The 144,179-nt window shown below is 38.7% G+C and overlaps 9 protein-coding genes across 9 annotated transcripts; 1 reads left to right on the forward strand and 8 right to left on the reverse strand.

Annotated features, from left to right (window-relative positions):
* The first annotated feature begins 27,327 nt into the window (after positions 1-27,327).
* LOC145980608 (TNF receptor-associated factor 4-like) lies at positions 27,328-28,614 on the forward strand. Its single transcript, XM_083113645.1, has one exon. It carries the CDS (start codon positions 27,328-27,330, stop codon positions 28,612-28,614), a length of 1,287 nt encoding a protein of 428 aa, XP_082969771.1.
* A 13,621-nt stretch (positions 28,615-42,235) lies between these two features.
* On the reverse strand, positions 42,236-43,570 carry LOC145980609 (TNF receptor-associated factor 4-like). Its single transcript, XM_083113646.1, has one exon. It carries the CDS (start codon positions 43,568-43,570, stop codon positions 42,236-42,238), a length of 1,335 nt encoding a protein of 444 aa, XP_082969772.1.
* A 13,019-nt stretch (positions 43,571-56,589) lies between these two features.
* Positions 56,590-57,969, reverse strand: LOC145980610 (TNF receptor-associated factor 4-like). The gene has a single exon (XM_083113647.1). It carries the CDS (start codon positions 57,967-57,969, stop codon positions 56,590-56,592), a length of 1,380 nt encoding a protein of 459 aa, XP_082969773.1.
* Positions 57,970-64,479: 6,510 nt separating this feature from the next.
* LOC145980611 (TNF receptor-associated factor 4-like) lies at positions 64,480-65,250 on the reverse strand. Its single transcript, XM_083113648.1, has one exon. It carries the CDS (start codon positions 65,248-65,250, stop codon positions 64,480-64,482), a length of 771 nt encoding a protein of 256 aa, XP_082969774.1.
* An 11,625-nt stretch (positions 65,251-76,875) lies between these two features.
* On the reverse strand, positions 76,876-77,595 carry LOC145980612 (TNF receptor-associated factor 4-like). Its single transcript, XM_083113649.1, has one exon. It carries the CDS (start codon positions 77,593-77,595, stop codon positions 76,876-76,878), a length of 720 nt encoding a protein of 239 aa, XP_082969775.1.
* Positions 77,596-83,963: 6,368 nt separating this feature from the next.
* On the reverse strand, positions 83,964-85,601 carry LOC145980613 (TNF receptor-associated factor 4-like). Its single transcript, XM_083113650.1, has one exon. The coding sequence runs from the start codon at positions 85,599-85,601 to the stop codon at positions 83,964-83,966; it is 1,638 nt and encodes a 545-aa protein (XP_082969776.1).
* A 7,503-nt stretch (positions 85,602-93,104) lies between these two features.
* On the reverse strand, positions 93,105-93,839 carry LOC145980614 (TNF receptor-associated factor 4-like). The gene has a single exon (XM_083113651.1). The coding sequence runs from the start codon at positions 93,837-93,839 to the stop codon at positions 93,105-93,107; it is 735 nt and encodes a 244-aa protein (XP_082969777.1).
* Positions 93,840-106,568: 12,729 nt separating this feature from the next.
* Positions 106,569-107,819, reverse strand: LOC145980616 (TNF receptor-associated factor 5-like). The gene has a single exon (XM_083113652.1). The coding sequence runs from the start codon at positions 107,817-107,819 to the stop codon at positions 106,569-106,571; it is 1,251 nt and encodes a 416-aa protein (XP_082969778.1).
* Positions 107,820-139,632: 31,813 nt separating this feature from the next.
* On the reverse strand, positions 139,633-140,979 carry LOC145980617 (TNF receptor-associated factor 4-like). Its single transcript, XM_083113653.1, has one exon. It carries the CDS (start codon positions 140,977-140,979, stop codon positions 139,633-139,635), a length of 1,347 nt encoding a protein of 448 aa, XP_082969779.1.
* Positions 140,980-144,179: the final 3,200 nt, after the last annotated feature.

Here is a 144,179-nt window from a genome sequence, read left to right on the forward strand (position 1 = left end):
CAATCTTCTTCAAAGGCAGGAAGCGTCTTACATTCCTTCCCCCTGAACCTTGGCGCGTATAGGTAGGGGAGAGTCGTCCAAAACAGGGACGGTGGGTCAAATGTAGACGTTCGGTTTCTCACTGATTAATACTGCTACCTGGGACCCAACGCGCAGTACTACCACTCGACAAGCCGATCTTCTTTTTTCTACGAAATTTTCAAGTTTTAGTGAAAAAAGTTTTCAATTTTGTTTCTATACTGTGTTGGGTCTTATCAAACCAGCTTTGAACATTGAATTCTGGTAAGTACAGCTATGATTCATCCAGTTTTACGTTAGGTTTTGGCATACTGCTTGATAGGTTATCTTGCATATTTGTGAAGAGACATGTTCCATGCCATGTTTTCTACCGTCCATCACTGTCTGCTAAAACGGAGACGTCCGCTTTTTGAACACCACCGACCAATATCGAAATATGTTTTACGTACTAGGCCTATGCTTTAATTCTCGGACAAATCTGTGATATTATGTTGTTTATTAAGTGTCAGCCTACTCAGAAAATACATTGTTTGAAACATTTTTTTCATTGATTAATTTGTTTTTGATAGACCAACATATGTTAGTGTCCCATTTTGGACGACTCTTTCCTACAAATTAATTTTAAGTATACACTGATTTTCTATCTAATAGAAATTCTTCATTTCTACTCATGCTCATATTTTAAGTTTACAATTTCGCGTACATAGGCCTATCAATGAATAAAATTATATAATTTCTATTACTTTTACCTCCGGCCTCAGTGGCGGAGTGATCAGCACAGCAATTCTCAATTTCTCTACGACGCCAGGGGTCCCGGGTTCGAATCCCGGCATGAGCGTTCTTTGTGAGTGTCCCTTCGTCAGTTTCATGGTATCATCGCTCACTCTCACCTTCGTGATATGCAAAAAGTGGCAGAAAAGCTAAGTAAAATGAACCAAATCAATCAATCTCTTAATGTACGTACGTTCATTACACTATTTAATGTAAATGAAGGAAATATTTACTGACGCTATTCAGAAGTATGTATAATGGAAAATATGAGAATACTACAGTTCATAAAATAAAGGTTTCCTGATGTATTATGCATCGTAAAGATATGCTGACTATAATTCCTGTAATTTTGACATTGAAACAAAAATTCTCCACACTCCAGAGGCGTGCATGTAGCAAAATGTAAAGAATTAAGAAGTTGTTTAAATAAAATGACAACATTGTTAAATACGTTAATGAACACCGTTGCCGTCGAGTAGATATTGCCTAGGACATTTTTCCTGCAGCCGACAGAAGCGAAGAGGGAGGCCGTTCCGCTACCCTGCAGAGGCAACAAGGGAGAAGAGGGCGCCAATGCAAGGAAAGAGCGGGGAAGGATTCATTATTATTATTCATATGCCTGTTAAGGGGCCCTGTTGCCGTTCAGACCCACCGGAGCAGCCAGTGTTGTCACATCGGATTGACAGAAAAGAGCTAAATCCCGCCTAAAATACGAATACAATTTCTGTGAAGCAACCAGAGTAGACTGCAAAGCCAAGGCTGGATTGAACTACAACCGAGACCAGTTAGGTAATAGACAAAAGTATAGTTCCTTGGTGTGATTCGTGATTTGGACAAACCTTGCTCCAAAATACTAAGTTGACAACAGTAGTACGTACAGCTGGGCTTCCCTTCCACGAAGGAGTGGAGTTCTGCTGTCTGCTCAGTGCTCACCACACAAACGTCAAACTGGCCCGGGAAAAGTGTGGTTCTTCCCCTTCGCAGCTCATTGCAAAGAAACGGAGACAGATGAAGAATTGACAAGGGTCTATCACCATTCATTGGATTTTCGTGGTAACTGTTTCATGAATGGTAGTTCTTTCTAGAAATGTTTGTGGCTAAATCACTGTGCTGATTGCAAAACAAGAACGAAATGAACAAATATCTACCTCGAAGACATGTTTTCTTTACCGAAGGGGTGGGGGTTGTAATAACGTCTAGCAGGCATAATTGTCGTACTGATAGCCGGTAACACTTTTTAAAAAGTCACGCCACGCCACTGCCACACTCACATACTCACACGAGAGATAGAGATACAAACACAAGTTCGATTGATTTGCTCTGATAGTAGTTGCTACACTACAACTTTCATTAACTCTGGTTCTTTCTACACATACAGTAGAGCGTCGATTATCCGAAGTAATTGGGGGACATGGGTGTTCGGAAAACTGGTTTGTTCAGATAATCGAACTGTACATGTTTATTTGCCAAAAAGAAGTACTGTACAGTAAATGTATTCATAAAAACAGGCATCTCTTTAAGTATGTATTACAAAGTAACGTACAAAGGCAACTTTAGTAGGAATATATAGTATGTGGTACAGTTTATTAAACAAAAATATGTACATATTACATACGCATTTTGCATGAACAATACACACAGTACACAAAATTAACGTTTAAAAAAATCCTTTATTTTGGTCTGTCTAAGCAAGCCCACACGCTTACGAGCAGCTAAGTCACGTACTTTTTTCATTACAGATATCTGAAAGTGAGCGAGTACACAGTTCGGTTAAGCGGTCGTTCGGTTGACCGACGTTCGGATAATCGACGCTCTACTGTATTTCCAAAAAAATAGTGTCGTCGAGAATATAATTTCTGGTATTTAGTTTTTCGTGTGAAATGAACTCGAAGCAACCCCATCCTCTATTAACTTTTCCTTTCTGTGGTTTCTGTAAACTGTCCATATCACACCCACGAAAGTCCTTGATGATATCTCCGGCACCTGAGTAAGCGTAATCCGGTCACGGAGACCTACTATAACGGCTGGGGATACGTCGGGCTGAACACCCGACTATTCCAAGCCTGGTCGAAGATCTCCACGCTTAGAGGTGACGAAGGAAAGCGTGGGAGGGAGACCGGCAGTCGGAAGGTACGCCTAGGCCCTTCATGGGCTGTTACGCACAGGATTATTATTTTTGGATTAAAAACCTGTGGGTGCGTCAGCACTGAGGCTATTTTGCACCCGTCACACTATACGGGGTCCAGCCCCTTATCATAACAAAAATAAAAGCGTGTCTGAAAACTAAAATTGCCTTACCTTGGTTAAAAGCTGAGGCTAAAGAGGGCGCTCAGCACAAATCAGGACAAAACACAAGACGACACAGAATTATTCTGGCCATGGTGCCAATCGCCAGAGCCTCGTTAGTCTGCAGTCCAGGCTGTACTGCGTGGAAGTGAGGTTGACTATTGGGTGCACTACGTGGAAGGATCGCCCCTTACACTCCAGGATTATTATTGTTATTATTATTACTGGTATGTCTTTCGTCGAAACTAACAGGGAGCAAAATCTGCAAACAACTTTTCGATTCTTGTAGCTCTTTTCTATGTGGTCGCGTTTCATATAACGTGGTATGACCAACCCGCAGCCATCTCCACACTAGATTTCTTCAGTTCTGCAGATAAGAAGTTGGTCGTCCAGTTCTTTCCGTCCACCTGTTTGAAGCAAAACAGGCACAACTTGTGCACAACCGCCGATATTTTCCTGTGAGCAAAGCTGATACAAAACTATTAAGCACATGGGAGTCTGAAGTTACAAATCTACTCTGCTGTTTCACAACATCTGGCGTCCTGTATCTCTTGGGCTAAGAGCAATTCAGGACATAAGAACAGACCGATCACCTTCCAAACAATTAAATGCCGTGATCGAAAAAGTGAAAAACAGAGAATTCGTTATGGAAGTTACTGAATGCTATCATGCATTAAAAGCACCAAGGTCATATCCAAGTTTAATTCATGCCAGGACCATTTCCGCCAACGTTCCAGATAGCAACTCCGTGACATTGAAAAAGAGCATCCGTAGTATTATCTAAAAAGAGAGTTCAGCAACACATGCTCAATAATGTACAGAGTCACTTGTTGCGAAAGCACCGATAATTCTTATTTGAGCCAAGTGGTTAGCACATCGCGCTACGACGCCAGGGGTCCCGGGTTCGAATCCCAATTTCATGATATCATCACTCATCCCCATTTTCGGAATTAGCCAAAAGTGGTAGGAAAGCGAAGTAAAATAAATCAAAATGAAATGAAAACTCTTATTTGAATGGTGAACATCGCCCAGCAAATCAATAATATATAAGCATTAGTATGTATTCCTTTTGTAAGAAACTTCACTTTTTGTTCCTAAGCCAAATTTACACTCGGATAGGCTAAACCGGGCTAGTTCATGCAAAATGTGCTTTAACCGGTAAATTGAATATGGGACCCCTTGATTATAAAGCGACAGCATTTCTCCTATGGAGTGGGGAAGGCATATATTAACTTTTTATACACAGTTCAAGATACACAAAGATAAATAATAATAGTAATATTCAGGCACATAGCCAAGGGGAGGGCTAAGCGGGCTGAAGTCTCACCCCGCAATCCTACAAATATCTAATTTAAATAGTGTATAGTGGTAATTAATTTTACTTCCTTGGCAAAATTAAACATTAGATCGAAAAAAGTTTAGTGTAAATATAATAGATCAACCAGCATATATTTTAATATCCTACAATTTAATCCAAAGAAGAAATGGATCAACAGCTCCCAAAATTTATAGTTTTCTTTGTGAGAGGTCACACAATATCAGCTCTATGAGTATAATTTGTCCTTAACTTTTAAAGTCTTTTTTGAACGGAATGTGTAAAAGTTAATAACAAAATACAATAACTATGAATTTCAGTACAATAACTGTACGTACAAAGTGTAAGAAATATAATGTCACTCGAGTAGCAAATAGAACAATAAATTTAGATTAAAATTGGTTTATTTTTAATATCTTATAACTAGACGTCGGATTTTAGGTTTTTAACCTATTTTTTTCCTTTGCAGGTAAATAAGAAATAACAAGTTATATCGGCGTTTCATAAAAAGACGAAACAACTGACTAAGTTTTATAGTGCCTAAAATAACCTATTTTGCTTGTTAGAACCTATTTTAGGTTTATGTACCTAAATTAAATCTTTTTTTTTTTTTACGGGATTTTTATATCTCACAGAAGTATTTACTAGGTTTGGTGGTGAAATAAGTCAATGACTGGCGTGTTTGAAACATGTTTTCTGTTGATTTCCCTCCCTCCAAGTATATGATGTTTATCAAAGCTTTAAACAAAACAAAAATTTTGACGTCACTGTTACCTGCAGACAGTGGCGGCGAAAGGGGACAGTTCCCCCCTACTTTTTACCTCTGCACTATAGACTCTTAATGCTGAGCCTTGCCTACTAAGATAAAGTAAACTGTCCTTGCCGCCCCTCCTCCCCATTATCAGTTTTGGCACCCAATCGTATCTCCTGCCTGCACAGTCCCAAGTGCAAAGTTCTCACTTTCGCGTCAGTTTGGTCCTTTTTGGCATTCACACCTTGCGAAGTAATATTTCAGCATTCAAATTATCACTACTGACTATGTTTCTGTTGAAAGATAATTTTCAACACATGAAATGATCCTACAGACAAAAGGTGGAGTTTGAGTGTGGATAACGCCAAAAGATTCATGGTGGTGAATAGGACCATGATAAAATTCAAGTATAATTCCTGGTTTTCAATGTGAACTTTCCAAAAATTCAAGGATACAAGCAGATGTTTTCTCTAATCCAACCTTACGTAGTACCGACTCTCAACCCTCCCTTCCACACACAAAAATATTCACAATATAAGGGGTTTGTATGATTTCAATGTAACAAAAAATTTACCTAACCAACTTCAAGATATATTATTTTGTAATAATCTTCTGTTTGTCAGATAGATTGTTCTGCAAAAGACACTAACAAAGTAAACGGATTGAGAAAATTTTGTTTTATTTTCCATGTAGCTTTCTTTTTCTTCCTAAAAAAATAAAATAAAAGCTAAACTGAGAGAAACTTGCCTCAGGGCATGTATAAAGATGTATAAATTTATTGGGATTTGGATTAATAAAAGTTGCAATTTTTCACGTTTACGGAGGAAAAAATGGGACTAGAGAAAACATCCGCTTGTACCTTATTTCATGTCTTGCTAAAATTCATGAATAATTTCCAGAGCAAATATTTCACGCATAATTTCCGATGCCAATAATTCACGTGTAATTCCCGGAATTCAAGGAATTCCAAGTGAGTAGCCACCATGATATTGTGCAGCAAATTATACATACGTAATTCATTATTCATATCAACAAGCAACTTTTTCAAACAGCACAAGTGCAGTATTTCGTAATAACACTGGTATACATATGATTTTTTTTTTTCTGCTGGCTTAGATATTTTAACTGATTCTATATAATTTGAGGTCGCTGATTCCAAATATGTAGTCAGAGAAAGTGTATCACGTCACAATTTTTCATAAATCACATTTGAAAATTTTCACAATATTATAATACTGGGCTAAACTCCAACAATTTTCCATATAGATATCTGCACATAATGAAATTATAGGACTATACATAGGTGGCGTAGCTGATAACAGGTATTAAGTTGCATTGTTTCACAAGTCACATTTCAAAATTTTCAGAAAATTATATCCGGCTACATTCCAACAGCACTTGCAAAGAGAATGCGACGTAGTCAGTGTCCATGCAGAGTATCACGTCACGTTGTTTAACAAACATACGTTTCTATTTTTTCAATAGGTAGTTCTTAATGGACAAAAAGTTTAGGCAATTCCGGCAAATTGATCAATTTGTTTCACGAGCACATACAGTCAAAACCTGATGCCTGTACTTATGCTAAACTTAACATACACCACGGAATAGCACAACATGCATACCTACTTAGGCAAAAAATTTCGTTTCTTTGATTTTCTGTAGTAGATGGCCTCAAGAACGTCACGCTGCAAGCACCAGCAATAGTCGGCCATCATGTTTTCATTCCATCTCCCCTGATATCGGTGCTCCATGGTTTTTATGTCTTGGTGGAAGCGTTCGCCCTGTTCTTCACTTACTGCACCAAGATTGGACGGAAATACATCTAAGTGGCTGTGCAGGAAGTGAAGCTTCACACTCATATTTACTCCTAACTTTTGAAACGTCACCAACAAATTTTCAACTAGAACCTCGTAGTTGCGCACCCTGAAGTTTCCAAGAAAGTTTGTAATGACATCAGAAAAGGCACACCATGCATCTTTCTCTGTGCGGTTCATTGTTTGTAAGAATTCTTCATCTTTCATTAGCATTCTTATCTGAGGACCATCAAAAATACCTGCTTTTATTTTCTCATGCGTCAATGCAGGAAATTTTGAGCAAATGTATTTAAAGCAAGCCCCATTCTTATCCAGAGCTTTTACATACTGCTTCGTTAATCCCAACTTAATGTGCAGTGGAGGAAGTAACACTTTCTTAGGATCAACAAGCGGCTTGTTCTGGATGGTTTTCGCCCCGACTTCAAAGCTTTTCCTGGCAGGCCACAGTCTTCGTTCCCAATGTTCAATCCTTGCTCGACTGTCCCATAAACACAAAAAGCATGGATATTGCGTGAAAGCTGCTTGTTGACCAAGTAACATTGAAATGACCTTGAGATCTCCGCACACAAGCCAACTGTCATTTGCATACTTTTTATTTCGAAGCAGTTCTTTTATTGTTTCGTAGCTTTCCTTCAAATGTACAGAGTGGTCAACAGGAATGGATGCTAACTTATTGCCATTATGCATCAACACACACTTCAAACTTCTCTTGCTATCAATAAAAAGCCTCCATTCTTCTGCATTATACGTACATCCCATAGCATCAATTAGTCCCTTCACATCTGTACAATAGACAAGTTCTTCGTCCCTTTGAAAATATCTTAATAGATGCCTCTCTCTGTCCCGATACATGAAGGTTGTTCCAGACGCTAACATATTTCTTTCCTTTAGTCTACACAGGTCCTGCATACTTTATGAGGTGCCCAGGATTTATTTTGGTCACCCAATTTAATTCCGAAATATACACTATATGCTTTCCTTACAAAGTCAGTATTATTTGTCTTTTCTTTGGGGGTTAACAATGTTCGAATAAGTGATTGAAATAATATTCATTATAATATTCCATGTGCTGCCATCTTGTGACCTTTTTACGGACTACGTTGTTTCATTGCTCTAAATATATCTCCCTAATATTAGATAATTTTCTATTTTCCTCCGAAACCTGACGTGATAGAAAAAAATTGATTTCAGTTTTGGATTTACCACCCTCGAATTACTAAAGAACAACCATCAGCCTCCAGTCAGCAAAATGGACGTAGACCAGTGTAATTTATAGATAATTTTGTAAATGATACAAGGAAATAAAAATTTGTTTAGAAAATTAATATTTGGTTTTTACGGTTCTTGTGAAATTTTGTTTTTAAAGATTGTATCTAACCAGTGTTATTCAGGAATTTTGTACCAAATTAAGTCTTTTTACAACCTATTTGAGGATTTTTGGAGCCTAATTTAAGGTTTTTAGAACCTATTTTAGGATTTTTAGAACCTATTTTCGGATTTTTAGAACCTGTTTTAGAAACCTAAAACCACACTTTTTTAGAACCTAAAAATCCGAGGTCTATTTATAATACAGGGTGCATCAGAAGTCCCCTACCACCCCTTGTAAAATCCGCAGTGATGTATTTTCATGGAATTTGATATGGGCGATACATAATAGACCTAGGAGGACACCTTGTGGAGTATGTCATGCGGACGGCCGCCATTGGTTCCGCCATCTTGAAAGCAACTTTTCTTTATTTAAAATGATAGGTGGGTCATGTGATACATGACCATAGGCTAGAATTTCGTCAGGATGTCAAATCTGTAATCAGATTTCATGTAACATCATTTGGTGAAAAGTTATTGGAAACTGAAAGTGATGTTTACCTGTTACAGAATGTGCTCCACATCTTGTCCGTGTTGGGAAGAAGTCCATTGGCGTTAGGTCTGGTGAGAAAGAAAGTAAATGCAGTAAATAGTATTCATTCTGCATTAGACAATAAAACGTAAGTTTGATATACATTTTATTATTTCTTATTGGTACACAGAGAATCAATTTCAAAAATTAAGATTTCCTATTTTTTTGTCCATTTTTTAAAAATTTCCTGATCATGGTTTTCAACCTCCCCCCTCCCGATTTTTTTTTGAACCGCTACCCAAGAACCAACTTCTATGAATTAATTACTTGGTCTAAACAATACAGGAAGAAGAACTCGTTATCAACACGTAATTAAATATTTTATTTTTAAAATCACAAAAAATAAAAGGCAAAAATCAACATTTTGTACTTGAAGGATAGTTTCACAAAAGTCGATGAAAATGTGTAAATAATTATGTTAAAATTATTTTATGTCCAAGTTCAATGTTAGTTATTTGCAAGTTACTCACTAGGTGGCAAGAGAGCTATGTGGGCAGGGATTCTCGGGGTACTTCAATCGAGCGGATATCTACTTGATTATTTACAGAAAAGTCATACATTTTGCTTTCAATAATTGCACAGTTAATTTTTTAATGGGAATTGTGATTCTATGTTTTGTGGTTGCATATGTGTTCGGGATAATATCACATGTTTCGAGAGATGCATCTTAGCGAGGGTTGATTGAATGATTGAGTTTGTGTTTTAAGTCCACTTTATGCACAGTAATGCAAATCGGGACTGGACCTACAGTTTAAAGTGGGATCCGAACCACTTGATGCCTTCACCGGGTATCGAACACGGGACCCCTTGATTACAAGGCGGCAACGATACCACTACAGTAGTGTAATTGGGCCGGTTCAACGCCATACTTTGTAGGTATCTCTTTATTTTATCAATTGAATATCAGTTTTTGACATATTTTGACAATTTTTTGTCGATGTTTTAGCGTTCAGCGATGTTTTAGTACAAATTTTCACTGCAAAACTTTTTTCCCCACTCGTACTTGGTAGGTATATCACGATCTTACGTGATATAACTTAACCTATCTTTTTTTTCTTACGATTTTTTAATTTTTTTTACGATCCTAAGTGATATAACTTAACCTATCATTTTTTTTCATTTACGCATCGAACTAACTTACATTGGACTCCGTTTGTTTTAATATTTCAGTATTTTAAGTTTTTCACAAATTTTATATAACCTAAAATGTGTTGGATGTTGATTTTTTTTTTTTAGTATGCGGCAATTTTTTTTTTTACGATTTTTTTTAAAACTGTTCCGTCACCCTCTCGTTCTTCACGTCGTGGACGAAGGACTTCTCTGCGACCAGGATGACGCTGCACAGAGTATCGTCAGGCAGCGCGTCGTGGAACTCGCAGACGACCTTGATGTTGGTGCGATCGTTGACCACGACCTGCTTCCTCTTCGTGGTATTGATGACGAACATCGGCCTGCGGATTTTGAATTCGCTGGGAGTGTAGTACATGTCCACGCTTCCCTCGGTCACGCGCTTGTAAGCCGTGTAAGCTTCGTAAAGTTTGAGGTAATCGTCTTTGGTCATGTCGAGGTTGTAATTCTCGCGCGGGAACACTTCGTTCCTACCGTTCTTCAGATAAACGTTCTTGATCTTGCAGTCGTCGAACTTGCTGGAATCTTTTTCCTGATTCTTGTCCCTCCCGGTCTGAAAGAGCACCACGACGAAATCTGGCATGTCGAACTGTATGTTGTTGAACTGAGTCATCACGTCGAATTCCATGTGACTTCCCGACGCCAACTTCTGCACGCACTGGTAACCGTGAAAGTGAATCGGCACCTGCGGACTTTTCAAGATCTCCGCTTTGTACTTGAGGGCGTAGTTCGTCTCGTATTCCACGATCGGCATTCTCAACTCCATGCTGCGGATGACGCATTTGGCTGCTTCGGGTAATGTGTTGGGCAGCGGCGTGATACCGTCCGCGTTCAAGTTACTGTATCGCATCAGTGCGTCGTTGTCGTTGGCCGCTCTTCGAAAGCTGATCCTCATTCCTCCCTTCCACATGATCTCCTTGTAGTCCGAGAAGAATCCCGGAAGCAGACGCATGGGAAAGAGCAGCGTGTGACTTCTCGTCGATATTTTGGTTCCCGCTTCGAATCCTCCCGCCTGATAGTATGCCGCGTCCGTTTTGGATAATTTCAATGTTCCCACTGCCGTCGACGTGATGCCTGGATAATCGATTCTGTCGATGACCGTACCGTGTTTCCTCACCTCCACCTGCGAGAACAGGTGAGGCACGAAGTTGTCCACGAGTTTCAAATTGGCATTGGGCGGAAAGGCTTCTCCGCTTTCCTTCTTCACCACGTCGAATTGAAGGTAAAGGTCCGCTCTGTGAGGATGAACGAACCCGTCGCCTACGTCCACGTCGTATTCGATCTCCCGGTTCGCTTCGTTCAAATTGGCGAACGTGCGACGGTTGGGAGGGAAAGATTGCAATTCGTAACTTTCGATTTGCTCCATTTTTTTTCACTATGTGTGTTATTTATTATACGTTGATCTCCACGATGGCCGTGGTCGTTGCACCTGCGAAATCCACCACCTCTCCTTTCTCGTTCGTCACCACCAACTCTATGTCGTCTATGCGGTTGCGACATACTGGAAAATAGATCGGCGAAGAGGGTGTGTAGATGATCGGTTCCATGAACTCGGAACTTGGTTTGAACGTGGCTATGATTCCTGTCTGCTTGTGACTTCCTAACAATCCGTCCGAAGATTTCGTGATCATGCTTTCCGCCACGTTGCAGTGTACGTTCAGAGTTTCTATGGCCAAGAATTTAGGAATGTTGGTTGCTACGTGCTTGATGCCGGCTTCAAGTTTGATGTCGTTCTCGAAACCTAAAAGTTCTCCCATGGTGCCCAGGTCCACGGTCTCCGTCGCCGACACGATTTCCACTCTGTGCGTGACCGAATTTTGAGAAAGGTACGTGCCTTTGGGTAACTGAGCTTGCAAAGTGGAAAGATTGTATTGACCTGGCGTGACGACGATATGTTCGCTTCCGACGCTAATTTTGTTGTTGTGATGCGTGACGTTAGGTATGAGGTACATGCTGTAGAATGCACGCAGAGCTACGGATTTAGGATAGACGATGTCGTCGTGCAGCGTGAGTTTCAAGATCGAAGATTCGCTCGTGAGATGGAACACGCCCATCGTGTTTGAGGTTCCACAGTGCTTTCTGGAAATCTTCCACCTGTGGCTTATTTATTTTAGAGAGAAACGCGAGCACGGAGAGGCAGAGATGACCGCAGTTCTCGTCTCCGAAATTTTGAATGCGTTCGTCGTTGTAGTATATAGGATTGTTCGTTTTCAGGTAATGAACTAAATTTGTAGGTGGAACACCTCCGAAAGAATCGAAAACGAATGCTTTATTATTTGCGTAGTGATAACATATCCAATGCGTGCCTGGATTTTCTTGACTGTCCAAGTTGACTACGCCGCATTCTCTTCTTTTAACGGTTGAAGGTAACGAGTCGGACATGAAAACGCCTCTGAAGTGTTTGATTCGTAATGGTTCGATCAGAGATTCAATGTCTCGGTTGGTGAGTGCTGCTGTTTCTTTTTTTTAAACTTTTTCATCACGCCCTTCCCCCCTTTCTTCTCCATGGCCAGGTTGTGACGTTTCTGTTCTTCCAATTCCGCCTTGTTCTTCTTCGAGTCGATGACGGTTTTCGCGATGGCGGCACTTCCGCCGGCCAAACTTCCAACGGCCCCCAATGCTGCCAGGATGGCCGGGATGCTGAATATGAAACCTCCGATCTTTTGCTGTTTCCGCGAACGCTGCAAGCGTCTCAATTGAGGTGTGCTGAGAAGTAATTTCATTCCGTGTCCTTTCGTCAAGCAAGAACGTTTCTTCTCGCGTTGTTTCTTGGTGAGTAACCCATCGAGGGCACCTAGATTTTTTAGATTGGAGTATGGTATCTGGTACACGACACCCTTGGGTTTCATTTTTTTTGATGCTATATGTTATCTGGGAAAGAGAACATTTTTTTTTCCGTTAGGTTTACGATGTGTGTTATTTATATCGTCCCACTCAAAACAAACTGTGGCGGTGTGTTATTTATATATATGTATTCTGGGAAAGAAAAAAGTTTTTGCTTCGCCTAATGCTATCATGTGGTTTACAAGATCGACAGTTTCAATGTTCGACGCGTACCAGTCTTCGGTAAATCTTCTTCTTCCCTGCCTCCACTCGTGCAGCTCGTCTAACCTATCGTCAATTTTTTTGTTTGCGGCTCGAAAGAGAGTCTCTGGGGATCGGAACATTTTTTCATTCCGCTTATTTCTCGGAGGTGATCCATTAAAATCATTTTGCACGGTGAACGAAATTCTGGCGTTACTTTACACAAGTCTATGAGTTTAGTTACATCCCCGTCGAACGTAAACGTAAATATTTTGTGCAACACTTCGGGAGGAAGTTGAGTTAGACAAGTTGTCATATTTTTCATGGTATGTTATTTATATATATATTTTCCGGGGGTTGGGGTGTCTGTGATTAAACAAATTCTATTACGTGCTTCGTTTTCTTACCAAGAAGTTCCTTTGTCCCCTTGTACACGATTCGAGTTTTGTTCTCGATTAAAATAGATAGCTTCTCGTCGGATAACATGTTAGCGTATCGATCTGGTAAAAACAGACTGTATTGTCCGTTGAGCAACAGACGTACCTTGGGACCATACTGGGTAGAAACAATTGAACCGGAAGTTATCGTGTAAGGTTTGTCGACTTCCAATTCCTGAATTTTTACATACTCGACTGACAAATTTAGCATTTGTTTTAATGCTTGGAGGTCACTCATTTTTTCAGTCGTCATATCGAAGAGAAATTTCAGGGTGTTAGAGAATTTTAATTTTTCACAATGTGTGTTATTTATATATACCGAAGAATTTTTTTTGATCTCGTAGATTTTTTTTTCACGATGTGTGTTATTTATATATCAAGTTTTCTTTTTACTTGTACATTTTTTTTGACAACTTTTTTTTCTGACGGTAATAATTTTTCCACGTCAACTTTTTTTTTTGACAAATTTTTCTTTGACGATAAAAAATTTTTACGATAAGGCAACTTTTTTTCTGACGGTAATAATTTTTCCACGTCAACTTTTTTGACGAGACAAATTTTTTTTGACGTGGAAAAATTTTACGATAAGGCAACTTTTTTTCTGACGGTAATAATTTATCCACGTCAACTTCTTTTTGACGAGACAAATTTTTTTTGACGATAAAAAATTTTTACGATAAGGCAACTTTTTTTCTGACGGTAATAATTTTTCCACGTCAACTTTTTTGACGAGACAAATTTTTTTGACGATAAAAAAATTTTACGATAAGGCAACTTTTTTTCTGACGGTAATAATTTATCCACGTCAACTTTCTTTTGACGAGACATTTTTTTGACGATAAAAATTTTTTACGATAAGGCAACTTTTTTTCTGACGATGTCCACGCCAACTTTTTTTTTGACGAGACAATTTTTTTTTTACGATAAATTTTTTTTCCATGGCAATTTTTTTCTTGGACATGTACATTTTTTTGTCTCATTTTTTTTTGACACGTATATTTTTTTTGACACGTATATTATTATTTTTTTTACAGTGTGTGTAAGAGGAAGAAAGCTTGTGCTTCGGAAAACGAGATGATGTGCGTTATAATATCTGCCATCTTCTGTTCAGACTTGCACCAATCGTCCGTGTCCATCCTATCGTTTAATTTTTTCCCTGCGGCCGAAAGAAGAGTGTCGAGATCACCGCACCTCAGGCCGCTGATCTCCCGAAGATGGTCCTTGAGAACCATTTCACAAGGGATGCGAAATTCCGGCGTCGTTCTTGCTATGATTACAAGTTTATGTACATCCTCACAATCTCCGTTTACTGCGTGTTTGAATATTTTAGATAGTAGCTCGGGCGGCAAATCAGTTATACGAGACATGTTGTTATTATTTTTTTTTACTGTATGTTATTTATATACCCCACCCCAATTTTTGTTTCGTGTTCATGGCGATTGTGGTGCCCAGTGCTGCAACTCTTTCACCCAACGATGCGTCTCTGCTGACGAATCTTTCGAAAGCTGCGTGCTCTAACTTTCTGTCTGCTTCGTGACGTGCATCCAGATCGGTGCGAGTGGTGTTGTAAGCGATGTCGTGATCTTTGCATGCCGCGTCCAACGGATTCACACCCTTGTCTCCTCTCTCCAATCTTTTCTCGAGTTTGGTACCCGGTCCGCAGTACTGGTAGCCAGGTAAATGCATCTCGAAAGGTAACTTGTTGATGATGTCGTTCACGAGTCCCTTTCCTTCTGCCACGTTCCAGAATCTCGGAGGCAGCGTGTTGATGATTTTGATCAGGTAACCTATGCCCTTGTCGTCGTTCACGATGAAGTTGGAAAGTTTGGCGCTGATCATGTCCACGATGCCAACCTTCTCGTTGTAGAAATTACGATTGCCTGCATTCTCTTCGCCGGCTATCACCAACAATCGGTCCACGAGCTTCCTCACGTCGTCCACCCAAACGAATTCTTTGGGTAACGTGTTGTAGCGTTTGACGCCGCTTCCACTCTTCACCTCGTTCCAAATCGGTTTGATGAGATTTCTGTACTTCTCGCCGCTGCTCGATTTCACCCTATTCTGCGAGGCATCGTTGTTCTGGTACAAGGCATCCGTCATGATCAAAATTTCCTTGTAACTCTGGTAATCTTCGTCGGTGTAATCTTTCGGCTGCTTTTTGGCAACGAGTTCCCACAGTCCCACCGTACCCGGATACCTGGTCCAACTATCCTTATCGCCTAAATTAACTTTAATGTCGTTGCCTTCGAAGGTCACCTTCGATTTCCCAATCTTCCACACCACACCGCCTTCGTTGCTTTCCATGCTCGGATACAATCCGAACACTTCATCCTTGTCGAACTTCCCCGTGCTCAGGTAGTCTCGTGCCAAAGGTCCCAACTCGATCTTATCCGAAGACGTGCTACCTATGGCTTGACGTCGTGCCGGTACGTCCTTCAGTTCGAACGGCGTCGAAGGAATGCTCGAAATGGGCGTGGGTACAGCGTAACTTTTAGCTGCCAGCGGCACGAGTTCGTTGATCAAATTTTTATTTTGTTCCGTGACACTTTTAATTTCTTTACCTAGACAGCTGATGGCATCGATCACAGGTTGATCCTGACGTTTCTTCTCTTCGTAGGATCCGCGATTCTCGGATTTCCAACCTTTGAAGCGTTTCGCGAGGTAATCGCGAAGCTTGAGATTTTCGTCTTCGATTTTTCGTTTCGTCATGACGTTATTTATACACGTCGTTTCTCACAACGTTGCAACGTTTAGAAAGTCGTTGATTTTGTTTCTGTATTTTCCGTCGTTGGGCTTCCTCGTCATGTCGATCGTCGCGAATCCGAAATCGTCACTGTTCCAGCAAGAAGAGCAGCAGCGTTCCGAAAATTGATTGTAGTTCATGTCTCCGCCTACGTAGTCATCGTACGCGTGCTTGAGGTTGGTGTGATCTTGACGAAACAAACATATGAAATTAGCGTTGTCGCGTAGTAACTGTTTTGGAATTTTGGAAAACGTTTGAGCTAGGTAAAAGCAATCCATTCCTTTGTGACGACCTTGCGTGAAAAAGTTGCGAATTTCATTTTGATTTTCCAGGATGACATTGTCGAACACAACAACCGAATTTTCACGACAATCATCGAGTGGTTTTATTTCCGAAGCAAACGTTGCAATGTCCAGACCATCGTACAGTTTCATCAGTTGCTGGTATTTGGATTGCTCCAAACTTTTCGAGAACACGTACAGGTGCCCGTTCTTCCAATCTAACCAATTCGGTGCGAGGAGAAAATTGTCCACGAGCAGTGTCGTTTTCCCACAGCCCGAAGGACCTACGATCAGACAGCGGATGCTGTCGGGAAGCAACTCGCCGTTCTTTTTTTTCGTTTGACTTTCCGAATCCGGTAGACGCTTCACCACGTTCCACGTACTCACAAGATCACTTCGTTCGCGTCGATCCAACTCTTTTCCGGAAGTCCCACCCATTTGACAAACAGTTTGTCACCTTTCCTACGCAATACTTTCTCGATGAGGTACGTGTCGGGGTGTTTCGTTTTAGAGAGTTCCTCTTCGTAAAATCTTCCTTTCAAAATCTCGCCGCTACTATCTTTTATTATATACGTGTGTCGGTTTCCGGGTAAAACTCGAACCACCGTAAAAAGTTCCGTGCTCCAATTTTTTGTGAATCCCTTCTCGAAGGTGCGTTTGAATTTGCTGATCCTCACCTGGTCTCCAATTTTGTATTTAGCTTTTTTTGTCGTGGGTGTGTACTTTGGACAGTAAACTGTAGAAATTAAACGCTGCTCGTCAGATTTCGTAACGTCAGCTGGCTTCATGCCTATCGTTCTGTGTACCGTATGATTATAGGTGTCGACGAGTTCCGGCAGAGTGTCGACCCATTTGTAATTTCCCCGAAGCGTGAATCGTTTCCACATGTGTGTTTTCAAGGTTCGATTAAATCTTTCCACGATGCTGGCTTTGATGTGACTGAAGGTCGAATAATGTCGAATGTCATGTTTTTGAATAAACTTTTGGAATACGGCGTTGTAAAATTCTTTACCGTTGTCTGTTTGCAAAAACCGTGGTCGTCTGTCGCTTTCGCGAAAAATTAATTTGAATGCTTCCGTGACGCATGTTCCCGTTTTCGCCTTCAAAGGCAGAGCCCATGTGAATTTCGAAAATGTGTCTATGACGGTGAGGAGGTACTTGTTGCCCTTGTTCAATTTATGTACGTTTTTCAAATTGCCGCTGCTCATCTCCACGAGGTCACTTTGCCAGAGGTCATCGATTCCTTTCGTTACCACCGCCAAACGTTCGTAGTTGCGGCGTGCAGGTTTATGCAATTCTTCGACGATGGCTTGCCTAGACATTTTTTTTAGAGATTACGTTTGAAGAGAAGCACGAGCGTGATGAGATTCAAAGAGGGTGGCACCTCACTTGTCTCCTGCAAAGCGATCAAATCGCTCCTCAACTTTTTAATTCGGACATCGAGCATGAGAATCTCTTCTGCGTGGTCCACACGCTTGGTGTTGCCGAAAATGTCGTTAGGCATTTTGGTTAACGGTAATTTATAATAGGATAGACGATTCGTAATTCTACGAAGAGAGGAATGAGTTTGTCGTAATCTCCTAGGAGTTGAACGTATAGACAATCTCCTGCTGAAACATCGTACGTAATGTTAGAAAGCATCTTGTCGTGCTTGATTCGAAAAATGTTCTTGCCGTTAGATATTTTGATTTCGCCTACGTTCTCGGGATTCACGGTGATCCGAAGTTTCCCGTCGATCGGAATTTCGTAAAAATGTAAATTGTTGTTGAAGATGTAAAAAGTTTTGCCGACGTCTTCATCCAATTTCGTCGAAATGCTGTTGAGGTGAATGATCAACAGACCGTTGAGTTTAGGTAACACGGAAGGTAAGACTTCATGATCTGGTATGGACGGTGCAGTTTCCATGATGATCTGTTTTTTGAAACCGAACAAGTTCATAGGCATGCTGGTTATTTAAGGATACGGTCAAAGTTTTATTTTGTAATAACAGTCAAATTGTTTTTTTTTACTGAGTAACAAAATGTTTTTTTTTTTTGAGTTAGTGAAAATTGTTGTGTGTGGTGGTGAGTGCTAATTATTTGCACTGTGCGCAATTCTTATTTATTTCTAAACGGCGATGTCCCCAAGGCAATGTGTGAATACCACACTCGAGAACGCACCTCTTATCGTCATCGGGATCCAGCGCAATTTCCCTAACTTCGTTTGTTGTAATCACGTGGTCTACACTTTGGATTCTTTGTTCTATACTTAGTATCGTCGATTGTGAGTAAAGGCAATCGATGTAATCGTGGAAGGTGAGTTTGTTCTCCACCGTATTCTTGCCCACACCTTTTGCTTTCTTCGTGACGCTACTCTCTGTTCTCATGGCATACATCTTCGAACGCAAACCCGCGAACTCGACAATAATATCACCGTTACATTCATCTTTTAGTTTACCTAGGACTTTTTTGTTACGAGATGGAATTCCAAATCTGTTGGGTTGAGGATACGCAGAAGTATCGAAATACTCAAGCATAGAAGGATTTTTTATGTCTTTGTATAGGTTAGATGTTTGTATGCTGTAAATAAAGCTGTCGGTGTCCGTGTACAAAAGTGATATTTTATCATTGTAGAAGGGTTTCATCACGTCATAATGAAATTCGAACATGTAAAGTTTCGACAAGTCGAGAACCGTTGCGCCAACGTAAATTGGTTTTCTGAATTTCATCAATTTTATATGTAGATTGAAAAGTGTCAAATTCTCGTTGTAAATTTTTCTCGACTTGAATCTAGGATCGGCTATCCACTTCCGACATTTATTCTTATCGGAAATTAATTTCACGTCTACGTGCTTTCTAACATTCTCCATGGTCTTTCCGTACACCGCATTGTTCATTAATTTAAAGAAGTCCTTGTCTAAATCGGAAGTGGCAGCTGTTCTATGTTGTGTGTTAGTTTCTATGTAAGGTCTTAACCACGTGGAATGTTTAAACTTTAGTATTCTTCTAACATTTACTATCTGAACACCCTTCCCAATCAAAAACCGGAGATTCTTGTAGTGGACGACGTATCTCTGTTTAGGGTCCAATGTTAACAAAAGCTTGTCTTGAACCGAGTCGGGTGGACATTTGATTTCGGGAGTCGGAGGCAAATCCGAAAACGTGTCGTGCAGGTGGTCGGAGAATTGGAGATCTACCTCTGCGAAGAAACCACACTCGCTATCGTCGAAATGAATAATGTCTATCGAAGTGGGTTCTAACCATTCGAATCCCCCGTAAGGAAATTTCTGAACCATGGCATGTCCGTAGAGATTATTAACGTCGGCGTAGAAGATGTAATTCGATGCTCGATTTGAATCGTAATCTTCTTTCATGTGTACGTTATTAGCTTTCGCATGTCTCTGTACGCATTGCACCATTCCACCTCGTATCCCTCTTTCGATAAATAGCAACATGTCAACGTCCGATATCAGTTCCAGCTTGACCTTTGTCTGGAATAACATTGCCGACCACGCTAATTCCGGTAGACTGTAGAAATACGCTGGATCTAATTTATAAATATTCGTTGCCGTTTTCCTGAACGCTTGAAAAACATCCGCGAGTATCGTCACGTCTAATTTTAAGTATGCGTCGTGGTAATCTCCGAGTGTCCTACATTCTAATTTCTCCCACATGAGTTGCGCGTGTTGGTATTCTTCGTCCGTGATTCCTTTCTCTCTGAGTCTGCTGTAAAATTCTCTTGGAAGTGGAAGAGCGTCGTCGTTAAATTTAGAACCATCACTAGCATATTCGTAAGGATAAACCCCTTTACGTCTAACGAGTTCTATGTCTACGTTGGGAAAACTAGCTCTAGTTATTTTAAATTGAGGGTCGGTGAGTTTGTTCGCTAAAGCATCCAGACTTGCAGAGAGAAATCTATACGAATCCAGGAAGCGCATCTCGATTGTATTTTTCGTTCCCGGAATCGACACTTGCTTGCTGAGACTAATGTAGCGTTCTTCATTCTCGGCCAAGACACCTATACGTTTCGGATCGTAGCCAAGATGTCTCACCAGGTGGTGAAAATCATATCCGCTTCCGTTGTGAAAGAATATGGGGATGAATTTAGGTTTCTGGATTTTAAGATTGCACGTGTTGCAAATTCCACCTATGTAGTTTCCGCTGAAATGATCGTGGTGGAATATTTTTTTGTTCTCATCAGTGAAACTTTGATCACATACCGGACACACCTCAGTGGAATTGTAATTTTGAAGTTCATTTTCAGTTAAAGGTGCCATCGGTTTTGATGTAAGCAGTACGCTACCAATTACCTCAACCTCCTCCACCATTTTTTCCAGGAAGTGTTCGATTACATTTGGCCCGCGGTATATATATGCTTCATTTATTTTATCACGTCGCACAACAACATAGCCGAAACTATTAGGTTGATGAAGCTGGTACGGCGTTGTGGAGGAAATTTCAGGATCCGGTTCGCAGTAGGAGAGTGGTTTCAGGAAAGACTCGAAATCTGCGACGATGATTGCGGGATGTTCCAACAATGCCTTGTGCATTTTGAATTCTTCGACTTCGTTCGTTTCGGGCATCAACATTCTAGCCGGTCTGTTGTCACCGCAATAAATTTTATGTTCGGCAAGTTTCTCGATAGCAATTTGACGACTATGAAGATTTTGATGATCACGTCGGTCACGATCGTCGAACGTGGTTAGGCATCTCGGGCAAACTTCGATGCTATGTTCATGCTTGGTTGTTTGGCTTCCTAGTAATCGAGACATTGAACGAATTAGCGTGTAATGATAGACATCCTCGTTTGAAATTAGAAGAAGATTAATCACACGAGCATCGTCATCGTCGATATCGCTTATCCTGACGGGATGCACGAGATATTTATCTGACGTAAAGGAATATACATTAATAGCGATGCGTTTTCCTGCACGATTTTCGAACTTTGTTATATCCGACAATGTCACCGGGTATTCGATGCCAGACATTACACTTTCAAACTCGGACTCGTATTGTTTGTAATGATAAACCCGTTCTGGATGATTTGACCAATGAACAGGATGCAGTGCAGCCAATATACACCAAAGAAAACATTTTTTATCGCTGTTCTGTATATTTAACACAGCCCTCTTGTGTTGAATGTTCGGTGGAAGAGGAACGTAGCTGGAAGCGCGAAGAGGCGAGAATTGGTTCACGTAAACAGTTAACGTGTGAGGACTTCCACATAGAGACCATCCCGACCCTTTAGCTTCGAAATCGTCATGTTTCTTAACCAGCTCGTTGGAAACTTTATAATAGAAGTTGTCTAAATTTTCGACGTCAGCAAAATAAAGAGTCTGGTTTTTTGTACGATGATAAAAAATACTCGTTGTGCCATCAACTTTCTCGTATTCAGAAAACAGAACAACGTATACTTTTATAGAGTTGTTTTCAAGTTTATCTTTCAAAATATTTAGTACAGATGTTTTCGTTTCTTCCAAGAAACTAAGGATGTCACGGCCTGGTTCTGACTTAATTGAAAAATCCTGGAGTTGGTCGTTGAATGCAGATCTAATTGGTTTGGGTTCATTGGATAATTTAATTTGCTTGGAAGTGGAAGCTTCCGTTTCTGGATTATCGATTTTCCTTTTCGATGCTTGTCCGGTCGATGGTTTGCAAATTTTGAGATGTTTACTTAAATTTGTAATGCTGATCATCTTTCCGCATCGAGCACAAGGCTTAGAAGGTAACGAACGATTTAAACTCGAACCTGTTTCGCTACATCTTGCCCCGTGTACCGATAAATTGTTCCTTGAGATTAGCTTCCCACAAGTAACACATTCAGTTTTATCATTTTTTCGATTGAAACTGGTGGTGGATGCCATTGCTTTTTCGAAAATCACAGAAATCAAAAAATCTAGTATATAGCGATACAATTTTCAGGTATGTTATTTTATATAGAATTTCTTGGGGCAAATACAAAACTCAAAAAATTCAATGTACTGTGAATACAATTTTCAAGTATGTTATTTATATAGAATTTCTGGGGGTGAATACAAAACTCAAAAAATTCAATCTACTGTGAATAGAATTTTCAGGTATGTTATTTATATAGAATTTCTTGGGTGTGAATACAAAACTCAAGAATTCAATCTACTCTGAATAGAATTTCAGGTATGTTATTTATATAGAATTTCTCGGGATGATTACAAAAATCAAAATTCAACTTAACGTGAATATAATTTCCAGGTATGTTATTTTATATAGAATTTCTCGGGGTGATTACAAAACTCAAAATTCAACTTAACGGGAATATAATTTCCAGGTATGTTATTTTATATAGAATTTCTCGGGGTGATTACAAAAAATCAAAATTCAACTTAACGTGAATATAATTTCCAGGTATGTTATTTTATATAGAATTTTCTCGGGGCGATTACAAAACTCAAAATCCGAGACAGTTCAGTTTTAACGTGTTCATATTTGAAAAAAAAAAATGCAAAATACGCCTTGGAGATTTCAACCAATCCACTTTACTAGATTGGGGAAACTCTAACTATTGTTATTTGGAACCTTTAACCTTTTTTTGGTGACGTAGAGTACGCGTAGAGAGGTTGGGTTTAGTGTGTCGGTCGAGTCTCGGTGTCCTCTGTCCTCCCATACCAAAATAAACATGGTCGTCATGGAACCAATTTTTCATCAATCGAAAATTTTCTAAGTCCAGCGTTAAAAAAATCTTAAATTGCAAATATCTCGAAAATGGTAAGAGTTATCGAAAAAATATATCGAAAAACACCCCCATACGGCATCGTTAGATGCCCCCTGTCGATTTTGGAGGTGTAGAATACGTATACCAAGTTTTGGTGGTCCTGGGGTCAAGGGTTAAGAAGTTAGCCCACCCCCTCCCAAAAACTTTGATCACTCGTAACTTTTGAACGAATAGTCGTAGAGAGGTCGGGTTTAGTGTGTCGGTCGAGTCTCGGTGTCCTCTGTCCTCCCATACCAAAATAAACATGGTCGTCATGGAACCAATTTTTCATCAATCGAAAATTTTCTAAGTCCAGCGTTAAATTGCAAATATCTCGAATTTTTGACAGACATAGGACAAAAAAAAATCTGGAAAGACATGGACATAGATATTACACATAGACATAGCCATTAGACAACTTAACCTAACTTAACCGGGAACACGGGCCCGGACATAGACATTAGACAACTTAACCTAACTTAACCGGGAACACGAGCCCGGGGACAGGGATAGGATCCCGGGAACACGAGCCCAGGGACAGGAATAGGACGCCGGGGACAGGGGTCCAGGGACAGGGGGGGGACCCCCGGGGACAGGGGGTGGTTACTCCTCCGAAGCAGTGGTTGAACGCAGCTAATGATCGAATATTGTTTCCAATGTGCTTTGGATACATACATGAACACCATATATATATATATATATATCAAGATCAACATATACATTACACAACCCCGATCAGAATCCGTAGATTCAACACTTGAGAAGTAAATATACACGCTGATCAAGACTCCTAGACACGCTGAAAAACTTTCGACCACGACCGGGTTCGAACCTATAGGCCACACGTAGAACGAACAATGACAAGAACGAGTGAACGCCTTAACACGCACGGCTACGGAGGAGAACCGAGAGAAGTCGTGTAAAATTGTTCTTATATACCCAACAAAACTCAGAAACTGTCATACGCGAGAGCTATATTTTGCAACAACTATAATTACCCAACACTAGCAACAAGAACAAAAAAATATATCAATTACTTGTATAATATTAATTAGTAACTTTAGATAATATTAATTATTAGTTTTCAGTTGTAATTAATTTTAAAAAACAATTAATAACATGTTAGGTGATGATAACCAAGTGCAAAAACCATTGCATTTTTGTTTTTTTTACACACAAACAAAGCACCACTTAGTTCACAAAACCTCTAACAGATGGCAGATAGTTACATGGTTCTAGTTAGGATGATGATTTTTGGGTTGTTGGATTGGGGTTGAAGAAGACTATTTGTTGTAGTGACCACAGTATTGTTTTTTTGTGTGTGTGTGTGTGTGTTTTCTGTTCTCTTACGAGAATTAATATAGGTTGTCATAGAACCCTCCAATTCATGACTTGGGAAAAATTTGTTTGCTGATTCAGCATGTACACCTATACGTGAGTAAAAGTATGAATAGAACCTATGTTCGGAAATCCAAAATGGCGACCGGAAGTGGGGTTATCTTGGAAACGGTAAGACTTAGGAAAAATCTGTTTGCGGATTCATCACGTACGCCTATATGTAAGTAAAATATGAATAGAACCTATGTTCGGAAATCCAAAATGGCGACCGGAAGTGAGATTATCTTGGAAACGGTAAGACTTAGGAAAAATCTGTTTGGGGATTCATCATGTACACCTATACGTAAGAAAAAGTATGAATAGAACCTATGCTCGGAAATCCAAAATGGCGACCGGAAGTGAGATTATCTTGGAAACGGTAAGACTTAGGAAAAATCTGTTTGGGGATTCATCATGTACGCCTATACGTGAGAAAAAGTATGAATAGAACCTATGTTCGGAAATCGAAAATGGCGACCGGAAGTGAGATTATCTTGGAAACGGTAAGACTTAGGAAAAATCTGTTTGGGGATTCATCATGTACACCTATACGTAAGAAAAAGTATGAATAGAACCTATGTTCGGAAATCCAAAATGGCGACCGGAAGTAAGGTTATCTTGGAAACGGTAAGACTTAGGAAAAATCTGTTTGGGGATTCATCATGTACGCCTATACGTGAGAAAAAGTATGAATAGAACCTATGTTCGGAAATCCAAAATGGCGACCGGAAGTGGGGTTATCTTGGAAACGGTAAGACTTAGGAAAAATCTGTTTGGGGATTCATCATTTACACCTATACGTAAGAAAAAGTATGAATAGAACCTATGTTCGGAAATCCAAAATGGCGACCGGAAGTGGGGTTATCTTGGAAACAGTGAGACTTAGGAAAAATCTGTTTGCGGATTCATCACGTACGCCTATATGTAAGTAAAATATGAATAGAACCTACGTTCGGAAATCCAAAATGGCGACCGGAAACGGAGTTATCTTATCACTTTCGCGTTTGCCTTTACGATATTTTCCGTTAAGGTGGCAAAAAACGCATCATTTTCTGGCGTAGAACTGTCTTTTTACCCCTATCAACGATCGAACCAACATCAAGATCGTTTGCGAGTTCCACAGTCCATTGCCCGAGGATACCGTGTGCAGCGTCATCCTCATTGCAGAGAAGTCCTTCGCGTACGACGTGAAGAACGAGAGGGTGACGGAGCAGTTTTAAAAAATTCGTAAAAAAAAAATCAACATCCAACACATTTTAGGTTATATAAAATTTGTGAAAAACTTAAAATACTGAAATATTAAAACAAACAGAGTCCAATGTAAGTTAGTTCGGTGCGTAAATAAAAAAATGATAGGTTAAGTTATATCACTTAGGATCGTAAAAAAAATTAAAAAATCGTAAGAAAAAAAGATAGGTTAAGTTATATCACGTAAGATCATGATATACCTACCAAGTACGAGTGGGGAAAAAAGTTTTGCAGTGAAAATTTGTACTAAAACATCGCTGAACGCTAAAACATCGACAAAAAATTGTCAAAATATGTCAAAAACTGATATTCAATTGATAAAATAAAGAGATACCTACAAAGTACGACTTTGAAACTATCCAATTACACTACTCACTACACCATGGAGGAAGGCTCTCGAAGCGAGGATTCTTAACAAAAACACGTTATTGAGAATTACTTTTTCATTACTAACCTATAAATTCGCTGTAAAAGTTTGTACGTTGACATAGTGTATATATTGTTTGTTTATGTATTTTGAGACTGAGACTTGCCCTTCAAAACTAACAAGACGAGACCGAGAACGAAACATCCATTTACAACCCGAGACGAGACCGATACATTGTTAAATCTAATCTAGTCTCGTCTCGATACAGTCCCTAAACCTGAAGAAGTGTTTTCTTAATTTTTCCATCGATTTTTCAGACACTTTTGGTTAATTGCGATGCTGAGGATGAGTGATGATTTGCTCAATGATTGATGACGGAACATTCATGCCCAAGCCACGATTCAAACCGGAGACCGTCAGTGGTGAGATTGAAAGTTGACCACTTAACATTCTCAACGAAGGAGGCGGATCCGGAAGAAGTAATCTGTTTACTGTGACTGTCTTAATTTTAAAATTTCATATGCTTGTTGTGAAAAAAATGAGGTGATAGTTGTCATGCATTTGCTTCTAAAATTACAACTCCCTACATCCTCATTGCTTCACAAAATCGATACACACTCGTTCTTTTCATGTGGAGAAACTAGGCATATCGTATCCTCCCCTCCTAGATAGAATCGAAATGCAACACTCCTTCGTTCAATTCAGAAATGCTATTATGTTTCGATAATGCAACGCTATAGAAATCTCTCTTGTATTTGTTGGTTGATTGATTTGGGATTTTAAGTCCACTTTATGCACAGTAAGACTAATGGTGACTGGAACTGCAGTATTTAAAGTGGGATCCAAACCACTATGTGCCTCCACCGGGTATCGAACCCGGAACCCCTTGATTACAAGGCTTACAACGCTACCAATGCTCATCTGGGAGGCCTCTCTTGTATTTGTGTCTGCCGGTATCAAGTAACGGTCATAATATGACAATGACGTCATGATTTCGTGCCAGCATGCGTAACATTGATCGGTTGCCGGTTTGTGTTTTCATAGCACGAAGTAAACAGTTTCGACAACCAGGCGTTTATGGATTTTTCCTAATACAGACAACTGCATTGCGGATTTGGTCGGAGGAGCTACCACCTCGGTCGCGATTTGCTCTTGGAGACTGAAAATGCCGACAACCGTTTACGTTACATGCTCGTTGTGCGAGAAGGAGGTTAAGCAGAAGGAGATAGACATTCATCGCCTTAACTGCGATAGAGGAATAGGAAGTCACGAAGACCAGTGCTCTGCGAAAGTTGGCGAGAATGAAACAAGATCAAGCTTCCGAAAGAAGACTTCCCATGGAGTCGTCAACGATCCTCCATGTCCTAGCAGCGTTCAGACCGTGGACAAATCAGACATCGAGAAAGAAGCTCCTGTGGTGCCCTGTGACAGTTTTTCAATGGAAGTGGAAAAATCCGACATGAGAGACAAGCGTGTGTTACTGGAAGATCAGTGCGTGTTCTGCGACGAGAATTTACTTGAACTAGAACACTATGACTTATGCAAGTTCATTCCTGTCCGTTGTGTCAATGGCTGCGGGAAGAAATTGCCAAGGAAAGATCTTTGCGAACATATTGAAAGTGAGTGCATCGAAACAGTGATTGAATGTAAATATTGCAAGATTGAAGTCAAGAAGAAATGGCTGGATGATCACCAATCAGAATGTCTGAAATTCCCAATTCCTTGTCCTGAGAGTTGTGGTGTTGAAGTTACGAGAGAAGATGTGGAACGACATTTGAATGAAGAATGCCAGAAGCTCTTCGCTGCGTGTGCTTACAAGGAAATGCAGTGCAGCTATGAAGGTTTCCCTGCAGGGATGGGGCAACACGTGAAAGAAGAAATGGAGCATCATTTGGAACTAACGAAAAATGCCATTGGTAAGCTGCATATCGTAGTTAAGAGTATTCAAGAGAAATTAGAGAGCGAGAGGATAAGAAACGAAGAACTGCAGAGGGAGATAAAAGAACTAAGACTGGTCAGTTTCTTGTGGAAAGTGGAACACATAGCTGAGGAAAGAGAAAAAGCTAAGAACGAATTCTATCGCAGTATTTATAGTCCACCCTTCTACAGTAGTAAGCACGGGTACAAATTGAGAGTTAAATTATACCCTGATGAAATTGGTTCTCAGCACGAAGACCATTTAGGAGTTTCCATTCAAATAATGTCAGGAGAGTATGATTCTATTTTGAAATGGCCCTTCACAAAACTTGTAACAGTTAGGTTAGTTGACCAAGCAACGGATGGTAAGGATATTGTTTATAGTGTTCGCGGAAGAGATCATATGTGCTTTATTAAACCCAAGGACGGTGAAAGTAATAACTCATGCAGGGTTGCTAATGTATCTCACGAAGTACTCGATAGCAGAAGTTACATTGTAGACGATGCAATTTTCCTGGAAGTTACTGTAGAATAAAGTCAATTATGTTACAAACATGATTGCAGGTCTTGCAAATTTCTGTGATGTTCTGGTATAATTTTTCCATGCTGGGAAGTATATTTTGTCTGATTGATTTTTATGATTTGTGTGATCAACTACAATTAATGACTACAGCTGTTAAAAGAATGAACGACAGAACAGAAAAATCCAGGAATATGTAATGCTTAGGAATGGAGAAAATTTAAACTATTGAAAGAAGAAGAAAATGTAACAAATATTTTGAGTTTTGGCAGAGTAAGGAATAGTGTGGTGTGGTGTCCTACTCTGTCATATTTGTAGAATGTCATTTTAGTTTTATTTGTTGATGGATTGAGTCCTCTTTATGCACAGTAAGGCTAATCTAGATTGGACTTACAGTTTAAAGTGGGATGCGAATCACTATGTGCCTCCACCGTATATCGGACCCGGGACCCCTCGATTACAAGGCGACGACGTAGTTTTATTTGCAAATGAAACTATACTTACATCCATAAACCTTAAGCAAATTTGGAATGTTCATTGGCTGTTTTGCTACTGCACAACGTATGTGATTTCACTTTAGTGGAAACGAAACGGTGTTAGATCTTCAAAATTATTAAGTGCGCTTCACTAAATTTACATCTTGAAACTGCAATAAAATTTCAATGTAGAAGGATAATGACTGAATAGAGAAAATAACAAGGGCGGTCCAATTCTTTATTCCTCATCCGTTCATTCATTCAGAATGCCTAGAAATAGCACAAATAATAATGAAATGTCTTTCAAAACTAAGATCCACAACTCAAAGCGTAGTGATTTTATATTTAAACCTAAAAATAAATTGCAGAAGCTCAACTTTTTGCATAATTGCAGCATTTATTGCGAAATAAACTATGATCCTGCGATTCTTTCTCCTTCAGAAGGATGACAAAGATGGTGGCCGTTAGGCTTCTATTTAAATCTTAATCTCGTAAGTTGGTGGTAAGTTTTTTTTTCATTAATAGCCTCTATGCACTAAAAGTTTGTGCGTTGACACATTGCATATGTTGTTTCTGTTAAGTATTTCGAAACTCGAGACTTGTTCTTCAAGTCTAACACGGATGTTTATAAGTCGAGGCGAGACCGAGAACGAGATGACCATTCACAACTCGAGAAGAGACCGAGACACTGTCAAATCTTGTCTCGTCTCGAGACCATCCCTAAACCTGAAAAAGCGTTTTTGTTTTTGTATTGAATTTCTGATACTTTTGTTTAATTGCAACGCTGACGATGATGAATGCATGTTCATGTCCAAGGTGCGATTCGAACCGAGGACCGAGGCTCTGGCGTGTAGACCTACGGCCAGTATAATCATCGTAGGGCTGTGTGTGTGTTGTCCTGTCTTTTGTCCTTATGCGTGGTGAGTACTCCTTTACAGCATCGAGAATGTTATTGAAGATGTTCTTCATGATGTTGTTAAAATAATATTATTAATATTGTTATGTAATGTAATGTCATGTCATCTGTTCTGGATTCCAGAACAGAAATAATATCACATAAAGTATTGTATACATCAATTATATCATGTATATATTCCTTGTATAACATTAAAATTTATTATTATTATACCTATTTTAAAATGCAAATAGTAATAAATAGAGGAAATAAAGTCGGGGGAGCCGTCAAATCCGGAGCAACTGACGTCCTGGTATATTTTTAGGAACCAGGACAATAAGACCATACCCTCGAATGTAGGCGGGAGGAGCCGGGCTTACTTCGGGGGTTCCCCCCTTATTACATGTATTGAATAGCTGTATATTTGTGTATGATTGTTGCTTATAGTTGATAATTGTCTAAATTATATGATAATGCAAATTCAGTATGTAATGTAATAATGTAATAAAGGGAATTATTATTACAGCATAAGTTTTACAGTTTCGGGGTCAGATCCCCACTTCAATTTTTCCTCATCTTGACATTTGGGTGGGGGGAGGTTGCCCCCTAAAACTGTTTTGTAGCCGAATAAAAAAAAACACGTTTTTCTTCCTTTGGGCTCCTCTATACACCTGCCAAGTTTCATGGAAATCGGAGGGGGACACAGGGGTCAGACCCCACTTCAATTTCTCCTCATCTTGACATTAGAAGGGGGGGGGGGTTGCCCCGTAAAACTGTTTTTTAGTCGAAACAAAAAAGAAACACGTATTTCTTCCTTTGGGACCCTCTATACACCTGCCACGTTTCATGGAAATCGAAGGGGGACACAGGGGTCAGATCCCCACCTCAATTTCTCCTCATCTTGACATTTGAGGGGGGATTTGCCCCCTAAAACAGTTTCTTTAGCCAAAACAGAAAAAAAAATATTTCTTCCTTTGGGCTCCTCTATACACGTGCCACGTTTCATGGAAATCGGAGGGGGACGCTGGGGTCAGATCCCCACTTCAATTTCTCTTCATCTTGACATTTGAGTGGGGATTTGCCCCCTAAAACAGTTTTTCAGCCAAAACAAAGAAAACACGTATTTCTTCCTTTGGGCTCCTCTATACACCTACCACGTTTCATGGAAATCGGAGGTGGACACTTAGATGACTTCCCTTGTGAGATCGGCTAATCCGGGCTAGTTCATGCAAAATGTGCCTCAACCGGAGATTGAATACAGGACCCCTTGATTATAAAGCGACAGCATTTCTCCTATGAGTCGGGAAGGCATATGCTAACTTTTTATACACAGTTCAAGATACGCAAACATAAATAATAATAGTAATATTCAGGTACGTAGCCAAGGGGAGGGCTAAGGGGGCTGAAGTCTCACCCCGCAATCCTACAAATATCTAATTTAAATAGTGTATAGTGGTAATTAATTTTACTTCCTTGGCAAGATTAAACATTAGATCGAAACAAGTTTAGTGTATTATAGAGTAACCAGCATATTTTTAATATTCTACAATTTAATCCAAAGAATTTGTGGATCCACAGCTCCCAAAATTTATAGTGTTCTTTGTGAGAGGTCAATATCCACTTTATGAGTATAATTTGTTCTTAACTTTTAAAGTCTTTTTTGAACGGAATGTGTAAAAGTTAATAACTAAATACAATAACTATGAATTTCAGTACAGTAACTGTACAAAGTGTAAGAAATATAATGTCACTCGAGTAGCAAAGTCCCTCCATTTATATAATTATAATAATAATAACAACAATAAATTTAGATTAAAATTGGTTTATTTTTAGTATCTTATAATAATTGTTATTGTAAAATGACAATTATAACCGTGGTAATAATTATTATTGTCATTATTATTTCTACTAATCAAGTTTTATCAATGGCTTTCACCCCCTACAAATATTTCTGGCAACGCCTCTGTTGATAAGGGATGAGGCCCCCCTGAAATAAAATCCTGGCTACGGTCCTGGTAATATTCCTGATGATCGAGTATGTTGAGTGGACTCGAGAAACTCCTGAGTTGGAATCTTCATCACTCTATCTGAATTATTGAGATGTTAGTACTAGTGTTTGGCAGTAACGAGTTACTTGTTTGAAAAAGTAACTGCTGAAAGTATCCACTTTCTCTTAGGAAGAAGTAACGGAATTAGCAGTGACTTTTTTGTACATTTTTAACGTGGAACGAAATTTTCATTTCAGCGTGCGCCATGTCAACAAAATAATTGCCTTGAAGAATTGGCAAGTAAATGACAGAATCCAAAACAAGTAACTAGTACCTTAGAATCCAAAACAAGTAACTAGAACCTTAAAAAAATAGGTGTGTGGGTGCAGAACAGATCTGGAGAATTAAATAGCTACATTGAGCAGGAACGTAAAGAGGATATTTTTTTTGGTGGGGGGGGGGGGCAACCTTGGATGTAAACAATGGTTTGGAAAATTTGTAAGGGAAAATAATACTGAAGCAACTATTGGCAATTGTGACTACTGAATTCAGAGAAAACTTGTTATGCCATAAAAGCTCACATAGAAAATTTACGATTTTTGCGTTGCTCTTTACAGAATCTTGACATTTGTGAAGAACATTGATAAAATCTCGTCATTTTTTCGTGACATTGTATGCATGAAAATTATGGTTAGTAATTTTTATGTAGTGCTCAAAGTGGAAATTCCTAGCTGGGGGCTTGCTTGGGAGAGTTTGGTGTGCTTGTATGGATCAACATGGAGACAATGCAGCAGGAGGGGGAAATGCTGAAAACAAATTGTCCTAGCTGAGGGGAATTCTATATGAAAAATTTGTTAGCATGCTATGTAAATTGTCAAGTGTTTTTAACTATACTTATTCTAACTCTGCGTTTCGATAGAGCACCTCTTCTCTCGTCCTCAGGTGAATACATTTCTTTTTGTTGGTGGTGGGAATCGAACCTACGACAGACGTGATTTTACTACAAATCCAGTTCGCTAACCACCTGCCACGACTCACCCCGGAATTTTCATTCCTGGCGGGACAAAATTTTCTCTCACAAACGAAAGAATTTCATTAATATTTATGAATTACATTTGTTCATTTTTCGCTAGGAATACTTTTGATTACTGAGTAAGAGACTATATGTATACCATCCATTACTAAGCTCGGTGCTCGAAGCAAAAGGTGGCGGGGAAGGGATGTTTGGTGTTCTTTGCGAGTGTCTCTTCATCAATTTCATTATATCATCACTAAATCTCATCGTTGCGATCAGACCAAAGTGGAAGAAAATTGACGCTAAATGGCAGAACTCAAATGAAATCAAGTCGTAATGCAGCACAATATAAATCCTTCACACTCATCTTATCAAGACGTAAATCACGGATAATTGCGAGCGAAGCGCGCAGGAAGATATTTATATATCTATTTCTTTGCAAACTTACAAGAATATTGATTTAATTTGGTGTCAATACCTTCACAGGATGCCGTGATATTTACTCTTTCCCAACTTTTTCTCCATTTGCTCATGGGCTATAACAACGAAAAGGGTGCATCACTATGAAATGGAGTGGAAAAGTTGTGCAATATCAAGTAATTGGCAAGACAATCAAAAACTCAATAACTTTTTCGTATTGACCCCCTTCCTTGACTACGCCCTAGTAAACCTTGAGCACTATTGTGAGCGAAGGGAGCAAGACAATTTTTAGGATATTTATTACGAAACTGGCAATAATATTGATTGATTGGCTTTATTTTACTTCGCTTTTTGTGTCACTTTTGGCTAATTTGCGAATGAATATGGGGATGAGTGATGGTATGATGAAATTGATGAATAGACACTCACAAGCATCCATGCCCAGGCCAGGATTTGAACCCGGAACCCCTGGCGTCGTAGCGAGATGTTCTAACCACTCCGCCACGGGGGCCGGCTCGAAACTGGCAATAATAATTTGATTTAATAAGGAGTCAATATTTTCACAAGGTACGGCGACCTTTACCCCTTCCAAATGTTTGCCTTTTTGCTTCTTCAGTACCCACTTTGCTTTGACGCTTGTGACGTCCCCTTGGCTTTCCCTGTAGTTAAAGCTGTGTCTAACCATCACTCATCCTCATTAGCCTAAAGTGGCAGAAAAGCGACGTAAAATAACCAAAATAGTTACCCGTCGACTTCTGTTAAGTAAACGATGCTATATTTTACGAGGGAAAGTAGTGCCCTTTCGCACCGTGTGGAGCGCTACTGACGCGAGTAGCCGCCGCTCAAGGTCAAACGACTTCAGTTGACTCAGGGGGTGCTCGTTCGGCGGCGCAGATCGTATGCGCAGTTGTCCGTGGATGCATGACGTCACCATCGAAACACTCGGCACGGAAAAGGCTGGTTCCTTATGCAAATATTGAGAAATTTGACAACGAATATCTTCTAAAATATAGTAGCAAGGGAAAAGTTACAACCTTTACTGTTAAGATTCATCCTTTCTAATCAATTTATCATAAAGTTGATTCAAATGTGTAAAATGGTTTTCAAGAAATCGTGTTACGAAGGAACCCCTGTTTTGTTCTCTCCAGGCTTCCAATGTAAGGGAGTTTTAACTTAAGCGCGTTGGATTTCTTTTTGTTCTATGTTTTGAAATAAAATTATTTTGTTCTTGTCAACTGAAATCGTGCCTAAATGCTATGGAAAGCTGTGAAAACTATTATCAGAAAACTAACGAAAGGAATATAAAATATCACAGCTTGATTGATATAACAAATGCGGGATTGCCCATTTTTGTGAAAAAGGCATTGTGCGAGATCTAAAAGCAGAACTTTATAATATTGTATGTAAATGTAAGGGTGTAATAAACGTGACTGCTTCCCAGGCACGTATCCAAGGGGGGGGGGGGCTTAGGGGGCTCAAGCCCCCCCCGAAAGTTTTCGGTTTAAACTAGATAAAATGAGATTTTTTGTTTCTTGTGGTGTCAAATAAAATAATGTGACGTTAATTTAAGGAGAGAAATAATTATCAAGGCAAGACGGAGAATATTCTATAACCCTGTTATTGGTAACAGCTCGTATCCAAGGTGAGAATCAGGGGGCTCAAGCCCTCCTTCAGAAAATTTTCAGTTTACGCTAGATAAAATTAGGTTTTTGGCTTCTTGAATAATATGGTGATAATTTGAGATAGATAATTATCTAGGCAAGACGGAGAATGTTCTATAAGCCTGTTATTGTTAATAGCGCGTATCCAAGGTAGGGATCAGGTGGTTCGAGCCCCCTCCCCCCCCCCGCTCCCCAAGGAAATTTTTCAGTTTACACTGATAAAATTAGGTTTTTGACTTCTTGAATAATGTGACGATAATTTAAGGAGATAAATAATTATCGAGACAAGACGGAGAATGTTCTACGGACCCTGTTATTGTTTATAGCGCGTATCCAAGGTGGGGATCGTAACTCGTGGACTCCCCCCACCAGGAAAGTTTTCATTTTACACTAGATAAAATTAGGTTTTTGTCTTCTTGAATAATGTGACGATAATTTTAGGAGAGAAATACTTATCAAGGCAAGACGGAGAATGTTCTATAACCCCGTTGTTGATAATATTGCACGTAAACTTTTCTTACGCTTTCGGTGTTGTCGTAGTGAACTTGAACACTATGTAGAAGAGACTTGTCAGCATTTGGAAGCTGCACAACAAAGGTAGCGCCTCAGGTAGGGCGATTCGGATTCATTGTAATTTTTTAATCTCTGGAAAGCGCGAGAGGGAACGTTCTTGAAAAAGAGAAGGGGTCGAACTACTGGCAATATTTACGAATCGTTTTATCTGCGAAACGTTCAGGAATATAATGAGGATATTAATACGCGGCTTCAATTTCCCGGTTGATCTGTACAACAGAATAGGTGGAGACTTCAGAGGTAAGTGTGACAATTCATACAGTCGATTAGTGATCAGTCAGTGTCCATTGGTTGCTTTATAAGTTCTAGTGATTCGAAAATGAAATGGACTAAATACCGTAAAGTAACGAAGTCTACCACTAGTTCCAGTTCGGTCCCAAAGCTAAAGACATTGACGACAGCGGAACTTCGAGTAGTGCTACGAGTAGTTCGGGTCGAAAGACGAAGAGATCGAAGGTCTCTCTCTCTCTAAAGTGAAGATTTCGGCAGTATCGGGCTGGGCATTGGAGCGATTTATTAAAAAAGAAATAAGCTGCACAGATAAACTGAAAATCAAAGTTTTGAGTGATGATTTGGTTGTGCCAGGACCAAATTTTGTGTATGCAGTCCGAGAATTTCATGGCATAAAAAAATACTTTTGTTTAAGGCTACTGGGTTCGACACACTCTCTACAGACAATTTTGGACACTTACGAGTGCTTAGGCATGAATATGAACAATTTGGTGGGTTTCGGCTTTTATAAGAGCTGCAAACATGGGAGGACAAGACACATTAGTGGTGTTCAGGCTCGAATGAGAGAGAAATATTCGTGAACTGTCTGATTCCAGTTCCCTGCACACAGTTTGAATCTCGCGTTGTCGAGTGGATTGTGCATTCCGTGCATGTGTAACACCTTCGTAAAAACACTTCTGGTACATAGATGTTTTGATGCCTGATGAGAAGAAATGGACAAACATACATACTGAGATGGTTCCGGCACATAATATTAATGCATGGAAACAGAGGAGTTGAGTGGTAGAAAATGTCCCGATTGCAGGTTCTGATTAAAATGACGGCCTTAAACAGTGGCGACGATTTAGGAGATAGTTGCTCCCCATTCTTTTGCCTCCACACTATCACACTATGGCCTCTTAATGCTTGTCTCCTTGTCCACCCTCCCCCCCCCCACATTTTGGAACCCAATTGCCACCACTGGCCTTAAACAAACAATTGTGATACCCCTTCAAAAAATGGTGTTCAGCCGCCGCCCCGAAAGGAATTCCTGGATACGTGCCTGTTGCTTCCCGTAAAATATCACTGCACTCTCCACGTTCTTCTTCTGTCTTTTCTTTGGCGCCGTCAATAGCTTCAACACGTTGTTTATATATATATATATATATATATATATATATATATATATATATATATATATATATATATATATATATATATATATATATTTGTGTGTGTGTGTGTGTGTGTGTGTGTGTGTCACATAGTATTTGTGTAATTAGTATTCTGCTCGTTCCGCCACCTGAACGCAGCAGCTAAGGCTCAAAGGGCAGTGTAGTTACACCGGAAGAAGGCTCGGAAATGGCAGGCTTCAGAAGTTAACTCATCCAAATTAAATTAACCAGGTATGTGCTCTCTCTAAATTTAAATCATAGTTCACAAATAATTTGATTAAAAGTTTTAAAAGTATCTGATTCATTTAATAGCGTAGTAATTGGTGCATTCTTCTCCATCATAGCTATAGGCAATGACCACACTACATGGGAGGGGGGCAGTAACGCCCCCTTATTCTCGTTCGACAATTTCTCTCTCTCTCTCTCTCTCTCTCTCTCTCTCTCTCTCTCTCTCTCTCTCTCTCTCTCTCTCTCTTTTTCTTATCTGCCCCCAGTAAAACAACAAAATAAATAAATGAATGAATGCTCTTTTAGCCAAAATATGCATTTTTGTGTCGTATGTAACGGAATAATAAACATGATTGCCCCGGGAAAGTATGATTTACCCCTCCATCTTTTCTATTGCGCCGTCACTAGCTACAACATATTTTGATTTCTATTGTTCCCACATATTTATTTTAATTTTAGTATTGTGAATAATATTCCACTGTGTTACCTCACGTAGCCACCCCCCCCCCCCCACACACACACACGTACGATATCAGTTGTAAGTTTTAGACTAAACTTGCCAAATGTCCACTTATATCTTTGTATTCTTGAGCCATTTAAAAAGAATCATTTCGCCCCTTCTTCTGGACTATTTCATAGGAATGTTTTCTCACTGGAAGCCCCTTTGCAGATCGAGATCCGGGGCTATAGCCTTCCCAAGCCACCGTCCCCTCCAAATACTTTCTTGGCGTCATGAAAGACAAATATATGTATTTATACGAAATATTAATTTGACTTGGCAGTTTCTCTTTTCGAACAGGAATAAGTTTTAAATTTTAATAGCTTATAAATTTACACTATCAATTTTGAGTAAAGGTTTTGCGTAACCCTAAAAGTACATTTAGAGACTGCAAGGTCAACTCTCGATATTTCAGATATATTAATAATTTTCATCACAACGTCTTGTAATAATTATTTATTACTTCAATAACCTCCTCGCAAATGTTTCTCGCATATTAAAACATATATGCCATTTTCTGTTTATTTCCTTGTAATGCTGACCTCCGTGGGGAAGTGGTTAGCACAACGCTTTACGATGCCAAGGGCCACCAGGTTCGAATCCCAACCCGGGCATGGGTCTACTTTCCTTTCTTCAATTTCATCATATAATCACGCATCCTCATCTTTGCGATTAGCCATATGTGACAGATAAGCGAAGTAAAATAAACTAAGTCTATTAATCAATTATATTTTTAAACTCTTTAATTCTTCTTTAGCATGCCACGTTTTTGTTAAAATTATATTACGATTTGTAAAATGACGAAATTCTAAAGGAGAACACGCAACTTTCTTTGTAGCGCATCGGTCAGAAAGTTTCAGGAATATGGATTTTCAAAATACATGTTTTCACATGTACTTTGCCTCCTTTTAAAAGTAGCGCGTTTTCAATTATGTTACTAATCATTAAAAGGATGCCTCGATACCATCTTGGAGGATGACAATTATTATTTTCCCCCTCCTAAAAGTAATAATATACTTTCGCTCTCTGAATCTCCCATATAAATGCTAGGGGCCGTCTGCTTCAGCCGAGCTCACTGCTTCTCCGGTGACGTCACGCGTTCGTGCAAGATCGGCAATCTTCGGATGGCTTTACCTAATCTCTACATTCCTTGAGTTGACTGTTGACTGTCTCAGTGTGTGCGAAGTTTCGTATCGCTGTCATTGTAATTGTAGTTATTGTTTCTGTGAGTGTTTACAATGTACAAAAAAATTGAAAACGCCGCCACTTGTGAAGTTAGGGCTGTGATCAGATTTCTCAACGCCAGGAATGTGCGACGATGTGATTGATATTCACCGTCAATTAAAGGAGGTTTATGGAGACAATGTTATTCATGACGAACTGCTTAGGAGTGCGCGTCAAATCTCCTGCATATGGCGTATGTTCCGCGACAAGGCGTTTCGCTCAACCACGCTGTCTCGTTTCCGTGTGAGATTTAGACATGGCACCGCTGCAGTGCGCTGCTATTGGCTATCGCCATATGCAGGAGATTTACGTGCACTCTAGTGCAGTTTACGAATTCATCAAGAAAGATCGGCGCGTCACACTGGATGAAATCAGTGAACAGTTTCCTGATGTTTCATCAACTTTTCTTCATGGAATTGATTCAAATTTTCACTATTCACAAAACTAAAGGACTTTTGGGGAGGGAAGTTTCACAGTGATGAGGAACTGAAAGAAGGGGTGACTACTTTTCTCAATGGACTGGCGTCTCTTAGTAGTAAACAAAGTGATTATTACATGTTAACGAAGTTCAATTTCTGTCTAATACTAAAATTTCTATTCAGTCAAATTTCCATCACAAAAAAGAAGCAAATAAAAAATCCGGCCCAAAATTTGGGTGGACGCAACCTGCGTCCCCAAACCTGCCCGTGGGCACCCCTTGCGGAATTTGAAGGTCTTCAGAGCATCATTTCCCCTGTCAACTTCATGAAGTCTATTTTTTCATCGTCTTAACGATTTTTAAAATGTTACTCCATTAATAATATATTAACTGTGTGTCGCAATTACCTAATTCTACTCAATTGCACTGTAAGGAATTGTAAATTACCCATGGCACAGAGAAATAAATAATGAAGGATGTTCATAATAATATTTACCCTTGCTACACTATGGATGCCTTACGGGAACAGAGAGTTGTTGTTTGCGTGAAACTAGAAAAATTAGCAAAATTTGGGGTGGGAATTTTTTTTTTTAGAACTGGTTTACAAAACTAAAATTTTCATTTATTTCAAAGTGAAAATAAATGAACTCCGCATCTCCACCACGTATCACTCTACAGAATGATGGGATCGAACCAACCACTCCCAATAGATTAATGGAAAATGTAGCTATTCACCATTCATCCTCGCTAATGATGAGACCACTTGTCCTCATGACAAGTTTGATGCTTGGCTGCGAAAGGTGCAACTGGTATAGAATACCTAACTATACAACTATAAATAGCAAATAGTCACTCGTTCGATTTTGTGAACCTTTGAACTTAATTCATGCATGTTACGGTTAGGATACTTACCTGTCTACACTTAGAAGAATGATAATGGAATTGGTAACGTAGAGTAAAATAAAACTAAGCTCTAAGTTCACCTAACTCAGCAGACTGGTCTTCTTCTCTCCTTTCCAAAGTGCTGTTGCCTGTCTCTAATCAAAACGAAAAGTGAGTCCCTTGCCAGTCTGTCCGTCCCTTTCAACACCTCTCTCTGCAGACTTCCTATACGCTGATGAGTCAGTTTTAACCTTCCTATTATTGCAAGCTGCTTACTTCTTGTTTACCTGTCGTACACCTTGCAGCCTCAATATATCAGGAAGTGGAAGTCTGCTTAACACTCGACTGTGCATAATTCAAATACCTGAGAGGACTGGACAGCTGGTGTAAACAAGTGAATGAACTTAGGTGAAATGAAGCTTAGAGAAAGTTAAAATAAAAATAAAGAATAATCCTATGGATTGATACGATATTAAAAAGGAATGTAAACGAGAAGAATAACACAGGGTGTTTGAAAAGTCACGCAACCGAGATTTTGAATGTACTGTACGTAACGTTTGTACACAAATCGATAGAGACATTAAACTTACGCTGATATTAACAGGAAAAACATGCTATGCATGACCGTTTAGTATGCGGGAAAAGTTACTAAGGTGTAAAAAGGTATTTGTACAAAGTAAAAACTAATAAAAGACAGCTGTGAAGTTGCTTGCAAAACTTTTCGATGTGTATCGATGGTCTATGTTGGTATTTATCGAAATGATCGAAGAAAGATAAATATTTACGCATTTTATGCATTACAGTCAATTTTATGGGGTTATTTTTTTGGCATCCGCATATTCATAAAAAAAGTATATTTTTACGAAATTACAACCTGCACTGGAAATATTGGTCTTGTCAAACGGCAATACAAGTTGTGCCCGACATTTGGCTATGTTAGTCAATCAATTCTCAGATGAAATAAAATATTTGAAATTTATGCTAATGAAACTTAACCTACCCATCCTTCCGTACAATTTTTACCCATGCTCATATTTTAAATTTTACAATGTCGCGTACCTAGGCCTGTTAATAAATACAGTTGCATAATTTTTCTTACATTCCCGTATTTTAAATATTTTTTATCACTATCATGTACGTAAATCATTTTCTTGTTTAATGTAAATGAATGAAATATTTATTGATGGCATTCAGAAGTACAATAGAAAATATGAGAATACTGCAATAAATGAAGGTTTCCTGCTATGTACAATACAATGGTTTAAAAGTAACGTGACGATATTTAATTCCTTTCATTTTGACAATTGAAATAAAACTTCCCTGTACACACACAAACATACACATACACAGAGTAATTGAGTAAATGTGCAAAACGGAAACAGGAAATAGGTGATGCACTACTGAACAGTTGTACAAGAATCGATAGAGACATTAAACTTACGGTGGTATTAACAGGAAAATCATGCTATACATGAACGTTTAGTATGAGGAAAAAGTTACTAAGGTGTAAAAAGGTTTTTGTACAAAGTAAAAACAAACATGGAAAAAAGACAGTTGTGAAGTTGCTTGAAGTTGTTCGGAGAAACCAGGTTAACAAGATATGGACTGAAATATGTCGAGCGCTAGTGCATATCCTCGTCCATATGTATTTATTGACACAAAAAAGATATAACCAAACGTGTTTTGTTAATTAAAACTCATTCTCTGCTTTTAGTGTACTTACAGATCTTATAGTAGAATCAGGGTCTCCCTTAGACTGGCAACGCCTTGTAATCAAGGGGTCATGGTTCGGTATCAAGTGAAGGCACATTGCAGAGTTGTTCGAATACCACTTTAAACTCTAGGCCCAGTCCCGATTAGCCTTACGAACATAAAGTGCACTTAAACCAAAACTATGTCTGTGTCTTATACTATTATTATAAAAAAGCAAAGAAGTGCATTGAAATAGAACAATGCTCGTGACAGTGTCCACCTACGTTACAATTGTCTCGATAATCATTGTGTCATTCACAATGTATCGACCGCTATTCAGTTTTTTATGTGCCGCAAATTGAGTTGGGCAATGTGTTGTCATTGAACTTGAATTGGGTCTGTTACAGTAACCATTAAAATAACGTACAATATGATTCTCCCCCTCGAGCTGATCAAGAATCTTAATTGTTACGTGATTTCTAAAAGGCCACGCAAGTGTGGAATCGTGCTCTCCAAGAACCACGTCAAGGAACATTCCAAAAAAGTTGGTGTTGTCATAATCTTTATCACCGTCACAAGCAGGAGATAGTTGAAGTACTAATTTGTAGCCGTACTCACTGCTGTAAAATGGCGGGCTGAAAATCGTGTATGATGTGTCGTCTTTACCCTGTTCTATGATGTCAGCGACGTCCTTGACCTTCCACAAGAATCGTCCATATTGTGGTTCATTAACTTTTGACTCCAATTTTCCGTTTCTCGCCTCTATCTTCCGTTTTTCTTCCAGGCAACCAACTTTATCAGAAAGATTCCGAATAGTGCATCTCATTAAGTCCATGTGTTGAAGAATCTCTTCTTTCATATGCTTCCTCATCCCAGCAGGAAAATCTGTATAGCTGCACTGCATTTCTTTGTAAACGCATGGATTATAACATCTCTCACATTCTTCGTCCAAATGTCGTTCCAAGTCCTCTCTTGCAACTCTAAGATCACAACTCAAAGGACAGCAGATAGGAAATTTAGAACATTCGTTATGATGCACTTTCAACAGCATATATGTTGTCTGGATTTTGCAGTATTGACACTCTGCCATCCTCTTCACACATTCGATTTCAGCATGCTTTTTGATATCCTTCCTTGAAACTTTCTCCCCACAGTTATTTTCACAACGTACCGGAATGGATTCGCAGATTTCGTAGTGTTTTGTCATCTCATCAACCAACACGTCCATCTCACAAAACACGCACTGAGTTTCATTTTTCACGCACTTATCTTTTACGGTTGAGGTTACTGCTTTCATGTCCATCTTCACTGCGCTGGGACAACACTCAAGGCAAACTCTTGTCGGGCCATTTTCATCCACTTTCTGTGAGCACTCCTCTTCGTGTTCAGGTAAGTCTTTCATCGCAACCGAGCGAGAATGAAACTGGCAGGCAACTTCTCGCTTCTTGCAGCTCACTTCCATATGCTCACGCTTCATGTATCGTGGCATGAGCAGTCCACAGCCATTTCCACACTCGATCTCTTCAAGACCGCAGATCAAGCGGTGATCATCTAGTTTTTTCTCGTCTATCTCCAAGGAGCAAAACTGACATATCTTGTACACAGTCGTCGGCATCTTGTTGCGAGAGCAGAATAAAACTTTTAACGCAAGAGTTTCAAGCTACTACAGTCTACAAGATCAATACTTAAAGTGTACTCGCTGCCACGGCAACGGTTTCAAGGCAGCTATTTACTGCGTAGAAATATGACGTCAGGGTATCGATTAAGAACTGGTAAGAAACTTGTGTAATAAATACCAGAGTACAAACTCTGGCCTGCTTTATGTACGTGACATAAATTCCAAATCCCATCCACTGTCTTGGCCCAATCAGCCAAACCAACTTGAGACCTGGGGAATATCTTAATATCTTGTATGATACAAGGACTAACTTCAAGAGCATTTTCGCCTGCACGAACATACACTGTCTAGACTGATAAGTCAATTTGAGAATTTATTGTACTTTTAGTCTATGAAAATAGTATCTCAGCTATTGCTAAAGGTCATGTTGTGAAGATTATTATTTCCCACTGACGAACTCACGGACCACTGGCATTTTATGTATTTGAGAGTTATCTCACGACACGAAATTTCATCTTAGTAAATATGGTATATTCTGAATTGTCGATTGTTCATATGGAGCTACGGAAATAGATTCTATCGCATTGAGGTAGCATTCAATCGATCTTTGAACTCGTCAATATCTACCTGTTTAGTTTCAATAGTCTACAAGATGAACGGATATAACCGTCATGTAAGATTCTTATTCATTTGTTTGATTGGTACATTTAAAATAGTGTGAATATAGCAGAAAAGTAATTGTAGGAAATAGCCTAATAAGGTAACAAATCCTTCCTTCCCTTAACGACATTGCATTAGGTATAGTATTTACACATTGTATAGAAAGATGAGTTGCAGTCAGAACAGGGACGTCGGGACCGGGACTTGCCCCCCACCACTCATCATCGAGGGGGCAATATATTATTTTTGCCCCTCCGGTCGCATGATAAAAATGAGACTATATTTTTTCGAACTTATCTCGGGTTTTGAAAAAAAATGGAAAAATATATTTTTGCGCTAGTTGGATCAACGTAGCCTCAAGTTTTCGCTACCAGCAAGAAGTACGTGACACAAGGATTGATGTGCAGATTAGAATTGCAGCCACATCTCCAGGTTTTGTACGTACTGGTGAGGTCGGTGTGAAACAATAAACCCAGTGCAACCCCGTGGGAAAGGAGTGGGAGACGAGGGGTCAGATGACAGCTTAATTTTAAATCTCTTTTTTTCCATAAACGATAAGACGAAGCTAGATCCTTCAAGACTTGTCGAAACGAAGCCAAGAACGAGACAAACCTCTGTAAAAATCTAGAAGGAGAAGCGAACAGAATTGGTATTTACACTTCAAGACGGGACCCAGTACAAGATAAGCATTTACAAATTACAAATTATTTATCAATATCAGAGAAGTTTGAATTAGAAGCCCCTGTGAATGAGATCCACGCAAACACACACGTACACAAGATCCTCAGATGAAAGTTGACACCCCACAGCCTGCCTCAATCTGCGCTCTTGCAGCAATTTTGGCAATAACTTCTCTCGAAATTTCTTATCTTTCAGCGTCCGGGGCCACAGTCATAGTCAAGCCAGGGTTCCCTGGACCAGCGCTTTTCCAAAAATTTTGAAAGTTATCTGAAAATTGTGATCGATGCATTGAGGATATTTTTAATGCGTCCTTGTATGTGTCTTAAAATGTTATAACGTTGCATTTCATTTCCCGTGCGTATAGCACGTGCCATGTAGGCACATTCAGGGGATCTCTGCCATTTTGAAGTTGCTGTAATAAGCACGACGTTCCGTTCGGCTTTACCCCCCGCAGGGTTGTCCCTAGGTACGGTACCCATTGAGTTGAGGTTGCGCGAGCCCCGGAGCCGCTTTATGAGGAAACAAGGCCGGAAAAATTCCCCTCTAGGAATCGAACTCGGGTCTCCTGCGTGGCAGTCAGACTAGACCACCGCGGCTCCGGGAAGTTGGCATTTCATTCCAACTATGCAAATTATTTTTCAAAATATGAGAAAGATAAAATTAGGCTCTCGGCGGGAGACGCTCACGACGCCTCCTCAACTAGCTTCAGAGGGACATACAGCAATGAGGAAGTGAATATCCCAACCTATTTTTTTAAAAATCTAGTTGAGTTTCTTGACATAAACCAAGAAGAAAGATGACATTCATTATGAAAGCCACAGGACATCTAATTTTAATAAGAGTGTTTACTTTAATGGATATAAATTGTACAACCATTTGCCTAAGAAATTGAAAGACTGTCCACTCAACATATTTAAAAATCAACTTAAAATTATGCTTATATATCATTGTTTTTATTCGGTTGTGGAATTTTTTTCAAATCAAATTTGATTAATTATCAATTGTTATCTACATTTTGTATTAGTAATGTATAATACGTATATAATACATTGTAATGTTATATGACGTTTCCTATACCAATCTGTAATTAGTGTTACATGTATATGGTTCTTACAGGAAATAAATCTATCTATCTATCTATCATTCCAAGCTGAAGCAAGAGACGACGTAGGTCAGGAAGCCGCATTCACTATACCAAACAGTAGCCAAGGACTCGTTCAGGAGCAGAGCGGTTCCGGATCAAGATCCATTTACAAATATCCTGACCGCTACTTTGGTCTTTGTGGAAATAATCCATCGTTAGGAACCCCCGCAGTCAAGAAGGTCATTGGCCGTGCGAGAAAGAGTACCCGCCTCACACATAGTCCATAGAATATTCTTGGAAATTCCAGTCCCTTCCCCCCTTTCATTTTTGGTCAGGTGGTACACTTATTGTTGGGAGAACAGCTCATTTTGAGTGGCCGAAAGTACAGGAAAAGTCACGTTGGAAGATCACTGTACTGAAGTCAGTCCCCTGATATAGAAGCAATAGACTGGTAAGTTGTACTTATGTCCTTGCATTTTATTGACTAATTTGTTTTCTGTGTTGAAGGACAGATAAGGATGATACGAAGTACCGTCTCAATATATCATCCCTTCTTCGGGCTCTCGGTTTGTTGTGCTGCAAACTTTGAAGTGCAAATTTTGTTGTTTATATTCCAACCTATAGTAATGAGAAATAAAAAATTGAGATATGAAAAAATCTTGCCATTCATTTTTTTTTTTTACAAAAGACAACATATCAAGCACTTGTGACGTGGGAAGAGAAGAGCGGATGACCTTTTTTTTTTTTAGTTCTGTTAGTTTTGAACGTTGTGTCTAAATGTGACTGACTTATCGCTTAGTTTTACAAGTATCGTAATTTATTCTTATGTTCACGAGTCATTTAATATTACTTCCAGAGGGTGATTTTGTTTTAGATATCGACAAGGCATGATCTCCTTCTTCAACATCTCAGTTAAAGGGAGGGGGTTAATCGCTCCCTCCGCCTTCCATATGATTCTCATGAGAAATTTATTTCAAATCTGAAACATCTGACCGAAGAGTTATTGATTTGTGAAGGCTTGTGAGGTTAACAGGGATGAAAACAACACCTTCTGGTGCAATTTATTTTTTCACACTAAACAATGTGTTTGATAGCTAAAATGTTAACAATATTATATATTATTTTGTGTGGATAAATTGGACATGACCTATGAAAGCGAAATGTGACTGGGAATAATGCATACCACAGAGGAGGTTCTACCAGAGATAGTTGAAAATACACGGAGTTTCATAGCGAATTATTTCATATTTTTAGATCGTTATCATGGCACATTCACGACGACGACGACCGATTTTTGAGTGCATATATTTTCATCAATTTACGCGTAGTATTAAAATCTATATCTGCTCAGCATTTCTATTTGTGGAGAAACACGACAGTGTCACACCTGTTACAAAAATCTACCCCAAAGATCCAGCTTCGTTGAGCCCTTGCGTCTTTGGATTGGTGTTTTAAGTCCACTTTATGCACAGTAAGGTTAATCGGGATTAGACCTACAGTTTAAAGTGGAATCCGAAGCACTATGTGCCTCCACCAGGTATCGAACCCGGGACCCCTTGATTACAAGGTAACGACGTTACCACTGGGCCATCGGGGAGGCCCTTGAGCCCCTGTGTATAATGTTGACTTCGAATCAAATTTTTGTCACTTTATTAATTTTTTATAACACTACCACACACAATATTTGCCTACGTTTTTCGGTTTCCTTTAATAGGACAGTTGAGGTCTTCACACACTTTGTGATAAAAATAATTGATTTATTGATTGATTTAGTTTATTTTACTTCGCTTTTCTGCCACTTTTGGCTAATCGCGAAGATGAGAATGAGTAATGGCACCATGACATTGATGAAATGACATTCACAAATAACACCCATATCTAATAAATAGCTAATAAAAATAAATTACACTATAATATGTATTAATAATTATATATATATATGGGTATACGTATATATATATATATATATATATATACATAAATGTGTGTATATGATTATGCATACATATGTACTCTCCCCACCCTATACCTAGTCTGGCCATAAATACTGTTACACATTATTTTGTGAATAAATTGAATATGGTTCCAGATCTTTAAATGTTCTTTTAGTATGTTGCACTTACATATATTACACACAAATAGTATCAATCAGTTTTCAAAATGTTCACTTTACGCTCTCACACAGGCTCGATGTCTCCCTGGCCAGGCATCTATTGCCTTATGAGCTGGGCAGAATATTTCTTGAACATCCAGGATTCATTGTGAAACATTGATTGGTTCAACAGTGTCACGAGAGGGTCCAGGACACTTTTCACATACACTTTCGCACGGCTTTTAAGCCCTTTTTTCTCAAAAATGAGGCCTGGTGGAACTCTCATAGCTCATCCCCACCAAACCACGACTGAGGAGGGCTGGTGGCATCTCTGATTTTTGGGAACTCTCTCACAATCTTCTCGAGAGTTTGAAGCATACACCCATTCATTTTGGCGGTTAAAACTTTATTCTGTGGTGAACAATTTCTTATCAGTGAAGAAAATCCTGCAATGTCCATTGACAACGTGCCGCTGTAGGAGCCGTCTTGATTTCAGTTCCCTCTGCTTCTTCACTTGTGTCGTCAGGAAATTTCCAGTACTCCACCGGTAAGCTTCAATTCCAAGGTCTTCATTAAGTACCCTGAACATTGATTGTTGTCAAATGTTCAGCTCCTGTGCCATTATCACTTGCTTCCGGATAGGTAATAGGCGGATGCGAAGGATCACTGCTTTAACAGCCGCAGCTGTTCATACGGTGTGAAGTCGATCAACTCTTGGGCGATCTTTCATGCTACCAGTATCAGTGAATCAATAGATGGTCTGAAACACAAACCTTTTGCTGATCTTCGGGATTTTTAGGGGCTGGAAAATTTCAGTGAGTGACTTCCCAACCATATGGAGAGCAATTACGGCTACTCTGTTTTTATATTCGCCCCATTCCATGCTAAGCACAAGAAGATACGCGCTTGCTCTTTCACAGATGAACACACAATAGTCAGGAGTGAACTTCAGCACAAGCAGGGTTCATAAGCCTGACTACCAAATGTACAGTCCAAGCCGAAAGATGGTAACAGAATTTATGACCAGACTAGGTATATATATATATGGGGGGTAAGGAGATTGTAAAATCTGTTGGTAAATTGGAAAACCTTCCCCCACCCCCTCTAGAATAAGTTCCGACGTCCCTGAGTCAGATGTTAAGTTGAAGGACAACATGTTCCCAACGGAGTTCCATGGTTCCAGTAAGAGATGGTATGGTTTCCATGTAAGGAATTTCATATTCGGGCCATTCCTAAAATTTCAGGACTTTTAACACAAGTTTAAGTCTAAATTTTACAATTTTTAATGTACATGACCTGTTTCATGACAACAAAACTATTTGGGCTGTGGCAATTCTGTCCAGTCCCTTCATCGTTATTATCACGACTCAGTGATAGTGCATCACGTACCAGAGAGTCAACTTTGAAATCGATCCATAAAATAAAATAAAAAATAAAAAAAATACATTTTGGATAGAAAATAATTATTTTCAGCCAGTGAAATATTTAGCACTCATAAAGAAAAGGACTGGCATAAAATTAATCAATTGTAAGATTGACATTGAATGTGATTTCTAAGATGACATTTTATAGCGAAAAAGGATGACGATGATGGCATGGGGTACTTCCTACGTACTTTCCTCGAATATCATTGAGATCGAGGATTTGCAATCAGGTAAATCTCTCCAAGCTCCCTCAATTTCCATCCCAGTTGTAATACGCTAAATGCTCGTGTTTCATATGTATTCATACTCTTCTTCAAAGGGCCGGCCACTATGGCCGAGTGGTTAGCACATCGCGCTGCGACGCGAAGGGTCCCGGGTTCGAATCCCGCTCGGGCTTGGTTCTTTGTGAATGTCCATTCATCAATTTCATCATTTCATCATACCCATCGCACAAAACGCGAAGTTAAATAAACTAAATTAATCAATCAATCAATCTTCTTCAAAGGCAGGAAGTGTCTTACATTCCATACTCCTGAACGTTGGCGCGTATAGGTAGGGGCGAGTCTTCCAAAACGAGGACGGTAGGTCAAATGGGGACGTTCGGTTTCTCACTGATTAATACTGCTACCTGGGACCCAACGCGGTACTACCATTCCTGACCATTATATGCTAGTTTGAATCGAATCGTGGACTCGACAGTCCGATCTTCTTTTTTCTACGAAATTTTCAAGTTCTTGTGAAAAATGTTTTCAATTTTGTCTCTACAGGGTGACTCAATAAGTCACTTAACTCCCCCAGTACAAGGCCACTGCGGCATGGGCCGTGAAAATGGCGATGACCAATCGTTATCAGGCCAAGGGGGAACCACATTGACGTCATCCGCATGGTCGGCAGCCATCTTGATGTCCGACATCTTGAATTCAACTTCAGAAATTTAAATGGGAAGGGGGTCGTGCGACATATCAAAATGGGCTAGAATTTCACCAGGAAAACAACTGTGACATTTGTTTTCACCTAACTTTAATTGTTGCAGAGTTAACAATACCACAAAGTTATGGCTCAATAAGTCACTTAACACCCCCAGTACAACGCCACTGCGGCATGGAACGTGAAAATGGCGATGACCAATCGTTGCCTGGCCAAGGGGGAACCACATTGACGTCACCCGCATGGTTGGCAGTCATCTTGATGTCCGCCATCTTGAATTCAACTTCAGAAATTTAAATGAGAAGGGGGTCGTGCGACATAACAAAATGGGCTAGAATTTCACCAGGAAAACAACTGTGACATTTGTTTTCACCTAACTTTAATTGTTGCAGAGTTAACAATACCACAAAGTTATAACACATGCTCAATATGACGTCCCTCTTGCGCAACACACACGTGTAATCGTCTCTCCCATGACCTTACCACATTCTGAAGAACCTCAGGAGTTATTGCAGTACAGGCATCCACAATGCGTGTGCGCAAGTGGGCCAGATCCCTGATTTTCGTAGCATACACCATGGCTTTCAGGTGTCCCAAGAGGTAAAAGTCCAATGGTGTCAGGTCAGGTGAGCGTGCAGGCCATTCCACAGTCCCTCGGCGACCAATCCAGTGGTGAGGGAATTGTTGATCCAGGTACTGACGGACTATCATCCCATAGTGCGGTGGAGCACCATCTTGCTGGAACCATTCAGGATAGCTCCCATCCTCGGACAGTAAGGATGATAAGATCTGCTCCCGTAGCAGAAGCAAGTAGCCCTCTGCATTTAAGTTGCCCTCAATGAAAAATGGACCAACAGGTCGGGAACCCCAAGTACCACACCACACCATTAGCTTCCCGCCTCCCCTCATCTTGCCGGGATCTGTCCAATGTGGATTTTTGGGTGACCAGTACCGCAGATTTTGCTTATTCACCTCTCCCGACACATAAAAATTAGCCTCATCACTGAACAGAATCTTGCTACCGACGGCAGGGTCACGTTGCAGTTGTGCTATAGCCCACGCACAAAACTGCAAACGCCTGTTTGGATCGTCCTCACTAAGGTGCTGCTGCAGCTGTATCTTATACGGATGCCAGTGGTGGTCACGTACAATCCTTTGAATTGAACCCCTGCTGACACCGCTTTCCAGCGCAAGTCTCCGTGTGGTACGGGTTGGGGACTTTGCAAATGATGCCAACACCGCTACAGCAGTACCCTCATCCGTGGCTGTTTTCGAACGTCCATGTCGCGGCTTGTCATCCACAGATCCAGTATCTTGGAACTTTGCCAGCAACTGGCTGACGGCCACATGTGACACCGGTTGTCTTGCAGGATTGAGGTTATTGAAGTCTGCGGCAATGTCACGCGTACTTCTCTCCCCTGACATCAATATGATGGCAATCCGTTCCTCACGTGTTAGTGGCATTTTCGTTCAGATCAGTGAAAAAGGAAATATGCTACTCTTGACACGATCAATTCACATCATCACTCTTTTAAACTTTTATGTAAAGACAAAACACAATCGTAATTCCCATGCCAACCAATACTACAAGATATGTACATACCGGTAAGTCAATATCCGGACATTTTCAGTGATTGGTCTAACAATAAATACCACATAACCAGATACTAACGATTATTTGAACAATAAACATTTAAGCAAAAAGGAAAGGACGTGTCACTCTCCCATGCGGAAATCGCCCTTAAATTTAAAGTTAGGTGAAAACAAATGTCACAGTTGTTTTCCTGGTGAAATTCTAGCCCATTTTGATATGTCGCACGACCCCCTTCCCATTTAAATTTCTGAAGTTGATTACAAGATGGCGGGCATCAAGATGGCTGCCGACCATGCGGGTGACGTCAGTGTGGTTCCCCCTTGGCCAGGCAACGATTGGTCATCGCCACTTTCACGTTCCATGCCGTAGTGGCCTTGTACTGGGGGTGTTAAGTGACTTATTGAGCCATAACTTTGTGGTATTGTTAACTCTGCAACAATTAAAGTTAGGTGAAAACAAATGTCACAGTTGTTTTCCTGCTGAAATTCTAGCCCATTTTGATATGTCGCACGACCCCCTTCCCATTTAAATTTCTGAAGTTGAATTCAAGATGGCGGGCATCAAGATGGCTGCCGACCATGCGGGTGACGTCAGTGTGGTTCCCCCTTGGCCAGGCAACGATTGGTCATCGCCACTTTCACGTTCCATGCCGTAGTGGCCTTGTACTGGGGGTGTTAAGTGACTTATTGAGCCATAACTTTGTGGTATTGTTAACTCTGCAACAATTAAAGTTAGGTGAAAACAAATGTCACAGTTGTTTTCCTGCTGAAATTCTAGCCCATTTTGATATGTCGCACGACCCCCTTCCCATTTAAATTTCTGAAGTTGAATTCAAGATGGCGGACATCAAGATGGCGGACATCAAGATGGCTGCCGACCATGCGGGTGACGTCAATGTGGTTCCCCCTTGGCCAGGCTACGATTGGTCATCGCCATTTTCACGTTCCATGCCGCAGTGGCGTTGTACTGGGGGTGTTAAGTGACTTATTGAGCCATAACTTTGTGGTATTGTTAACTCTGCAACAATTAAAGTTAGGTGAAAACAAATGTCACAGTTGCTTTCCTGCTGAAATTCTAGCCCATTTTGATATGTCGCACGACCCCCTTCCCATTTAAATTTCTGAAGTTGAATTCAAGATGGCGGACATCAAGATGACTGCCGACCATGCGGGTGACGTCAATGTGGTTCCCCCTTGGCCTGATAACGATTGGTCATCGCCATCCATGCCGCAGTGGCGTTGTACTGGGGGTGTTAAGTGACTTATTGAGCCACCCTGTATATTGTGTTGGGTTTATGAAACCAGTTTTGAACATTCAAATCTGGTAAGTACAGCAATGATTGATTGATTGATTTAGTTTATTTTACTTAGCGTTTTGTGCCTTTTGGCTAATTTTCGAAGATGGGGATGAGTGATGAAATGATGAAATTGATGAATGGACATTCACAAACAACCAAGCCCGAGCGGGATTCGAACCCGGAACCCTTGGCGTTGCAGCGCGACGTGCAAGTACAGCAATGTTTTAAGTTAGATTTTATCATACTGTTTGATAAGTTATCTTGCATATTTGTGAAGAGACATGATCCATGCCATGTTTTCTACCGTCCGTCACTGTCTGCTAAAACGGAGACGTCCGCGTTTTGAACGCCACCGACCAATATCAAAATATGTTTTACCTACAAGGCCTATAATTTAATTCTCGGACAAATCTGTGATATTATGTTGTTTATTAAGTGTTTAATTGAGTATAAGAGATTCTTTGTTCTTTAAAAAAAAAAAATACAAAAATACTTCCCGCCTTATAATTTTATTACATTTTCATGGTTAACTTGACTTTTGTTCTTTGAAAAAAAATTTGTAACAAAATTTTGCATTAGATCTCGAATTTACTTTATTATGCAACCAGATGTCCAAAGCGGGGACATTGCATATTTCTACCAATGCTCATATTTTAAATTTTACAATGTCACGTAACTAGGCCTGTCAATAAATACAGTTGCATAATTTTTCCCGTATTTTAAATATTTTTTTTCACTATCATGTACGTAATTTATTATCTTGTTTAATGTAAATGAACGAAATATTTATTGATGGTATTCAGAAGTACAACAGAAAATTTGAGAATATTGCAATAAATGAAGAATTCCTGCTATGGTTTAAAATTAATCTATGTCTAAAAGTATGGTGATGATATTTAATTCCTTTCATTTTGACAATTGAAACAAAACTTCCCTGTACACACACAAAGATACACATACACTGGGTGATTCCGTAAATGTGCGAAACGGAAAGAGGAAATATGCGATGCACTACTGAACAGTTGTACAGTAGTGGCATTAATTCTGGACACTTTTTGTAAAATGTTAATTTTTTTAGAATAACTCGAATGTAAAACTATATCCTGTATAGAAAAATTAAACAATTTAATTTACATCATTCAGTAACTTCAATAATGCATCTGAGTGCATTATTGTAGCCTGATTATTGTTGTTATTGTTATTTTCATCCAACAGAACGCTTGTGTGTGATTCCTGTGTATTATATCAACTTTGAGCATCATTGTTGAACATCATTCACTGACCTCAAGAATCGCTCGCACCTTACTGCAGCATTGTTATTTGATTATTGGTATATTTATTAGTATTGTTATTGGTATTTTTAACCAACTGAACTCTTTGTTTTCATTCTTTAAAGCACTTGGCAGCTGACTTTTGTGAAGTGAACATCGTTAGGTACTCTATGTATTGGAGCGAGTTGAAAAGTGATACTGAAATTGCAATTAATGGCTCCTAACACAATAAAACGAGCTGATTGGTCACCAAGTAAAAGGAGTAAGGCAGTGACACTTCGTAATGAAGGTTATTCTTATGAAGAAATATCAAAAAGGTTAAGTGGTGGTGCTACAAAGTCAGGCGTTAGAAAGGTTTGCAAGCAGTATGAAGCAACTGGGAACACAAAAACTGCTCCAAGAAGTGGCAGGAAACCAAACCTAACTTCTCAAGACTGTCGTAGAATCTGTCGCCTTTCTCTACAAGATCGCCGGCACACGGCAAAAGATGTTAATGACATTTTGAGAACTTCTGGAGTAGTAGTTTCTGACCGAACAGTCAGACAAAAACTTTGTGAAAATGGTTTACGAGCGAGGGTCGCAAGAAAGAAGCCTTAACTCAACCAAAGTAGAGGAAAAAGCATGTGCAATGGGCTTTAGCACACACGGAGTGGACACAAGAAGATTGCGGTAAAGTAATTTGGAGCAATGAAAGCAAGATTAGCATCTTTGGAAGTGATGGTATCACATATGTGTGTCGCCGAAAAAGTGAAGACATGATATCTGAGTGCACCACCGCCACTATGAAGCATCCTATCAGTGTCACGGTGTGGGGAAGCATAGCAAGGCATGGTGTCGGGCGCCTAGCAGTGTTAGAAGGCAACATTGATGTAAAAAATTACCAAGAACAGGTCTTACAGGTAAATTGCTGCCCACAATTCGTGATTTGTTTGGGGGTAACGTTCAGCGGTGCATCTTTCAGCAGGATGGTGCGAGGTGTCACAACGCTGGAATTAATCAGCGATGGTTCAGGGACCATGGTATTACTATTCTGCCTTAGCCCGGGAACAGTCCCAACCTCAACCCGATTGAGAACTTGTGGCCAAGGCTGAAAGTTTTGGTGGCACGTCGGAATCCCAGCAACAAGAGGGAGCTGTTAGAGGTCATCGTCCAATCATGGTTTAGGGTGATAATATCGGAAGATCTCAAGTGTTTGGTGGACTCGATGCCACGAAGAATCGAGGCAGTTATCAAATCAAAAGGATATCCCACAAAATATTAACACAACGCAGTTACAATAACCATAATGAGTGTGTCAAAATTTACTTTTTACTGAATGAACATTTTACATGTGGTGTTATGCTAAGAACACTTACTTACATGTTCTCTATAATTATTATTATTACTATTAATTATAATTTAGTTTGCTCACTTTTTGAAACATTGAATATAAAGACACGTTTGATTATTTCCTGCAAATTTGACTTCAATAAAAACGTAAATTTAAATTAAAATCAAAACTTGAATGTGATTTTCATCATAATTCTCAAAAGTGTCCAGAATTAATGCCACTACTGTAGATAGGGAACCTAGGTTCGGAGAAACCAGATTAACAAGATATGGACTGAAATATGTCGAGCGCTAGCGCATATCCTCGTCCATATGTATTTATTGATACAAAAAGATATAACCAAACGTGTTTTTTTTTAAAAAAAATTAAAACTCATTCTTTGCTTTTAGTGTACTTACAGATCTTATAGTAGAATCAGAGTCTCCCTTAGACTGGCAACGCCTTGTAATCAAAGGGTCATGGTTCGGTATCAAGTGAAGGCACATTGCAGAGTTGTTCGGATCCCACTTTAAACTCTACGTCCAGTCCCGATTAGCCTTACGAACATAAAGTGCACTTAAACCAAAACTATGTCTGTGTCTTATATTAGACTTACTATTATTATAAAAAAGCAAAGAAGTGCATTGAAATAGAACAATGCTCGTGACAGTGTCCACCTACGTTACAATTGTCTCGATAATCATTGTGTCATTCACAATGTATCGACCGCTATTCAGTTTTTTATGTGCCGCAAATTGAGTTGGGCAACGTGTTGTCATTGAACTTGAATTGGGTCTGTTAAAATAACCATTAAAATAACGTACAATATGATTCTCCCCCTCGAGCTGATCAAGAATCTTAATAGTTACGCGACTTCTAAAAGGCCACTCCAGCGTGGAATCGTGCTCTCCACGAATTACGTCAAGGAACATTCCAAAAAAGTTGGTGTTGTCATAATCTTTATCACCGTCACAAGCAGGAGATAGTTGAAGTACTAATTTGTAGCCGTACTCACTGCTGTAAAATGGCTGGCTGAATATCGTGTATGATGTGTTCTTTTTACCCTGTGTTATGGTGTCGGTAACATTCTTCACCTTCCACAAGAATCGTCCATATTGTGGTTCATTAACTTTTGACTCTAATTCTTCGTTTCTCGCCTTCTCTATCTTCAGTTTTTCTTCCAAGCAACCAACTTTATAAGAAAGATTCCGAATCGTGCATCTCATTAAGTCCATGTGTTGAAGAATCTCTTCTTTCATATGCTTCCTCATCCCAGCAGGAAAATCTGTATAGCTGCACTGCATTTCTTTGTAAACGCATGAATTATAACATCTCTCACATTCTTCGTCCAAATGTCGTTCCACATCTTCTCTTGCAACTCTAAGATCACAACTCAAAGGACAGCAGACAGGAAATTTAGAACATTCGTTATAATGCAGTTTCAACAGCATATATGTTGTCTGAATTTCGCAGTATAGACAATCTACAATTCTCTTCACACATTCAATTTCAGCATGCTTTTTGATATCCTTCCTTGAAACTTTCTCCCCACAGTTATTTTCACAACGTACCGGAATGGATTCGCAGATCTCGTAGTGCTTTGTCATCTCATCAACCGACACGTCCATCTCACAAAACACGCACTGAGTTTCATTTTTCACGCACTTATCTTTCACGATTGGGTTCACTGCTCTCAGATTTTTCTTCTCTGCGCTGGGACTCCACTTAAGGCGCAATGTAGTCGAGGCATCTTCGTCCACATACTGAATTCTGGAATTATCGCTCTTGCACTTCAACTCACTCTCCGCTGAACACTCCTCTTCGTGTTCTGGTAAGTCTTCCATCGCAACCGAGCGAGAACAAAACTGGCACAAAACTTCTCGCTTCTTGCAGCTCACTTCCGTATGCTCACGCTTCATGTATCGTGGCATGAGCAGTCCGCAGCCATTTCCACACTCGACCTCTTGAAGACCGCAGATCAAGCGGTGATCATCTAGTTTTTTCTCGTCTACCTCCAAGGAGCAATACTGACATGTCGTGAACACAGTCGTCGGCATTTCAGTGTCAGCAGGTCTGATGAAAATCTGTAAACCAACTGGGATTTCAAACTTGCAAAAATGCCGTGTTCGCTTTCAGTATACGTCCAGCACAATACTTTGTATTCTAGTATCTCTTGTGATAAAATAGATCTAGAGCATAACGACAGACGAGAGCCTGGCATCCATTAAAAGTCATGTTTGAAAAAGTGCGACCGTAAAAATGCACAATGGAAAAAACCGCTCGTGACGGATGTTGGTGAAAGCATTAATGCGATGAGTATCAAAAGTGAAGGCCAGAGTTACATTCAATTCAGACCACTTCCGCCAACTGTCGACATGGCAACTACCTCACATTCAAAATGCAAGGACATTCACAGGTTTTCCGGCCGGATGGGTTGGGGAGGAGGGGGGGGGGGGTACCAACCCAAAGGAACGCCAGAAAAATATCAGTTCGGCAGATGAAATATTGAACAATATCAGATCTCGAGCTCTTACTTCATAGCAAGACAGTAGCCTATTCTTACATACAAAGATACTTTGCTGCAACTATTTACAACTAAATCGATAAAATTTACATGCAAGAATGCCTTATTATTATTAGAACAAATAGACGGATAAATGTAGGAAGTATATAAATTTTAATTATTCCCAATTCATATAAAAAATGAATTGAAATCTCCTCTTGTATACGTCATATTTGCGAGGTCTTGTTTGGAATTTTTCCCAGAGACTCAAGAGTTTATATATATACACATACATTTTTGAGAGTGGAAATATCTATATATATGTATGTATGTATATGTAAACAGGATGGGTCATTCCATCTCATATCAGGCTGGAGTTGACCCCATAGTCGCCAATTTTGATGACCTTTTTACTCAGGCATCCAGTTATACAATATATTACCAAAAAGTTACAAAAATTTTGAGAGAATCACAATCTTTAAAAGTAAAGTGAAAAAATTGTTATTGGAATACACATTATATTCAGTTCAAGAATTTCAAGAATTAAATAACTTTATAAAATAAATTTAGATTGTATACACTATATAACATGTACTTTTACAGCACTAGTTCACTTCAACAAATAATTTGTCATTGTGTGTTTTACTATTATATTATGTTATATTATTATAAAAAAATTCTGCCAAATTTATGTATAGATATATATTATGTGCGATGTCAACATGTTGTATTTTGTAATGTACATGCACCAATGCCCCCAGGTGTACTTTCGGTGTGAAAATTGCTCAATAAACTCAATAAACACAGCTTTGCTATGTTCCTAAACCAATACGTGTGAAATGATTTTGCTGAACTATGATTATTACGAATTATACGAAGGTTGTTCAAAATGTCATTTTTGAGCAACATTCCCATTTCAATTACGTATATCTCGGGAACGAATGAAGATACAGAAGCGTTCTTGAGCTCGTTGTAAAGAGGCAAGACGGTAGCATATTTTGAAATGATCAAATGTTGAAACTTATTAAAATTTGAACACTCTCTTGATATACATACATATATATGGTAATATATTTCAGCATGCAACCTTCAACAATTCAAAAACAGAGCAACAAATATTCTCTCTTCAGAAGATCTTTCCCTTTGTGTTTGAGGGTGTGAGGCACCACCTTTAATATAATCCTTGTAAGTATTACTAAACAAAATTGAAAATTGATTGATTTGGTTTTTATTAGTTTGCTGCGGGGACAGAATACTTTGGCTATTAATAAATTGAATATATGTACAGTGTATATTCCACTTATTGCTTATAGCTATGCTACATAATTATTGCTCGATGATAGGGTGTGTACATAATGAAGATGTCCTTACGTCATCGACTTATTTTGTGCCAGTTGACGGTTTAATTTCTTAATCTTTTTCTGTATATTTTTATTACCCAGTGACGACTTGTGGGTCCGCCAACACGAATAATTAATTAATGTAAATATAATTCGTGCGTTGGAAGTTTCAAAGGGAGTTGGTTTCTGTTTTCATTAACCAATGCTATGAACTTTTCCCTTACTACAGCTAAATCAAAAGAGGGGATTATAACCTCCGTCAACATCCCCGTCCCTGTGTCCATTATTATATAAATAATACTATATACTCAAACAATAGCCCATGCACATGACAAAGTAATTGTCTTGCCACATTCACACCAGCTTGACACTTAAAAACAAAACCGCGATCACAAAAATATTAATTATTAAATATCTTCCAGAAAAAACAAGCTCGTCTATTTGTATTAAGAAATTCACAAGCGCGGCATAAAGTATTCTGCAAGTAAACAAAGCGTCTCCCACCCGAGTGGCTAAATATAAAGGGGGGCTCCATAAATGAAGCGCGGCAGAACGTATTAAACCCGACCACCTTTTGAATAAACAGTGCCATTTATTCTTACTTCAACTGGTTTGCACACACTGGCGTACGCAGAGCTGATGGGGCTACAGCCCCTTCCGAAAATTTGAGAAAAACAGTGAAAAACTGAGAAAAAATAGGGTGGTAAATGCAAATCTCTGCCATTTTTGAGAGTGGAAGTATCTAAATATATGAAAACCCTAGTGTGTATTTCGCCCCACAGAAAGCAGCTTTACTATCCACCTTTACAATTCCGAAAAATAAATCCTGCCATAAAAGCTAGTCCTTACTGAGCTCTCTCTAAAATCACTTATTGTCCCATTCTATGAGTATAATACAAGAATGTACAAATATCCTACTTAAATTATGTCGTGAATGGAATGTTCTAGAATCATATTTTATTATAATTTTGTATATTCGTACTTGTATGCTCCAGTGTAAAATTTCCTTTTTTTTTACCCACATACGCACACACACACACAATAGGAATTTTAAGAGCCGAAACAATAATGGCATATTGACGAAGAGTAACATCTGCTGTGGTCTCATTGCAATTCTATTCCTCGTTAGAAACACAGGATGTAGGATGTTAAAAGAGGACGAATGAAAATAACTGGACAGTTTTCCAAATATATTGCCCAGCGCTTTGCCTTTGAACAAATTCCAAGACGAAGGGGGATGTTCGGTCGAGCCTTGGGATTAACGTATGGTTAACAGGGACAATGAGACAGCTGGAGGAATGCTTTGCGAAAATTTTGCTAGCTGGGGGTTGCTACCATCCATTCATAACCCCCTCACTTCTAGCACTACTGCAGGTTAAACACTTTTCCCTTTGTACATTTCCGAAACTGTTTTAATTGGCATGATTCAAACGTTGCCGGCCCCCTTGGCGGAGTGGTTAGCACATCACGCTACGATGCCAGGGGTCCCGGGTTCGAATCCTGGCCTGGGCCTGGATGGTTGTACGTGTCCATTCATCAATTTCATCATATCATCACACATCCCCATCTTTGCAAATTAGCCAAAAGTGTAAATAAAGCAAATCAATCAATCAATAATAAAGGTTTGTTAAAAAGGAACAACACAGCGAAAAGGTAATTAGGCTAATTAAAGCTTCCTTGTAATAAATAACGCATCTTTTTTTTAATTGTGTACTCAAATTCCCAATACATGGCAGCAGATTGATATGACTTTTCCATTGTATGTGGTGATTTTCTCATTGGAAATTATCCACGCCTTTGGATCGCGAAGCACTAGCGTGCACAGGATTTATTTTTCGGAGAGCACTTGAGTTGTAAATGGATATTGCTTAATTGGGAGGGGGGTATACACAATGAAAAATTTCGTAATTACCATTCCTAATCTTTGTTTTTAAAAGTTGTTCAATGTCAAAGCTGGCAATCGAGTGTAATTTTTAAGTGTGTGTGCATTTATCCGTTTAGTGTTTTTGTATTCTTTTTTGCTTTCATTTGAAAATTTTTATTTTCTCACAATTTTGGGAGGGGCTGTAGCCCCATCAGCTTCCTCCTGCGTCTCCTGCGTGCGCCAGTGGATCGAAGTAATCAAAGTCTTTTGTAATGGATACCAGGATCTTCCGACTTTGCGCCGATGAATTATTAGCTTTGGTTAGGTTAGGTTAGGTGTAGGGTAACTAGTGGAGCACATGCCTAAAACTTGTAATGTTCGTTTTATGTAAATTCTTTGAAATATAAGCTTTCATTTGATAAATTTTTCATTACAATAATTAAATTTTTTTCCCAATAAACGGTTAAAATAATCTACTTAATTTTGAATAATCTTGTATTTCACAACGCAGGGGGTGATCAGCACCCTCCGACCATTTGATCTAAAAAGACAACCACTCGAACTTGACATCCAAACTGAGTGATCATCTTCCCCAAGACGTATAAAATTAACAACTAAATCATCTAACATTAAGCTATTGCCCTCCGAGAAAATAAAACTAATATTGATTGATTTGGTTTATTTTACTTCGCTTTTCTGCTACGTTTGGCTAATCGCAAAGATGAGAATGAATGATGATACGATGGAATTGATGAAGGGACACTCACAAAGAACACCTATGCCCAGGCTAGGATTCGAACCCGGAACCCGCCATGGAGGCCGGCTAAAACTAATATTAAATATTATTTGAGTCTAACGGGTGACATTTAAAACAAGATCATTCGACTACCCACGAGAGAAGGTTTTTACTTCGCCACTGTTCACACTCGAATTAAATATTCCACGAATAATTGTAAAAATATGTAGTTCAGTTTTTAATTGCATTTATTTCTGTATGTATAGATCCAGTATTATCATGTTTTCAGCAAATATTATTATTATTATTTGCATACGAAATGCAATGCGATGTTCATCGATTTCAGTTCTAATACTTTCTAATCATGGGTGAATAATAATTATAGCAACAATTAAACATACAATTAGAGAGGAAAAGTTTCTTTCCTCGCTTGTGAATGAACAATACGGAAAACTAAACTTAGGAGAGGGGGAGAAATCCCCCTTCTCCCCCTTTAATTCGAACTCTGTACGTACATTGTATTCTAATTTGAAATATTGTGGCATTTGTAGTACATTAACTGGGACACATGAAACATTTTTTATCAGCATTGCTCGAAATTGTTTTAAAATGTTCTCTTACGAAAATTGTAGTTTTTTCGTAAAAAATAATGTATGTACGAGCATTCTCATTTACATATGTTTGAAAACTTTATATATCATATAAACTTGAAAATTTATAGCGCTCGTTTCAACCGGGATTGCTTGTGGCTCAAAATTATGGTCCTCCCTAAAATAAAAAGAACCACTTGTGTTTCATCACTAAAATTAGAACACTTATTTGATATTCATCCCCCCACACTCACTGCCACATTATGGACACATTAATAAGCTGTTTAGACCAGCGGTTGCTTTTTCAGCACTAGGAGTGCAAAAATCTTCCTTCCTGGCAAATAGTATTATGTGAAAATGAAAACAACACAGTGTATGCAATATGTTACTTTTCGTAATTATGCATATGTATTTTTTTTTGTACCATATCACTAACTAAGAAACTGCTTTGTATGATTGATTGATTCCCGCTAATTTATCAATATTTCTCCGTCTTAGTCTTTAAAATATCACCTTTACTTTTAGCATTAAGGATAGATACATTTTTCTCACTTACTCTCAGCATTGTTTTGTGTACAATGATCCATCAATGTCCATTTGAAAGCCTTCTATAAAATTATGTGTGAAATTAGACACATACGACTTTGAATAAATACTTCAAAGCATGGATGTCCGCAGGTTTTTTTTCTGAAGAGGAGCAATCAAGGTATTTTTTTTCGGGGGGGCGCAAATAAGACACATTTCCCCCATAATAGTGTTATCCCCTCAAAAAATATTGATTCAGTTTGAATTTATCATTCATTCAATAATTAACACATATTATTGTGGCTGGAATGAAATTATGGCTCTGTCCGAAAGGTACAAAGTAGATACTTGAAGTATGGTCTTGACGGAAATGACGTCACCTAGTACAGTTCGAAAGCGCCAAGAACAGAAGCACACAAGTTCGCAGCTCGCAGCACAGATGGTTGGTGACTAGGTCACGTGATATCCACACTCGTTATTCATTTGTTTAAAATCGCGGAGATAGAAAGCCAGCAACACGGGTTAAATATACGTTATGAGAGTCAGGAAGTTGTTGGTTAAAGTGCTTCTAATGTGTGGAAATATATGTGTCAAAACATTTGAAAATGCTATGTGATATCTATGATGAAAAAAAGTGTTTAAAACGCGAGGAAAACAACGAGTCCTCAGTTTTATCTACTGATCGTATTTGGCGCTGCAGTCGAAGTGCAATTCGAAAGACTTTCACTTCCAGTCCACGACTTGAAGACCGCACTGCAAGACCATTCTCGGAGGATGCTCGCTTGAAGTATGGTCTTGCACCTTTCGGACACGGCCTATATGCGAAATATATACTTTTTGGTTGACCTTCAATTTCCAGGGGGAAAGGGGGGGGGGCGGGCGTGGCCTTCCATTGCGGCCCGGACGTCCATGCTTCAAAGCAGCCTAAGGATATAAATACACGCACAACGTCAACCGGAATTCCGATGTATACAATTAAGAGTTGAAGATATTTTGCTTAAGTGAACTATTAGACTCGAAGTTGATTCACTGTTTTCTGTAGATCTACAACCACAGCTTCAAGTTTCTCGATCTGGTTGTTCATGAGTTCCATGTGTGCACCGATGTTCTCATTCAGGTGCTTTCGTTGATCGGCGGGAAACCCTTCGAATTTGCACGACAGCTTCTTATAAATGCAGTGAGTGTAGAGCTTCTTACACTCCTCATCCAAGTGCTTCTGTAGTTTTCCTCTTGGGATGATGACACCACAATTCTCAAGACACTGAACAGGAAACTTCCCACACTCGGAGTGGTGATTGGCCAACAAACGAGCCTCGACTTTTGTCGTGCAGTGAACGCACTCCACCATCCTCTTCGGGCAGTCTTCTTCCATATGGTAAGGAATTTCCTTCCGAGGCAGTTTGTTCCCGCACTTATTCCCGCATCTTACGGGAATGAGTTTGCAGAGCTTATAGTGAACCGCCATCAAGTTCTCATCAACGTCCTTGTCGCAAAACACGCACTGGGTGACGCACTTCACGCACTTTTCCTTCAGGTGATTGTCCACCTCCTTAGGGTCAACTTTTGTCTCGCATTTACCACAGACGAGTATAGATACCTTACACTGTACTCCATGTTCTTCTACATCTCCTCTCCTCAGTGTCGTACTGCAAGAGGCACAGGTGAACAACGAAGACTGGATACTGTGTGTGGCCATGTCTTCAAGTAGACTGCAATCGCCTTCAAGTCCAGACATGTCCTGCTGAACGTCCTCTGAACACTGTTTGAAGTGACCCTCCATTTCTTCCCGCGGAAACGCCCCTAAACAAAACCTACAAACGGATTTCCTTTTGACGCAACTCTCTTCCATATGCTGTTTCAGGATACTGCGGGCGATTTTCAGACCACAGTTGTATCCACAATCAACCTTCTCCCTCCCGCAACGCGAACGGTGCTTCTCAAGATCTTCTTTATGGACTGTAGTGCGCGCGGAGCCGTCATTTTGTTTATTTGTGTGCCAGATGGATGGAATCTTCTTAATTTTGCCACCAGAGGGCAATAGCATTGGTTACGCAATGACGTAACAAGGAAACCTTGGTGCGAAGTCGCAGCCCTTCAGGCAGCGCATTTTGGATTCTGGCCCAGGGAGAGGAAGTAGTTTTTCCTCTAGACAGACACCTTAAGAAGGTGTCCGAGAAACCCCGACATGGGAGGAGAAGGATAAGTACTTTTAAGTCGAATTGGCACTCACACACCAAAATTATATTTTGTTCTTTCTCGTCCGTTAAACTACGTGGAGAATTCACTTGACTGTAAAGGAATAGATTTAGTTCATCATTTTTAATTATTTAGTTCAATTAATAACCATCCAACTGGCACAAGTGGTACGACACGAAAATTGTTTATTTCAGCGAGTTTAACATCGAAAATCTTTCTTTATGTAGACTAATGGTGCTTGCACATTATGTGAATATGAATAAACTCGCATATTTTGGAAAAGGTGTTGTATCTGTACTTTCTATTAACATAGCTGCCCCATAGCAAATAAGTATACCTATAAGGCGGAAATTTCCACTGCGCGCTTGCTAAAGGTTTGTATGCATTAAACATTCAAGTTTAACGTGCATACAGATGCAGAGCACGGTTCTCTGTCGAATTGCATGGGGCAGTTAAAACTTCTGTAAAATGGCGCACTACCAGTTAAATCCATTTGTAACTGTAGATGAGAAGGGGGTACTAGATACTCCACAAGGAATTCACTTCGCCGGAATGTTTTCAACTCGCAGATCTGCGTTACATAATGAACTAAATCCTTTATCTGCAATGGAGTTCACGTGTGTAAACCGTGGTAACTCGAGTGGGGGAGATTTGATTAACTTTCAACCCATTTCTCGTCAAGAAAATGTCACGTCTGTTGTGAATACAGGGACCATATTCAAGGGACCAGAACTGTCTAAAATATCAACTCAGGCAGCATCTAGCTCGATGCATAATCTCTTACAGAAAATTCCTCGCTTGATTAATTGTGATGCTATATCTATATTTGGTTTCTTGCTAGAAATTCAGAAAATTCTAGAACTTAAAATTTTCCCTACACACGATGTTCTTGTGTCATTACTAGACAAAGTACACGAACGTTTAGTGCCTAAGTGGTTGCAACATCTTCGAGAAGGTGTGCAATGGCAACATTTAGCAACTGAGATATTAGACGTTTTTGTGACCTCATTGGGCAGGGACGAGATTATCCAGACATATGTGCTATGCAAGCAGTCAGTGAAGGAATCCCCACTCCAATTTTTCTTAGATAGAAAGCGGTGTGCATTGTTACTACAAGTGAATTGGACAGAATCTCAGTTCATTGCGCTTGTGATCGACAGGCTACTCCCAAATATATCAGAAAGATTATTGTTTCTAGAAATTCCAAAAACTTATGCTCAATTCGAGATAATACTCGAAAAACTACAAAAGCACCTCACGGTAAAAAGTGACTTTTACCGAAGTTCCCAACAAAAAGGAAAAGACGAAGAAAGGAATGTGACTTATTTTAAGGAAAATATCCCCAAATTCTATCATAAGTGTGGTACAAGACATACAGCCTCACAAAAGTATAATTACGGTTCGCGTGATGCTAACTTGCTACAAAACATGCGTGTTCAAGAAACACCAGAAAAAAGTGAAAAAGCCACTGCAGTTTTTGTAGATAGTACATTAAACAAAGTGATAAATGTTAAAGCATGTCTTGATACTGGAAGCACAGAAAACTTAATTAGTAATAAAACATTTAATTTGTTACGTTCAAAGTGTCCAGTTAATGTTCAAGATTGTTATTTAAAGATAACACAAGGAGAACAGAACGTCATCCTTAAAAAGGTAGTGCAATTCACTGTACAGCTTGAAACATTGACTTGGCCTATGTGGGCATATTTATATGAAAACCTTCCAGTGGACATAGTGCTTGGTGTAAACTTTATGAAAAACAATAAGCTTCTTCTTGACTTTCAACAAAAGTGCGTTACGGTTCCGTACGCGAAAGTGAAAATACCGATAAAATGGCATTTGAACAGTTTGTTTACAGACTTTAATTCGTTACAGACAAGTTATCCACAGCAATATTCCAGGCAGCAGGAAGTCCCGTGTACTACGCCTCCAAGGTCAACTCCCGCGGAGCACCGATACGGAACAGGTGGTGGAAGAAGAAGACAGCCAAACATGCACCGGGGAAACTTTCGCTTTCATCGAGCTACAACACCTGGGCAGGCAAATTTCAACTTCGAGACTGAGTCAGGAGAACGATGTGACGTATGCAGCACCAAACTCCAAACAAATCAGGATGAGGACGACTGGAAAGAACAACTTGGAACATATCCTGGAGATTCCAATTGTAAATGGAAGAAGGAAGACCGTAGCCATAAAGCCTTACTCCAAAATCGACAGACATGGAAAAGTCGACACCTACCATCTATTATACCATCTGTCTGCGATCAACAATAAGGGCTGGCAAGAAACGATTTACACTTCCAATGTTATCCTTCCATTATTAAGTTTTCATTAGTGTTTGTATATTTTTTTGTTTGAGGGTCTCGCCCGCACTGTGTCCATGTTTTTCTGATTTCACATGGGGGAGGGGGAAGTGTATGGACCGTAGTGCGCGCGGAGCCGTCATTTTGTTTATTTGTGTGCCAGATGGATGGAATCTTCTTAATTTTGCCACCAGAGGGCAATAGCATCGGTTACGCAATGACGTAACAAGGAAACCTTGGTGCGAAGTCGCAGCCCTTCAGGCAGCGCATTTTGGATTCTGGCCCAGGGAGAGGAAGTAGTTTTTCCTCTAGACAGACACCTTAAGAAGGTGTCCGAGAAACCCCGACATGGGAGGAGAAGGATAAGTACTTTTAAGTCGAATTGGCACTCACACACCAAAATTATATTTTGTTCTTTCTCGTCCGTTAAACTACGTGGAGAATTCACTTGACTGTAAAGGAATAGATTTAGTTCATCATTTTTAATTATTTAGTTCAATTAATAACCATCCAACTGGCACAAGTGGTACGACACGAAAATTGTTTATTTCAGCGAGTTTAACATCGAAAATCTTTCTTTATGTAGACTAATGGTGCTTGCACATTATGTGAATATGAATAAACTCGCATATTTTGGAAAAGGTGTTGTATCTGTACTTTCTATTAACATAGCTGCCCCATAGCAAATAAGTAGACCTATAAGGCGGAAATTTCCACTGCGCGCTTGCTAAAGGTTTGTATGCATTAAACAAACACGTTTAACGTGCATACAGATGCAGAGCATGGTATATCTTGGATCTCCTTATCGCAGAACGAGCAGAACTTGTATACAGTTGTAGGCATCTTCTACATCGAGATCGATAATGGTTCAGAAACAGAACCGTCCCGCACCGTGTTCAACGGCAAGCATAGCAACAGAGGAAACAAATTATTGACTAGCATTCCATGTGCGCACTAAATCGTTTCATGCAATTTTTCCCGATACAAACGCCAGAGACCTCGCGACGGAAACTGCTGTCAGTAACGCGAAACGGAAGTGGTGGTCATATTTTTGTTTCGTCGGGAATTTCCCGTCACCTTGCGTGCAACAGGTCACATTGAAACGCAATTTCGTGTTGCTGGCTTCAGGAAAGTATAAAATCGAATCGCTTTTAGCGAACACGACCTGCCAGAAAAATATTTTGAAAAGAATGAGGTTTCGTTATTTCGTTGAACAATACTTGCATCAATAAAAAATAATTACAACATTTGAAAAATCATCACCTATTATTTCCATAAGAAAGTTACAAAATGGTATATTTCTATGACTTAAAGCTGTTAAATAAAATTTTATATACAGGGTGGGCCAAGAGTCCCTTACCACCCCTTGTAAAAATCGTTTTAGTGGAAATTGACGAATAACAACAAATGTGTGACCACATTAGGCCTAGGGGGAAGTCATAAATTGGGGGTGCCCTTGACGGCGGCCATCTTGAAAGCCGCCATCTTGGATACAAGTCCAGTTTTGTAAATGGGAAGGTAGGCATGCGATACATGATTATAGGCTAGAATTTGATAAGGAAAACAATGGTGAAGTTGTAATGTTGAAATCTTCATTTGTTAAAAAGTTACAGGCATTCAAATGTTGGAATCACACTTTTACATATGGTGCTCTACGTGCTCTACGTGAACGCCCTCCAGCGCCACGCACGTGTGTAGTCGTTCACCCCAATTGTCCATGACCCTGCTAAGTGTGTCAGGTAAAATATCAGCACAGGCTGCAAAGATCCTTTCTTCCAGGTGAGCAACATTCCTGATCTTCTCGGCGTATACCTTGGCCTTTAAATGACCCCACAAATAAAAATCCAATGGAGTCAGATCGGGTGAACGTGCCGGCCACTCAATGGGACCACAACGCCCGATCCACCGGCCAGGAAATTGTTCATGCAGATAATCACGGACGTTTAATCCATAATGCGGAGGTGCACCATTATGTTGGAAAATAAGGGAAATGTGCCATCCTCGGACAACACGGACGGCAGGATGAGATCACGCAACATTGCCAAATAATGATCATCATTAAGGTTACCAGGAATGACGAATGGACCTATTAGTTTGGTACCCCGTAGGCCGCACCACACCATAACTTTACCAGCTCCTACCAATTTACAGGGGTCAACCCAGTGAGGATTGGTAGCGGACCAATAGCGACAGTTTTGTTTATTGACCTCTCCTTGCACATAAAAATTCGCTTCGTCGGAAAACAGTATTTTTGAGGCGAATGTGGGATCTGCTTCAAGTTGGGCAACTGTCCAGTCACAGAATTCCAGGCGTCAATCTGGGTCGTCTAATGATAAATAATGTTGAAGTTGCAATTTGTACGGATGCCAATTGTTTTTCTTTAGGATGCGTCTGATGGATGTACGGCTGACACCACATGCCGCTGAGAGGCGACGAGTACTGCGGTGTGGTGATGTTGCAACAGATGCCAACACTGCTATGGTTAAGCCTTCGTCTGTTGCTGTAGTGGGTCTTCCAGACCTGGGTTTGTCCGCTACTGAACCAGTATCCATGAATTTCTGGAAGAGGTTGGCAACACTCACATGAGATACAGGATGTCGATCTGGGTGCCGTTCATTAAATTCAGCTGCTACAACCCTTGCACTCCTTCCACCCCATGCCCTTATTAACTCTTTCCTCTCCTCTGTGGTTAGTGGCATGATTTAGGCACCTGCAACAAATAAAAAATGAAGGTGTGATTCCAACATTTGAATGCCTGTAACTTTTTAACAAATGAAGATTTCAACATTACGACTTCACCATTGTTTTCCTTATCAAATTCTAGCCTATAATCATGTATCGCATGCCTACCTTCCCATTTACAAAACTGGACTTTTATCTAAGATGGCGGCTTTCAAGATGGCCGCCGTCAAGGGCACCCCCACCTTATGACTTCCCCCTAGGCCTAATGTGGTCACACATGGTTGTTATTCACCAATTACCACTAAAACGATTTTTACAAGGGGTGGTAAGGGACTTTTGGCCCACCCTGTACTTTATTTGTCCACAATGCAATGAAATAGCTTGTGTTTTGAGTGATTTTTTTTTATTTTGAGTCCGCTTTATGCACAGAAAGGCTAATCGGGACTGGACCTATAGTCCTAAGTGTGATTCGAACCTCTAGGTGCCTCCACCGGGTATCGAACCTGGAACCCCTTGATTACAAGGCAACAACGCTATCATAAGGTGCATGTAGTCGCGAATGGTCTACAGAAGTAGAGAAGCGTCATAGAATAAGAAAAAAAAATACACAAAATATGGAATTTAAAATACGGGTTGAATTAATTTAGATGTAGATTTTGCCTAATGAGCAGTACAGTCATAGGCATTTTTTGGTTGTAATGTTCCTATTGAAAGTCAATGTGGCAGTTACCACCCAGAAGTGTCCGTGATTGTACATGTACTTAGGGTTGTGTTTCATAGCTCTATTATTCCACCAAATTTTATACTCTATATAGTTAGAGTAATATCACATTGATATGTTCTATCACGCCATATTTCAATTTTGCTTTTTAGTACCCTGAAAACAGAATACTGTTATTGATCATTCTGCAGACATAGACATTGATCCATCGTCATTTGTTACGTAGTTGCCACGGTAGCAGACAAATAGTGTTTATTTCGTGACGCATTATTCACAATAATTACTGAGGTATTGATATGCCACAGCAAGGCCATCCCAGGCTGTTTCTCGAGGCTTGACTTCAAGTCGATTGTTTTCACGATTTTACCAACATTTTCAATTTGAGTGTGAGAGGACATTTCTAGTGGCGTGCAAAAATGAATTGAACACCAAAATTATTAAAAGATTGTACTTTTATGAAAAAGAGTGTAGCCAGCGGGTAGTGCACTGATAACAAATAGGGCACTGTACTAATCCATATGGCTAAAATTTGAAAACTCATCTGATTCCCGGTTGGACACTTTGTCCTGTTTTATTTAATTAAATATCTGAACTAATTTAAGGCGTCATTTACACATAATAAAACATTATAAATATATTAGATACTTATTTTAACAAATATGTCTGCCATAAATTGCATATGTTGCAATATTGTCCTTTTCAATACAGAAGTCGGTGGAAGCACTGTTTCTTACTAATTACTAGACGTCGGATTTTAAGTTTTTAACCATTTTTTTTCCTTTGCAGGTAAGTAAGAAGTAACAAGTTATATCAGCGTTTCATTAAAAAACTAAAAAACTTACGAAGTTTTATGTTTATGTGCCTAAATTAAACCTTTTTTTAGGTTTTTATATATTTTTTAGGTTTTACCGGATTTTTATATCTCACAGAGTATTTACTAGGTTTGGTGGCGAAATAATTCCATGACTGTCGTGTTTGAAACACGTTTCCTGACGATTTCCCTCCCTCCAAGTATATAATGTTTATCAAAGCTTTAAACAAAACAAACAATGTCTGACGTCACTGTTACCTGCAGACAGTGGCGGCGAAAGGAGACAGTTCCGCCCTACTTTTTACACCCGCACTATAGACTTTTAATGCTAAGCCTTGCCTACTAAGATAAAGTAAACTTCTTGTCCCCCCCACTCCTCCCCATTCTCACTTTTGGCACCCAATCGTCTCTACTGCATGCACAGTCCGAAGTGCAAACTTCTGATCTGTGCAGCCTGGCTCACTCTCGTGTCAGTTTGGTCCTTTTTGGCATTCACGCATTGCGAAGTAACGTTTCAGCATTCAAATTTGCTTTAATTGGTTAATTGATTTGGTGTTTTAATTCCACTTTATGCACTGTAATCGGGACTAGACCTACAGTTCAAAGTGGGATCCGAACCACTATGTGCCTCCACCGGGTATCGAACCCAGAACCCCTTGATTGCAATCGCACTACTGACTATGTTTCTGTTGAAAGATAATTTTCAGCACATGAAATGATCCTCACAGACAAGAGGTTGAGTTTGAGTGCGGATAACGCCAAAAGATTCATGGTAGTCAATAGGACCATGAAAAAATTCAAGCATAATTCCTGGTTTTCAAGGCGAACTTTCCAAAAATTCAAGGATACAAGCAGATGTTTTCTCTATTCCAACCTTACGTATTATCGACTCTCACCCTTCCTTCCATACACAAAAATATTAACAATGTAAAGGGTTTGTATGATTTCAATGTACCAAAAAATTTACCTATTCAACTTCAAGATATATTATTTTGTAATAATCTTCCGTCTGTCAGATAGATTGTTCTGCAAAAGACACTAACAAAGTAAACGGATTGAGAAAATTTTGTTTTATTTTCCATGTAGCTTTCTTTTTCTTCCTAAAAAAAATGAAATAAAATAAAAGCTAAACTGAGAGAAACTTACCTCAGGGCATGTATAAAGATGTATAAATTTAATAGGATTTGGATTAATAAAAAAGTTGCAATTTTTCACGTCTACGGAGAAAAATGGGAGTAGAGAAAACATTCGGTTGTATCTTTTTTCATGTCTTGCCAAAATTCATGAATAATTTCCAGAGCAAATATTTCACGCATAATTCCAGGGATTCAAGGAATTCCAAGAGAGTAGCCACCCTGATATTGTGCAGCAAATTATACATACGTAATTCATTTGTCATACCAACAAGTAACTTTCTCTAACAGCACAAGTGCAGTATTATATTATAATTTGTAGATAACTTTGAAAATGATATAAATGAACATTTGTTTAGATAATTAATATTTGGTTATTACTGTTCTTGAGAAATTTGGTTTTTAACGATTGTATCTAATCAGTATTTTTCAGGAATTTTGTACCAAATTAAGTCTTTTTGCAACCTATTTCAGGATTTTTCGAGCCTAATTTAAGGTTCTTAGAACCTATTTTAGGATTTTTAGAGCCTATTTTAGGAACCTAAAGCACATTTTTTAGAACCTAAAAAGCCCGAGATCTACTAATGACTTCAAATACTTTATCCATGTTCCAGATTGGAGATATTGCCATTCCATTGGTTCTAGAACGTTGAATGTTGAACAGTTGTTTTCTCGGTCATATTTTTCTTAAAGAGACGTAGAAATCCTGCTGTTACGGGGGAGGGCGAGTTGCGGTGGAGAGATTGCTCACCAACTTATGTACAGGCACGGTCTCCAATTTTCATTGTAATAACAATAACATAAGTTCATTATATTCGTAGGCGAATCTAATTTTTTTTTTCGAGGAGGGTCACAGAATATGTTGCAAACATATGATAAGATGTAACACTGAAAATATAATGTGGTGATTTTGTGACTTTTTTTCTCTCTCTCTCCCACTCTGCATATATGCAACTCTCTAGCCTTATACCCTATGCTGCAGCAACACAAACCTTCCATCTGTCCCTCTCCTGGGCAAGATCAATCCAATCTTTTCCATCCTTACAGATTTCCTTTAGGTCCCGTCTCAATGTTATTCCTCCATCTTCGTCTTGGCATTCTTACAGGTCCATCTAAGTCTTCTTGATTTAATTATTTATATACTACATACTCGTAGTACATATTGTAGACGGTAAGGCATAAGAGACTAAAATATATATATATATATATATATACACACCACTTTGCGTCAGGTGGTCAAGTGGAGATCATGTGCAGTATTTAATGGATTTAGAAATAGCGCTTCTTTGAGTGTAGTCAATGAAGTGCCATTTTAGAGACATGTAATATGGTTAGCGACACTATCAGTCCAGAATTTTGTCAGCAGACGAATCGCATAATTAATCATAATTTTGCCTCGTCACGAAATAAAAGTCTATGTCTAAATAAGATTATGAAATAATAACAATTGCTTATATGTTCATCAGCCAACACGCAAATCCTTGTTAAGAATTTTTTTAGCATTAGTTTTCTGAGAACTAAGAAAGCTTTCAAACCGAAGCGACAAGTGACACGGGGATTTCACACCGAAGTGTAAACAGACAAGTATTCACTCGCTTGTGCTACCAGCTGACTAAGGCGACAAGCGATACGTATAGCGTGTGTCGCTTCGGTACGAAAGGTTGCATTTATTTCTGAAGATACATTTCCAACTGACACGTGTCGCGTGTCGCTTCGGTATGAAAGCTTCCAAAATTGCAACAGTCACGTTCATCACCCACGTACGCGTAAAAGTATAAAGTTATTAGAATAAACAGAAGAGCATGTAATTTATTTAAATTACAGTAATATAAAGGGTGATTTAGAAAGGACTTGACAACTTTGAAAGCATATTGAAATTTATTCAGATAACTTACAGGGGGGGGGCATGGGCTCCAGTAGGATTTTTTTTCCGGGAAGGGGCAAGAAACGTCACAGTGCAGAGAAAATATTTATTCGTTTTCCAAAATAGTATGTGTCACTTACAAACAGTGTTGGTTTATTTTGAGTTAATGTAACTCTAGTTACAAACAGGTTCATCAAAAAATAAATTTTCAGAATGCTCTTTAACGAATTGCAATACGGTTACGAACTGCACATGACAAATGTTTGCATTTTTAAATTTACTCTTACATGTTCATTTACAGCGTGTCCTATCTTAGTTTCGCATAAGCAGCAACAAGTGTAAGAATCAGTCAATAATTATCTGAAATTTTACTGTAATTTTCTTTGGTATTTATTTTTTTAAACCTACCGCCGCCTTTTTTCCAAAGTGGAAATAAAATCTAATGAAGAATTGTGTTGCGGAAAGGAACTCGCACACGCGAATGTTTGCAGTAGCCAAATTGTCCGTCTCCCAGTACGTTTAGTAGCTTCGTTTTATGCAATAAAAAAGTTCTAAAATTAAAAAGAAGCTTCTACGTCAACAGAGGACAATATTTACCAGGAATCATTTCAATTTCAATTGAACGGAAAGAAGCATAGTGCATAATCTTTACCTTATTACAAATTTGTAAACCTTCAGCAAAAGTGGTAACAATTAAGACCGAATTTTGTGTAACACAGCATGAGAAATATGTTGAAATATTTTTCTGAAACGTGTTACTGTACAAAAACGTATAATAATGTATTATTTTTGTAGTCTTCGGTTAATTATTTCATTTCCCGCTATTTTTGAGATTCCTGATAAAAAGAAAGAAGTTATTGTACTAAATTAAAAAACTCAATATGCTGACCAAGGCAGCATATTGTTTTTCATATCATGGAAACAAGGCTTAATGGTGTTATAATTACTAAATTAATTTCCGAGCGTTCTTATTGTAAGTTATTTTAAAATAATGAAATTGTAATGTGCATGGACGTCCGCAGGATTTTTTCCAGGGAGGGGCATGCAAGGTATGTTTTTCCAAGGGGGGCATACGTGGCACATCTCCCCATAATAGTGTTGTCCCCTGAAACATATTGCTTAAGTTTGAAGTTATCATGTTCCTGCAATGCACTTGCAATAATTTACATAGGCTATATCACTGTGACTGAAATTAAATTATATGTGTGAAAGATGTACTTTTTGTTTGACATTCATTTTCCGGGGGAGCCCCTTCCGGACGTCCATGGTTATGCGCTAAATAACATTGAAAAGGCTGCTAACACGAATGATAACACCTTCGGGTACAGTTCTGTAACTGATATGACCCCACGAGATGCATTAAAATTTCCACGATACAGAAAAATATTATCACCGAATGAAGAGGAATAACCTGCTACTGTCAGATAAAAATTACCTAATTTTTTGAGAAAGCATATTTTTAATGCTTGTCATCTATATCACTAGATGAAATCCAGAGAAGAACATTTTTTTTGTATAAATATTTGCTCTAAACGAAAAATAGGTAATGTACAAATATATAGAAATATGTAACAGGTGATGTTGTGTTCATAACATTGTAATTCTCCGATAATTTACATGGCTATTTTTGTTGACATGTGTGTGGGGGGGGGGGGTGCGTGTGTGTGTGTGTGATAGTATAGGCCTACATACATATTAACTTACATTCATTTCTATGAGTATTGCATCATCAATTATGTTCTTCATAATCCACTCCTGAGACACATAACTAATTATATATGCTAGGTTATTTTCCCCTCTCTTTGGCAGCATGAATTCACCGTCATATCCGTAGGGCGACTGGGATGTTTCATTAGAATCATTACCAAGGATCTTTAAATATATGGTCCTCGTGAAAGGCCATTGTAAAAGGGAGTCAAACTCTCCGGGCATTAATTGGAAAAAAATTCTAAACCTATCTTCCGGAAACGGATGCAAAATAAACCGATATTTGTATCCACAATTGCCCATGTAAGTTGGGTGACTGTAGACAGGGTAGCGTTGTTCTATCATTGCGGATACATTTGTCACTTTCCACAACTTGGGGCCTATCCGTGTGATTTCTGTGATTACGCGGTCATTAGTAGTAGTTTCACCATTAGACATCACTCCAGGATTCTCAGCTTTGCTCTCTAGCTTGGCCTCAAGTTCTTTAATTCTGCTCTCCATCTTTTCAAATGCACTTTTCATGAGATCCACATGGTGATCGACATCTTCCTTCATGTGGCGTCTTATTCCGGCAGGGAAACCTTCAAAGGGGCACTGCATTTCCATGTAAGGGCACGCAGAATGAAGTTTCTTGCATTCTTCATCCAGGTGTTGTTCCATGTCCTTCCTTGCAATGCTAAGAGCACAATCCTCAGGGCATGGAACCATAAATTTAGGACATTCAAACAGGTGATCCTCCAGCAAGTGACTTTCTAGCACCTTTTCGCAAAACTTACACTTCACCATTTTCTTCGGGCATTCCTCCATGTGCGAGGTAAGCTCATTTCTCGGAAGTTTCGCTCCACACTTGTTCAGGCACCGCACTAGCATCAGCTCACAGCGATTATGATGATCCGGCAGAGAATTCTTCATAACATACTTGTCGCAGAAAACGCACTGATCCACGCATTTATCCTTCTGATGTAGGTCACCATCTTCTCTCTCGACCTTTTCACCACACTTCTCACAGACGAATATAGACGAGTTGCACTGTTTTTCATGTTCTTCCCAGTTTGGTGGGGTCACAGTATGGCGACAGGTGACGCATGATAATGCCATCAAGGAACTATTGTCGCCCACATCGTTATGTTCATTTGACGAGCCCTTCTGTAATTCTTGCTTAGGATCTACCGAACACTGTTTTTCGTGATGTTGTATCTCGTTCCCAGGAAAGTCCTCTGAGCAGCTGTCTTGTGGTTTCTTGCTGTCCACATGTGGACTTACGGTGGGCCGGGGAGAAGAAAACTCACATCCTTTGTCACACTGAACTTGTTCACTGCCACAACCGGAAACGTGGTCATTTAACATCTTTTTATCTACATCTTTTCCGCAAAACGAACATGTTATGTACGTAGTTGTTGGCATCTGGCGTGCACTTAGGTATCACTTCACGAATGACGAAGTTGGAATTGGTTGCTTCTACGTTATGTACACATTTGTCTAAATTTTGTTGCAGAGATTGTTCCTTTTCTTATCGGTAGATGCTAGACCCAACCGATTTACAACGAAGTCTGAGCCCAATAAAATATACAAAGATATTGGCCATTCACGAAAGTGCTTCGACTGTCTTCAAATTGAAACGTGGCAGGTGTTTCTTCTAAACTGGGAACTAAGTAGATTATCTACTCAACAAACATTGCAAACGCGGTTTCCAAGTTGGAAGATGACTACGGATCTCGTTATCTCTTGATCAGCAGGATCATGTGAACACTGCACCAGTTGCAGAGCAAACACAAAAAATTATATTCATCTACTGCAACGTCAGAAAGTAGAATATGGCGTGATACTTTTATCTTTTATCGCTACAGAATTTACATTGACAATAGGAGATAGAATACTATAGTTCATTTGTGACAGCTGAAAAAATTTCTACAGATAAGGCAGGGGCACTTCAAGGTAAACTAACAGAACGTTCAAGCTAGTGCACGTAGGAGTAAAAACGTACAAAGATTACAAACGAGACTTTGTTCGAAGCAGTGGCGTAGTGCACTTTTCTATGCCCCCTCATCCGCAGGTAAACCATACGGGGTCTCAAGCTATAACGGATTATAATTGACTACTCCACTCTGCTTCTCAATGTGCTTTTCCCTATTATCGATATGTGAAAGTTACAGATCGGCGAAATAGCTTCTGAAATTAATTAGGTTTATATGAATCCCTCCACACATAAGTGGAAGACAAAATTGGAGATATTAATCCCGCGGCGGAGCCAGGATTCTGTGCTGGGACTTCAGTGTGGTACTTGGTGCTTTGTATTTTCCCTCTACATTGTGCATTATTTTAAAACGATTTGGTTACGTGCATACACATACGCAGGCATGAAAAAATGTTGTTTTGGGAAGTGTTTAGATCGATTGATTTGATTTATTTTACTTTGTTTTTCTGCCACTTTCACTAATCGCGAATATGAAGATGAGTGATTATATGATGAAATTGAAGGGACAGGCCCAAAGAACACCCATGCCCAGAGCGTGATTCGAACCCGGGACACTGCCGTCGTAGTGCGCTGTGATAACCACTCCGTCCCGGAGGTCGGCCGGGAAGTGCTAAGAGGATTAGTAAACAATATACTCCCGTTCTGTATTTTATCGGGCGATTCATCCCCAAAACCACCCCTATTTATACTCTGTCCCAGCGGCGGCTCAAGGGGGAGAGCCGCCGTGCCATAGCACTACCCTCAGAAGAAATGCATACCTAGCCCAAGTATTGTTAAATTAATACATTGATCGTTTACAGACAAGGAGATTCGAATCTTGCAATCGGTCAAGCTGAACGTGACGACCGCCCCAACCACAGACTAGATATGAACCGCCCCAACCTCCTCACTGCATCGCCAGCTGTTTCGTACCCTCGGCGAGGCAGCGGTCCGCGCCACCCAAGAGCTGGCCTAACCAAGTCGAAACACGTGCAGATGGTTGGAGAAGTCTCAGCGAGTAACATTTCCACCATGAGCCGGGAAGAAGGTGGCAGGGGGCGGTGTTAGCAAATGGGGTTAGCCCATAAGACACCAGCCGTGCCCTTTTTTGCCTGGCACAGCGAGGGAACTTTCGCAGTGTTGACACAGTTGCCATCTTCAGAGAGAAAGTGCTAAATACGACGGATTTGTAAGACCCGTTGGGGAAGTAATTCTTGAAAAAAGTACTATCTACTTTTCTGCCAACTTTGGAGAAACGAACCTAGTATTTTTCCAAAGTTAAATGAACAATAGATAGATGCGCCTAGAGGGCCATCCAGACTTTTTAAAAATATAAAAGTAAAAAATCCTATGGTGATGTGAGTTTCCTTTGGCATTTCGACAATTTCTTTTTACATCAAATGTCTAGAATATTTTCAACATCCAGTTGGAATACGTGTGCATGGGGGAGGAGAAGGTGAGAAGATTTGTTTTCCCTTCCTCTTGTAATTGTGTTTTTAGTGAAGTGTCCTGTGGTGTATGAAGATGGGTGAAGATGAATCGTATTAGTGTGTTATTACTTAAACACACACACTGTTTTCCACGTTACCAAACGAGGATAAACATCTTGGAAAGTGGGGCAACCTCAAGAAGGGGGCGGGGCATTGCGGAGGTTTTTTTTCTATTTCTTGATCACGTTGGCACTACGCCACTGGCCTATTATTCAACGGAAAATGACTAACATTTGCTTACTAATAGTTACTGTTGAAGCGCACTTCTTATCATTTTGATGTTAGATGTTGAAGTACTTAAAATTTTCTCGACATCTTTAATTTTCCTCGGAGCAAAGCCGTTCAGGGCCTCCGCTGAACCAAATAGGGAGCGATCTCTCCGATGTTGACACAGCATCGTGAGGATAATTTTGGTGAACTATAGAACGACCACAAACAAAAGGACCTTCCGCCAAAATCCTTCGCACACCTTTCCCTTCATCGGTCCAACTCGAACCATAAGGAAGCATGCTCCACTCTACCCCTTCCATCCATGCGCGAACATGATGCACAGGAGTCGCAGGTCTGCGCAGGTTCTTTTGCGTGTGGTTCCACTACAGAAAGTAATACTCGCGGACTCGCCTCGAGATACAGATGTAGAGCGACGGTGAACTCGATTTACTGACCACGCACCACTCAGTTAAGAGTTGCTTGGAACACTTAGGGAGATTTTATACCTATAATTTCATCAATCCAACGCAGGCTTGTGCGGCCTGTCATGACTCCACGGTGTGAAACGTTGCTGTTGATTGGTTCGTTTTCAAGCGACATGTGCCGCGTGTCGCTTCGGTATGAAATATCCCTTAGGGAGCTAATCAACAGGGAACTGATTTATACATACTAAAAAAAAGTGTTAGCTATGTAAATATATATTTAGTTCCACTGTATGGGACCACTGGCCACCCAGCATCGTGAGGAAATTGGGTAGCTACGAATGAATAGTGTAACCAGGTCATGAAAAACCTACAGCAACGACTTGTGGTTCGTCGTGTTGACCACACGTCACCCCGTAACTGATTGGATGATTGCCCACCTCTGCTGAGGCATGCGAGAGTGGGTATGTCCTTGCCCCTCAAGGACTGTTCCGCCAGAGGTTATAGTTATTAATCCAGATATGTTCTTACAATTGTAGAAAAAATGGCAAATTTCATTAAGCAAGAGCTCATCTAGCTAAATAAAATGCATTAGGCTTACGCTCTACTTGGCATTTATTGAAATGCAAAATTCAAATAAAAAATGTCTTTCTTCCCTAATCCTAAACATTTTCTACTTACATGAAACACATAATATACATTTTCTGTTTACATGAAAGACATGATATACATACTAGCATTCCATACAGGCCATTTCATGTACTACAAGTAGCACAGTGTTTTGTTTTCTGTTACCAAATCTTTCTTTCAAGTGCTGAAAGCTGAATCTCCTCCTCCTATCCCTTAACACTGGTTTGTATTGATTGAAGCTGCGTTCAATATCGCATGAAGTAATGGGAGTATATTCTAAATAAAATATGTAATTGATTTCTCTAATGTTGACAAGAAAGTTAGAGTAACAGATACATTGTCTATTGCCAGTGGCGGGGCATGGGGGAGGGGGGCAGTTGTCCCCGCGCTATGCTAAACCTTACATAAGAAAAGGGGGCATGAGTTTACAATTTCCGAAAATGGAAATATACTGTCTTTCAACCCCGGACCACTCTCCAGTTTCTATAAAATTCCGCCTACTTACTAATTTCGGTGTCCTGATGACGTATCTGTAGTTCATATTTGGCGGTCACTTGTTAAAAATGTTCATTTACGTGTAGAACTTGTAAAATAACCTTGCGATTTACCACGGTGATTGTCCATACACAGCAATTCGGAACTATCTTTCTTTCGCAATTCGTTAATGGTCTTCCTTTACGCACAACAATCTTGCTGACGTCAGAGGAATGCCTACGAGGTTAGGTTAGGCCTGTTGGGTTAGGTTCCATTAGCATAAATACAAAGAAAAATTAATATTTTAGCTAAGAGAACTATACCTTGTCTTGCCTGTTGGGAAAATGGCGTCTTCCGTGGAGCTATTGTTCTTATGGTAGGGTTACGTTACGTTAAGAAAACATAGTTTATTTCGTTTTTTTTCTCGATTTCCATACTTGACCGCCAATTATTACATGCAGATTTGTGATTAGGAGTTCACAATTAGTGAGTAGGCGAAATTTCATAGAAATTGGAGAGTGGTCCGGTATTGTAAACTCGTTCCGAAAAGGGAAATATACTGTATTTCAACCCCCGGTTTTAGAACCCAATCGCCGCCACTGTGTATTGCCATGATTCAAAATAAGCAGAGTACAAAACGAACAGAATAACATGAAAACCTTTGGTATTTAACACAAGAAGGAGAATACATGATTATTGAATGCTAGTTGGAAAATGTTTGAAACTATAGGGTTTTCGAAATAGGATAATTTTTATAGGCTTTTGCGCCGACAGATGTTTAAATTAGTTGATAATTTGTAGTTCCTGTGCATAAAATTAATACAAAATGTGTCAAACTTCGCGTTGGTGTCTTAACACTGTAGAGCAGTTTTTGTTTAATGTGTATATTTGTCATATAATTATTTGTTTAATTGTATAATTGTTTCCTGTCAGTGCGGTTAGCTAACCTTCAATTATATCTAGTTATTAGAACGGAAATAAAAGTTCAGTTTTACATGAAGTGTTATGCGCATTGCTTAAAGGTGTGTATGTGTGTGTATGTGTTCGCAACTGGGTTTGTGTAGGTCTTTCTCCACACTCGAAGAAAAAAACTGTGGGCATCCATGATATAAATTATGTGTAAAATAACTTAAATATGTAAAATATGTGCTATATTATATGTAAAAAATGAAACTAGCATTTTCCGACTTTACATACCTACCACGATTCTCGAATGGATGAATTACAATTTATAGAACTTAAAATGCTGACCAAGGCAACATTTATTGCATAAAAATATACACTATAAACGTAAAGTTTCCACCCTTTAACAGGGTCTTCTTCAGACGAAGATTCACAATAAAGATAATAACAGTGTGCTTCGTCACATATGTTCATTTTACACCCCTCAAAATGTACAAGGAAAACCCCTATTTATGTAAAAATCTTATCTTAAAGGCCCTTGAGAAAGGTTAAGTGTGCAAAGCTGTAAAGATAATGGAAGTTATCACATAATATAAGAGCCGCTGTCGCTCAGTCGTTAGGGTGTCTGACTACCATGCGAGAGACCCGGGTTCGATCCTCGATGGGGCAGATCCGATATTTTTCCACCTGTTGAATCAGTTCCGGTGCCCAGAACTCCACATCTGTACGCCTTCATCGCATGCTACAAAGCACAGGGGAGCACTTTACATTTTTTAAAGCAAATAATATGAAATATGTATTTACCAGAGAAATAGGTTCATATTTACCTCTAAAGCGAATGGAATATGGAATTTGAAACAAAAGAATCCGCTACAAGGGGATATATATTTATATTTAGATATGTAAATACGTGTTGGAATTGTCATAATATAAACTTTCAGTCTCATTAACATTTTTACCCTTTCCCTTCACACAAATTAGAAATAGTCTAGTTTAATCTACACACACCTCTAGGTTAACAGCTTTGTCTACAATGTAATTTCTGGTATTTAATTGATTGAGTGAAATATACTTTTGGAACCCATATAATCCATTCAATTTTCCTTTCTCTGGCCTCTGAAAAATAGCCATATCCCTCCCACGAAAGCTCTTGGTAATGTCTTTGCCACCTGCATTCTGGTCAATTAGCTTGAATGTTACACGTTTTTCAAAAGGCCACTTTAAAATTGAATCAAACTCTCCTAATATGATGCGAATATGAACTCCTAAGTAACCCTCTTTGTAATTTAACGCTGTCTGCAACTTGTATCCATGTTTACTGCTGTAAAAGGAAGAACTAAATACGAAGCAGTTATTCTGCTTGGCATATCCTGCCGCAAGAAATATGTTTGGGATTTTCCACAAATAACTACCATGATCTAGTCTTTCGATTGTCTTCATTCCTGATTCTATTTTCTTTTTGTTAGTTTCAATCATGTCTTTCACAATTTGCAATTCCTGGTTCATAGTCTCTCTCATTTGCTTTTCAACTGTAACAACATTTTCCTCTACCTTTTGTACTTTCTCCTCGCTTTTCATTTCATTCTCTTGAAGCTGTCGAATCATGTTTTTCATAAGTTCCATCTGGTGAGAGATACTTTCTTGCATAACTTTAAGACTTTCAGCACATTGTGCCTCTATCTTCTCGAGTTTCTTTTTCATATTAGTCTCGTTCTCTTCAATCAAATCCTTCATAAGTTTCATGTGATGGTTGACGTTTTCTTCCATATGCTTCTTCATTCCAGAAGGGAAATCTTCATGTGTGCATAGCATTTGCTTGTATACACACGGGACAAACAGCTTTTCACATTCTTCATCTACATGTTGTTGCATGAATTCTCTAGAGATGTTCTTCCCACAATTTTCACTGCACGAAACCAGAAATTTGGAGCACTCTGATTGGTGATTCTCGAGCAATTCAAATTCTACTTTCATTTGACAGTATTCACACATGGCAAGTCTCTTTGGACAGTCTTCTGAGTGGATATGAAGATATTTTCTTGGAAATTTATTCCCACATTTTTTCTCGCAGGGAACTGGAAATAATTCACAAACCTCGTAGTGCTCAAGCAGTGTGTCCTCTACAACCGATGTGTCGCAAAATACGCACTCCTTCATGCACCTCGAGCAATATTCCTTCAAGTGAACCTCCATGTTCTCTTTCGGAACTTTCTTCCCGCATTCGTCACAACATATCGCCTCTTCGCATTGTGCAATGTGTTCCTCCATTTCAGATTTCCTTACGGCCTGGGTACAATAGGGGCAACTTTCCGTCACGTGATTAGATACAGAAAAACGCTCACCTTGAAACCCGCACATCAACTGACACTCGACAATTTCCATTGAACACTGCTGTTTGTGATCTTCTGTTTCGTTGAACAAAATCGAAGCTGAACAGTAGTGACACTGAACCTTTCGCTTCTTGCAGCTCTCTTCCATATGCTGTTGGTGCATGTAGCGAGGCATCTTCTGACCGCAGCCATTTCCACACTCGACTTCTTCAACTCCGCAGCTTGAACGATGTTCATCCAGTTCCTTCTCGTCCACCTCCTTCGAACAATAGGAACATGTCTTGAAAGTAGTGGTTGGCATTGTTAGCGAGTATAGTCGCCAGTTATTGCATAAAGTATTTACAACCTCAAACCCGGGGAGACGTGATATGTATTGCTGCTACTTTAACTGTTCAAATTCTGATAGAAATCAGTTTTAACGATTTGCTTGCAAATTTTGCACGATCTTTTTTCTCTGTTATCGCTGATAAGCTTCGTTTAGGTATCAGCTTAGATAAGATACTTAGCTTGGACAAAGGAATCAACTTTATTTCGAGTGTGTGACTGTTCTCTACACAGCAAAAGTTCATTTTTTTCATATACTCATTTTTAAATGTACTATATATCCGGAAAATAAATGCACGGTTGATGGTGGCGTTGCAAGCAAAACTTCAAAGATGAAAAATTTTGAGGTCAAATGTGTGACTGAACGCATCATTCCCACCTCAAGTTTCTCTAAAGTAAGATATTCTCTTTTCTGTGAGTTGCATCCCAATAAGGATCTCCATGGGTTGCAGAAGGTAACAAGATGTATCGGTCTGGGAAAACAACTACATCTGAAAGAAAATAAGCGAGAAGAAATTCTCGCCAGTAGTGAAACAATTCGAAAACTTACATGATAAGTAAATAAATACCTACCAATAGAATGTGTACGTGAGTGGTTTGTCGGCCCCTGTGGCGGAGTGGTTAGCATATCGCGCTACGACACCAGGGGTCCTGGGTTCGAATCCCGGATCGGACGTGGATGTTTGTGATTGTCTGTCCTGAAATTGAGATTGAGTGAAATGATATGAGTAAATGAAGTGTGATGGGATAAGCTTCCGCTTAGGGACTTTCCTTTTATATAGGAAAAAAATGTGGTTAGTGTTACGGCTTCACGCTCTGAAGGATGCGTGTTCGAGCGCGGTTACAGATATTTTTTTTTAGTTGCCAATGAGGCATCAACATGTGTGTGTTCGAATCCGCATTTAGACAGTGATTTTTTTTTTTAAGAAATCTGTAACCCACTGTACATGCATTTTTAATCCATGATTTTACTTGTTAATTTTGAAAAGCACCTTAGATTTTTCCTTCTTAAATAAATAAATAAATAATAATAACCCATGGCGCGACAGCCATCGAAGGGCCTTGGCCTATCTCCCGACTGCCTGTCTCCCTCCCACAATCCTACCTAGAGGTGTGGAGAACTTCAACCGGTAATGGGGTGACATGAGGTCAGCACGTCGAACCCTCAGCCGTTATAGGAGATTTTCGAAACCGGTCACGCTACTCACTCGTAGCTCCCCAATTTCCTCACGATGGTGGGTTGCCACCGGTCCTATACACAGGCCGAGAACCCAGGCGGACTCGAACCCATGCCATCCCTCAGTCGGATTCTTATATACAGCTAGATTTTACAACACAATTATAATATTAAGATCTGGACTAAATCTGTCGACTCATGTAACCTAATATGTTCTTAGCTACTTTTCGTTTTAAAAATTGAAATTCTATTCATAACTCAACCAATATTTTTTTTTCCAATAAGAGCTCGAATTTTTGACGTGGCTGTTAAGAATTTCCACACTAGCGTTCCACTGTTCCTTGATCTTTGCGTGATATGCAAAACAAGATCTGTATGTCTCGTTCACATCACATGCCTTTCCACATTTTGTAAGAAGTTTAATATCGAGTAGTTACTCTCAAACCCAACACTTTTTTATTAAAAAATAACAGTCGTGCCGATATGTCTAATTAATTCCATCCTAGGCACCCACTAGTTGGTACTGCATTGTAAAAAAATCTGCCTGTGACGAGAGGCCAACCCAGGACCATTGGTATGTTGGGAAGTAATCATACCGATTTGACCACAATGTCACGTTCGCAAAGCATTTCATTTGTCCACTTAGGCTTCTGTAAAGAAAATATTATACGACTTCATATGTTATTCGACAATAAATGCAAGTTTAGGTATTTAAGGGAAGTGCAGGGCAGTAGGGATCATGCACAGAAAAGCCTGTTTTGGCCGGGATATAATTCACACACAGGAAGTTAGTTCCTTGATTGCTCTGCAATAGGACGTTACCCAAATAGTCGTGGAAGAGTGGTCACTGCCTCAACATGTAGCATTCACGATACGATATATGACTATATGACGTCACACCTTGGTTCAATCACGTGGATCCACAATCGAAACCTCCGTGCTGTAAGCAAGGGATGTGGTTGTCGACCGGAGGGGGGGAAGGGGGAGGTGATGATATTATTTCAATTTTTAAGAAACGTTTGTATGTGGATATGGAATGATGAATGCAGTGATACAAAGTCGATATCTCATTCGCTCACTGCTTGTATACAACGCCTAAAACTACATATTTTTTTCAAGGTATAAAACAACATAAATAATTTATTATTTTAATAGAAACTGAAGAAATATAAATGAAAAATTGCAAGACACGTCACTTTATGTAATGACAGCTTCCCACGAGGCTACTAACAATTACAACATTAACGTTTGCGTCTGTTTATGGATTTAGAGGCAAGATTTAATAGCATAGTTTCATCAGTAAACCCATGATGCACAAGAAAATAATATAGTTACCCCAATTCTATGCAAACACTAGATTTAAATAAGACACTATTTACATTTTTTTTTATTATTGCATTTACTTTATTCATGTTTCATTTTATGGTTTCAACTTTATTAAAGTAGTTTTGTATTGAGCAGTTTCAAGACTATTTGCAATTTCTATTAAAAATTAATACATTTGTCATCAAATACGCAATAACATTTTTTATAGGCTTGCATTAGTTAGCATTCTATCCTTAAAAATGAAACAGTGCTATGTGGAGATTCGAACCGGGGACCCTTCGTGTGGTGAGACCGGACCACACCGTCCTCCTACCCATGTGTTGAAACCATATTGCACTATTCTATCTGCTATTCATAAGAAGTATATTACAATTAAATTGCGCAGTTCTACCATTGGCAAGCTTCGTGATCTCTGTCTGAGCCCACAATTCACACAGTGAACGCGAAGGTTTTCTCAGCAGTATGACGTCATCCTTTGTTATTTTGCGGCGGGGTGCCCAAGAATTTGTAAGGGAGGTATATGCAGTGGCGTATCAAGGGGCGGGCAAAGTGGGCGACCGCCTGGGGCCTCGCGTCTAATGGGGTTGATACAAAAAATGTATTAAATAGAAGTGAGGTGAAAAAAGATGGAACAGGCTAGTTTTTGTAGGCAATAAAATTAAAACATTCTGTTCTTATCTGGCTTTAAATTCTAGTTAAACGTTATAATACGTCAAATCAGGGGCATAACATTAGGCTCTAAGCCTAAGGGGACCCGGAAAAATTAAAAATTACTATCATATTTCTCATGTGTAACATTTTCGCAAAAATTCACGATATCTTGCGAGGACATTTTTACCTATTTATTCATTTCTCGAATAAAAAGCAATTTGTATTGTCTTTTCTTCTATCTCTCGACCTTGCACTCCTGATTTTAATATGTTAACAATAAAGCGTCTCCAACTGCCACGAAGCAAGTGCGAGGCATTTAAATGATTGGGTCGTTTGCATCTCAAGACGGCAATGGATAAATATAAGCATTTCTTACTTCTTTCCTACAGATTCATATTTCAGCTCCAGAAAAACAAAGGAAGACATTATTAGAGTGAGTGAAATTATTATTAAATATAATTTTCTTCAATAATTGATTATAAAAATATGATAATTTGCTGACATATCTCTAAGGATTTTATATCGAGTCACATTCTAACTAACTAACTAACTCTCTAGCCTTCTTAAACCCGAAGGTTCATGGCTGCAGCAACACAGGCCTTCCATCTGTCCCTATCTTGAGCAAGATCTATATACTCTTTTCCATCCCTACCGATTTCCCTTAGGTCCATCTCAACGTTGTCCCTCCATCTTCGTCTTGGCCTTCCTACTGGTCTCTTACCAACAGGTTTCCCAACAAGAATCCTGTAAACTCCTCTTTCCTCTCCCATTCGTGCCACATGGCCTGCCCACCTAAGTCTTCTTGATTGAATTATTCTAATAATGTCTGGACATGAATACAAATTATGTAGTTCTAAATTATGTAACCTTCTCCACTCACCTGTCTCCTCATCCCTTTTAGGTCCAAATATTTTCCTAAGGATCCTATTTTCAAATACTCGCAATTTATGTTCCTCTTTCAATGTAAGGGACCAAGTTTCACACCCATATAATACTACAGGTAAAATTACTGTTTTGTATATTTTAACTTTTAGTTTCTTAGATATTAAACGAGAAGACAAAAGTTTATGAAGAGAGAAGTAACATGCATTTCCTGAATTAAGCCTACTTTTTATTTCCTCTTTAATATAATTTTCATTTGTTAATATTACTCCTAAGTATTTGAATTTGGAAACTGTTTCAAACGAGTTGTTATCAATAATTAGATTTTGATTATTACCTAACACTTGGTTTCGGCCTGTAAGCATATATTTAGTTTTCTCTTTGTTAACTTCCAAACCTATCTCTTTAGCAGTTTTGAAAAATATTTTAGCATTATTCGTAATTGTGTTCACATCATCCCCCAGTAAGTCTACATCATCTGCATATGCTAACAACTGAGTCACACCATTTAATTTTAGTCCTTCTTTAGTTTCGTTTACCTTCCTAACAGCATATTCTAAGACAAAATTAAAGAGCAATGGAGATAATGCATCTCCTTGTTTTAACCCATCATGAATTCTAAATTTGTCAGACATATTAATACCCACACGAATTTTACTTTCTGTTTCACTAGTGCATATTTTTATCATACTAACAAGCTTCTTAGGTATTCCAAACTCTACTAATATATTATATAATTTATCTCTTTTGACCGAATCATATGCTTTTTTGAAATCAATGAATAGCTGATGGACATTTTGATTATATTCCCACTTTTTTTCAAGTGTCTGTCTGATGTGAAAAATTTGATCTGTAGTTGATCTGTTGCGTTTAAATCCACATTGATAATCACCTATAATTTCATTAGCATATGGGGTTAGTCTTGTTAAAAAGAATGTTAGATAATATTTTATATGTTGTTGAGAGTAGAGAAATTCCACGGTAATTATTGCAGTTCATTTTATCACCTTTTTTAAACACAGGAACAATTATGGATTCTTTCCACTGTTGAGGGATTTCTTCTTTATTCCATATTAAACAAATTAATTTATGAATTTGACATATTAATGAATTTCCACCATATTTAATTAACTCGGCTGGTATTAAATCAATGCCAGGTGCTTTGTTATTCTTTAGCCTTTTAATAGCATCTTTAACTTCAGTCAAGTTAGGTTCTGGAACTAAAGGTTCTGCTGTGTGTACTTCATTTACTTCTGATTTATCTCCTACATGGACATTTAAAAGGTCATTAAAGTAGTTCTTCCTTCTATTTAGAATATCGCTTGGGTCAGCTAGAAAATCACCGTCTTTATCTTTTATCAAGTTTACTTTAGGTTGCCACCCCTTTCTAAACTCATTTACACCTTTATATAAATCTCTGATATTTTTATTTTTGCTGTTTGTTTCAAGTTCGTTAATTTTGCTTTTCAAGTAATCTCTTTTTTTACTTCTAAACGTGCGGTTAACTTCTCGCTTTATTCTATTATAATTGTTTAGATTTGTATCATCAGAGTTATTTAATCACCTAAGTCTAGCCTGATTTCTTATTTCTATTAGATTATGACATTCATTATCAAACCATGGATTACTTTTTCTCGGTTTATGGTATCCTATACTTTCTTTAGCTGCTGATTCTATTGCATTACGTATGTGCTCCCAATTCTTATTTACGTCTGTTTCATTTATATTTTCATCATCATTTAAATCCTGCAAAATATCAAATCTATTTGACAGTTTAATTTGGTAATCTTTCTTAATTCTTTCATCAGTAAACTTTTAGATTTTGTTGCTTATGATTTATCACTGAGAGTCTTTCTCTTAATTTAGCAATTACTAAATAATGGTCACTGGCACAGTCAGCACCTCTATGTGTACGAACGTCAATTATACTAGTATGCCTTCTCTTATCAATGAGAATATGATCTAGCCTATCTGATTATGAGTTTTACCATCTGGAGAAGACCAGGTATATTTATGGATATCTTTATGTTTAAAAGTGGTACTTTTCACAATTAAATTCTTTGAGGTTGCAAAAGTAATCAATCCATCTTATACCATTATCATTACTTAATTCATGAAGACTTTCTTTACCAATCGTGGGTTTAAATGTCTCTTCTTTGCCAATCTGTGCATTACAGTCACCTAACAGATTTCAAATTTCAAAACAGGTTTGGGGACCCGTATTCTCATCTCGCCCAGGACCTCGCGATATGTTGCTACGTCACTGGGTATATGGGTTGTCATTGTTCTTCTATTTTATTTAAAAACAATCAACTCGTATTTTGCCTCACAGGGTGGGACTCAAAGGGTTAAGATTATCGCCAATATCTCTGTCCTCCTATTGCCTCCTGTTGGAAGTAATTTAGTATTGGAGAAACATATGAAAAACACATCTCCTAGGTGTCATCGACGAGGAATTAGATTTATCGTATTTTGCTTCTTATAAATGTCGACAATGCACTAATTCTACTTAATAAAAAAATAATTGGCTCTAACAGAGATTCGAACCTGCGTTCTTCAGACAACTGAGGAAACTTTAAATTTTGTCTTAAGGATCGTCAGCAATCTTGCAAACTTTGTTAACATACGCTAGTTTATTTTTACAAGCTGGAGTAACTCAGAACTAGACTTCTGTGGCAACTTATTCTTTCCCGTCTACATTACTATAACAACACTCACGTATTGTAAATGTGAAGAGGCATTGTTACATGTTGCAAATAATTTCTCATACCACCGAACATTTAGTTTCTGGACATATAGTACAATTGTAATTATTGTGTATTTTAAACTTCAAATGTTAATGTTCAATAACGTTTGTTTCATATTTATGTTAAATTGAACAACGTTTATGTGCTTGGGAACATTGACCTTGCTGTGGTAACAAAAATAACAGTTGTGAAGGTTTGCGATAAAAGTTTATATCAAAAAGTGATTTGCTGCGTTTTCATTCATAGAAATATTCAGGTAATTTCAAATTTAGGTATCTAATCAGCCCATAGAAGTTTAGCTTCACCTTCGCAAATCCTAAAAACAAATATTCTTAAGTTAATAACAGTACACGCATAATTAATCATCGACGGCAACAGCACAAGTGTTAATTCTATCAGCACTCGTACAAAAGCTGATAAGTCAATCTCAACGATGTTGATGGCGGGGCATCTAGAGCAATTATGTTAGAATTTACGACATCTAGAAACCCGCCTATTTTTTCGTCTACATTTTACTTCACGAAGTACAGCTTTCATTTACATAACAATCACAGGCATCAACACTTTTTCATTTTTGCAGGAGAAAAAGTCATATCTTCCCTTACCTTCTCAACTCTCTTGTTCTCACTACAACAGTATATTATATTTTACATAAGGGCTCACTTTCCATTTTCTTTTCAATATTTCTATTCTTCCATTATTCAACCTTTGCTTCTATAAGAATTGTATTGTCTACTATGTAACTCCTGCTCCTGAGTTTTTCATGGGTTGCAAATTTGGCGAAACCAATCTCCATGTTACATTCACCATTAGTAGGTTTCCAAAAATGAACATTATCACGCCCACGGAAACTTCGAACAATATCAACCACTCTGTTTCGTTGTTCAATTAACTTCAATGTTACAAGTTTTGTGAACGGCCATTCTAAAAAGGGATCATACTCTCCTGGCATAACTTGAAAGTAAACTCCAAAATGACCTTCGTTTTCAGGACTACCTCCATTCGGATATAGCAACACTCGTAACTTATACCCATTCTTGCTACTATAAAATGGGAGACTATAGAGACCTTTATCGTTCGGCCACTCAAGGATTTCAAAATGATCCGTGATTTTCCACAATAATCTACCTGGTTGTATATTGTCCAAGTTCTTTTCCAGGTTTTTCTCACCCTGTAAATTCTTTTGTAGATCTTCAAGTGAATTTTTCATCAGATCCGTGCGGTGATGAATTACTTCCTTCTTCATGTCCTTCCTCATCCCAGCAGAAAAGCTTCCATAGTTGCACTTCATTTCCTTGTAAGCACCGGGAGCAAAGTGTTTCTGACATTCTTCGTCCAAGTGTTGTTGCATGTCTTCCTTTGGAACTTGAAGATTACAACCCTCAGGACAAGGAATTAGCAAATTCAGACATTCTGGATGCTGATCAGCCATGACTTGTATCTTGACTTCCTTCTCGCAATATTTACATTCAATCACTGTTTTGGGGCACTCGTTGAGAGTGTGTTGACTAATATATTTTCTTGGCAGTATCTTCTCACTATCGTAACAACGGACGGGACTTTAAAAACAAGAATTTGGGCGTTCTTGTTGTAATGTGTCCGTCGGAAAAATTTCGCCACAAAAGATGCACCCTGCTTCACTTTGCACACACTTTGTCTCGCAGATTGTAAACCTTGTGGTATTCTCCCACTTCCTTTGAAAATATGCCACGGGACACTACAGAAGTTTGTTCTTTGATATCTAGTTTGTCGACGGTGTGACCACTGTTAGAGCACGTTATTGATACAGAAGTGTTCTCCGCATTGGATGACTCCATCTGCAAAATTGACTTGGATTCATTTTAGACAACTTCCAGATAACACTTCCTTCGCAAAAAAATACTGGCTTCTATATGCCGGCGGTGGTTACAACGAAAACGAAGCACTGTACTATCACAACCATTCTCACATGAAACCTTTTCATTCTTGCAGTTTGGGCAATGGCTCTCCAGCTATTCCTGTTTTTTAAGTCCTTCTCACAGAACAAACATGCCACATAAAGAGATTCCGTTATTTTATCCAGTGTCAGGAAGTTGTAAACCCTATTGTGCAATACGCACTGCAGATGTCTACATCGGGAAAAATCCATATGTCTGCAGTTGTCGTGACGGTGTGTTATGTTTCATGGAGATATAAACCGTCGTCCGATCAATTGTCCTTGAACTTGTACAAAATGATAATACCCGCCAGTGTACAGAGATATCGGAGAAATTCCTACCATCTTAATTAGAAACATAGTATCCAGAGGGCCTCCCAGATGGCGCAGTGGTAGCGTCATTGCCTTGTAATCAAGGGGTTCCGGGTTCGAACCCGGTGGAGGCACATAGTGGTTCGGATCCCACTTTAAACTGTAGGTCCGGTCCCGATTAGCCTTACTGTGCATAAAGTGGACTTAAAACACCAAATCAATCAACAGGTATCCAGAAAAGGACAATATGATGTATTTCGATTTAATATAGTAAGATTTGCATTTTCTTTATTTGATGTCACTGTTTGCCTCTTTAAATTATATCGCGACAATAGGAACAGGTGAAATTAATAAGGGAATAAGTACACAGGAACTTTAATGGCATATTGGTGAGTCGACCACTCAACACACCCAACCACCATGTGTTGTTCAGGAAAACACAGTCATTATAAACTCGGGGAAACGCAATTTGTGTTTTCTCCCCTTTCATTGGGAGTGTTGGCGCTTTGACCTGCCAACACTGCACGATGAAGTTTGCCATAACGTGTACGGGAACAAGGGGTTCTTGGAATGGACATATGTATAGTTCACGTAAGGGGGGAGGGGGTTCAACTTTCGGTATGATTATAGATGCTATATTTCATAAGTGAAAATCCGGGACACTGCTGTCCGGAAGCTCTTAGGGGAGCGTGGGGGGGGGGGGCTGGACCCGACAAAGTTGTTTGTATGTACAGTCATGGAGTATTCTTGTGGGGAAGTATTTCTTTCCAGGACTGTACATTCCCATTATCATATTCTGTACACTTCTTATAAAAAACAGAAATCCACTACTTCGAAGTATATCATTAATCTTGTAATTCCTTTTCGGTGCGTAATGAACTAAGCTGCTTTTTCACATTGACGAAACTTTATTTGATTGATTGATTTAGTTAATTTTACTTCGCGTTTTGTGCCTCTTGGCTAATTTGCGAAGATGGGGATGAGTGATGAAATGATGAAATTGATGAATGGACATTCACAAACAACCAAGCCTGAGCGGGATGCGAACCCGGGACCCTTGGCGTCGCAGTGCGATATGCTAACCACTTTTTTCTTTCATACAGTAATTTTACAGTTTTTGGATATCAATAGTTCTTTCTACTTTAACATTCAATCAACACCTTTAAAAAATGTGCGAATAATATTTTTCTTTTATCTTGAGACACTTTATGATATTCCTGTTTAACATGTATTAAAAATTGATCATGAAAATCTATAGCTTTATATATGCAGACAAACAATATATAATGTCCAACCAGCCATTGCACACTACGCAATTTGGTACATGGAAAATACGAAAATGTAGGTAACATTATGTTATGCACAGTAAACGCATTGGGATGGGTGCGACAAATTTTTCCTAATAACACATATAGATATTTCCATGTTTCACGTGTCCGTAGGCATTCACTTATCCAGTGTGAAAACGAACCATTTTGTTTACACCTACCACATAGTGGGTCTTGTAACAGTTTTAATTTATGTAATTTCTCTTCCGTCACCACTATATACTGTACCACACAGTACCACGCAGATTTTATCAAGGGCGATAAATGTGGTACCACTCGGCCAAAGGGTCCGGCGAAACTTTATTTGAGAACAGCAGACTGAACGGATAGGCACCCAAGCACTGACTGTAAATGAGCATTTTAAAATTACGTCCATACATTTGAATATAAATAAAGTTCAGAAAAGTATAGTCTTGAAATCGTTTCTTGTTTCCCACCCGATTCCAGGACATTTGTGCATCCCGAAGAAACTATTCAGGACATCTGAACGCATAGCAACCCCAAGTATGATCAAGCTATCAAAATCTAATCTGCCACCACATTAAAGGCCACAATTTTATTAAATTAGGTCTATCTACAAACTTCTAACTTCTCTTACAAAATGAGTAGAAAATGCTTTTTAAAAAGCTATTCTCAGCTTCACTTTCAAAAAGAATTACATTAGAATTGATCTTTTCTTCCTTGCTATAAAATTGAAAATATTATAACATCATTGGTGTTATTTTAAAATTCATATATACACTTAATAGTGCAGGGTCCATTTGTCGAAAATCTCCCTTTGAATTTCGAAGACATTATTTCAATGTTCAATGTTGAAAACATCATTTCGGGTGTTCCAGTTGAAACTGGCAGTTTAGCCAAGACCACCAACAATTTGTGCATATTTAGGTAGATGAGCTTCTCACAATTTTCTACCTATAATGCAGACCCTGGATATGTCTTTTCAATTACTGCTTCCCACTTCTTTTGAATGATTGAGAGGGATAGCCATTTCACAATATTCCAATATTCACATTGAAATATTCCAATGTGTTGACTGTGCTCAGAGAAACGTGAGTTCTCGCCTTGTAATCAAGGGGTCCCGGGTTCGATACCCGGTGGAGGTACATAGTGGTTCGGATCCCACTTTAAACTGTAGGTCCAGTCCCGATTAGCCTTACTGTGCATAAAGTGGACTTAAAACACCAAATCAACAACAACAACAGAAACGTGAGTTCATTTCTACTACAAAATGGTCCAAAAATGGACGCCAGAGGTTTACCTTGTAATATTCCTTTGTGCTCTCAGCTGGTGCATTGTTCCCTCAGATTTGACGGCTGGATGTTCTAGGTCTCTTCATTTCTTCCTCATAGTCTCTAAGTAGTTTCTCTGCTTTGGAATAAATTTTATTAAAGTTCTCAGAACTCTCTATTAGTGTTTTTTTTTTTTCAAATATCTCTATTAGAATACTGACATGTTCACAGTACTGAACAATCCACCTTTTGAGGTGTCCAACATAATCTTCCACTGCATGAAAACAATTTGGTTAGAACAAGTGGAGATATTTCAAACTCCCGACTTGTTACACAGTGAAGAAACTGAAGAGCTTGCTGAAATATTTAATATTTCTCTTCTACTAGTAAATTGTAAAGTCTGTAAAGTTTCTACAATTAGTGAATACAATTCCGCAAGTCATGCTACTTAGTATTTATACTTTTCTATCCATCTTGTGTCAAACAACTTGAGAATGGCATGGTGTTTCCCTGATTTTCTTGTACTGCGTTTTTTAAAACCAAATTACTTTAAGAAAACTCGAGGGGGGAAATACAATTCATTTTACAGTCCCCCCAATGCAGTTTCTTATAGCAGAAATTTCAAACTATCAAGAAATTGCAGACATTTGCTCTGCAATGCCATCTGGTGTGTGGAATTAGATACGCCCATGGTTCTTTCCCATATGTGGCAACAGCGCACTTCCTTCCCGCGACCTCATTTGGTGAACTCTGATATAGTTTTCGAAATAAGTAATATTTTGGAAGAAAGAAAGCTTTAACTTCAGAAGCACACAATTTATTACAACCTACAGGAACGTTATTTCCTCGAAAAAGGGGCAATGTTACGCACGTCGATTTTGTCGAAGGTGGAACAGGATCTATTTGCCGAACTGAAAAACCAGTGTGTGAAATATTTTTGCAAGTAAAAATCTATCTTGAAACCCACCACGAGTATGCTTTCGTGTCTATCTGTGATTTAATTCACGAATTAAATATTTTGCCTCAAGTTGGATACCCAGGGGAGGAGCATAGTGGTTCGGATCCCACCTTAAACTGTAGGTCCAGTTCCAACTAGCCTATAAGTGTATAAAAGGGGACTAAAAACTCAGATAATATTGTTCTATATTTAGCAATACTACACCACTACAGTAATCAATCTTCTCATTCAAAGAAATGTTAAACAGTGAACGTGTTTGAGGTTTGAAAAACTGCAGTCATTTCGCTGATTTCTGGCCCTTTTCCATTAGCGGTTCATTTAGAGCCAGTGACATCCTTCAAGAACTTTGTCTAATGTATGCACGGTGCATGTGAATTGCCATACATTTAGGCTTACCATATTTTTTGGGGTCCAACCCAGGACATATTTGCGATCAACTCGTTACTGCTGAATTTCAGTTTTCTTTACAAAAATATATTGAAATTACTTAAAAGCCTTAACATTTTATTGGAACATTAAACTATAAATTGTACAAGAAAAAATATTAACATTATTTTCTAAAATCAATCAATTAATTTTCAAATGTTTAATTGAATAATACATTTTCTGATGTTTAGGAAGCCTCTCTGTTCTAGGTAGCATTATCTGTGAGTTGACTCAGTTGAACTTTTCACCAGACATGACTTTTTTCAGAAATGGCTTGTTTGTTTTAATAACATCATACAATTCACAACATGAAAGTTCTGAATTAATTTTAACATTCATCAGATGTTTAACAGTGGATACTAGAAGTCTACCTCTTTCTGCTGACCAAATATTCCCCATAATTGAAAATACTCTCTCAACTGGAGCAGATGTTCCAGGCAAAGACATAGCATACTCAACCATTTTAGAAACGTTGGTTCATGAAATATCAGTCTTTTGAACAACCTTAAAAATTATTCGTGAATATTCAATAACGGTAGCTATTTTCATGTTCAGATTCTCAAAACCCCGGACATTTTGCAATCCCGGACATCACCCCGGACAGCTCTAAAAACCCAGGACTGTCTGGACTAATCCCGGACGTGTGGTAAGCCTACATACATTTTAAAGTGCAATTCGAAGAACTGAAAAGTATCCTGTCGGAAATCCATTAATGTATCAGGGAGGAAAATTAGTTGATGTTCTTCAATAAGTGTATGAATTGAAATTCATCAACTATGGAAGCCAGATATTGGTTTCAACATCACATTTCCTCTCATTGATAATGTTTTTATTCATTTATTTATTAACCAATTGAACGCAACAGGTACATTACCTAGTTATGGCGTTCATTATACAATAGTTGGAATTACAGAAATACATTATTACACAAATTAATGCAATATATATGTATAAACAGAAACACACATTTAAGAAACATATTAGTCTCAGGTTGTATTGTTTTTCATGTGTTTTGCAATTGTCATTTCCAGTGTTGATGTAGGGGAAAATAAATTCACACTTTTTTCACTTTTAATAAATTCGTTATCTCCTATCATGTGCACCAAAGTTTGTTTGCTTCTCTCTAAATTAATAATAATAATAATGATGCTAATAATAATAACAGCAACAATTATGTTCAATGCCCAGTGGAGGAACATAGTTGGTCGGATCCCGAACTGTAGGACCATCCAGATTAGCACAACTGAACAATTATGAATAATTTGTTTGTCTTTTGCTACCTCACCGACGTTGAGGTTGTTGTTGTTATTTCAAGTCCAATTTTAGCACAGATAAGCTAATCGGAACTGGACCTACAGTTTAAAATGGGATACGAACCACTATGGGCCTCCACCGGGCATCGAACCCGGGATCCCTTGATTACAAGGCGACAAAGGAAAGTTGAGGTGCACCGCAACCAAAACAATCAATGAATCAACGATATTGGAGATAGAAACCAACACCCAATCAGAAATTGTTCTTGAACTTAGACAGAATCATGATAATAGTCGTAATATGGCCATTGGTCTGTTTGCACAAATACGGAAGAAATGTCTACAATTGGTTCGCGGATACGTAGACAATAAGAGTGTGATGCATTTTTATTTCACGTCCCTTTTTTGTCGCTTAAGGTAATCGTAGAAATAGGGAATATATTAAATAGCCGAAATTGAGGTAGGAACACAACCATAGGAACACCCATGCCGGGATTCGAAAACGGGAACTTCTGATTAATTTATTTCATTCTACTTCACTTTTAAAGGAGCACTCAGCACACAAAAGGACACCACTGTAACCCCGCAGAGGATTATTCTGACCGCGGGTTCAGGCATCACCTTCTCAAACTAGAGAAAACCGAATGGCTTGTTCTAGTCACGTGAGCGACGTCATCATCTGTAGGCGAGACAGCCGCCATGTTTGATTTATTTGGTGGAAGTAATGTTGGATCTTTATTAGCGAATGTGGAATTGCAATGCAATTTTAAGAACTGCAACGAAGCATAAGTGAAGTGGGAGCGTACAAGGAAAATGGTCTATAAGTGTTGTGTTCCCAATTGTAGAGGAAATTATGAGGAGAACAGCAAGTCTAATGTATTTAGATTTCCTCAAGACGTTACTGAAAAAGAGAGATGGATTAGGGCAATTCCACGTAATTTTGTCCCTAAAATCAACTCCAGGGTAAGTAACACAGACTTTATACTTATAAATAAACGAAATAGTTTAGTTCATAATGTAAATATTTAATGTGCACGAAATAGGCATTTAACATACTTTTAGATTTGGTCAAGTTTTACTTGTTTCTTGAAAATCATTTTTGATCACCAGTATCGAATTTGTAAATGTAACCAAGCTAATTTCATTAGAAATGATAAATAATTTAACTTGCATAACCTATTTTTGTTAACGTTACATAGTTCATCGTTCCAAATGAATTGATCAACGTTATAAAATATTGTCATATCTGCCAAAGTAGTCTACTGCTCCGATAACATGTTCTTCATCGAAACTTCTATATAATTTATACAAATGTTCAGCTTGAAAGCATGCTTAAGGAAAGAAAACTATAGAAGTGAGCAAGATTGAAAAATGTGAATATTTACATTCTTATTTTTAGCTCACTTTAGTGTCTCTTTAGGTTAATCGGAGATAATGGAAGGCAAGTTGGAAGTTAGGTTATGCATTGAGATACAAAGTACATTGTGTAACAACATGGGTACTACTTTACTATACCGGAGACACGTAACAATGATTTATTTCGCAATTTTTTACATTGCTAACGTACTATTCTGCATTGCGGAACATTTCTTTAGGTGAAGTAATGAATTTCTAACGAAAATAATGTCTATTTCTTACATTATCGAGTACTTACTGTTGTTCCTTATTTCCCACAAACCATCCACGGGTAGCCCCCAAAACATTGACGTTAGCCCAAAAATTCACGATAACCCCACAAACCATCACGGGGACGAGGTATGCCTACTAGGTTAGGTTAGGCCTGTTAGGTTAGGTTCCATTAGCACTCCTTTCGTTCAATTTAGCATATACGGACAATACGAGAGCGTATTCTGCTCTCGTGCAGAAAGCAAATGGCGGCAGCAGCAATAGCGCGTCGGAAATAGATTCTCGTAGAAAACCACATGCATTCGCATTAAAATGGATCAAAACTACATTCCCGAACATCAACAACGCTACAGAAAATGATTTGCGTAAGTACTTTCTCCTGTAAATTTGAAGAAATCCGTCTCCGGTATAGTAAAGTGTTACCACAACATGCACTTTGATGGAATGTTTCCTTGTATAATTATACAAGAATATATTGTTTATGTTTCAAATAAACGTTTTCACACAAAAGCTTACATTTTTACCGAGCTATGTGAATAAGCGAACATAGTCATTTTGTTTAAATTGGTTTTTCTTGAGTATATTTAATCAAATTCTTTACTTACATATGTATAAATTATTTTGGCTCTATAAACTTTTATGTGACAGATTTTTTTTTTGGTATTCCTAAACAAAATTATTTAGACATTTTTACTGATGTTTAGTTATTGGAAACAAATAAATCGCCAAACTGCTTAACGCCAAACTCTCAAACTAACCTTTTTCGTTAGTCTAAGAAAATACTTTTTCTCTGTACCAATCGTAACCTCAATCCTTAAACCGTTTTGTAAAAAGTATTGGTTCAAAATTAAAAAAAAATATATATAGTATAGCTACTAGTATTGAGACTTGCTGATGTCATGTTTGATTTTTGTTATTTAGCGTCGCTTTTCTACCATTTCTGGTTAATGGCGACGATGAGAACGAATGACGATATGATAAAATTGATGTAGCACTTACAAAGAATATCCGTGCCCCGGCCGGATTCAAAGCCCCGGACCGCCTGGCGTTGTAGCGCGCTGTGCTAACCATTCAGCCACCGAGGTCGCCTCTGATGTCAGGTGACCTCCAGGAGAGAATATTATTTTCCTTTCATCAAAAGTATTAGGCCTACATGTCTGCTTGAGAACAGGATAAGTAACTAAATACTGTAGATGTGTATTGTTAATAAATTGTAGAGCTTTCCCAGTTTGTTCATTCTATGCTGGTGAAAATGAATGTCATACTTGCCTATGGTCTTTTTACTGCCAATTTCTGGCATTTTTAATTCTCCACACTCTAAACCTTTTTGCTGTTTGCATTATTTAATTGTTGAAAAAATAATTGAGTGTTGGTACTACAAAGTGCTATCTGTCGTCGTCTTTTCATGAACGGAAAGACAATAAAATAATAATAATGAAAGTGCTAGCGATGCTTCTGTGAGTATATTATTTGGTTAGGCAATTTGACGAATTTCCTCTGAACGTAACACGCGGGGTTAAACTTATTCTATTTGTTCTTACTTTTTTGTACAAAAACTGTAACGAGTTTTATGTAAAACTTAAAAGTATAACGGATAATATTTCACAAATACACGCATTTTTTTAAAAAAAATTTCCACCAGAAAGTTCGTAAAGATTTTCAACATGAATTTGTGTGATATTAGGGATCTTTTTGTGGTGGCCATAGTGGCTTCTTGAACAAAAAAATTGTTGGTGTAAATATTCAATATGTTCTTCTATCTCTCCTAACTATATTTTCTGAGGGCAAATGTTAAAAACTAACTTCCTCTGAGCTTCCAGTCCTTCCTAAAAGAAACAAACGAACTTAAATTCTCTACGATAAAATATTGTCTTCCTTGCACAGCGTTAAGATGATCGCCTCCAGATGATGACGTCAGGACTGAGCGCTGCGGCCTGAGTCTCTAAGATGGTCTTGGTTCAGGCGCCAGAGCCTCGTCGGCCTGCAAGAAGCAGTTTCAGGCGTGTAGTATGTGGAAGTGAGGTTGCAGCTGAGACAATGGCTAATGAGCCCTTTGTGTTTTTATGTGTTTTCCGCTGAACAAACATGCCTCATAAGCAGATGCAGGTATTTTCTTCATTGCGAGCAAGTACGGTAGTAAACGCTATAATGCAATACGAACTGTCCAATGGGAAAAATCCATAAGTCTGCAGTTGTCGTGACGGTCTGTTTTGTTTCATGCAGATAACAACCGACGTCCGATCAATTGTCCTTGAACTTGGACGAAATCATGATAATGATTATGACTATGACTATTGGCCCGTGTACTGAGATAAGGGAGAAATTTCTTCCATCTTCCTTCGACACATCTTGGTATTCCTTCACAGGTATCCAGGAGAGGGCACTATGATGTTTTTCGATTTAATGTAGGAGGATTTTCATTTTCTTTATTTTACGTCACATTTTGCCTCTTTAGATTAAGTCGCGACAACATGGAATAGGAACAGGTTAAATAGATAAGGGAATGCGCACACAGGAACACCCATGGCGGGATTCGAATCCGGGAACTTTGGCGGGATAATTGTGAGTCGTCCACCGAGGGTGTTGTCTAGTATTTGATTCGATTTTTGTCATTTAGCGTCTCTTTTCTGCCACTTTTGGCTAATCGTGACAATGAGGATGAGTAATTGTGTGATGAAATTGGTGAAGGGACATTCGCAATGAACACTCATGCGTAGACCGGGATTCGAATTCGAGACCACTGGCGTCGTACCACGGCAGGAGTCCCGAATGTTTTCTAGGAGAACACAGCCAATATACACTTGGTGAAATGCAATTAGTCTTATCTCCTTTTTTTGGAGAGAGGGGTGGCCTTAGACCACGCAACACTGCACGGTGAACGTTGCCACAACGTGTGCAGGAAGCAGTGATTTTTGGCCCCCGCCGCTTTGATTTCTCATATGTGGCAACAGCGCACTTCAGTCCCGCCGCCTCACTTGGTGACCACTGCCATAGTTTTCGGATTAAATAACATTTTGGAAGTAGAGTTGTAAATTCTGAATCACACAACTTTATTTTCATTACAAGTATCACTTATTTCCTTCTACTACAAACATAAATACTTGTTTTGAAAGAAAATATAGACTATTAACTTATCTTTCTTCAGGTAAACTTCAAGTGGTAGAACAGCCAATGGTTGAACCTTACTCCTCAAATAAAAATGAATCTAATTGGATTTGAGTTTGAACCAATCAGTCACTGTGGTACATTTGTAAACGTCCCTTATCCTCGCTTGGCATTTAAAGGGATAGAGCCAAGAAAGTACGGGACGGAGGGGCTGCTGGAGCTGAAGCCCTCCCTTCCTAAGTGCATGATTGAGTATAAATAAGAAACGTTACTTTACTTTTATGTAATTTATAGGAGTGTACACATCAAGATAAATGTGCGAATAAAAATTTTTTAAAAAACAAACATTTTGTGCTGAATCATTCCATACACATTACTGTAGAAATATAATTTTACTAATTGATAATTAATTTAATTAATTGCTATAATTTTTACTAATAACAATATTATAAAGCTCCATGTATTACCATACTTATTTAATTATCTACATTCATTTGCTCATTTTGACATATTAAAAATTATCTTGTATTGCGTAGTTTCACATTAGCAGTTATTCTACTTAAACATTACATTATTCCAACAGATTATTTTCGAAAAATACAAATTAAAATTTATAACATCAAGAAGGGTTATGCACCATGCGTTTGATGTAAAACGTAAACAGTAAGCAGTAAATTTACAAATTGAATATCTTTGTTTCAATCGCAACACCTGACTCATACAATGTGTGAATATTGTCAACCGTATAGGTTACAAAATGATGATCATGTTGAGCCTGTATAAAGTAAGATTGTTAAAATTAAATGACACTATTTTTTTAACATGCATTATAATTTCTTTTAGAAGCTGATTGGAATGGAATATATCGAAGTGAAATTGAAAAATAGAGTGAACTGGTGATTTTACTTTATCTGGTTTAAAGATAATGTTTGATTTACTTTTTTAAGACCACTTTATGCACAGTAAAGCTAATCGGGACTGGACCTACAGTTTAAAGTGGGATCCGAACCACTAAATGCCTCCACCGGGTATCGAACCAGGGACCTCTTGATTACAAGGCGACGACGTTAAAGATAAGGAAACACTGCGTTGCAACCAGTACACAGCATAATACATAACCTACCTCATCTACAGTTAATTAGAAATAACAACTTCAATGCTCATAAGAAGCTGATTTACCATTGTTATTGCTAGCGTTAGTCATGGAAATGCGGCTCGGCATGTTATAACTCACAAACCTGTTTCCACTTCCCTGTTCCTTGGGTTGAGCGTAAGAAGAATCATGGCCTTATGGTCTAGTCGTAATAAAGAACGATAATCTTATATTTGAGAAAGTTAAAACATTTCTCTCTTTTGAAAACTAATGAATGGACCTTTCCATGTGAAATCAACCAATGAAGACACATTTCAACCTCACATTTTTTTTCATTTGAAATTTGTCGTACTTGTTTACTTTGACTGCATTTAACGTCATCAATTCCTCCCAACTGTTACCCCCAGGTACCCATTGATTTGAGACTAGGTGAGCCCCAGAGCCTCTTTGTGCGCGGACAAGGCTGGAAAATTTCCGACCTTTGATCACCAATCTCGATAATCGAACCCGAGTCTCCTGCGTGGAAGTCAAAGTGATAAAATATAATATATGGATTAAATGAGGCTTCATAATGCAGAAATCCTGGTGCGAATATCTCTTCTAGTTGTCCGCATTACAGGTGATCCAAGTTAGTGTTGCGCAACTTCTAAAAAGCTCTGAACGTATCTACAAAAAGAACAATATCAAGCATCACAAACTGCAGCGTCACGATTCTAATTACGTTTTTCAGCATTAATATCATTCATCCACCCATACTTCCAGAAACATTGCATTGTCTACAATATAACTTCTGCTATTGAGTACATCGTGAGAAACAAATTTACTCCAACCGCGTGCGATATTATATTTACCAGGAGTCACTCTTCATCAAAGACATCTGAGACATCCAACCGTGTATGCAATATTATGAACTTTATTCCACAGTAACTTCCAGGAAAACTGCATTGTCTACAATGTAACTTCCGCTATTGAGTACTTCGTGAGAGACAAATTCAGAAAATCCTATCCCTCTATTATATTTATTGCCCTTGGGTTTAATGAAACACTCATCATCTTTTCCACGGAACAGTTTAACAATGTCCTTACCCTGAATAGCTTGGTCTACTAATCTAAACTTTACAACTTCTGTGAAGGGCCATTTCAAAATTGAATCATACTCTCCTGGCATTACTTGAATGTAAACTCCTAAATGGCCTTCGTACTGAGAACCATCTCCATCAGGGTATAATTCCACTCTCAATTTGTACCCGTGCTTACTGCTGTAAAAAGAGGAACTACAGATAAAAAAAATGCTATTTTCCTTAGCTGTTTCTATCTTTTGAGCTATGTCTTTCACTTTCCACAAGAAACTCCCATGTCTTAGTACGTTAATCTCCATCTGCAATTCTTCGTTTTTTTTCTTCTCGTTCTCTAATTCCAATTGAAGATTTTCGACAAATCTTTTTACTTCTTGATTTCCTCTCTTCTCATTCTCGAATTGCAATTGGAGATTTTCAACGATGCCTTTTACTTCTTGATTTTCCATATTCTGATTCTCTAATGTAAAATGAAGATTATCAAACAACAATTCTTGTAATTCTTGGTTTATTTTCTTCTCACTCTCTAACTTCAATTGAAGATTTTCAATCTTGCCTTTTACATCTTGATTCATTTGTTTCTCTTTCTCTAATTGAAAATGAAGATTTGCTGCAGAGCCTTTTAATAGGTCCATGTGATGCTGCATCCCTTCCTTCATGTGTTGCCTTGTCGCTGCAGGAGAACCTACATAGTTGCACTCTATCTCCTTGTAAGCGCACGCAGCAACGCGTTTTGGACATTCTTCATCCAAATGTCGTTCCATGTCTTCTCTGGCAACCTCAACATCACAACTCTCAGGACAAGCAGTTGGGAATTTCAGACATTCTGACTGGTGATCATCCAGCCACTTTTTCTTGACTTCAATCTTGCAATATTTACATTCAATCACTGCTTCGATGCACTCAATCTCAATATGTTCGCAAAGATCTTTCCTTGGCAATTTCTTCCCGCAGCCATTGACACAACGGACAGGAATGAACTTGCATAAGTCGTAGTGTTCTAGTTCAAGTAAATTCTCATCGCAGAACACGCACTTATCTTCCAGTAGCACACGCTTCTCTCTCAGGTCGGATTTTTGCACTTCCATTGAAATACTGTCACAGGGCACCACAGGAGCTTCTTTCTCGATGTCTGATTTGTCAAAGGTCTAAACGCTGCTAGGACGTGGAGGATCGTTGTCGACTCCATGGGAAGTTTCTTTTGGGAAGCTTGACCTTGTTTCATTCTCGTCAACTTTCGCAGAGCACTGCTCTTCGTGACTTCCTATTCCTCTATCGCAGTTATGGCGATGAATGTCTATCTCCTCCTGCTTAACCTCCTTCTCGCAGAACGAGCACATAACGTAAACGGTTGTCGGCATTTTCAGTCTCCAAGAGCAAATCGCGACCGAGGTGGTAGCTCCTCCGATCAAATCCGCAATGCAGTTCTCTGCATTAGGAAAAATCCATAAACGCCTGGTTGTCGAAACTGTTTATTTCGTGCTATGGAAACAGAAACCGGCAACCGATCAATGTTACGCATACTGGCACGAAATCATGACGTCATTGTCATATTATGACCGTTACTTGATACCAGCAGACACAAATACAAGAGAGGCCTCCCAGATGAGCATTGGTAGCGTTGTAGGCCTTGTAATCAAGGGGTTCCGGGTTCGATACCCGATGGAGGCACGTAGTGGTTAGGATACTACGTTAAATACCGCAGTTCCAGTCCCCATTAGTCTTACTGTGCATAAAGTGGACTTAAAAACCCAAATCAATCAACCAACAAATATGAGAGAAATTTCCACAACGTTGCATTATCGAAATATAATAGCATTTCTGAATCGAACAAAGGTGTGTTGCATATCGATTCTATCTAGGAGGGGAGGATACGATATGCCTAGTTTCTCCACATGAAAGGAACGAGTGTGTATCGATTTTGTGAAGCAATGAGAATGTAGGGAGTTGTAATTTTAGAAGCAAATGCATTACAACTATCACCTCATTCTTTTTACAACAATCATATAAAATTTTAAAATTAAGACAGTCAAAATAAACAGATTACTTCTTCCGGATCCGCCTCCTTCGTTGAGAGCGTTATGTGGTCAACTTTCAATCTCACCACTGACGGTCTCCGGTTTGAATCGTGGCTTGGGCATGAATGTTCCTTCAACAATCATTGAGCAAATCATCTCTAATCCTCAGCATCGTAATTATCCAAAAATTGATGGAAAAATAAAGAAGACACTTCTTCAGGTTTAGGGACTGTATCGAGACGAGACTAGATGAGATTTAACAATGTATCGGTCTCGTCTCGGGTTGTAAATGGATTTCTCGTTCTCGGTCTCGTCTTGTTAGTCTTGAAGGGCAAGTCTCAGTCTCAAAATACATAAACAAACAATATATACACTACGTCAACGTACAGACTTTTACAGCGAATTTATAGGTTAGTAATTAAAAAGTAATTCTCAATAACCGGTTTTGTTAAAAATCCTCGCTTCGAGAGCCTTCCTCCATGGTGTAGTGGTATCGTCGCCGCCTTGTAATCAAGGGGTCCCGTGTTCGATACCCGGTGGAGGCATAAAGTGGTTCGGATCCCGCTTTAAAATGTAGGTCCAGTCCCGATTAGCATTACTGTGCATAAAGTGGACTTAAAACACAAACTCAATCATTCAATCAACCCTCGCTTCGATGCATCTCTCGAAACATGTGATATTATCCCGAACCCATATGCAACCACAAAACATAGAATCACAATTCCCATTAAAAAATTACTGTGCAATTATTGAAAGGAGAATGTGTGACTTTTCTGTAAATAATCAAGTAGATATCCGCTCGATTGAAGTACCCCGAGAAAGCCTGCCCACACAGCGCTCTTGCCACCTAGTGAGTAATTTGCAAATAACTAACATTGGACTTTGACATAAAATACTTTTAACATAATTATTTATACATTTTCATCGACTTTTGTGAAACTATCCTTCAAGTACAAAATGTTGATTTTTGCCTTTTATTTTTTGTGATTTTAAAAAGAAAATATTTAATTACGTGTTGATAACGAGTTCTTCTTCCTGTATTGATTAGACCAAGTAATTAATTCATAGAAGTTGGTTCTTGGGTACCGGGGCCCGAGTCAAATAAAATTCGAGGGGGGGGGGGTTGAAAACCATGATCAGAAATTTTTAAAAAATGGACAAAATAGGAAATCTTAATTTTTAAAATTGAAGTCTCCGTGTACCAATAAGAAACAATAAAATGTATATTAAACTTACGTTTTATTGTCTAATGCAGATTGAATACTATTTACTGCATTTACTTTCTTTCTCAATCTGAGAACACAATTCAGTAATGTGCGGTTTTACAAACTGTTCTAAAGCAGCTCGAGTATTTAATTGTTTTAATTTTTATTTTCGCATTCAAAAATCACAAACCTTCACTATAAATATGTTCACTAATTTCCCGCCTGCACAAGTTTCATCAGCGTGGGGCTTATGTCTAGTACTTCTGTGCCCCTTCCTAGGGCTGGCCCTGACATAAGTTACACTCCTCAAACATTAGTAGGCGACTAATATGTTAATGAAAATACAGCATAATTTTCAGCATGAATCTAGTTAATGTGCATGTAGCATAATATGATTTATAACTTAAATCCTATATGTATGCACACACACACACACACACACACTTGAGTAGTGTGCAGCATAAAATGTTGCTGTACATCAAGTGGGATGCATGGCCGTATTTAGAGGGGGGTTAGGGTTCAACCACCCCCTGAAACTTCTGGCATATTGGATTAATGGAAGTTTAGAAACCAAAATTTGTAACACATTTTCAAAAAAATTATTCGCAGTTTCACAAAAAGACAACAGGGAGACAATTCTGAAATGATCGAGCTAGAATTTTCAAACATTATGAATTCTTAAATTTGAGCAAAACTGGTCCACCAGGGACCCCTTCATTTTCACTTCTGCTGTCCTCTTTCCAGTGTTGTTCCTAGTGTTGTCCCGTCTCGTGAAAGTGCTGTCCCGTCTCGTGTCTCGTCTCGAAAATATTAGTTTGTCCCGTCCCGTGTCTCGTCTCGAAGGCTTCTGTCTCGTCCCGTCTCGTCTCGTCTCGTCTCGTTTTGTCTCGTCTCGTCTCGTAAAAGTAATGTGGGATATCTTGCTAACAAAAGTCAGAAGTGGGAGAACCAGAAAATTTTATTCCAGATAGTGAGATAAATCTCCAAATAATTTACTCATTGTGTGGTGAGAATAAATAAGGTTCGTTAATCATAGGAACATTAATATGTATTTGAAAATCAGTTTGTTGGTTACTGATAGCTAGCTAGGTATCTTGTGAAATCTATCTTGTGTTTCTTTTCTGACTTCCATCCCACTATCTATCCATCGTACTCAGTTGAGCAGGAACGGGGGGGGGGGGGTACAGGGGTACATTGTACCCCCCCTAAATCCGTAAATCGAGTTGTACCCCCTGTACCCCCCTTTGGTAATTTAACAGCAGACGCAAGGTGCTACTGTTAAAAGATCCTATTTTCAATTCAGCCAATAAAAAAGTGTAGGCTATACTGTTTATAACTTATAAGCATTATCTTCCTTACCACAGTAATTCAAACCATGGTAAACTTATTCTATTACATTGTGCTCTCGTAGGTAGTTCATTGACCTATGTTCTTAGAAATCTCTTTAAGGAGATGAAAATGGTTTTAAATGTGTGTGGAATAATGGAATCAGAATTGCTCTCAGAAAATTACGCTGCACACGAATGCTCCTTTGCGTAAGGGGGGGGGGGGGGTACACTTTTCTATAGAAGGGGTCACGTTGATTCGAAGATAAGATACAAATCTTCATCACAAGAGTATATGACTGACACAATTTTCTCTTGAATATTTAAAATGGGATTTTCCGAAACGAAATACTTACACGAACGAGACGAGACACGATAGACCAACTCCGGGGCATTGGTAGCGTCGTCGCCTTGTAATCAAAGCGTCCCGGGTTCGACCCCCGGTGGAGGCACAAGTGGTTCGGATCCCACTTTAAACTGTAGGTCCAGTCCCGATTAGCCTTAATGTGCATAAAGTGGACTTTAAATACCAACTCAACTCAACAACAATCCAACTCGGGGGTACAATGTACTCCTGTACCTCACCCATATTTTTCATAACTTTGTAAGAGGGTGTTCGACAACCTATACTTAAGGCTATATTTTAAGATAATTTTTGAAAATAGAGTCCCGATTAGCCTATCTGAGCATGAAGTGAATCTAGAAGAAGTTTTAATAACTTCAGAGTGGAAACCGAAACAATAATAAATACAAACAAGAACGAGAAGGGCCTCACCACACAGGAGACGAGTTGAGGCTGTGACAATTCTCGACTCATCGCGAAACTATATCATTGCTAGGTGAAATAACATTTTCCATAGACATTTAAATAGAGTGCAATTTGCGATTTTATCAGAGGGGGCCGGTTAGCTTTACCTATGTATTAAGTATACTTACAATTGGACATTAATTGCTTAGAATCTAATTTTGATATCGAATGCGACACAAACACAATGTCATTTTAAGTTAAACCCTAAAGTCAAACTGCAAGGAAATTACATTAGTCTGATGAATGAACGAGATAGGTGAGACTCACTGCAGGTTCTATTGGTAGATTTTTGATCGAATTCACAAGGTTTTTGAGTGAGATGGGAATGTTTGATTGATTTATTTGGTTTATTTTACTTCGTATTTCTGTCACTTTTGGCTAATCGCGAAGATGAGGATGAGTGATGATATTATGAAATTGATGGACGCTCACAAATAACACCCATGCCCAGGCCGAGATTCGAACCTGGGACCTCTGACGTCATAGCGCACCATGCTAACCCCTCCGCCACAGAGGCCGGCGAGGTGGGAATGCGTTTTGGATTTTCTTTGTCGATGCGAAAATCTTTAACTGTGACGCACACATGCTTTTGCTTAAAATAAAGTTTACCTTTTCACATAAACGAGAAATTGACATGTCACCCAAAAACACACGCATGCACCTGCATTTAATCCAATTACATGCGAAAAGAAACCTTGGCCAGCTCTTCATATTGTCCACCAACGATTGAAAAGGAAAGAAAAACTTTTGAGAGTATGGCTTTCCTTGCTTCTGAAGGATTTCGGTTTTGTAAATGTATTGATAGTACTTCCATTGCTTGAAGAGTGCCATTAGCTACAGCTAATTATATAAGAAATAAATGCTTTGTCAAGTGTTTCACAAATATTTCAAAGTTAGACTTCTTACGAGTTGATCGGGAACCATCTCAACTCAGTTTTTATTTTCTTTTTTAATACAACGTCCTAGAAGCCTGAGAAAATACCAAATACATGGCTTCTACATGGCTTCATAAATTGTTTAAAGATATTTTTATGTGTAGCTATGGGACATTAAAATTAGAATGAACGGAACTGAAGTGAAACTCTATAAATATGATATATTCATGCTGTTATGTATGTATGCTGTTCTAAAATAAAATATTTATCATGGCTTCACATTATATCTAGGTACCAAGGTCGTACCATGGAGTCCGGACTCTCCACGAAAGACTTTATTGGTGAATAATCAAAATATAATTGTTTAGCATTTGTTATATAATTGATGGTTATTTCCGTTGAACTTATTGGAAGGCAAGGAATTTGGCTCATACAGCTTTGAGGGTTCTAAAGATTTATGCACACTACTAATGATACTAATGATAATATTAATATCCGTATAATATTAATCAGGAACTTTATTTTTCGCTAATTTGATCTAACTCCTTTTTTGTAATTCAATAAATATTCAATTCCTTTTCTATATGACATTAAATTCCTTGCCAGGGCAGTTGTTTTTATGCAAATCTTGGCGATCTCTACACGTAAGCTAGATAATGAATACGTGCTGTTATATCTCTATTCTTTTACTATCTTTTACCTGTTCCTGTAATAATAACAATACAACATTAATTAATTTACATATTTAATTAATATTTAATTAAATATAATTATTTTAATTGTTATTGCGACACTTGGTTGGACCCCTGAAATGTATGTCTAGATACGTGCCTGCTAGGTAGTATATAAGGAAGGCTGAATTTTGTACCCCCCCCCATGATAAACGTTCCTGCGCCATTGATCGTACTACATTTAAGTGAGTGCTCTCACATGAAACTTATCTTTCATATTTTGTGTAGCAGTCGTCACTTCCAACGGTGTTCATCCCCTCTCCCCACCAAGACCATCAAGACACACTCACATCTCGTCATAATACTCGTAAAGTATATAATTACGACAGCGTGATTATCCTATTACTGAAAGTCAGTTTTGTAGCTTCACTGAACACTTAGCTTGACCCACCCAATTATTTTCTTTTCTTCATCTAACGGATTAAATATGGTGCACCGTAGCAAAAGTGACTTGGAACAGCTAAAGTACATATTGCAGCATGGTACAAGTGTGTGTAAACTTTTTTACGTATCCTTTAGTGTTTAGAAAAATGTGTACATGTTGAATGTTACAATATTTTAAGAAACATTATCCCGCTCTGTGGGTACTCCTGGTCAATCCAATCATCGAAGTCAAATTTTGACGCCATAACACTTTCTGTCGCTAATCTAGCGAGGGAGTGCTATTTGAAGAATTTCAAGTTGGAGGAATTTATTTCAGTTAACTGCTCCTGCTGGACCCTGTGGCCGAGTGGTTACCACATCGCGCTGCGACCTCAAGGTTCCTGGGTTCGAATCCCGCTCGGGCATGTTGTTTGTGAATGTCCATTCATCAATTTCATCATTTCATCACTCATCCCCATCTTCTCAAATTAGCCAAGAGGCACAAAACGCGAAGTAAAATAAAATAAATCAAATCAAAATCAAAAAAAGTTAACTGCTTCTGAAGCATCGGGCGAGACATTCGAAAAATCCCATGCATACCGCTCCCCCTAAAGGGCAAAAACATTAGCAACCACAGAAGATTCTCTACTTTCCCTCCAAAAGCGGGCGGGAAGCAGGTCAAAGGACCTTGACTATTACAGGGGGACTCATTCGCTCTTCACACACCGTCTCGGGTTAGTCTTTTTCGATTCATTGGCATACTGCTAAAATCCGCAAAATCTGCCCCACCTATGGCTTTTAAGAAAGCGGAAATAAAAATTTCTCTAGATCTTTATTTCTATTTTTGCTGCGGATCAGGTTCACACAAAAGACAATATGCCGACCGGGACAAGTTTCCCTGCCACGTTCTATCCTCCTCTTGTCATTTGTTCTCAATTTAGCTCCATCGTAAATTCCACATCGTCAAATTTGAGACCCCGGCGCTCGGCTTCAATGCAAAGAATCACAATGATGCTTCCTGTACTCTCTCGAAGAATGGAGTTTATGACAGGGCAGGGGTAGAAGGTTTGGGGGCCACAAACAAGAAATTCAACTGTGTTAGGGCGGAAATGTCCTTTTCACGGCAGGCTCCATGTCACCTTTTCAAACTGAATCGCTTTCTTGTTTGAGTTTGTTTTTAAGTCAACTTTATGCACAGAAAGGCTAATCTGGACTGGATCTACAGTTTAAAGTGGGGTCCGAACCACTAGACGACTCCACCGGGTATCGAACTCGGGACGCCTTGGTTCTAGTTCAGTAAGCCGATACATTTTCTCTCTTTTTCTTAACAATTTAAGAAATTCAAGACCCAGCAAAAAACTTGATGTCCACTTTGCCCAATAACCAGCTCCATACCTGAAATGCAAGTGATAAACAATATCGAAAGGGACAGGGCTCACCGACCACATTAAATTTCATTCCATACCTGAATTGCATCGTGGTGACAAGATGACGGACTGTAACATACTAGCGTAATTGGAGTTGGTATTTTCTTACACTGTCTGTAAGCTTCCTTCGTACTCCTGTCCTGTCTAGTTTTGCTGTTGTAACGAACGTTAATCTCAAACTAACAAAGTGATCGGTTTTGTGGTGGCGTAGTTACTAGTGCGTCCCCCTGTGGTTTCAATAGTCCGCGGTTCGACTTCATGTTCGTTATTTAGCGTAGCTTTTTTCTTAATCGCGAAGATGAGGATATGATGAAATGGATAGAGAGACACTAACAGAGCACTCCCATTTCCAGGCCAGGATTCGAATCCTGGTGCTCTGGTGTCATGGCAAGGTGTTAACCACTACGCAGTTTGTGGTTTTGATTCCGGCCGTAGAAGCTAAGTGGGTGTTCTACATACAACTCGGCAAGTGGTTTGGATCCAACATAAAACTGGATTTAGGTCCTGTCCTATATAACCATTGTGGTCCAATGCACATGTTTAAACAACAACACAGAACATTGAACTTATTAAATATTATATTTACATTCACATTATTTTATTTGATACTTTAAAGAAAACAGAGTCCAGAGCTACTATGTCTCCACAATCTCTCCTAATTAAAATTTTATGTTCATGGAACGTTGTTTGCATCTGCATACAGCGAAGCTGCGAGGGGTACGCTGGGGGAGCTGAAGGGCGCCATTCAAAGTTGCTTTTTTCTTCTTCTTTTTTTTTCCAAACAACAAAGTCAGAATATGCGACGGAGAAATTTGCATTTGCCAGGGGTATATTCTGTTAACACACTGCTGAAATTTTCTGTTCCCCAAAGTAGTAGTAGTAATAGTACGTTTTAAAATATGTTCTTCAGGCACTAAGACATACCTGAAATATTCTTAAATATGCCAAACTTATCTTGAATCAGAAATGTAAACAATGAATCTTTAAATATTATCTATATTATTTTCAATGAGTTTTTCTTTGTTTCTTCTTTTCAAATTTTGTAGGATGTAATAAAACAAACCATGGCATAAGAAAATATCGAAGGACGAGCATAAAATATTGGTACATTATAGTGCGGGACTGTCTGAATACATGGTTGACTGAATTTAGTTTGTAATTTGTTTTATGGAAAACATATTTTTTCTATCAGTGAAAGGAAGGAAGGGATAACAAACTAAGGGGAAGTTATGGGAATTACAAACGGCAAGGGAGGTTACATGTCAAAAATCAGTTTCTTCCATTGCAAGACTACAAAACTTTTTTGAGGCTCAGTTCATTAGATTGCACTATTTTATGTGGAATTTCTCTTACATTGAAAGTGTAATGAGAATAAATTGTGTAGACCGACCACACCCAAGACTTCTGAAACCTCCGAAAATGTGTGACCTACAGGCTTTCCATGACATCACTAGCGTCATTACTTCCATGCCAAGGTTTCAAATGCCTTGGTCGATCTATAGAAGTAGTTTCACTCTTATAGACGCTGAACATACGTTCAGTTGTTTCTTTAATGGCTAAACAAACAACGAACTACATTAATATAGAAAATCAAACAAAAGTCATTTTCCCCCTTTGTGTTCATAAACGTTTCCAGTAAAGTTTTAAATTCTTCTCAAAGATGCAGTCCTAGAATTGATTGATTGAATTAGTGTTTTAAGTCCACTTTATGCACAGTAAGGCTAATCGGGAAGACATACAATTTAAAATTGGATCTGAACCACTATGTGCTTCCACCTGGTATCGATCCCGGGACCCCTTGATTAAAACCACTGCGCGATTTTTTAAAAATAAATACCCCTATGTGGTAGTATCCCCTGTCATTCGCTCCTTTCTCAACTTTCACACATACCAGTTTTTACTGTATCCTTGTTTTTTTCTCATTACGGACGAACACAAACATCCATGTCCTAGCCGGGATCCGAACACGGAACCCCTGGCTTTGTAACGCCTTGCGCTGGCCACTCTTTTTTTTATTTTTAAAAGGAATACCCCTACGCGGTGGTATCCCCCGTCAATCACACTTTCTCAACTTTTTACACTTATCAATTGTTGTAGTATTCTCGGTTTTACCTTCATATGGACAAACACAAATACCCATTGGAACGCGGAACCTCTGGCGTTGTAGCGCGCTGTGCTGCTCTAATGGCAAAAGGCTTGTCTGGCTGATGCTGTGGTAACAACCAACCAATCACAGTGAAAGTTTGAAGATAATCTTTGAGTTTGGTAAGGAAAAGGGATCTTTTTAGGCTGAGCTTTCCGACTGTTGTTTTTCTTCGCTGCTCGATGAAAAAAGAAAGCAACAGAAACAAAGAGCATTCGTGTTCATTAATATATAGGAATTCATCCATAGAAATGAGATTTGCATACGACAGATGTGATTGGTCAGGAGTCGCGGTTGTCTAGCTGGTGGGGTGACTGACTCCCACGCGGGAAACCCGGGTTCGGTTCCCGGTGTGGATGATCTAAATTCTGACCTTTGCCGACTAGCCACGCATGAAGCGGCTCTGGGGCTCACCCAGCTTCAAATCAATGGGTGCCTGGGAGGTAAAGGCGGTCGGAGCGTGGTGCTGATCCCATTGCCTCCAAAATGACCGAGATCGAGAATGTGTGGGGACCCTACCCGACATCCTATGAACTTTTTCGTCAACTGGGTCTAAAATCATTTTTTGATATTCAATAAATATTCAATTCGTTATCTATTTAACATTAATTTCCTTACCACGTCGGCAGGCACGTATCTAGAAATATGTTTCGGGGGGGGATGGGGTCCGAAGCAAGTGTCTCAGGGATGATTAATAATAATAATGTTTAAATTAAAATAATAATATTAAATCAAATTAATACACATTACAATACATAAATTAATATTATATTATTATTACACGAATAGGTAAAGAGATGATAGCTTATCTGTAGTTAAGATCAGAATAATTAACGTAAAAACAAGTGGCCTAGCAATGAAATTTATATCAAATAGATGAATAATTGAATATTTATCGAATAACAAAAATGATGTTACATGTGGTTGGAGACCTAACTTTCTGATTAATATTTTATGCATATTAGTTTGCGTAGTAGTGTACATACATTTTCTTTGTAATGTCATTCAAAGCCGTATGATCCCAATATGATCCAAGTTCGGAGGAAATAATACAATAAATGTTAAACGAGTATATTTACATTATTTAATTTTTGTACTTAATAAGTCTTTCGGTTGGGGGGGAGGTCCGGACCCCCTAAATATGTCCTTCCTGTCCTTGAAAAAGGCATGATCCCAATTTAATCCTTGTGTTCCAATAAGTCCAAAGGAAATTATACAACAAAGGCTAAACGAATATTTTTTCCTTATTTAATTTTTGGAACTTAATAAGCCTATCGGGGGGGGGTCCGGACCCCCTAAATACATCCTTGCACGTCGGTTTTTTTACAAATTTTACCGAGCTTGACTATATGTAAGCTGGATAATGAATACGTGCTGCACTATCCTCATACCGGCTTTTTGCCTATTTATGTAAAAAAAAAAATTGAAAATTTTAATTAATACTATTTAAATTAAATATAATTACAATTATTTTAATTTAAACATTATTATTATTATTATTATTATTATTATTATTATTATTATTATTATTATTATTATTATTATTGAACACTTGGTTCGGAACCTCCCAAATATATTTCTAGATACTTGTCTATATATATATATATATATATATATATATATATATATATATATATTTGATAGACTAGAAATTAAACCCATATTTTCATAATGAATAAGTAGGCATTTAAAAACTTGAACAAGTTACCCTTGATATTATAACAGAAGTTTTTTGTTGGTGGACTCCTGTTTCTTTTCTTTTTACACAGTTGGTATAAAAGCAACAAAACACAAAATAATACTCACAGAAAAGGTATGATCACACAATACTACTACCATCCAACAGCAACGAATGCTAACTGTTGACAGAACTTGGTTTTTCCCCCACCCCCACTCACCGCTGTAGCCGTAATTGGAGATCCTTGCCCTCTTATGACCAGAATGCAGACATTTTTACTATGTGACTGTATAAGCAGCATTTAGATTTCAGAAAAGCAGGGACGGTGGGACGGTGCTACAAGGGGGCTGAAATCCCTCCACACTCAAATCGGCTCTCAGCCCTCTCTTGTAGCCTCCCACCATATATTTGTAGAAGAACTAGAGGTGATCTTAAATAATAGTTTCAATTATAAAACTTCCATTGGGGCAGGACCATTACAATGTTCAAGTGCATGTCCTACGTTAATAATATCACAGGATTAGTTTATTACAGTGTGTTCCAAAATCGCATAGGTGGATCCGGTAGATCTGACTAGATCAATAAATGAACGCTGATCATTTGAATCGAAGTAACTAGTGAATCACAAGTCGCCAACTGACTACTAAAATAATATGATACTCTCCTGCCTACATGGTTAGGGGGATGTGTTCAGCGACAGTGAGGTGGTTGTTAGAAGCTTTGTGCTATTGTAATGTCCATACTCCATCAATAGCTGGATGTGAAAGAAAATTTTCAAGTTTGCGGCAAATCAAGTGTTACCTTCATAATCGGCTTCATAACGAAATTTTAAGTGCTCTATCTAATTCTCTCCAATGAGAAAAGTTTGCAAAAACTTTGTGGATAATTTTGCAGCTGCCTCCCACCTAAAAAGACGTATCTTATTGTAGTTTGTTGATGTGGTTAATTTTTCATTTCAGCAAAAAAAGTAGCTGAACTCTTTCCACAGAAATAGTGTTACCTGTACTATATCCAGAGAGTTGAGAGTGAGTTTTTATGGTATATTTTTATGTTAATATGAATAGTAAGTCTGTGGCATTATTCCGCTAAATAATGCCTTGAGAAAATAAAGAAAATATACTTATGGTATATTATTTGGCCTTTTAGATTGTGCGTAAGAGTTCTTTCGAATATGATGGAACATAATGCATCTCATATAGCGATTTATCTTTGGGTCTGGCTGTAAAATATGTCATTGGTAAAACATCTTTTATCTTGTATTAGTCAACATAGGCATAACTTAGCGAGGTCAAAGGGGAAGCATTTGCGTACCAAAATTTTTAATGTTAAAATTTACCGAGGTATTTTTGTTAACCTCCTGGAACCTGAGGAACTAGAAATAAGGAGTGATTTTTATGATTTCACAAATGTAACAGTTATTTGCCCAGTTGTTCTGGACATTATTTCTATGGGATGGAAAACTTTTCTATTCTACCCCCCCCCCCCTAAGTTAGACCTCAGTTACGCCCATGTTAGTTAGCCCACCCAGAATTTGAAACTGAAGTCTGTGGCCCCCCCTACTTGTATCAGGCTGCTGCCATCACTGCAGAAAAGATCTGTCAGTTTTTTTTTAAAAAAAAAAGAATAAATAAGGAAGGCAATTGACATGTTTTTAACTTAGTTAAGAATCACCAAGAAATGCTTTGTTGTCCTTGCTGGCTCTTTTGTGTATATTGCAGAATGCAACAATGCTCATCTGATTCGAAGCAAGATATTATATAAGCACGCAATTTTCTTCCTCCAAACCGCGACAGTTTCGGGGAGGACTAAAATAACAAAGACAATGCTGCCGTGTAGTCAGTGCAATGAAAATAATGAGTCAGAGCCCAACTAGGGCTGACACTCGAATACAAACACAACCCGCCAAGATACTGACTAAACTTGACTCCTACAGTTTGCAATATTTTCGAACAATTGAGGAACTTATCGAGTCACAAAATAAATATCTGAATAAGCTATTCAGCATTGTATTAGTATCATAGTAGGCTATTTAGGTGGTAGAACAGCCGCAGGCTGAACCTCGCCCCTTAATAAACGAAATTGAAATTAAAATCTGGAAAAATTATTAACCTGGAATAAATTGACAAATGGGGAATAACGCTGTGTTTTGAAGAGAACCGAAAATAAGTTAAGGTATTCATTCATTACTCTTTCTAGGATAGCCTTCTCTTGACGTAATACACGCTTGTCGACGTTTCTAATCACAAAAATTATTCCAAGTTAACAAGCATTGACAACTGATTAAATTCTTTGCTTTTATTTTTTCGAGACTTTCGAGACGAGACGAGACGAGACTTTTCACGACCCGTCCCGTCCCGTCCCGTCTCGAAAACGAGACGAGACAGACATTCCGTCTCGTCCCGTCTCAAATTTCAAAGGGTCTGTCCCGTCCCTTGAGCAACACTAGTTTTGAAGCATGTGCGGGGTACTGTTGCTTACTGCAACCACAATTCTTTCACGCAAGTCTTGCAAATCTCTAACCGGTGTACAGTAAACTTTGTCCTTAACACACTCCCACAACAAAAAATCACACACAGTGAGGTCTGGCGACAGTGGGGGCCATTCAATAAAATCCGAACCTCTTACTATCCATTTTCCATTGAAATGCTCGTCCAGGAAATCTCGAACGAGATTTGAGAAATTAACCGATTTCGCGTAACTGTTATTCCAATTTCTGTATTGAAATGTACGATGGAACTACTTCTTTAGCACCCAAACCATAACGTGCACGAAATCGTCTCTGCACAAGTGTCACAGACTTCACTTCAGACAACGTTAAAACACAAAACACCTTTTCTTGTGGCGACCACATGACGAATGGCTACTGAGGAACTGATAATATCAGTTTTCAAGACATTCTGGCTACTGCGCATGCGCAACTGCCACTGAATGTGTTGCTAAAAAAAAATTCTGAGTCATTCTTTAAAATGAAACAACAATCACATCATTCTGACAGTTTGTTTAGAAGTTATGAATTTTTCTTTTATTATACATATAAGCGGGACACGCTGTACATTATTACACAAATTAATGCAATATATATGTATAAACAGAAACACACATTTAAGAAACATATTAGTCTCAGGTCGTATTCTTTTTCATGTGTTTTGCAATTGTCATTTTCAGTGTTGATGTAGGGGAAAATAGATTCACATTTTTTTCACTTTTAATAAACTCGTTATCTCTTATCATGTGCACTAAAGTTTGTTTGCTTCTCTCTAAGTTAATAATAATAATAATAATAATGATAACAATAATAACAGCAACAATTATGTTCAATGCCCAGTGGAGGAACATATTTGGTCGGATCCCGAACTGTAGCACCATCCCGATTAGCACAACTGAACAATTATGAATAATTTGTTTGTCTTTTGCTACCTCACCGACGTTGAGGTTGTCGTTGTTATTTCAAGTCCAATTTTAGCACAGATAAGCTAAGCGGAACTGGACCTACAGTTTAAAATGGGATACGAACCACTATGGGCCTCCACCGGGCATCGAACCCGGGATCCCTTGATTACAAGGCGACAAAGGAAAGTTGAGGTGCACCGCAACCAAAACAATCAATGAATCAATGATATTGGAGATAGAAACCAACACCCAATCAAAAATTGTTCTTCAACTTAGACAGAATCATGATAATAGTCGTAATATGGCCATTGGTCTGTTTGCACAAATACGGAAGAAATGTCTACAATTGGTTCGCGGATACGTAGACAATAAGAGTGTAATGCATTTTTATTTCACGTCGCTTTTTTGTCGCTTAAGGTAATCGTGACAATAGGGAATATACTAAATAGCCGAAATTGATGTAGGAACACGACCATAGGAACACCCATGCCGGGATTCGAATACGGGAACTTCTGATTAATTTATTTCATTTTTATTTCACTTTTAAAGGAGCACTCAGCACACATAAGGAAACCACTGTAACTTTACAGAGGATTATTCTGACCGCCAGTTCAAGCGCCAGAGCTTCGTCGGCCTGCAAGAAGCAGTTTCCGGAGTGTAGGTTGCAGTTGGGACAATGGCTCATGAGCCCTTTGTGTTTGTATGTGTTTTCCACTGAACAAACATGCCTCATAAGCAGATGCAGGTATTTTCTTCATTGTGAGCAAGTACGGTAGTAAACGCTGTAATGCAATACGAACTGTCCAATGGGGAAAATCCATATGTCTGCAGTTGTCGTGACGGTCTGTTTTGTATCATGCAGTTAACAACCGACGTCCGATCAATTGTCCTTGAACTTGGACGAATTCATGATAATGATTATGACTGACTATTGGCCCGTGTACTGAGATAAGGAAGAAATTTCTGCCATCTTACTTCGACACATCTTGGTATTCCCTCACAGGTATACAGGAGAGGGCAATATGATGTTTTTCGATTTAATGTAGGAGGATTTACATTTTCTTTATTTTACGTCACATTTTGCCTCTTTAGATTAAGTCGCGACAATATGGAGGAACAGATTAAATAGATAAGGGAATGCGCACACAGGAACACCCATGGCGGGATTCGAATCCGGGAACTTTGGCGTGATAATTGTGAGTCGTCCACCGAGGGTGTTGTCTAGTATTTGATTCGATTTTTGTCATTTAGCGTCACTTTTCTGCCACTTGTGGCTAATCGTGACAATGAGGATGAGTAATTGTGTGATGAAATTGGTGAAGGGACGTTCGCAATGAACACTCACGCGCAGGCCGGGATTCGAATTCGAGACCACTGGCATCGTAGCACGGCAGGAGTCCCGAATGTTGTCTAGGAGAACACAGCCAATATACACTTGGTGAAATGCAATTAGTCTTATCTCATTTTTTTAATTTTTTTTTGGAGAGAGGGGTGGCCTTAGACCAGGCAACACTGCACGGTGAACGTTGCCACAACGTGTGCAGGAAGCAGTGATTTTTGGCCCCCCGCCGCTTTGATTTCTCATATGTGGCAACAGCGCAATTCAGTCCCGCCGCCTCACTTGGTGGTCCTTGGTATAGTTTTCGAACTAAATAACATTTTGGAAGTAGAGTTGTAACTTCTGAATCACACAACTTTATTTTCATTACAAGTATCACTTATTTCCTTCTACTACAAACATAAATACTTGTTTTGAAAGAAAATATAGACTATTAACTTATCTTTCTTCAGGTAAACTTCAAGTGGTAGAACAGCCAATGGTTGAACCTTACTCCTCAAATAAAAATGAATCTAATTGGATTTGAGTTTGAACCAATCAGTCACTGTGATACATTTGTAAACGTCCCTTATCCTCGTTTGGCATTTAAAGGGAAAGAGCCAAGGAAGTACGGGACGGAGGGGCTGCTGGAGCTGAAGCCCTCCCTTCCTAAGTGCATGATTGAGTATAAATAAGAAACGTTACTTTACTTTTATGTAATTTATAGGAGTATACACATCAAGAAAAATGTGTGAATAAATATTTTTTTAAAAAGAAACATTTTGTGCTGAATCATTCCATACACCTTACTGTAGAAATATAATTTTTTCTAATTGATAATGAATTTAATTAATTGCTATAATTTTTACTAATAACAATATTATAAAGCTCAATGTATTACCATACTTATTTAATTATCTACATTCATTTGCTCATTTTGACATATTCAAAATTATCTTGTATTGCGTAGTTTCACATTAGCAGTTATTCTACTTAAACATTACATTATTCCAACAGATTATTTTCGAAAAATACAAATTAAAATTTATAACATCAAGAAGGGTTATGCACCATGCGTTTGATGCAAAACGTAAACAGTAAGCAGTAAATTTACAAATTGAATATCTTTGTTTCAATCGCAACACCTGGCTCATACAATGTGTGAATATTGTCAACCGTATAGGTTACAAAATGATGATCATGTTGAGCCTCTATAAAGTAAGATTGTAAAAGTTAAATGACACTATTTTTTTAGCTATGCACTATAAATTCGTTTATAAGCTGATTGGAATGGAATATATCCAAGTGAAATTGAAAAATAGAGTGAACTGGTGATTTTACTTTATCTGGTTTAAAGATAAGGTTTGATTGATTTACTTTTTTAAGTCCACTTTATGCACAGTAAAGCTAATCGGGACTGGACCTACAGCAGTTTAAAGTGGGATCCGAACCACTAAGTGCCTCCACCGGGTATCGAACCAGGGACCTCTTGATTACAAGGCGACGATGTTAAAGATAAGGAAATCCTGCGTTGCAACCAGTACACAGCATAATACATAACCTACCTCATCTACAGTTAATTAGAAAAAAACAACTTCAATGCTCATAAGAAGCTGATTTACCATTGTTTATTGCTAGCGTTAGTCATGGAAATGCGGCTCGGCATGTTTTAACTCACAAACCTGTTTCCACTTCCCTGTTCCTTGGGTTGAGCGTAAGAAGAATCATGGCCTTATGGTCTAGTCTTAATAAAGAACGATAACCTTATATTTGAGAAAGTTAAAACATTTCTCTCTTTTGAAAACTAATGAATGGACCTTTCCATGTGAAATCAACCAATGAAGACACATTTCAACCTCACATTTTTTTTTCATTTGAAATGTGTCGTACTTGTTTACTTTGACTGTAATTATCGTCATCAATTCCCCCCAACTGTTACCCCCAGGTACCCATTGATTTGAGACTAGGTGAGCCCCAGAGCCTCTTTCTGCGCGGACAAGGCTGGAAAATTTCCGACCTTTGATCACCAATTCCGATAATCGAACCCGACTCTCCCACGTGGCTTCATAATGCAGAAATCCTGGTGCGAATATCTCTTCTACTAGTTGTCCGCATTACAGGTGATCCAAGTTATACGACGCACGCTTTTAGAAGCGATATCGGGCGGGGCCAAGCAGAGGGTGTGCGTGGCGATCAGCGAATGGCAGGAGTGCAACGTTGTACAGTTAGCAGACTGCGGCGCGGAAGTTAAAAGCCGTGTTCTGTATTTTTCTTGCGCGCAAGAAGTTTTCATAAAACTCTCCACTTTAAGGTTCATCATAAGATGGGGCAAGACATTTTGAACCTGACTGTCCAAGTCTCATGAATTTCCGTCGCCTACAGCCGGAGTTATCGTTCCTTGAAGAAACAAGGGAAACATCACCTTTCATTTCTTTCCGCCTGTTTTTTTCGTTGCCACCGTGTTGACGCAGCTGAGTTGTTTTATCTAGGGGAAACTGAAGGTGTTAAATTCGCCTCGATATAAACAATGACCCTTCATTGTTCTGGACGTTCTCGAACATTGAAAGCCTGGGTCAGTTTGAGTTCAGCGTTTTCGTAGCAAGGCTGGTTTAAAATTATTCGCTTATCGTTCACTCGTGCGCCACAAACAACAGTTTGTGAAAAGATTAGATACAGCCCTTTCGTGCAATCGTGTGTGTTCTTTTTATTTTATATAATGTCACTCTCGAAACCTAGCACCAGTAGTACAGACACCAAGGGTGCAAAATCCAATCATTAACCTCCAGGAGAGTGACTCGGGAATGAGTGAAATCAGTGACACGGAGACCGAGGAAGACGACGAGAGCGGTGATGAATGAATACCTTCAAGTTTCTTTCAGGTATGGGTTTCTCGTATATGCTACTGTGATATGATATTTTAATCCTGTATAGAAATGTTCACTATATTATTTCACTGTACTGCATCACAAACTGCAGCGTCACGATTCACATTACATGTTTTTCAGCTTTAATATCATTCTTCCACCGATACTTCCAGAAACATTGCATTGTCTACAATGTAACTTCTGCTATTGAGTACCTCGTGAGAAACAAATTTCGGATTACCGGATCTAATATTACAGATACCGCCCTGGGGTTTAATAAAGCTTATTCGATGTTCTCCACGTAAACTAGAAACAATATCCTCACCATCCATTGCTTGGTTAACTAATCTAAATTTTAAAAGCTTTGTGAAGGGCCATTTCAAAATAGAATCATACTCTCGTGGCATTACTTGAATGTAAACTCCAAAATGACCTTTCCATTCAGAAATCTCACCATCTGGGTATAATTTAACTCTTAATTTGTACCCGTGCTTACTGCTGTAAAAAGAGGAACTACAGATAAAAAAATCTCTATTTTTCTTAGCTGTTTCTATCTTTTCAGCTATGTCTTCCACTTTCCACAAGAAACTCACATGCCTTAGTACGTTCATCTCCATCTGCAGTTCTTCGTTTCTTTTCGTCTCGTTCTCTAATTTCAGTTCAAGATTTTTGAATTTCAATTGAATATTTTCGATCATGCCTTTTACCTATTGTTTTTTTTTTCTTCTCACTTTCTAATTGCAATTGTAGATTTTCAATCTTGCCGTTTACATCTTGATTCATTAGTTTCTCATTCTCTAATTGAAAATAAAGATTTGCTGCAAAGCCTTTTAATAGGTCCATGTGATGCTGCATCCCTTCCTTCATGTGTTGCCTTGTCGCTGCAGGAGAATCTACATAGTTGCACTCTATTTCCTTGTAAGCACACGCAGCAACGTATTTCTGGCATTCTTCATCAAAATGTCGTTCCATGTCTTTTCTGGCAACTTCAACACCACAACTCTCAGGACAAGGAATTGGAAACTTCACACAAAATGCATGGTGATCCTCAACAACTGTCTCTCGACTTTGTTCTTACAATGCTCGCACACTACCAGTGCTTTCGGACACTCGTTTCGATAATGTTCACTAAGATCTTTCCTTACCTTCTTTTCTCCACATTTATTGCCACAACGTACAAGTGCTAATTCGCAGGTGTCGTAATGTTTGGCCAACGAGTCCTGTGGCACAAATGAATCACAGAACACGCACTGGGCCTCATTCATCACGCACTTCTCTCTGAGAGGTACATCCATATCCTCTGCTTTCCCTACCTTTGGGAACATGTTACCTGAATGTACGGACAATTTAGATGTCTTGTCATGTTCATTGTTATGTGTTATTGATGATTTGCAGTCTACCTCGTCCAAGTTTTCGGACAAATACTCACTGCTGAAATTCATCACTTTGGAGCCCTCTGGTTGGCGAGTCTCGAGCAATTCACAGACATTGTAGTGCTCATGCATTGTGTTCGCCACAACCAATGTGCTACAAAATTCGCACTCTTTCACACGCTTTGAGCAATACACCTTCAAGTGAACGTTCATGTTCTCTTTCGGAACTTTCTTTCCACACTCATCACAGGAGGTCATTGCGTCCTCGCATTTTCCAACATGTTCATCCATATCACACTTATTTATGGCCTGGGTACAATAATGGCACGCTTCCAGGGATCTGGGGCAATTTTCGGTCATGTGATTAGACACAGAAAAACGCTCACCTTGAAACCCACACATCAACTGACACTCCACAATTTCCATGGAACACTGCTGTTTGTGATCTTCTGTCTCGTTGAACACCATCATGGCTGAACAGTAGTGGCACTGAACCTTCCGTTTCTTGCAGCTCTCTTCCATATCCTGTTGGTGCATGTAGCAAGGCATCTTCTGACCGCAGCCATTTCCACACTCCACTTCTTCAACTCCGCAGCTTCAACGGTGTTCATCCAGTTCCTCCTCGTCCACCTCCTTCGAACAATAGGAACAGGTTTTGAACGTAGTGGTTGGCATTGGTAGCGAGTACAGTCGCCAGTTTGTGCACAACGAAGTCACACCCTCAAATTGCAACAGCGGAGAACAGTGAAATGTTGTAATGGTCCTACATCGTCTGCTTCTAATCAGAAATATTTTTTTTTTACGTATTTGAAAATGTCACGCAGTCGATGTTTTACGGTTATCGCTCATGATAACCCTTGCTTGCGTAAGTTTCGCATCGCCTTATATAATGTAAATACATGTAGTTTCAATTACTTCCGATTACGTAAGGCAACAAACCTTGTCTAATCAGAATTCGAACTGTTGCTTTCGGAGCCAGTGTCCTAACTTTAAGGCATCTTGATACCCGTCACAACTTTGCACATGTCTCCCTCTACTATATTTTAGGTTATGAACTAAATTTTATTTGTGATGGGCATTTCAAAGAACCTGTAAACAGTAAACACCTTCTTAATCCTCTCGTCTTTTTCCCTTTAGAATCATCTAGAAGCAGCTCCATACTTCAAGAACTTTGTCTAATTTGGGCAGTTTATGGGACTGTCATACATGTTAAAGTGCAATTCAAGGAACTGGAATGTAACCTGTCGGTAATCGATTACAAGGAGGCAGTGTTAATCACTATGCTATCAGGAAGGCAAATTAAGTGATATTCAATATGTTTATCGACTGAAGTTGGTCAGCAATCATGGCCAGATATTGGTTGACATCTCACATATTGTATCTGATTACATAACTTCGTATCATATGCACTGAAGTTAGTATGTTTTCTCCAAATTAATAAGAATAACAGCAACAATCATGTATTGTTGCAGTTATTATTATTATTATTATTATTATTATCCGATGGAGGCACATAGTGGTTCGGATCATACTAAACTGTAGGACTAGTCCCTCTGGCTTATCTGTGGACTTAAATCACAACTTACACTCATGAATCATTTGTGTTGTGGTTTGCTACCTCTTCTACGTTGAGGCGCACCTTTATACATATTGCCCCAGCTCTCAATAGCCATGTGCCAATCTCCGTTGCGGAGTGGTTATCTAAACAGGCTACGACGCCGGAGGTCCCGGGTTCGAATCCAGGTCTGGACATAGGTGTTCTTTGTGAGTGTCTATTCGTTGATTTCATCATATCGTCACTCATCGTCAGCTTCGCGATTATCGAAAAGTGTCAGGAAAGCGAAGTAAACCAAATTATTTTTTTAAAAAATAAAAATCAATAAAAATGCAATACCTCAGTGTTAGGGATTTTTCAGACCGAAGCGACGAGCGACAAGTGACAAGATACAGTGGGGCGTCGCTGCGAAAAGACCAGCGGCTCGAGCGTCTTCAGTCTACCAGCAAGCACGCACAGCTCATGCCCAAACAATAGACCGAGTTGAAATGACGTACGGTATTGAGCGGCTCACAAGCGAAAATCGTGTAGCTTGTCGTGTCGTTTTGGTTCGATAAGTTGCATTGTAGCTTCGGTTTGAAAGCTCTCATAGTCCTCTTCTTTAGCCATTCAACGATAGAGGGTAGACTAAATACAATATTTTTTTTCATTTCAATCAATCCTCTCGGAGGAACATATTAGATTTTTGTATGTAGATGTTGTGTGTGTGTGTTCGCAAAGAACGCTGCAAAATTGTTCTCAAGATGTAACAAGTTTACCGCATATCTTTAGAGACGCAGTGGTTTAGTCGGGAGGGTTCGGGTGGTTTCATAACAACACCATCAGGATCTCCTGAGAAATCAATAGGCCTGGCAACACTGGCTCTGAATGCTCTGAAGCCTCCTCCCGCCCTCCCAAAAACCCGCGAGTGCTATGCGATTCTGCGCAAGATCTTCTCTCTGTGGTTTCACTGTAACAGCCTTCGCAGCCGCGTGTACTGCTTCGCTCTACCCCCCACCCCTTCTCTACAGTTATGCGCGGCCTTGCCCAACAGATTTCGAGGATTTCTTCGAATCCCACGAAAGGCATGAAGAATTCAATGTCTCATATAGCTGTACCGCATTGGTGCATACACACAGGATAGAATATATGGCTTTTCGAGGACTCGTAGCGTCCAAGCGAAGCTTCAAGCAGCAAAACGTTACCACGAAAAGTTGTGTCGTTTTTATGCCTTCTACAAGCTCTGCAAGTTTGGAGGGGCTGGGGGACTCCGCACTAGCGTAGGCAAGATTATTCTGAGGGGTCTGGAACTGTGAAGGTGGATAGTTTTCATATCTGCGTTCTAGGGGATGGAAGTTAGACACTATAAAATATTTCGTCCCTAACTACCATTGTTAACCTTCGTTAAAGAAGTTATTGAAAGACAGACATGTTGGTTTGCACTTAATGCTTTCATTTGAAAATTTTGATTCCAAATTTCGGAAAGGGTGGTAGCTCCATCTGCTCTCCCTTCGTACGCCAGTGTGCGTGTGCGCGGGGGGTTGTCTTATAAGTCACGGTGTCATGTTTGTATAAATTACTTCATGCAATAGGGTGCCTCTTTTCAAGATTGACCGAGCAGCAAGCAGCATGTGGCCTTGGCCTTTTCGAGGCAACGTTAGAGTTGTTCTGATCAATAATATTGAACCACGCAAGCTACAAGCGAAAGGACGTCAGTACAAGGGCGATAGTAGAAATGATATCTATGAAACAGGGGCGTACCCAGAAAGATTTCGGCGGGTGTTGATAGGGTCATAATTTCATAATGTGTGTGTGTGTACATGTATCTATATCACACACACACATTATATATTTTTAGATGCGGTCATAAGCATAAACCATACCCGAACAGCCAACTTCTCTTCACCCCCGCATCTAGTCTGCTTGTTTGAAGAGATCAGTTGCATCTCCCTCTTCTCCTACCCCTCTGCAAGTGATGTTCTTGGCCAGATGGGGGAATTTCCCTGTGTTATGCAACCCTTTTTCCCTTTACTGTAATACTTTGGCTCCAAAATCCTTCCATCATGGGAAGATTGCACGCTGGGAACAAGGGGTTCGCAGCATCGCCTTATTTAGAGGGGGGTTTCTAGGGTTCAACCCCCCCCCTCCGAAACATCTCACATGTTGGATTAATGGGAGTTCAGAAACCAAAACCCGTAACTCATTTTCAAAATTTATTCGATGTTTCACAGAAACACAACAAGGAGACAATGTTGAAACGATCCATCTAGAATTTTCATAAATTTGGAATTCTGAAACTTGAGCGAAACTGTATTTTATCTCGGAATTGCAGCCCACCCGCGCAACCCTTTCAATTTCACTTCTGCTGTCCACTTTCCAATATTATTCCTGGGTCAGACTGAAAATTCACTTATGATTGTCCCAAAATTCCTTTCCAACTTTTAAATTCCCTATCCGATAAAGTTGAAACTCCTCCTTGATAGGAGTTCAAACCTCGGATCTCCACTTTCGTAGCGCGTTACGATCGCTATTGTGGTTAAAATACATGCACAGGGCTAAGTTTTTTTTAAAAAATAACTCGTTACGTAGATTTCAAAATTCTAAAAATTAAGTTTTAAGGTCAAACAACAAAAACTTTACGACTAAAATTTCCATCTAACTTTTAAAGCATTTTCTTGAATGTATTTAAAATTTAATAACAAAGTATAATAATTGTGCATTTCAGTACACTGTATGAAATGTAAAAAAATAACTCGTGCTGGATATTCACTCATCTTCTGCTGGACTGAGTAAGCCTCCTCAAGGATATAACAACAGCAATAATAATGATGATGATGATAATAATAATTATTATTATTTTGGAATAAAATTGGTTTATAATTATGATATTTTAATTATGATTATATATTGTTATTATTTCTATTATTCAAATTTCTGGCGACGCCCAAGAGAACAATTATGAATACCCCCCCCCCCCGAATTTTTTTCCTGCCTACGGCCATGGTTCGCAGCATTGAAGGCATCCTTGCTAGAAGCCTGCCACGCTCAACTCACGCGGCCCCTTTCGCGAATATCAAAGGAAGCGGGCAAGATTGCCAACTCGTAAGAAATAAGTGTGCCAACTCCTGAAACGCCATCGTCTTTTTCTTGAAATGAACAATTTCATACGCAATTTCCGACCGATTTTTTTCCTTTACTGAGCCTGGTCTTCGCAGATAACCTAGAATATAGGAAAAACCCCAAAACCACCACCCCCATCCCATCTTTCTACCCTAGTCCATCTACGTTACACATTCCTCCAATCAGAAAGCACGACAAAGTTATTTCCAGTTTTGATGCCGATTATAATACTCGTAATTTTTTTAGTACTTTTAAGTGTTACTGTGAAAGAGCACATTTATTGTAGGTATGTGTTTATTTAATACCTAGATAATTACATCAAAATAACAGTAATATATTAACTTAAATTGGTACATGATTTTGCAATATGCTTATGTTATGCAGCATTAACTTCAAATAATTCCTTGCAACAATAAATCAACCCGTTTTAAATAGCTACGCAATCGGTGGAGGCACATAGTGCTTCGTATCCCACTTTGAACTGTAGATCCAGGCCCTATTAGCCTTTCTGTGCACAAAGTGGACTTAAACAAATAGACACGATTACGTTGTCAGACATAAAGTTTTGCTGTTCATCAAGGTGTGCCCCCCTGCCTTAAGGCTCCTTCATACCGCGACGAAAACGCGCAGTGCAGCCGTTCCGTTTTGAACAGATTTTTCAGTTACGAGCAAAGATAGGACCTGGGGGTTTGTTTTGTATCCTTCAGAAAATATGGCTGCGTAATTCCTACAAAGCAGAAATTTAAAAAAGACCCTGCTTAATAAGTAAATTGGGCATAAAAATGGGGAAAACCGTAATTTTCACATGCAATTATCTCGTTAACCACGCAAGCTTATGGAAAACAGTTCTGTTGGGGTCATGCAATGTTCATTGTACTTGACATTAACATCATCACTGCAAAAGTCAGTTTTCCTATTTTGAGACTGTTTGAGGAAAACGAAACACTTGCAATACGTAAAAGTGTACCTGCACTGTGGCGACACCTCGTGCAGATAGTTAGAAGCGTTTTAAACCCCACCCACAGTAGACCGCGGAGGGATACAACAAAATAGCTCGTGAAGACAAAACACGATCGCAAGCGACAGGGAAGTGTGAATGCGTCAACTGCACGTTTTTCAATTGCAAAATATGGGTGACGGCAGCAAGTGTGTTTGGCGCAAGAAGTGGGCTCCGAGAAAATCGTCTGGAGAAACAACAATGAAGTTTCAAGCGCTACAAAATCGCCGGCAAAATAAGGGTTCAGAATGAAATATAAATAAAACCTATCCGTTTGTTTACTACATCATCAAATGGGGAAGTATTTATAGCTTTCCATTAGATGTTTACATTGTACGTACGTAAACCAGTAACGTTATTTTGAGTAATTCAATTAAACCTGTCTCCTTGGCAAATATTACGCTATAATACGTAGAACAAGTTTGCTGGGGGTCCGGACCCCCTCCCCCTCCCCCCGAGAGGATTATGAAGTACTAAAATTAAATAATGTCATTATACTCCTTTAGCAATTTTTGCGTATTAGATGGATAATTTCCTCTGAACGCGTATTGGAAGGGAAGGATTATAGCTATAAATATCATACGGCTTTGAAGTATAGCACCCGAATACTTATCAAGTACTACTATTTTTACTCTGAATATATTGGAAGGCAATGATTAGGACTGAGATCATACGGCTTTGAAAGACATAAAGGATTTATTTATGCTGTGTGGACCCCCTCCCCCAAACGAAAAGATTACCTAACTAACTAACTAACTAACTCTCTAGCCTTCCTAAACCCGAAATTTCATGGCTGCAGCAACACAGGCCTTCCATCTGTCCCTATCTTGAGCAAGATCCATATACTCTTTTCCATCCCTACCGATTTCCTTTAGGTCCATCTCAACGTTGTCCCTCCATCTTCGTCTTGGCCTTTCCTACAGGTCTCTTACCATCAGGTTTCCCAACAAGAATCCTGTAAACTCTTCTTTCCTCTCCCATTCGTGCCACATGGCCTGCCCACCTAAGTCTTCTTGATTTAATTATTCTAATAATATCTGGACATGAATACAAATTATGTAACCTTCTCCACTCACCTGTCTCCTCATGCCTTTTAGGTCCAAATATTTTCCTAAGTATCTTATTTTCAAATATTCTCAATTTATGTTCCTCTTTCAATGTAAAGGACCAAGTTTCACACCCATATAATACTACAGGCAAAATTACTGTTTTGTATATTTTAACTTTTAGTTTCTTAGATATTAAACGAAAAGACAAAAGTTTTTGAAGAGAGAAGTAACATGCATTTCCTGAATTAAGCCTTTCAATAGCATCTTTAACTTCAGTATAGTTAGGTTCTGGAACTAAAGGTTCTGCTGTGTGTACTTCATTTACTTCTGATTTATCTCATACATGAACATTTAAGAGGTCATTAAAGTAGTTCTTCCATCTATTTAGAATATCGCTTGGGTCAGCTAGAAAATCACCATCTTTATATTTTATCAAGTTTACTTTAGGTTGCCACCCCTTTCTAAATTCATTAACACCTTTATATAAATCTCTGATATTTTTATTTTTGCTGTTTGTTTCAATTTCGTTAATTTTGCTTTTCAAGTCATCTCTTTTTTTACTTCTAAACGTGCGATTAACTTCTCGCTTCATCCTATTATAATTGCTTAGATTTGTATCATCAGAGTTATTTAACCACCTAAGTCTAGCCTGATATCTTATTTCTATTAGATTATGACATTCATTATCAAACCATGGCTTACTTTTTCTTGGTTTATGGTATCCTATACTTTCTTTAGCTGCTGATTCTATTGCATTACGTATGTGCTCCCAATTCTTATTTACGTCTGTTTCCTTTATATTTTCATCATCATTTAAATCCTGCAAAACATCAAATCTATTTGACAGTTTAATTTGGTAATCTTTCTTAATTCTTTCATCAGCAAATTTTCCTGTATGAAATTTTAGAACTTTCAGATTTTGTTGCTTATGATTTATCACTGCGAGTCCTTCTCTTAATTTAGCAATTACTAAATAATGGTCACTGGCACAGTCAGCACCTCTATGTGTACGAACGTCAATTATACTAGTATGCCTTCTCTTATCAATGAGAATATGATCTATCTGATTATGAGTTTTACCATCTGGAGAAGACCAGGTATATTTATGGATATCTTTATCTTTGAAAAGATTACCAAGTAATAAAATAATAGGTAACAATACTCGTTTAGCATTTGTTGTATATGATGGTTGTTAGCTTTATCTGAAGAGACTGAACTTATTGGAAGGCAAGGATTATATTGGGATCGTACGGCTTTGAATGATATTACAAAGAAGGTTTATGCATACTGCAACTCATAATAATATGTATACAATATTAATCAGAAACTTCACTGTATCTAACATTTATTTCGTTATGCAATGGTATTAAATTCTTCTTCTATTTGACATTAATTTAATTACTGGGCACTTGTTCTTATGTAAATGTTTCTACTTTTAACTACAGGTAAGCTACATAATGAAAATACACTGTTTGCCTTTTTACCTAGTCACGTAATAATATTAATTTATATATTTAAATTAGTATTACTTTAATTCAATTAAAATATCATCATGAGAATTATTATTATTATTATTATTATTATTATTATTATTATTATTATTATTCGTAAGACATTTCGTTCAGATCCCCCCCGAAACATTTCCGGATACGCCACTGATTGTGCAGAATTTTCTTTGTTCCACTTCGAAACGGTTTATTACGAGGTGAAAGAGATATCACAAAGCACGAACACAACACATAGCGAGCGAAAATAAAACTACAGAAGCGGCTACTATTTAGCGGCTAAAATAAACTTTAAAATGTCCACGATGCTATTAGAATCATTATATTTGAGTTTTACATCATATAATTCGATAATTTGACATTTTTGAGGGTACCTTACATGAAATTGCACATTTTACAGGTTTCTTCCTTATCCTTATCTTTCCCTGCTTAGAATTGTGAAAGGGGTTACAAAACTATAGTAGTCATTTTCAAGATATTTTTAGAGTAGTCAGCGATTTTTCAGATGAAGATATTAGAGGATGAGAACGTGGTACTTTTTATTTCGGCTATTGAATATTTCACCTCCTAAGGGATTTCGCATTTGTACAATATCATATTAGAGAGGCGTTCCCTTGTTGCGTTGCTATTTGGAGTGCACTGCCACTTGAGTTGTGTGTGTTTAAGGTAAATATAAAAATAATGTATTAAATTGTATGTTATAATTTTTTCTTTACTTGTTATTTGTACTTCAAAGAAGCAAAAATTGGAATAGTATACAGGGTGGGCCAGACTCAATTAGGCAGTATTCGAACATTAGTAACCAATCAATCCAACAGCACACGGAAAAATTGGAAAGTACATTTTGTTGTCGATAGATGGCTGCATCATACGGTATGCTGTGAACGAGATTGATCGCTGGATTGGCCGTCGAGGGCCTGTGGAGTGGCCAGCCCCATCACCCGACATCAACCCACCAGACTTTTTCCTTTGGGGTTACCTCAAACACAAGGTGTACGCTAATTCCATTGACAGTGAGCAACATATGCGTGAGGTGATTGTTCAGGAGTTCAAGAATGTTCCGGTTAACATGTGTAGGAAGTCGTGTGAAAATGTTGCTTTGCGTCTACAAGCCTGTGTAGACTTACATGGTGCCCAGGTCGACTACTATCTTGAAAATCAATGACTTATGTGTGTGTGATTCCATTTTTGTAACCATTTTGTAGCCATTGGAATTGTTAACATTTGTCAATAAAAATAAAATAAAGAAAAAATAAAAATAACATCGAATGAAAAACTGTCTAATTGAGTCTGGCCACCCGGTATATCTACATACGAAACTGTTACTTATGCAAGAAAAATAAATGTACCTTGAGAAAAACCAGTCTAGACCGTACCCTGCGGTGTAGATGCCAATTTCTGTTTTCATCATCCCATTCATTACTCTTCACCACGAAATAAACTTTATCTGAAGAAAATAATACAGAAAGACTACTAATTGAGGATTAAAAGTGGTAAACGTTGTAAGTGCCAAAAGCGAAAGTGTTGAGAAATCGCATCGTTCCGCACATCAGCCCGTAAGAACGTTCACACGAGTTACCTCATTACACGCCCTTTGAACTATACTTAGAGGGCTACCAGCCACTTTTCACATTTACCACATTATAAAGCATGGCACATTTCACAGTTTAACGTGGAAAACGGTGTTTGAATTATTGTGGCACTTACATCGTTTACCAATTTTAGTCTTCAATTCAGTAACGCACAACTTTACTCTTCCAGTGTGAGCGTTGTTCGTTGTAAAAGTATAGTTGTAAAACTACAATTTTAGCGTACGTGTAGTTAATTGTGCATGATCAGAATGATATGTGTATATCTTATGGAACACTATTCATTCAATGAACCTGTTGTGATCACTCACTGGGCAAACTGAAGAAATGTTTATTTCGTGCTCTGTTTTAAACTAATTAGTGCCACATCCAGCACAGTTCATGTTATTAGATTACTATTGTTAATAAATATTATAATTAAAACAATGCATTATTATTTTTACTATAAATGCTAAAATCTAAACAAACTTGAAACTCCTTGCAACAAAATTCTGTGTAAGATAATTATAGTTACAAAAATTGTAATTTCTATTTAGGAACTGTAGGTACAAAATAGGAACAGTTTTCGGTTTTCCCTTCATTGCTCTTTATAGAAGATTAAAAAGAGAGAGAGAGAGAGAGCCTTTTCCCCTCCCCGCCTCTCCCACATAATGATATATCCAAGATTCAAGACAGATGAAAGCGCGGCTGTGTTTACTATCTTCCATTTCATAAATGTTTGAGAATTTTTTGTCATCAAATTACGGTTTTACTATCCTAGAAAAATTCGTTACGAGTTAAAAGAACAATAATTCATGTTTGCTTTCTTCGCTCGCCTGCGCGCCAGATGGATAACTGCTTCACAAGAAACAAATTTTCGTCATTCCGAGCTTGCAAGCGATTGTGTTAGTTTACCCTCAGGTACCCACCCCACCCCAACTGCCCTCCCGTCAACCGTGAACAGTAAACAGCGAATGCCTACCTTCAACGATCTCATATGAAGATCTGTTTCTATGTGTAGGTAATCTTTTATACTTCTTTAAAATCACTTCGCTCTTTCTTTCACATAAATTGGGTAGGTTCGTTAGGGACTATTTACTGTGTCGGAGCTCTACGAGGCAGTAGAAGCTGACACACGAGAAAATGTGAAGACTGCCAATCTCGTGACGCACTCTGTTACGTCAGAGATAAGTAACACAGTAAGCCACGCAAAAACCAACCCACATGACCCTCCCTCTTTTCCTTCTTCCTCAGATTCGACTTTCATCAAATGTATGAAGGAGCCTTAACTTACTCGCATATGATTACTCCCAAGATTTGTCGACATGAAGCAGCCTAATATATGGGAAACAAATTTGCATTCTTTTACGTATGAACAATTCTGAGAACTCTACAAGAAAGCAGAAACACATTAAAGAATGAGTGATTGCAGTTTTTTTCGTATGTATTAAATTTCTTGTATTTCAAATAGTTCAAAATTTCCCATAATTTATTTCAACTTACTTGTGTGTTACAATGCATGAATTTTCTTCAAACAATGGGGTTAAAACATATTGAGTATCACAACCTGCTGCATCGTTCTGCTCATTACACCATTTTCAGCATTAATATCATTCTTCCACAGATACTTCCAGAAAAATTGCATTGTCTACAATGTAACTTCTGGAATTCAGTAATTCGTGAGAGACAAAACGGGGAAACCCCCGTCCCTTCTCATTACATTTTCCGTCCTTGGGTTTAGTAAAGCATTCATCACAAAATCCGCGAACACTTTTAACAATATCCTTGCCATCCGTTGCTTGGTCAACTAATTTAAACGTTACAAGTTTAGTGAAGGGCCATTCCAAAATAGAATCACACTCTCCTGGCATTATCTGAATGTAAATTCCTAAATTGCCTTTGCAATCAGAACGATCACTGTCAGGATACAACATCAGTCTTAATTTGTACCCGTGCTTACTGCTGTAAAAGTGTGGGCTATAAATCTTAAGATAGCAATCGTTCTTAGCTTTTTCTATTTTCTCAGCTATGTCTTCCACTTTCCACAAGAAACTGACCTTTCTTAGTTCCTTTATCTCCCTTTGCAGCTCTTCGTTTATTTTCCTCTCGCTCTCTATTTGCTTTTCAAGATTTTTAACTTTCACTTCTATTTCTTCATTTCTTTTCATCTCACTCTCGAATTGCATTTGAAAATTTTCAAGTATGCTTTTAATTAGGTCCACGTGAAGCGCCATGTCTTCCTTCACATGTTGCGTCATCCCTGCAGGAAAACCTTCATAGCTGCACTTCATTTCCTTGTAAGCACACGCCGAAAAGAGCTTCTGGCATTCTTCATCCAAATGTCGTTCCACGTCTTCTCTTGCAACTACAACATCACAACTCTCAGGACAAGGAATCGGGAACTTCACACATTTTGCGTGATGATCCTCCGACAACTGTCTCTCGAATTTCTCCTCACAATGCTCACACGCTATCAGTGTTTTCGGGCACTCGTTTCGATAGTGTTCACTAAGATCTTTCCTCGATATTTTAACTCCACATTTATTGCCACAGCGTACAATTCCTGATTCGCAGATGTCGTAATGTTTGGCCAACGAGTACTCCTGTACGAACGAGTCGCAGAACACGCACTCTACCTCACGCATCACGCACTTCTCTTTCAGATGAAAATCCATATCCTCTGATTTCACTTCCTTCATACATTTCTCGCAGACGCACATTTCAGATTTCTTCCCGTATTGTTTGTCAAAGGTTGTTGTTGATTTGGAACCGGCCTCGTCTAACTGTTCGGATAAACTAGTGTGATCAATTTGATCACCACACTCCACTTCGCATTCCACAACCTGCTGTGAACACTTAACCTTGTGATCCTCTAGGTCTTCTTGTGAAATTGTCTCCTTACACTGATCACACACGACTTTTCGTTTTCTGCAGCTGTCTTTCAAGTGTTCGCTCATCATTTGACGAGGAAGTTTAAATCCACATTCATTCCCACATTCAACTTCTTCAACTAACAGACTAACTGATGATTTTCAAATTCTTCCTCCTCCACCTCTTTCGTTCAAAAGGAACAGGTCTTATAAGCTGCTGTTGGCATTCTCTTTAGCTGTACTTACAGTCAGACACAAAACCTTACATGTAAGTAATAATTCTTCTTAGAAATCTCTGAACGATCCTTGCATTGTAACCCCTGACCTCAATAGTGGAGATAACTCTGGCTAATCTCTTTTCGTGAACACGTGATACAATCCTCTGAGGAAAGTTAATAAACAGCACTGGGACTTTGGAAAAAGAGATTATATATATATATATATATATATATATATATATATATATATATTAACATCCGTTGAACAGACACGAAGAAATAGTTTGGAAGCCCTATTAATGAATGCCAATAAAATATCTGCGTTTCTGGAGGTAGAATATTTTTTTTATTGGACTACTATCCATGACAAAAATATTGAGCCCCCTGTTTACGTGCTTGTAAAATTGTACTCCGTGGGAGGAAAGAAGTCAAATATATCTCATTGGAAAGCCAGAAGTGTCTGCTTTTAGACAAAAGCAAGACAAATGGATTTTAGCTCTGTCTGTTCTCTATTCAAACAAAAATGTTCATTAAAGTGTAGTTTTTTCGTGTGTTTTTTATGTAAGTCGAATTCAAGTGTGTGTATAGCTTCTTGTAAACCAGTCGTATGACATTTCTTGTGATTGAAACTTGTTTATGTGGAAATATCTCAGCCATATATAATGTTGCTCTCATTTCATTTGTGGAACAGCCACAATTAATGTTTAATAACAGTGTTGCAATCTCGGTAACAGTTAGATATGCAAAGCATATCCAAATGATGAGCATGGAATAAAAATCAAATTTCCATGCCTTATCTTTTCATATTCTGCGAATTGAAAACGAGACAGAATTGTTTTTCTTGGCAACCGGCTCGCGCGTTTTCCTTCTCGTTGCTGAGACGAAGTGCTCTTTGTTGCCACACGCCGTCGGCAGCCCTTTAAACTCTGTGTTCAGCCAGCATCTTTGACACGGAAAATAAGCCGAAAGTGGGAATTGTTGTGCACAGGGAAGCATTGTTCAGATACTGTAATTGACGAATGCAAATTTTATTTTGTCACTCTTGTGTTCCTACCATGAATTGAAGACTAATTCGTAAACGCTGTAAGTGCCAAAATAATTCAAACACCGTTTTCAACGTTAAACTGTGCAATGTGCCATGCTTTATAATGTGGTAAACGTGAAATGTGGCTGGTAGCCCTCTAAGTAGCTCAAAGGGCGTGTAAAGTAGGGATGGCCAAACGGATCCGGATCCGAAAAATCCGGAAGTTCCGGATCCGAAAATTCCGGATCCGGATCTGGGTTCGAAAATTCCGGATCCGGGTCCGAAAGTTTTAAAATACTTCGCTACGCATCGGCTAACACACTCGTCCACAAAAATAATCTTACTTGTTTAACATAAAATGTCAGAGGTGATTTTGTAAATGCCATTGAAACGAATATGTATTCATTCGAATGTATTGGAAATGAAAACACACATAAATGTGAGACATTCCATTCCAGGATGAAACCTTTAACACATATAACAAGATAGAAATGTTATACAAAAATTATACAATTGTTCTACAGTTACAGTTTTACAAATTAAAATAAAACATTATAATATATGCAGTGTTATATAAATACAAAGTGTAAGACTAACAAGGGAGGTTATCTAAGTGTCCCCCTCCGATTTCCATGAAACTTGGCAAGTGTATAGTGGGGCCCAATGGAAGAAATACAAGTTTTTTTGTTTCAGCTAAAAAACGGTTTTAGCGGGCAAAACCCCCTCAAATGTCAAGATGAGGACAAATTGAAGTGAGGATCTGACCCCTGTGTCCCCCGCCGATTTCCATGATACTTGGCAGGTGTGTGTATAAACGGGCCCAAAGGAAAAAATACGTGTTTTTTTGTTTCGGCTAAAAAACTGTTTTAGGGGGCAACCCCCTCAAATGTCAATATGAGGACAAATTTAAGTGGGCATTTGACCTATGTGTCCCCCTCCGATTTCCATGAAACATGGCATGTGTATAGTGCGGCCCAAAGGAAGAAATACGTTTTTTTTTGTTTCAGCTAAAAAACTGTTTTAGGGGGCAAAACTCGTCTCAAATGTCAAGATGAGAACAAATTGACGTGGGGATCATCTGACCCCTGTGTCCCCCTCCGATTTCCATGAAATTTGGCAGTTGTATGGAGAGGCACTATGCCCCCTGTTTCTTCCTATGCCATATTTACGTGGTTTCGGGGTCAGATCCCCACTTCAATTTCTCCTCATCTTGACATTTGAGGGGGGGCCTCTATACACCTGCCAAGTTTCATGGAAATCGGAGGGGGAGACTTAGGCCTCCCTTGTAAGTGTATTAATTAATTACAAATCGCGCACGCGCACACAAACACTATATATAAAGGGTGATTGCTAATTAGATGTATTCCCTGAAAGGTATAAAAGTAGAGACAATTTGCAATAAATTTGACCATTTGATACATCGTCCGAAAATTAGTAGTTTTCGAGATAATCGAATTTCTATTTTTTTTTTTTAAAAAAATGACAATTTTCCACATAAAAAGATGAATTGAGAAAAATTGCTTATTGTATGGAACTTATTTCAGCGTTTTCTGATAGCCAACAAATAAGTGGTTCGTTGGAAAAAAAATAACAATCACATGTATGTAACGGGTGGGTCTAAACTTACAAGTGATGATAAAAAAATGCACTCTTAGTTTACTTGGCAACGTATTATTAACAAAAATGGTATGACACGAAGCGTACAAATTACTTAAATTACTTCCTTGTGTCATCTGCTATCCAAAAAGGTACAAATGTTGCTAACATTCACATTTGTGTACAAGAAATAATACTTTATTCGTCTTCATGTGAATGAAATCAATGAACAATACAATTAAAGAACATTACACGTCTTGCTCAAAGTGGGCACCTCCGTTACGAATGCAGGCACGCAGGTTTTTATGGACATTTGGTCTCTTAACTCGTGATGTGATGGTGTCCTTGATGTGTTGACCAGCTGTTAAGATCTTCTCCCTGAGCTCTTCTTGCGAGTTTACCGGTGTCTTGTCATGTGGCTCCAAATGTAAAAGTCGCAAGGCGACAAA

The sequence above is a fragment of the Lepisma saccharinum genome, chromosome 28 (genome assembly GCF_977018435.1).
Source record: "Lepisma saccharinum chromosome 28, izLepSacc3.1, whole genome shotgun sequence".
NCBI classification, from domain to species: Eukaryota; Metazoa; Arthropoda; class Insecta; order Zygentoma; family Lepismatidae; genus Lepisma; species Lepisma saccharinum.

What these genes read in the sequence shown, in the direction of transcription:
- LOC145980608 (XM_083113645.1), top strand. Translation starts at nt 27,328, where the DNA reads ATGCCGACAACCGTTTACGTTACATGCTCGTTGTGCGAGAAGGAGGTT.
- LOC145980609 (XM_083113646.1), bottom strand. Translation starts at nt 43,570, where the DNA reads ATGCCGACGACTGTGTACAAGATATGTCAGTTTTGCTCCTTGGAGATA.
- LOC145980610 (XM_083113647.1), bottom strand. Translation starts at nt 57,969, where the DNA reads ATGCCGACGACTGTGTTCACGACATGTCAGTATTGCTCCTTGGAGGTA.
- LOC145980611 (XM_083113648.1), bottom strand. Translation starts at nt 65,250, where the DNA reads ATGGAGGGTCACTTCAAACAGTGTTCAGAGGACGTTCAGCAGGACATG.
- LOC145980612 (XM_083113649.1), bottom strand. Translation starts at nt 77,595, where the DNA reads ATGGTTCCATGCCCTGAGGATTGTGCTCTTAGCATTGCAAGGAAGGAC.
- LOC145980613 (XM_083113650.1), bottom strand. Translation starts at nt 85,601, where the DNA reads ATGCCAACCACTACTTTCAAGACATGTTCCTATTGTTCGAAGGAGGTG.
- LOC145980614 (XM_083113651.1), bottom strand. Translation starts at nt 93,839, where the DNA reads ATGGCTGATCAGCATCCAGAATGTCTGAATTTGCTAATTCCTTGTCCT.
- LOC145980616 (XM_083113652.1), bottom strand. Translation starts at nt 107,819, where the DNA reads ATGGAAGTGCAAAAATCCGACCTGAGAGAGAAGCGTGTGCTACTGGAA.
- LOC145980617 (XM_083113653.1), bottom strand. Translation starts at nt 140,979, where the DNA reads ATGAGCGAACACTTGAAAGACAGCTGCAGAAAACGAAAAGTCGTGTGT.